The sequence below is a fragment of the Cetorhinus maximus genome, chromosome 12 (genome assembly GCF_964194155.1).
Source record: "Cetorhinus maximus chromosome 12, sCetMax3.hap1.1, whole genome shotgun sequence".
NCBI classification, from domain to species: domain Eukaryota; kingdom Metazoa; phylum Chordata; class Chondrichthyes; order Lamniformes; family Cetorhinidae; genus Cetorhinus; species Cetorhinus maximus.
In genome coordinates this window covers 6,011,698-6,155,876 of record NC_135890.1, presented here as the reverse complement: position 1 = coordinate 6,155,876, position 144,179 = coordinate 6,011,698, and the positions used below count along the sequence as shown (strand labels likewise).

Sequence of the window (144,179 nt, the reverse complement as noted above, 5' to 3'; positions counted from 1 at the left end):
CCACTCTCTGGCTAAAGAAGTTTCTCCTCATCTCTGTTCTAAAAGGTCTTCCCTTTACTCTGAGGCTGTGCCCCCGGGTCCTAGTCTCTCCTACTAATGGAAACATCTTCCCCACGTCCACTCTATCCAGGCCTTTCAGTATTCTGTAAGTTTCAATCAGATCCCCCCTCATCCTTCTAAACTCCATCGAGTATATACCCAGAGTCTGGTGGTCTGACCAGAGCCTTATAAAGCCTCAGCAGCACATCCCTGCTTTTATATTCTAGTCCTCTCGAAATAAATGTGGTGGGGGTTATGGTAATATAGTGGCCATGTTGCCAGGGCTATCAATTCAAATCCCAATGCAGCTGCTGGAGATTTTGGCCGGAATTTTCTGGTCCCATAGTTCATGGCAGACGGAGGGGGGGGAACACAATATGGCAAGAAGGCAAAAAATTGGTTGTACGCCGTCGCGAAACCAGTTTCCAATTGTATGCTCCATTCGTCAATGGCGGGCTGCGTTTCCTGCTGCTGCATGTCAGGAACCTAATTTCAATACCTTAGCATCGATTTATAAGCCCTACTCGCCGGAATAATCCCCCCGTGTCAAATTTAACGCCCATGTCGGCGTTACCTCAGAGCGGCGAGTTTCACTGCTGCCTTTAAAAGGCTTGCACCTGAGCTGAACTTTGAGGGGAACTCAGGAGTGAGTGCGCACAACCCTGCGCAGCGCTCACGAGCATCGCCCGTCGGACATCGCAGGCAAGTCGCTTCTTCCCCGGCTGGCTTTCAGTGGGGTGCCGGGGCGAGGACTCCAGTGTGGGTTAGGCCAGGGCTTGGGGTGGAGGGCAAGGCAGCACAGACTGAAAGAAGTGTAGAAGCATATGCCAGGGGTTGGGGGGGAGGGCGGGGAAGTGCGGGTGGTGGTGAGAGAAGCAGCCAGGCACTTGGATGAGCTCCTCAAAAGTGAGCATTCTTCCACACTAACTTAATAAGATAAGAGCCCATGGTGTTGGGGGTAGCATGCTAGCATGGATAGGGGACTGGCTAACTAATAGAAGACAGAGAGTTGGGATAAAGGGGCATTTTCAGGATGGCAGCCTTTAACTAGTGGAGTACCACAGGGATCAATGCTGGGGCCACATTTATTTACAATATATATTAATGACTTAGATGAGGGAAGTGAATGTACTATCGCCAAGTTTGTGTATGACACAAAAATAGATGGGAAGGCAAGTGGCGAGGATGACACTAAGAGTCTACAGAGGGATATAGACAAGTTTAGTGTGTAGGCAAAATCGTGGCAGATGGAATATAATGTGGGAAAGTGTGAGGTTGTGCACTTTGGCAGGAGGAATAGATGAACTAAATATTATTTAAATGGAGAAAGACTGCAGAAGGCTACAGCACAGAGGGATTTGGGGGTCCTCGTGCATGAATCCCAAAAAGCTAGCACACAAGTTCAGCAGGTAATAGGGAAGGCAAATGGAATGTTGGCCTTTATTTCAAAGGGAATGGAGTATAAAAATAGGGAAGTCTTGCTAAAACTATACAAGGCACTAGTTAGACAACACCTAGAATACTGTGAACAATTTTGGTCCCCTTATCTAAGGAAAGATATACTGGCATTAGAGGCAGTCCAGAGAAGGTTCACTAGGTTGATCCCGGGGAGGGAGGGATTTTCTTATGAGGAGAGGTTGAGTAGGTTGGGCCTGTACTCATTGGCGTTTAGAAGAATGAGAGGCGACCTTATTGAGACATATAAGATTTTTGGGGGGTTGACATGGTAGATGCTGAGAGGTTGTTTCCCCTTGTGGGAGGGCATAATCTCAGAGTAAGGGGCTGCCCTTTAAAACAGAGATGAGGAATTTCTTCTCTCAGAGGGCAGTCAATTTGTGGAATTCTTTACCGCAGAGGGTGTTGAGGTTAGGTCGTTAAGTATATTCAAGGCTGAGATAAGCAGATTTTTAATCAGTAAGGGAACCAAGGGTTATGGGGAAAAGGCAGGAAAGTGGAGTTGAGGATTATCAGATCAGCCATGATCTCATTGACTGGCGGAGCAGACTCGATGGGACGAATGGCCTACTTCTGCTCCTATGTCTTATGTCCTTATGGTCACAGCCGAAACTGTTCAGCTGCAGCTCCATTGATATGCCTGGAGTCGGGCCTCTGAAGCTTTCCCGCCCACTCAAGCAACACAAAACATGAAAGCCCAACAAACTGCTCCAGAACTTTTCACCCCTCGGGCACAGACTGCAAATTAATGTGCATTTTAGGGACAGCAGAACAATTGGCCGACTGGGCAAGATGTAGAATCCCCTTGCGAAAGGGGCCATGGCGCAGTCACTGGTGGAGGTGCTCAGAGCCCCTTGCAATGTCTTTATTAAGGTTTGGACCAGTCTCCCCCATGGTTCAAGCTAACAGTGCAGCCTTGCAGTGCGGGTTAGGAGAATGCCTGTGCCTGAGCTGTGAGCACAACATGCAGTCCAATGGGCAAAGCTACCGCCAATCGGTCAGGTGGAGTGGGGCAGAGGTGAATGGTTTCGGACAGCCATGAAGCACACTACACACTGGCCATCCAAGTGGTGGCCAGCACTCTCCCCCATGCGTGAAAGGGCCTTCAGAATTAACCAAGAGAGGTTCTCAGTACACCCACGCGTCTCTCTCTTTTATCCTGCAGGAGGAGACCATCAGGATCATGGAGCCCGGTGAGTTAGCGATGTGCCTCATGGCTTATAGGAAGCAGAGAAGAAGAAGAATAGGTGGCGGAGGTGCCTGGTTCAGCAAAGTGGGGGGCATTTCCATCGAGATGAAGGGGCAGCCCTAATAATCTCCACGTTCCAGAAGGATAATTGACGACATGCAGGGAGGACACTGCATAGACCTTCATATTGCCCCTGTGAATGTCTGACTCCTGTCTGGCTGAGGGCAGCTTACTTGCGCTCTGCAATCAGGGTCATATCCTGGAGGCGCAGCCATGAAACTTTAAATACGCCTGATCCTTTGTCCACCTTCAGCACCTGACCCCTTCAGGAGCACACCGTCACCGGTCACAAATGCTGAAGAGATGGGGGCCAGCCCCACCTCAAAGGTGCTGAGAGCCACACAGGGAGAATGATGGAACTCTGTGATGCCTGCCCACTACATTCTGGCAGCAATGACCAGCACCATCGAGGAGCAGGCATCAGTAATGTGTCCAGCAAGTGTGAAGCTGGACCATCACTTTGCTCTGAAGGTTACTCACTGCACAGGGAAGAGGCCCTGGACTGAGACACCCGCCTTTATCTTGTGCAGGAACCAAGGTTTCACATCTGAGTGACATGAACACTGCTCATCAGAACAAGGAGCCATAGGCAGGGAGATATTTTTGGGAGTTTATTTACTATAGTGAACATTATGTACAAGTGATTAACACCCGTGCCCAGGCTGTGCAACTACATCTCCTTAACTTTCCTAACCCTGTCGCTACGTCTTGGTGCTCCCCGGACATCCACAGCGGAGGTGGAGGCAGCCTGCTGACTGTCTGTGATGACCTTGGCGGGCATTTTCTGGAGGGCTGAGACTTGGAGGGCCCCAGTCTGCTTTCGGGGTCCTGTGGCCGAGCTGCACCCTCCCCGAACTGTGAAGCTGGAGCTCCTGGAGTCACAGGAAGAGGGGATTCGGATGGGCCGGGCACTCCCGGAGTCTCCTGGGTGGATGGCCCTGGGGTGTACATCTGCTGATCCTCCTTCTTATGAGTGCCCAAGGGCCCCTGGCTGACCCCTTGAGGAGAAGGGGAAACTGGAGTGAGACTCTTCCAGTGTGCCTTGCAATCTGAGGAGTGCAGCGGACATCCCTTCCTGATGTTCCCCCGCTTGCCTTTGCAGCTCCAGCAACTGAGGTATGACCGAGTCCAGAGGCTCCTCATCTGACTCTGGCCTCCAGCAGTCCTCCAAGTGCCAGAAACATGGGAAGTCCCTGCCTCCATCAGCTGTGGATCAGACAGTGCAATGGGTTCACTAGATTGTGACCCCCAAGGCTACACTAGAACTAGGTCCCACCGAGGTGTCTGTCACTGCGCTGGTGGAGGGTGTGGGTGAGCGCTGTGATGGGTGTTCACTTAGGGTGTCATCAGATTCTTTTTCTGAGGTGTCTTTGGGTCTTGAGTCATGAACCTGACTCATGGACCCCCTCGGCTGCTTCTCAGATGAACCTGCGGAAGCAAGGGGAGATAATTAGTGCATGGCAAGGGACTGCGGAACAGGGGAACTCACTCTCAGCATGGCTGTCTGCTGGATGTTGCACTGCTGAATCATCACTTGGTTGAACACCGCCGACCTCACCATCAGCAGAGGGACAGTCCACATCATCACCGGCCAGCTAGATGACTCTATTTCCAAACTTTGTGAGGACCCTAATGTCGGGCAGTCCTCCACCAATCTGCGACCTCTCCCTTTTGTTGTGTGCCAGCTTATCCTGCATGAATACAGATGGAGAGAGTGTGAGAAGGACACTTGCCAGGTCAGATGAGAAGGATGCCTGGCATGTGTGGGTGGTGAGTAGTGCCATGGACGGGATGAGGACAATGAAGTTGTGTGTGAGAGAATGAATGGTGATGTCCTTGACTGGCAGTGAGTGAGATCCCTATGGATGTGTGATAGGTTTGTGAGTGTGTGAATTGCGAGTGATAAGAAGAGTGACTTACCCTGGCGGACCGTAGGAGATCCTTTGTCCTCTTTCAGCACTGGTTGGCTGTCCTCTTTTGCAGGACGTTGGTGCTGACCACTGCTGCTATCATCTCTCATCCTGGATTGGCGACCTTGCTTGCTGGTCTTCACCCAGAGCTGGGGTAGAGGACTTCATGGTGGGCCTCCACTGCATCTAGTAGGCGCCCAAAGGAGGAGCCGCTAAATGTGGGGGCAGCGTGTTTTCTCCCTTCAGCAGCCATGACTTTCCAACAGCTTCTGAACCACTAGCGTGCTAGCTCTGTGCAGTGACACATATTAAGTGTGGTACCTGGATTACCGAAGGCCTGAGGTGACGGCAGGGCAGGCGAAATAGAGGCCACCCCGAAAGCAATCCGGTGTGTTTCCCGGGAATGGGACAACATGGCGCAAAAACCGCCATTGAGACCGGCGGGTAACCTGCCCGCTACCACACTCCGCGCAAACCTGGGTCAATTCTACTCTTTAAATTCAATTAACTCCATAAAACCTGGAATAAAAGATTAGCATCAGATTGTCATAAGAACCCCAATGGAAGGTCTCAGACCTGAAACATTAGGTCCACTTCTTTCTCCACAGATGCTCCGAGACCAACTGAGCATTTCCAGCATTTTTTGTCTTTATGTCATAAAAACCCATCTGGTTCATTAATATCCTTCAGGGAAGGAAATCTGTCACCTTTACCCAGTCTGGCCTTTATGTGACTCCAGACCCACAGAGATGTTGTTTACTCTTAACCTCTGAAATGGCCTAACTACGCTACTCAGCTCTTTCGAGGGCAGTTAGAGATGGGCAATAAATGCTGGCCTTCCTACCCAGTGACACCCACATCCCATGAATTTAGAGACAACATAGTTCCTTAATGCTTTGCAGTATCCCCCTCCATGCTATTCAGCAGCTCTTGCAGTCCAGCAGACAATTATATTTTGTGTTGAGTACCTGCCCACCTATCATTCTAGATTATCCTCCTCTTGTAATTAATGAGTTTTATTTGCATATGGTCACTCATCCTCTTGTGCTTATACTTTCTCTTTGTTTATCTCTCTCCCTCTCTCTCTCTCTCTCAATGATTTTTCCTACGTTTCTCACTTCATGTTTAATATTTCACCCCCCTGCCAACACACCACACTGCACCTTAATCATAACGGGCAAATTCATTCCACAATTACATAGAGAACATTCAGCCTTTCATGCACCAGGATGTTAGATATGCGGTTCTATTCAACTTAGATCAAAAATGATATACAAGTAAATACACTCATCTCGTGAAGCTATTAATGTATATAATATAATTGGAAAATATTTCTCTTTTAAAGTAGAGGTTTAGTCTGCGGGTGTGTTTTAATTGGATTAAAGTCAGCTAGTCTGGGTGCTTTGATATGAACTAGTTTTGAGATGTAAACAGAGAGGTAGCGTGCATTTGCATTTTTTGTATAAAGCATTCAATAAGTGGGATAAAAACTACCACCTAGCTAGCAGGTACCAAGCAATATTTTTATATCATCAATAAAATTGGTACTATGAAAGGGGTTTTATTGCTAAAAGGTAGAGTTCAAAGTGGCTGGTGATACAATGAGAATTTACTTCCAATGGGCAGTGCTAGGTATAACTTCAGCAGTTTTGTGTGTAGAGCAGAGACAATGAGAGATCAAAAGCAGCTGTAAGCCTCCAACTGTCTCCACAGGAACCAAAGTGAAAGGAACCTCATTTTGAATTCACAAGGTGAAAATGCTTTGCTTGGTGTCTGGTTAAGTCTGTGGGTTGCTGTTGGCTTAATGGAGATTAGTTTGAGAATTTGTTAAAAAGTTATGATCGTAGTAATTTGTAGCCATGCGTATATATTTAACTTGTGTAAATTAATAAAATGTTTCAGTTAGCTTAATATAAAACCTCTCAATAATTGGCGGTATGATTCCTGAATTTAGAATTGCATCTCAAATGTAACACTTAAAATTATAGGTTATGGCAGTTGTTTAAAGTTTCCCTTTGGGATTTTTAAAAAAATAACTCAGCTTTACCAGCTGCTCGGTCATAACACCTCCCTCTGAAATAAAAACAGAAAAAGCTGGAAATGCTCAACAGATCTGGCAGCGTCTGTGGGAGAGAAACAGACTTAAAGTTTCAAGTCAAATATGACTTCTTTAGACTTTTTCAATAAAAAACAAAAGCATTATATAGTGTCAAAGAAGCATTTCTATCTTAAATCCATCTACGCCTTTCCACCAGCTGCTGACTAACTTTCCACTGGTTACTTAACAAGTGCCAAAATAATAAATCTCCACTGATCCTTCTAATCAGTCACACATTAATACAGAAATATGCATTAAAGAATGTTATTTGTTCCCTCTTAATAATATAAACTCATTTGTTCCCTTCTCCAATGCGTTGGACATAATCCGCCCTGGTACTATATTGATGCATGGATCATTGGTCCAGCTTTTTTTTAAAAAATCCTTGAGCCAAGTCTTTTTCTCTAAATAAGCCAATTAAATTCTTAGGTTGCTTCTACATTATTGGTACTTAGTTTGAAAACTGTAGCAATAAATTATGGATTGCTGTAATGTTCTTTACGAGCTACACATGGTATCTCTTACAAAGCAGATCGAACAGACATTAACCCAGCACAATAAAAATGGTCATAAGTATTATGATACTATTATTCCCTAAATTTCACATATGCGTCTATAGAAGTGTGTGGTGCATTCCAGGCTAAAGGCTAAAATTTGGAAGGCATTTATACTTAAACCAAATTCATTTACTGGAAGGAAAAGGCTGGTAAGTCTAGAGAGCGCCATCAAAATAATCAGTCAGGGCAGAGTTTCTCACTGAGTGGGTGGGTGTGTGCCCGACCCGCCTGAGCATAAAATAGCGCGCGATGACTTCAGGTGAGCATCCCGATGTGGTTGTGCACTTGAGCAATATTTCGGTTGGCGCGTGCGCGTGTGAGTCAGAGCTGTGCCCACCATCAATTATGAGGCCAGTTAAGGCCATTAAAAAGGCAATTAAGCTGGATTTTACATTGCCTGTGTGATTTTACGCTTGTTGCACGGGCAAAATAGGCAGGCGGGCAGCCGAAAATTTGCTAAACCTCATCCAAGGATGGGGTAAAAAGGGTCAGCAGCATTGCCAGTGTAAATAGTGAGATGTTTTGGAGATAGTTTGCTGCTGGTTGCTTATTTGTACTTGGCAGCTTCATCTCTGCTCAGGGGTTCATTGTTAGCATTTTCAGGCTTCATTTCAGGACTTATTGGTGTCTCCAAGGCCCCTGGAGGATTCAGACCGTGTGGACCATTCCAGGTATCCTGGTAATGGGGATTGTGGTCTCCGCTGGTGGCACCTCCTCTAGGGAGGAAGAGAGGGGCAGTAGGGAGAGGAGGCCGGGTGTCCCAATGCAGCTTCCAGGGGAGGGACCTGTGGGAGGAGAGGCGCAGGCACAAGGGGCGCAGGGTCAGCAGGTAGTCCAAGGCGGAAGGGGCTGCAGAAGTCGCCACTATCCTGCTGCCTGGATTTACAGGCGGCGATGCAGCTACCTCAATATGTCTGAGGTGCAATGCCGAAGGAGGCTCCGCCTCTCCAGGGAGATCGTGACCTCCATTTATCCGATGATCAGGCCTGAGATCACCTCCAACTGTGTGGGTGGAAACCCCAGGCCAGTGGCTCTGAAGGTCACAATGGGCCTCAATTTCTATACCTCCAGCTCTTTCCGGGGTCAATGGGGGATCTTTGTGGAGTCTCCCAATCAGCTGTCCACAGTTGTGTGTAGCTGGTGACAGAAGCTGTGTTCAGGTGGGTACTGACCTTAATTTTTTACCGTATGGACGAGGCCAGCCAGGCTGAGTGAGCCAGAGGCTTTGCAGTGATTGCTGGGTTCCCCTGTGTCCAGGGTGCAATCAAATGTACACATGTGGCCATCACGGCACCAGCAGGTCAGGCGGGTGCCTTCGTCAACAGGAAGGGCTTCCACTCCATGAACGTGCAGATAGTGTGTGATCACAGGATGCAAATTCTGCAAGTCTGTGCAAGGTACCCAGGCAGCTCACATGATGCTTACATCCTGAGACACTCCAAGGTGCCGAGGCTCTTCAGTGCTCCAGCCCGGCTGGATATCTGGCTGCTGGGTGACGAGGGCTACCCCTTGAAAAGGTGGCTTATGACACCTCTCCACCACCCAAGAACAGAGGAAGAGCAGCGTTATAGTAGGAGTCATGCCTCCACAAGGGCAGTGAGGGAGAGAACCATAGGTCTTCTCAAGTTGTGCTTCTGACACCTGGACTGTTCAGGAGGCGCACTACAATATCCCCAAAGCAGGTGTCACTGATAGTGGCTGCATACTGCGCTCTCCACAATCTGGCACAGGCAAGGGGGGACCCACTAGAAGAAGAGGATCTTGACGCAGCTCCACAGGCCACGGAAGATGAATCCAGTGGTGAGTCAGAAGAGGAGCACAGTGAGGAGAACACTGAGGGCATGGAGACAGACCTCGGTAACCTCCAGGGAGGCAAGGATGCCCTGATCCAACACTCCTTCAGCCAGGCTACCAAAGATCTGCTTCCACCTCAGGCCAGGGCAGCCGTCTCCATCCTGGGATGTCTGAAATGACCCTTTCGTTTGAACCCAAAGTCCACTCAGTGCCTGTGCTATAAAATATCCAGCCACTCATGTCCAGCATTACAGACTGGCGTACGCTGCACCAGAAAGAGAAAAGGTGAAGCATATTCAGGCCATCAGAACCATAGCAAATTTAATGTTATTGTCACATTGAAAGCATAATGATATTACCTTTACTGGTGTTGATGTCCACACCAGTAGACATATAAACCAAACATAAATGAACAGAAAATCACCCGTGAACCGTCCCTCTTGTGCTCACGGTGCCTTTAACTTACATTTGCAAGTGCTACACCCTAGTGCTCCCACTCACTGGCACCGATATTGGAGACAGCATGCTGACTCTGCTGTCCTGTTGGCTTTGATAACCTTGGCCGTCGTCCTCTGGCCAGTGGAGCCTGTGCTGGCCCTGCCTGGGAGGGAGTGACCAGTGCCACAGCTGGCATCACCCCAGTCACTGCAGCCTCATCAGATGCGATGGTCACTGGCGGAGGGGCGGAGGAGTTGCTGCCATCACCCAGAGTGTCCTGAGAGGAGCCCACAGAGGCGACAAGTAGCTCGTGCGCCAATGTGAGGTCACTCTGGACCTCCCTGCTCACCATTGATGGACGGGCACCTAGCTGGGATACTGGGTGCCTCATCCATCTCTCACACTGACGCTGACCACCTGAGGTCATTGCCAGTGTGAGGGCTGCAGGTCCGAGCGCAACCCCAGGAACCCCTGATTCTATCCCTGGAGGAGCCTCTCCATGACAGTCACCACTGTCTCAATGGAGGAGGCAGTGCGCTCGGCCATGAGGGTCAAAGCAATGCTCATGTTCCGCATGGACCCCTCCACAACAGAAACCATGACACACAGACCCTCATGGTTATCCGCCAGATCCTCCCGCACATCCCACTGGACATCCAGCATCTGCCGCCTAATGGACGACTCCAGAAGCTCATCGTCCTTGCCTCCAGCAGTCCTCCGACTAACGGCGCCCCGGGAACTCTCTGTCTCCTCCTGCACCTCAAGCGAGTGTGAAGTGCCCTCACCAATGTGCACCGACATTCTAGCCGCCGATCTAATGCCCACTGAGGTGCTGGTACCTGAGCTGGTGCCTGGTTTGGAGAGCGGGTGTGACGCAGGTACAAATGAAGCCCAGTGGCCCTCCAGCACCAGGGATGGCCCTTCGGGGTCCAGAGAGCGAGTGTGCGCTGGCGAATCGAAAAGGAAGAACAAGGACATGTCATTAGTTTAAGTCATCACACTGTCACTGTGCATGCCAGGTACCCTGGTGAGACCATGGAGATCTGCATCATGGTGCCATCGTCTTTCAATGATCAATGGGGACTCCAGGTTTGAGGCTCCCATCAATGAAGAGACTACACAAGAATGGTTGCTCAATCTGAAACTCTCACCTCCATGCGCTGCGCTCTTACCTTTGTCTGGCAGCCCCGCCTCTCCATGCCCATGGGCTCTCCAGCTGAATGGTGTCCTTCTCGAACCTGGTCAGCAGCAGCAGGTTGGGTGGGTCCCCGCCTGTACATGACCTCTCTGATTGGTTATGGCTTGTCTTCCCCTGAAAGCTTTAATTAGTCCACTCACTACCTGCAGCACCATTGCTGCCTGGTCAACCTTGGCTGAGGAATATCTCACGGGGCACATCTGAGTCGTGGCCCTCGAGCCACAAGGCACTCAGGCCAAGCAGCCAGGGCTCACCCCCTTGGCCAGCTCCGGCGTCATTGGCCGTTGGCACTCAGACTCTAACACTCCTGAGCTCCATGGGAGGATGGCCAGACCTTAACATTTCTGCACACTAACCCAAGCCAACACGGTACTCCCCCTCCCTGAGTGCAGCAGGTCATTGAAGTGCTTCCGGCACTGCACCCATGTGCGCCACACCACTGCTAACCAGCACTGCCCAACTCCACCCATGCCCTCTTTGTGAGGTGCGGTGGCCTCCTCCTCCCATCTGCAGGGACAAGAGTGTCCCTCCTGGCAGCCATCTCCTCCAGGCGGACCGCGAGGCACTCATCTGAGAAGCGGGGGTCTGAGTGCCCACCCGGCCTGCCCTCCCGCCTGGCGTCTCCAGCCGCACTCGACTCCAGCGCTTGAGTTTGTTAATGCAGAACAGACGTTCTTCCGTGGCAGCCTTCCAGGGGCTGCCTGTGCCACTTTTAAACCGGCTGCCAGGTTGCCATTGGACCCAACGGCTGACAGGCCCCTGGCCCCGCTCGGCCTTTCCTGACCAGTAGGGAGCCATGTTTCACGCTGGGTGGGCCTTCATTGGCCAGCCAGTGTGAAATTGCGGTAGGGGCCGATCATGAGCGATGGCCCATTTCCCCACTGATCCTGGGCCCGCCCACCGTGCACGCCCACCGTGCACGCCCACCGAACTCAAAATTCTGCCCTAAGTATATTTGCAGCCCACAAAGACAATGAAAAAGCATTAGATTGATCTCCAGGAGGTCTAACTCTGGGAAATGTGTGTGAAGATTCCCTTGGCGCCACAGATCAGACCAGGACAGCACCAAGTTTATAGATTCTAAGTAAATGGCTGAGTGACAATTTTAATTGGAAATAAATATTTTACTGAGGAAATTTTACAATCCCCTGTTTGAAATGATTCAATTTCTGTGAGGAAAGCCACCTGCAAAATGTTGATGTCTTGAAGTCTTTTGCTCAATTGTCTGTGAGGATTGTTGAGAAATTTCACCACGTTATTGGCTAATCTTAGGCAATACAGGATAGAGATCAGCTTAGAGGAATAAAGAAACATAAAACATCACAACAGATCATTATGGTCCATCTGGCCAATCTCATTCAAAAACATATTGTATATTATTTTCTATCCCTCTCATTTGCACTTAAAAATTATATTTCAAATCACTGCTTTAACAGTCCTGTGGTCATCTCTGTACTATACCATGAGCCTAAACACCACTGCCTTGACTCCATATCATTACCCCACACCTGCAATATTTGCATCTCTTTTCTGAGAATAAGTTTGTATGTTACTTTCCAAAAAGACACAACCAGTTTGTTTCCCTAGTCATACTTTATGTTGCTACTTTCATGTGTTCCCTAGTCCCTGCCCTTGGTGAGAGTGTAAGATGTGTCTTGCCAACCGCCTAGTTTTGTGCTCTTTCGATATTCCACTCTCATAAATAAAGTTCAATGTTTCCACCAGGAAAAGTAGCCTGGAAAATCAACTCTATAACAGTGGATATAATCATATCACTGGGAAACGAGATGAAGTTTTAAGTCATGACCACTCTCTCTCTCTCTCCATACTTCAACCAAAACTTGTGTGAACACAGAGAGACCCAGCTCTGATTCACGCTCCCTTGATTGATGCTTCTCCTGACTGCAATTACGAATTGGTCTATTATCATGTCAAACTTCCTCCAGTTAATTCTGGCGGATTGCTTGAAACCTTCTCATGGCTCCTAGGGGATTGACCAATGCCGGTTGGGAACCCCTAGAAGATCCCTCCGGGCCTTTAGCTGGCAGTTAGGTGACTCCCAGTCCACAACAATGTGGTTGACTCTTAACTGTCAAAGGAATATCAGGCAGGGGGGTGAAATATTAAACATGAAGTGAGAAATGTAGGAAAAATCATTGAGAGAGAGAGAGAGAGAGGGAGAGAGAGATAAACAAAGAGAAAGTATAAGCACAAGAGGATGAGTGACCATATGCAAATAAAACTCAATAATTACAAGAGGAGGATAATCTAGAATGATAGGTGGGCAGGTACTCAACAGCAGAATAGACTCAAGGTGTAGACCAGACATTCTCAATGCTTTTGCTTCTAAGGCCCCACTCCATGTTACACAATTAAACAGATATTTATTATCATTTTTGTTTTGCTTACGACTTGATTGCTATCCTCCAGTCCTTCCCCTACTTGGGATGAGATTCTCTCTTTTCTCTGCACTCTGGCTGACCAGAGAAGAATTACATAATTATCCTCCCAATTTGCAAGTTCTCTGCACCTTAATTAAGTGCTCTTTTAAATATATATGCTGGACACAGTTCTAACTCCCAATGGTGCAGCAGATAGTAACTGAAATGGAGAGGGTGGGGGGGGAAGGAAAGAGTGAAATCACAAGCCCTGGAGGAGCTAAGGAAAAAGAAGCAGGAAATATGGAGAAAAATTTGCCAACTGATTTGGTGGATGCAGTAATTATAGTTCTGATAAACGTAGGACTGTAGCTTTAAGAATGATCCTGTGCTGTAAGATCACATGATCTGTGTAAACCAATGAGTTAACAGGGGATCCTCTCGGGAAGAGTCCTGTTTTAGTTACAGAGTTAGATGCACATGTGTAGCTGCTGCTGCTATCTTGCAAATAAAGTTCAATGTTTCCACCAAGAAAAGTAGCCTGGAAATTCAACTCTATAACAGTGGATATAATCATATCACTGGGAAATGAGATGAAGTTTTAAGTCATGACCTCTCTCTCGCTCTCTCTCCGGCATCAATTCTCAGTGCTGCTTGCTGGGCAATCTTAGTTCCCCCTCAAGGATCTCCCTCTCTGTGCTGTACCCAAACACTGCTGCCTGCACACGTACAAACCAGCTTGCCTTTTCCTCTCTCTCTCTCTCTGTCTCTCCTTCCTTCAACCAAAACTTGTGTGAACACATAGAGACCCAGCTCTGATTCACGCTCCCTTGATTGATGCTTCTCCTGACTGCAATTACGAATTGGTCTATTATCAGGTCAAACTTCCTCCAGTTAATTCTGGCAGGTTGCTTGAAACCTTCTCATGGCTCCTAGGGGATTGACCAATGCCGGTTGGGAACCCCTAGAAGATCCCTCCGGGCCTTTAGCTGGCAGTTAGGTGACTCCCAGTCCACAACAATGTGGTTGACTCTTAACTGTCAAAGGAGCAAAAGATAAATAAATTGTAAATAAGGTTGACCAAAAAACACATTCTGTGCTTCAGTTGTGATTTTGGATGGGCCAACAATTTGAAATATGGATATTCATTAAACTCCTACCATGTGTTGATGAGTTTAGTTCAATGTCATTTACTTTAAATAACATTAACCACTTTTTTTTGGTCACTTGTCTGTTTTGGCTTGCACAGAGGCCTATCACTGTACTTAAAAATCTCCAAACTAAAATATTGGTGGATATTTACCTAATCCTGGAGAATTGTGTAACATATTGGCAAGGTCCAAGTTGAAAGAAGCTCAAAGGTATGATGGCATACTGTTAGAGTTTAATGCACTTATTTATTGGCTCAAGGGATATGAGCATCAAGGCCAGTAATAACTACTGATTCCTAATTTTCTTTTATTCTTTCACAGGATGTGGGTATCACTGGCAAGGCCAGCATTTGTTGCCCATCCCTATTCATCCTTGAACAGAGTGGCTTGCTAGGCCATTTCAGAGGGCATTTAAGAGTCAACCACATTGCTGTGGGTCTGGAGTCACATGTAGGCCAGACCAGGTAAGGACAGCAGATTTCCTTCCCTAAAGGGGATTAGTGAACCAGATGGGTCCAGATAACAGTAATCAATGATAGTTTCTTGGTCACCATTATTCAGTCTAGCTTTCAATTCCAGATTTTATTAATTGAATTCAAATTCCACCAGCTGTCATGTTGCAATTTGAATCTCTGTCCCCAGAGCATTAGTCAGGGCCTCGGGATTACTAGTCCAGTGACATTACCACTTTGCTACTACCTCCCCCTTACCTTTGAGAAGGTGATGGTGAGCCACCTTCTTGAGCTGCTGCAGTCCCTGTGGTGTAGGCACACCCACAGTGCTGTTAGGGAGGGAGTTCCGGGATTTTGATCCAGCGACAGTGAAGAAACAGTGGTGTATTTCCAAGTCAGGATGGTGTGTGACTTGGAGGGGAACTTCCAGCTGGTGTTCCCATGTGTCTGTTGTCCTTCCATGTGGTAGAGGTTGCGGGTTTGGAAGGTGCGGTCAAAGAAGCCTTGGCGAGTTGCTGCAGTGCATCTTGTACATGATACACACTGCTACCACTGTGTATCAGTGGTGGAGGTAGTGAATGTTTAAGTCACAGAGCATTGCTATATTCCTAGCAGCTTCCTTTACCTTTGCAATCACTTTAATAGGGCAACACTTAATGAACAAGCAGCCTATTTGCTCCAACTTCATTTTGTTTATTATTTCATCCACAAGGGAAAAAGGCTGGCCTGATCATCTATCATCGAGTCTCCCTATTGGCTGTTACACTGGTCCAGTCCCAGGCTTTGTGGTCATGAGTCTATACTTTGACCATTAAAAAATACAAATCATTCTTCATGCCTAAAGGCTGGAATGATAAACCTAAGGGGTGGCACTGTGCTTTCAGATTATCATGCTTCAGCTATGCACTGGAATTCATTGAGAAGGTAGCTATTACACTGACAGGACAGTCTCATCTTCACCAAGGTCAAACACTGCACTAACAAATGAGCAGATGTATAAGTACAAGTACACAGAGCTCTGCTCTCCCCTAAATACAGCACATGTAATGTAGGTAACCTAGACATGAATGTCAAATTCTATTAATGTATCATACAACATAAATAAAATGTTTATATATAAATTTCTTGGAAATTTTAAACGTAGAGCCTGTACCCACAACTTTAATTTAAAACGTATGTGTTTCCTATGCCACACTGTACATGTCATAGATCATAATTCCCACATTTACATCAATACATACGATTTATTCATAACCCAACAATGACTGAAATTTGAAATTGTGGCTTGATCATCACATCTGAGGGAGAAATGGAATTTATCGGCACCAAAGCTCCAACATCAGAAGGCACAGCTGGAAAGATCCTTTAGGGAAAGCCCATTTTAAAAGAAACTAGAGAGGTGAAAGAGCTTTTTTTAAAAAAAATACTTTAAGGAAACGCAGTGAATACATCAGAGGCAGCTGCAAGATAAAAGGAAAACTGCAAATGTTGGAAATGTGAAGCATAAACAGTAAACGATCGCTATCCATGGCAGGTCAGTCAGCATCTGGAACAGGACCAGGCACATTACAACATTCCGGGCGTGAGGAGGGTACACTTCTGGAATGTTATAACCTGCCTGCCCTTCACGCAAGTTTGCAAAAATATCAACATAACCTGGTGAAATTGGATTGTTAACAATACAAATGGGAAATACAGTACCGGGGAATTGAATTGAAATAAAAAGAGGCAAGGAGAGAAAACGCACAAATTCCTCAAAATGGAAATCTGATCTGATCTAAGCAGCATAAAGGAAAGTGGTAATGATAGATAAACAAGGAAGGAGAGGGGGTAGGGTACAATATCAGGGATGCTGCATACAATCCTATTCCATGTTGTATTAGTACGATGATGCTGGTATAATACTTTTTTGAGACTCGCATCTCTTTATTCTTTTTCCTTTCGAGTGGGTACTGTTCTGATACGGGAATATGGCTCAGTGAGGCATCCTTTGCCCTATTTGTCTCATGACTCCAAGGGCACCTTCCTTGGCATGACATGTAGGTTGATGCAATTTTTCCCTGTGCCGAACTTCACAGAACTTATCCCAATTCCACTCCTGACCTCTCCATGGGGTGGAAGACTAATCTGGGTCTGGAGAGATGATATCCACAACATTGCATCAATGAATCCTGTCTGATTAAGTCTTTTCCACATATAAGCAAACAACTTGATATCAATGATCAATGGGCAGGGCGTTGTGAATTGCTACCTCTGGAATGATTTTAGGGGTAAGATTGACTTAAATTTGCAACAAATCGCCAAAGCTCCAAGTGCATCCTTAAATCAGACTTAATCCAGATTCACCAAATCGACTGCAGTTAAGCAGTTAGGTATCAGATCAAAAGACTTAACAAATCCAGGCAATCTGAGTGTGAAGCTTGAGGTCCATTTGAGTCTTGAACCATTTGTCAAGACAGCTTAATACTGGGGTCAGGGGAATGCTTGTGCACACTTTTGACCAAGCGGTAGAAAGCAGATACGATTAAGCTTTGATAGTGCCTGGACATTTTGTGTTAATAATACTGTCTGGACATAGAATACGTATAAAAAAACACATTTCAGCAAGAAGATATCATGGTGGAGGCATTAGTTAAAGTTGGAATTCAGTTTGCAAAGTCAGTGTGTTTGCAAGCAAAGAAAGAATTGCATTTACATAGCGCCTTTCACAAGCACAGGACATCCCAAAATCCTTTACAGCAATGCAGTTCTTTTAAAGTGTGGCCATGGTTATAATTTGGGATGCAGCAGTCAAATTGTGCACAGCAAGCTCCCAGTAAGAGCAATGTGCTAATGACCAGTTATTCTGTTTACGTGATGTTGATTGAGGGATAAGTATTGGGGAGGACACCAGGGAGAACATCCCTGCTCTTCTTCAAAATAGTGCCATGGAATTTTTTATGTCCACCTAAAAAACAGGAAGCAGTTTTAACATCTTGTTCAAAAGACCTCCAACAGTGCAGCACTACCTCAATACTGGCCTTCTGACAGTGCCGCACTCCCTCAATACCGACCCTCCAACAGAGCAGCACTCACTCAGTACTGATCCTCCGACAGTGCCGCACTCCCTCAGTACTGACCCTCTGACAGTGCAGCACTCCCTCAGTACTGATCCTCTGACAGTGCAACACTCCCTCAGTACTGATCCTCCAACAGTGCAGCACTCCCTCAGTACTCATCCTTTGACAGTGCAGCACTCCCTCAGTACTGACCCTCCAACTGTGCAGCACACCCTCAGTACTGATCCTTCAACAGTGCAGCACTCCCTCAGTACTGACCCTCCAACTGTGCAGCACTCCCTCAGTACTGATCCTCCAACAGTGCAGCACTCCCTCAGTACTGACCCTCCAACAATGCAGCACTCACTCAGTACTGATCCTCCAACAATGCAGCACTCCCTCAGTACTGACCCTCCAGCAATGCAGCACTCCCTCAGTACTGACCCTCCAACAATGCAGCACTCCCTCAGTACTGACCCTCCAACAATGCAGCACTCCCTCAGTACTAACCCTCTGACAGTGCAGCACTCCCTCAGTACTGACCCTCCAACAGTGCAGCACTCCCTCAGTACTGATCCTCCAACAGTGCAGCACTCCCTCAGTACTGATCCTCCAACAGTGCAGCACTCCCTCAGTACTGACCCTCCAACAGTGCAGCACTCCCTCAGTACTAACCCTCCGACAGTGCAGCACTACCTCAGTACTGATCCTCCGACAGTGCAGCACTCCCTCAGTACTGATCCTCCAACAGTGCAGCACTCCCTCAGTACTGACCCTCCAACAGTGCAGCACTCCCTCAGTACAGATCCTCCAACAGTGCAGCACTCACTCAATACTGATCCTCCAACAGTGCACCACTCCCTCAGTACTGATCCTCCAACAGTGCAGCACTCCCTCAGTACTGACCCTCCGACAGTGCAGCACTCCCTCAGTACTGACCCTCCAACAGTGCAGCACTCACTCGGTACTGATCCTCCAACAGTGCAGCACTCACTCAGTACTGATCCTCCAACAGTGCAGCACTCCCTCAGTACTGACCCTCTAACAGTGCAGCACTCCCTCAGTACTGACCCTCCAACAGTGCAACACTCCCTCAGTACTGATCCTCCAACGGTGCAGCACTCCCTCAGTACTGACCCTCCAACAGTGCAGCACTCCCTCAGTACAGATCCTCCAACAGTGCAGCACTCACTCAATACTGATCCTCCAACAGTGCACCACTCCCTCAGTACTGATCCTCCAACAGTGCAGCACTCCCTCAGTACTGACCCTCCAACAGTGCAGCACTCCCTCAGTACTGACCCTCCAACAGTGCAGCACTCACTCAGTACTGATCCTCCAACAGTGCAGCACTCACTCAGTACTGATCCTCCAACAGTGCAGCACTCCCTCAGTACTGACCCTCTAACAGTGCAGCACTCCCTCAGTACTGACCCTCCAACAGTGCAGCAATCCCTCAGTACTGACCCTCCAACAGTGCAACACTCCCTCAGTACTGATCCTCCAACAGTGCAGCACTCCCTCAGTACTCATCCTCTGACAATGCAGCACTCCCTCAGTACTGACCCTCCAACTGTGCAGCACTCCCTCAGTACTGACCCTCCAACAGTGCAGCACTCCCTCAGTGCTGACCCTCCAACAGTGCAGCACTCCCTCAGTACTGACCCTCTGACAGTGCAGCGCTCCCTCAGTACTGATCCTCCGACAGTGCAACACTCCCTCAGTACTGACCCTCCAACAGTGCAGCACTCCCTCAGTACTGACCCTCCAACAGTGCAGCACTCCCTCAGTACTGATCCTCCAACAGTGCAGCACTCCCTCAGTACTGACCCTCCAACAGTGCAGCACTCCCTCAGTACTGATCCTCCAACAGTGCACCACTCCCTCAGTACTGACCCTCCAACAGTGCAGCACTCACTCAGTACTGATCCTCCAACAGTGCAGCACTCACTCAGTACTGATCCTCCAACAGTGCAGCACTCCCTCAGTACTGACCCTCCAACAGTGCCGCACTCCCTCAGTACTGACCCTCCAACAGTGCAGCACTCCCTCAGTACTGATCCTCCAACAGTGCAGCACTCCCTCAGTACTGATCCTCCAACAATGCAGCACTCCCTCAGTACTGATCCTCCAACAGTGCAGCACTCACTCAGTACTGATCCTCCAACAGTGCAACACTCCCTCAGTACTGACCCTCCAACAGTGCAGCACCCCCTCAGTACTGATCCTCCAACAGTGCAGCACTCCCTCAGTACTGACCCTCCAACAGTGCCGCACTCCCTCAGTACTGACCCTCCAACAGTGCCGCACTCCCTCAGTACTGACCCTCCAACAATGCAGCACTCCCTCAGTACTGATCCTCCAACAGTGCAGCACTCCCTCAGTACTGATCCTCCAACAATGCAGCACTCCCTCAGTACTGATCCTCCAACAGTGCAGTACTCACTCAGTACTGATCCTCCAACAGTGCAGCACTTCCTCAGTACTGACCCTCCAACAGTGCAGCACTCCCTCAGTACTGACCCTCCGACAGTGCAGCACTCCCTCAGTACTGACCCTCCAACAGTGCAGCACTCCCTCAGTACTGATCCTCCAACAGTGCAGCACTCCCTCAGTACTGCACTGTGGTGCCAGCCTTTGTTCCTCAAACATCAGGCTGGGGCTTGAATCCAGAACCTTGTGATCCAGAGATGAGAACACTGCCAAATGAGCCACAGCTGACAATAGTAGGGTTAATGTTTCACTTCACCATTAGAGTTAGCAGTGAGAACACACAAAGGCAGAAAATAGAGGAACAAAAGTCATGGCTGAGAACAGAATAATAAATGGATAGAAGATCACAAGACCACAAACGCACAAATATCTCCACGGTTATAAAATTGCAATTCTAATTTGCTAAAATAATTCTGCCCTCTCAGTCTTTCAATTAAAACCAGACAATGACAAATAATCGGTTCCTTATGGTGGTTTTCGAAGCGGAACTAGGGGATGTATTGTGGACCCCCCGTCAGCACACGTCATTCCCAAACTGAGATGAAAGGCTTGGTTGCAGCATTTGGCTAACCTTGTTACCACAACTGAATTGTTACCTCCATTCATTCATTGAGAACTTAATGGTTTTTGTTGACAGGGAAACGAGAATATATTTTGCCCGTCACGTTCTGATTTCTGATCTCACAAACCAAAGGGTTGCCAAAATATAGAATTTTAATAAAGAGCTTGTCATTCAAAATAAAAAGTAATATTCCCAAACCCTTTATTCATGGTAACTTGAACGCTGCAAGGATTTGGATTTGGATGTCATCACCAACTCACAATGTAAGGAAGCAGAAAAAAAACGAAACCATGAAAATTACTGTCAGCAATAACAACAGATGAATGCTTAATGCGTTTATGTGGCATTCCCGTGTCTAGCGATTATGACGATAGCCTCTATGTACATCAAAACATCGGAATGGCTGAAGAAATGTGGCATTAGCCCAAATATAATAAAAACGTTAACACCTGCGTTTTCAATAGGAAATGCAGGAATGTCATATTGAATGCATTAAGTGTTTGTCCATTATTATTTGCTGAGAGTAATTTTAAGGTTCAAGTTTCTTATTAATGGTGAATTTGGATATGAAAGCTACTGAAGTGTTGTAATCAAGATTTGAGTTGCAAGAAATTTGACTCAGTGAATATTTTAGCTTGCCACCAGACACCATGTAAGACCAGCTTGTTAAAGCCTGGCAAAACAATAAACAACAGTTGAACATTTCAGCTGTTGGGGGCACAACTGTTTACTGAAAGAATGTAAACTGTGCAAATGCAATAAATGTCTTGGATTAAAGAATTGTTTCCTGAAAATCATTTTTTATACGTTATAATTACCTTTATTAGAATTCCTCCTCTACATTCCCTCTTAATTCTTTATTGTGATGACTATGATTTACTTGGATATGCACTTAGAGTGTCATAACCTGCAAGGCTACAGGCCAAGAACTGGAAAGTGGGATTAGGCTGGATAGTCAGGGCCACTCAGCTCCTGACTTCATTACAGCCTTGGTCCAAACACGGACAAAAGATCTGAACTCAAGAGGTGACATCAAGGAGCCCTAGCAAACCTGGAGTCAATGGGAATCAGGGGGAAACTCTCCACTGGTTGGAGTCATACCTAGCACAAAGGAAGATGGTTGTGGTTATTGGATGTCAATCATCTCAGGCCGTGATCGCTGCAGGAGTTCCTCAGGGTAGTGTCTTAGATCCAACCATCTTCAGCTACTTTATCAATGCCTTTCCCTCCATCATAAGATCAGAAGTGGAGATGTTCACTGATAATTGCACAATGTTCAGCAGCTTTCACGACTCCTCAGACACTGAAACAGTCCGTGTCCACATGCAGCAAGACCTATGACAACATCTTGGACTGATAAGTGGCAAGTTACAGTCGCGCCATACAAATGCCAGGTAATGACCATCTCCAACAAAAGAGAATCTAACCGTCTCCCCTTGATGTTCAATGACATTATCATCATTGAATCCCCACAATCAACATCCTGGGGTTTATCATTGATCAGAAACTGATATGGACTAGCCATATAAATACTGTGGCTACAAGAGCAGGTCAGAGGCTGGGAATTCTGTGAAAAGTAACTCACCTCCTGACTCCCCAAAGCCTGTCCACCATCTACAAGGCACAGGTCAGAGGTGTGATGGAATACTCTCCACTTACTTGGATGAGTGCGGCTCCCACAACACTCAAGAAGCTCAACACCATCTAGCACAAAGCAGACTGTTTGATTGGCACCCCATCCACCACCTTCAATACTCACTCCCTCAAACCCAACGCACAATGGCAGCAGTGTTTGTACAATGTACGAGATGCACTGCAGCTGCACCAAGGCTCCTTCGACAGCACCTTCCAAACCCGTGACCACCACCAAGAAGGACAAGGGCATCAAATGCATGGGAACACCAGGATTTTTTGAAGGATTTTCCCACTTCCTTTTAATGTTACCTTTTTTTTGCCAAGTTCCCCTCCGAGCCACACACCATCCTGACTTGGAAATATATCGGCCATTCTTTCACTTTCACTGGGTCAAAATCCTGGAACTCCCTCCCTAACAGCTCTGTGGGTGTAGCTACACCACATGGACTGCAGCAGTTCAAGAAGGCAGCTCACCACCACCTTCTCAAGGGAAATTAAGGGTGGACAATAAATGTTGGCCTAGCCAGCAATGCCACATCTCATGAAAGAATAATTTTAAAAATCCCTTTTATGGCCAGCACTGACACATTGGGCCAAATGGCCTCCTTCTGTGTCATGAATTTCTGTTACTCTCTGATTCATTGTATGCTATTCTGCAGTTGCTAACTAGTGCTTATCTTTCATGTGTGTAGTATCAGACACAAGCACATACTGGCAATGGATAGAGATTGACAGTGTAAACTCCTGACTAATTATACCTCTCCATAGTCTAGGGGTGTTAATGTCCGGCTGTAGTATCTCACCATCAGTTTGGCTCAGGTAACCCAGTAAACCATCAGAAGAACCTCAATGTACTTAATTCTCAATAATTCTGACAATAGAGGAGAGGTTTTAACAGGAATGAGGCAGGTGCCTAGCAGTTCAAATTGCCTCTGAGTACTATTGCCCAATTCCCACTTGATTCCCACCCGCCATCATGTTAATCATGCATTTTTTTGCAAGCAGGTGCCTAATGTGTCAAATATCTTATGATATCATTTAGTCCCCAGTACAATTTTAACAGGCAATAGCAGGAGTCCTACAGAGCACTAATCCCACTGTGTAAAAGCGTGGGATTGGTTTCAGAATGGATCTGAAAGCAGGATTTAAAGGGGCACTCAGCAGCAGGCACACCGATCACAGGGATCTGTGCGCTGTTTGGATTTGGATTCCCTAAGGGTGCTTGAGGTTGGATTTTTCTTGTTTCTTTTCTGCATTCCACTGAATAAGCACTTATGATGGCTTATCAAACACAGCGGTCTGAAACCGGAACTGATGCAGATCAAGCCAGAAGGATATCAGAAGAGCCTCCTTACCACATGCTCTTGGCACATCTTGCAGCAGACCCTGTGTATGGTCATCCTGGAACACACGAGCTCAGCTGCATCTTTCCAGGCCCATGGTATTTAGGAATTTGAAATCTCCTTCCCATTTCTGGGAACGCCTCCTATCCCTTACCTCTTCCAGACTAATACCTGGAATGGGTGGATTGTGTTATGAGGAAAGGTTGGACAGGCTAGGCTGGACTTTAGAAGAGTAAGAGGTGAATTGATTGAAACGTTTAAGATCCTGAGGGGTCTTGATAGGGGTGGATGTGGAGAGGATGTTTCCTCTTGTGGGAGAATCTAAAACTGGGGGTCACTGTTTAAAAATAAGGGGTCGCCCATGTAAAATAGAGATGAGGCGAAATTTTTTTCTGGCTGATGGTCGTGGGTCTTTGGAACTCTTCCTGAAAAGTCGATGGAACCAAAGTCTTTGAATATTTTTAAGGCAGGGTTGGTTAAATTCTTGGTAAGCAAGGGGGTGATCGGTTATTGTGGTTAGGCAGTATGAAGATTTGAGGTTGCTATCAAATCAGCCATGATCTTATTAAATGGCGGAGCAGGCTTGAGGGGCCAAAGGGCCTACTCCTGCTCCTTATTCATATGTTCATATTAGGATCTCCAGGGAGGCGGCAGAATCTTGAGGAAAGCTTTGTGACCCAACTAGAAGAACCAGCTCTTTGCAGCAGCGTTATTCAAAAGTCTGGCCGATGTGAATGAAGTCTCACTTTAAAAGGATGCCTTCACCTTTAAATAGGCCTGAGGAGGCCTGGCAGAAATTTCAACCAGCAAGTGGACAGGCAGTCAACCAGACCGATGCAATTCGGTAGGCAACTCGTCAATCATAATATAATTAGCCAGCCTCACGCTGCTATTCCACAGGTTTGATATCCACTTGAATCCCATTTCCAGTTAAATTTCCCCTTAGGCCTTCTGTATCAACACTGTTTTCCTATCCATTTGGTCTGTTATGACACTTGAGATGTTGCTTTTCTGATCCTTCTGAATTATGGGCCAACCTTGGGTTGGGTTAATTGGTTCTGATTTTAACTCTGTGAAAGCGAATGAGTTTTGACTAAGTTAAAATTGAGCCCAAAATAACTCAAGAACAGAGGATAGACTGGGATGAAGTTGGCCCATTCCAGAAAGATGCCACCATTTTCCTTAATGCGGAATTTAACTGCTCCTTCATTTGAGAGATATGTAAGTGTTTAACATGAAGTGTAACATTTCATTCTTGAGCACCCACACCACCCACAGAATTACGAAAGACCTATCAATCTGTCACTTCTTTCCGAAAGCATTTCTGGACCTTGTAAATGTAAGTTATGAGTTATCAGAAGGTGAACAAGTCATGAAGCACAGAAGGTGTATAGGTTGTGAGTTATTGTTCTTTTCTCCAGAGCAGACATTCCATAAAATATCCAGTGTTTCAAATTAGAACGAGAATGATGCAGAGCGTTTATCATTAACATGTCAGCTGATTAGAAGAGGGGGAATATTGGTATCACCGTGTGTCTGTGTTATAAATATATAAGATTATCTGAGCTATGTCACAAACAATAGAATAATCCAAAAATGTAGTCAATAATTATAACTTTTTATGTTCTTAATCCTTGATGAGGAAAAGGCACAAAGTTTTTTTTAAATTGCTGCATGCATTTAAGTTTAATAACTTAAATCAAGATTTTACCTTCTGAAAACTTTCTGAGAATGAATGTCAGTCAGTCAGGAATTACAACTAATTCCAAATTATTCGGAGGTTCCAACCAAACAAGTTGCGGAACTAAAGATGATCGTCTTCATATTTCAACATTTTATAATGTTGCGCTTGCTACAATTTTAGCCACTGCATTTTATACGAGATTCTAAAATCATTAGGGCTGAAAAGAAAGGTGAGAAGCCCCTTCACAGGATGGACCGAAACAAAGAGGACAAAGAATGGCAAATGAAGAACTTTGCTGAGACATGCTAAATACTAATCCAAAGATTCATGATGAACTTGACTGTCAGTTGGGTTCAGAACTAGCACTCTCACTGTCTGAGGTAGGTTACTAACTCTGATTGGTCATATTCCTGGAGGTTTCATCACTTGACCTCCCACCTCCAACCCCTCCACCTGATCAAACAGCCTTTTATCACCTCCCCTCTCCCCCCAAATATTGTGTTCAATATTTTTGTAACTTATAAATGTGGTGAAATTTGTCTCCCTCAATGCTTTCAACAGTGTCCAGGAGATTGGTGTATAATTCCTGGAGACCCCAGGACAATCCAGGAGGGTTGATAACCCCACCTCTGAATCTGAGTCAAAAGGTTGTGGGTTCAAGCCCCACTCCAGGATTTAACTATATTATCCAGACTAACACTTCAGTGCATTGTTATTGGAGCACGGCATAGTGAGAATGTCTGACTTTTGGATGGGAAATTTAATCAAACTCCTGTCTGCTCTATCAGATGCATATTAAAGATGCCATGGCAGAAGGGCAAGTAATCCTTCTCGTTTCCTGATCATTTATCTACTGAGCTGTAGACAAACTGGCCGCCATTATAGGTTATTGCCGACTGGAGGCTGGGAGCTCGGGGCTCTCTCGTGGGCACAGCCTAGGCTTTCCAGCTATGATTAATTGTATCCCTGGAGGTTTCATCCCATGACTTTCCCCACTCTCCAGCCAATCGTCAGCCAACATATCCACCCTTGTGACATACTGCCTTCCTATGCTAATTGGAAAGCAGAAAGACTCATTGCCCAATTGGATTTTCCCCCCATTTTTGATATTTGTAAATCTGTTAAAGAGAAATATTCAAAGAAAATGAAGAGAAACAATCCTTTTTCAATGTCCCTATGATGTTGCTTCACTGTTGCACACAGAGATTGATCTTCAACTCCTGGAGACTGCAGGCCAATCCTGGAGGGTTGGCAACCCTAGTGCAGCCATCTTGTCTCAATGCTTTGTCCTGTTGTTTTGGTGGTTGCATTAAAGTTGGACATTTTCACTTCAACACTGTTGGTATTGTGATCCTGGGTATGTGCCAGTCTGAAACTAAACGCGTCCTACTGACATATGGTGTTTGCCTGCATTTCAAAAGTAATTAATTGGACATCCCATGGCTACGAAAGCCTGAATTATAAATGGATATTAAGCTTTCGAAGTGGATGCAACTTGAATCTTCCCCTTTCTCAGTCCCTTGTCTTATTTCCGTTTATTCCAGTCACCCCATATATCTCTCTTTTTTTCTGATTTTATAATCACTACCTGATTTTTCTCTTATGTTTCCCTGCTCTTGGCTGTATCCCCACACACCATCGAATGTGACATGGGCTATTTGTGTTTGTAATTGAGCAGCGCTGGATGCCCCTCTTCTGCTAAATCTAATTAAATCCAATGATCTGCTGCCACGTTACTGCTTTCTGGTTATTTTCACTCATGTCAGGCTTGTCATTTGGCCTATTATGCAACCGAGTAAATCTGTATTTCTGACATCCAGATGGGTTCCATCTTGAAATATTAGCCCGCACTGAGATTTGCTGACAGATGCAGATTTATACCCTTTCAGTTTATCAGTCTTGAAGCAACATACTTGCGAAATAAATGGGGTGTGCTCCTAATTTGTTCAGGCATTGCAGTGTACACATAAACTCGTTTCTTCGCTGTACTTCAATGTCTGTCTTTCTCCCTTGCGAATGACTCTCTTCCTCCCACCTCCCCTACACCAACCCAGTCAGGAAAGGCACATAACTCCCCCAGTTTCAGTCCAGATTGAACTCGAGTCAGTCAGCTGGTGGGCGGTACATATTCTCAGTGAGGAGTAGACAGAAACTTATTAAAAAAGACACAGGAAAGACTCGCTGCACAAGCTGGTGCACCTTATGAGACTGAAAATGGAAATATTGAAGACTGGTGGCATTTGCAATGCCCACCCAGTTAAAACCATTTTCCCTCTGATATTAATCGGAGCTGCTATAAAAGTAGCGATGATGAGCAAGTTTATAAACAAACAAGGATCATCTGCTTTGTCCATTCTGAAGAAATACATAATCCCATCTCTGGTGTTAACACAAATTCCAACCATTCAGTACACCTTGGAATGAAGGGGAGACATTGCATACCAGCGCTTAAAAAAAGAAATACTTGCATTGGTATAGCACCTTTCGCAACCATAGGACATCCTAAAGCAACTTACAGCCAATGAATTACTTTTGAAGTGTCATCACTGTTGTGGGATAGGAAACACAGCAGCCAATTTGCACACAGCAAGCACCCACATACAGCAATGTACTAAATACTGGACGATAAATATTGGCCGGACACCAGGGATAACTCAAAACAAAAACAGAATTACCTGGAAAAACTCAGCAGGTCTGGCAGCATCGGCGGAGAAGAAAAGAGTTGACGTTTCGAGTCCACATGACCCTTCGGCAGATGTGGACTCGAAACGTCAACTCTTTACTTCTCCGTTGATGCTGCCGGACCTGCTGAGTTTTTCCAGGTAATTCTGTTTTTGTTTTGGATTTCCAGCATCCGCAGTAGTTTTTTGTTTTTATACCAGGGATAACTCCCCAGCTCTTCTTTGAAGAAAGATCATTTACATCCTCCCGAGAGAGACTGTGGGGCCCTTGTTTTACCAGCTTATCCCTCCAGCAGTGCAGAACTCCCTCAATACAGCACCGAAGTGTCAGCTCAGATTTTATGCGCAAGTATTTGGAGTGGAACTTGAACACACAACCTTCTGACTCAGTGGCAGGATCGTTACCAGCTGAGCCACAGCTGAATCTATATACAGGACTCTAAATGTGGCCTAAAAATATTTTGTATAAGTTCATCATGATTTCTTTACTTTAGTATTCTATTCCACTATGTTCCAAATGAAAGATTCCATTAGCGTTTTTAGAGTTTGCTGGCTTAACTCACACTTTCAGAGTATTTTCTATCCAAACTACTTTGTATCTCTATTTATCCAGTGTCCTCCCATTAAATATATGGTCCCAAAATATATGACCTCAGACTTATTCTTGTTACCTGCATCTGCCAGCTGTCTGCCTATCCATTAATCTGTTGCTGCTTTTTCTTTAGTTGTGTTGGCATCACAGACTAATATTCATACTACACCAGTATTTATCTGGGCTGCGCTAGTTAAACTAGGCATGGCCTGCTGAGATAGTAATCCTGATAATGAAAACTTTTAAATGGAAAAAATCTAAAGATGGGTCTTGAAGATTTCCAGTGATGGGGCTGTGAATATTTCCTTTGGCAGCTTATTCCATTGTGGGATTGTCGTTGGCAAGAAAGATTGTTGATGCACTGACTTGGAAACAAATGATCTTTGTAGTTTGTGTGGGTGGCTACCCCATGTTTTGTCATTGCTGGAGGGCACCAGGTTCTTGTTTCTGTCAATACCTACGAGACCATTCCATATTTTATAGACAATGGTCAGTCTATTTTTCTCCCTCCTTTTCTGTAGTGATCCCCATTCTGAATCTTTGATGAAGGATGTGACACTGGTGTATCTCCCATGCTGATTCGTGCAGAATCGTGTAACACGTCTTTGGATCGCTTCAATCTTATTTATATCTCTCCCCACATAAGGATCCTGCACACAACGTGTTTACTCCAGGATTGGAAGAAGAAATATTTGGTAAGCTATAACTCTGATATTTTTGTTGCAAGACCAAAGATTCCACCTCAGGATTCCAAGAACCCTGTGGTTGTTGTTTGCCGAATGTGGAATCCTGAAGGCCTTTACTTGTTTGCATGTTAAACCTCTTACTTTTGTGCCATCACAAAATGTTGAGATAGAGTTCCCAGTACCCAAATTCAAATCATCTATGCAAAGAACAAGAGCGACCCCAGCGGTATACCACACCCAACCCTTCTCCAGGCTCAGCAACATCTACTCACCCTCAATTTTTGTTTCCTGTCCAGCAACCAGTTTTGTATATATTTGCGGCTATGTTTCTTCATGCCACATGACTGAATTTTTCTTACAAGTAGGAAGAATAGAAAAGCAAAATACTATTTAAGTAGAGATAGACTACAGAATAGTGCAGTACAGAGGGATCTGGGTGTCTTTGTACATGAATCACAAAACGTTGGCATGCATGTGCAGAAAGCAATTAGGGAGGCTATGGAGTGTTGGCCTTTATTGCAAAGGGGATGGTATAAATGTAGGGAAGTCTTGGTACAACTGTACAGAACGTTGGTGAGACCACATTTGGAGTACTGTCTACAGTTTTTGTCTCCTTATTTAAGGAGGTATATGCTTGCATTGGAGACAATTCAGAGAAAGTTCATGAGGCTGATTTCTGGGAGGAAGTGGTTGTCTTATGACGAAAGGTTGAGCGGGTTAGGCCTTTATTCATTGGGGTTTCAAAGAAAGAAGGTTAATTTTGCTGAAACATAAGATTCTGAGGGAGCTTGACAGGGTAGATGTGGAAGGGATGTTTATCCTCATGGGGGGATCTAGAATTAGTTCCAGAATAAGGCGTCTCCCATTTAAGACAGAGAGAAAGAGGAATTTCTTCTCTCAGAGGGTCATGGATCTTTGGAACTCTGAAGAATTGTGAAACCTGAGCCATTGAATATATTCAAGGCTGAGATAGACAGATTTTTGAACTATTGGGGAGTCAAGGGTTATGGGGAACAGGCAGGAAAATGGAGTTGAGGCTGAGATCAGATCAGTCATGATCTTATTGAATGGTGGAGTGCTCAATGGGCCTGTCGGCCTACTCCTGCTCCTATTTACTGTGTTCTTATGTAAGCAATTTCCTATTAAATATATTCTGCAAATTCCTTTTTAACCACATGTCCTTTATTTATCCAATTGGTTACTTTTTCAATTTGCCTAACATGAGTTGTTTAACTTTTGACATTCTATGCTGGCTATCCTTAATCAACCCATGCATTTCAAAATGCTCACTCGTTTTATCTCAATGTATGATCTTTAACAGTTAGGCAGTACCTAGATTTAGACTAACTCAATGGGACACATCTAAGGATGTAACTTTTTGTGATGGTATAATCAAGAATCAATACCTAAAATTACACTCATCTATAAATCTATTTTATTTAAACCTCAATTTCCGATCAAACTCATTAACATAAACTGGAATGTGAAAGGACCAGCAGAAATCAACATAAACAATTAAGGCCCAAGAAAGCACTGAAGTCATACCATTCATTTTTTCCTTTAGTGTAAAAAATAAAGCTTCAATTCCTCTAGCTATCATTCACACACATTAGGCACAGCTCTTTCAAAGATATCTAATCATGGAAGTTTGGTTCTTAATGTGACTTATTGTGATGCCATAAAAAAGCATCCAAAGAACAGAAAATACAATGCAGCTGACAAGTAGGAACATTTTTTAATAAATAGCTCAAAAAATTACAAGAAACACCAGAACAGTGACTTTGCTTTCTGCTGCAGGTAAAATTCTGGACTTTGTTTTGAACTGGTATAATTGCATGAGAGTCGTGTGCACAGTTCTTTAGTCTAAGGAGGTGGAGCCATTATAATTAGCCAAGACCCATTGACAGGCACAAAGGAGCAAGGAAATTTGGGCATAGGGTAATCATGCGTATAGCATACTTGCATCCAAATTTCCTCCACCTTTTACGCCAGCTATTTGTTTTATGTCTTAATTTAATAGGACCCTGGGCACAAATATAGAGGAAATTCCCCCAAAATGTGCAATAAACCGGCACTGACTTCATTGAAGTAGCACAAGTGGCAGCTTATTGTGTCTATTCCTGACTTCTCATCTACTGTCTGTGTCCAAATGCAGCAAGAGGCGGGGATTAATCAAGGTCAGTCAGCATGGTTTTGTTAAGGGGAGGTCATGTCTGACCAATTTGATTGAATTTTTCGAAGAGGTGACCAGGTGTGTAGAGGAGGGCAATGCATTTGACGAAGTCTACTTGGACTTCAGAAATGTTATTGATAAGGTCCCGCATGGGAGGCTGATAATGAAGGTAAGAGCCCATGGGATCCAAGGCAATTTGGCAAATTGGATCCAGAATTGGCTGAGTGGCAGGAAGCAGAGGGTGATGGTCAAAGGGTGTTTTTGTGACTGGGTGCCTGTGTCCAGTGGGGTTCCACAGGGATCAGTGTTGGGTCCCTTGCTGTTTGTGGTATATATAAACGATTTAGACTTGAATGTAGGAGGATTGATCAGTAAGTTCGCAGATGACACAAAAATTGGTGGAGTGGTAAATAGTGAGGAGGATAGCCTTAGATTACAGGAGGATATAGAGGGGCTGATCAGTGGCAAATAGAATTTAATCTGGATATGTGTGAGGTGATGTATTTGAGCAGGACAAACATGGCACGGGAATACACGATGAATGGTGGGACCCTGGGAAGTACCGAGGATCAGAGGGACCTTGGTGTGCATGTCCAGCGGTCCCTTAAGGTAGTGGGACAGGTAGATAAGGCGGTTACGAAGGCATATGAGATACTTGCCTTTATCAGCCAAGGCATAAAATATAAGAGCAGGGAGGTTATGCTGGAACTGTATAAAACGCTGGTTAGGCCACAGCTAGAGTATTGCGTGCAGTTCTGGTATCTGCATTATAGGAAGGATGTGATTGCTCTAGAGAGAGTGCAGAGGAGATTTACCAGGATATTGCCTGGGCTGGAGAATTTTAGTTATGAGGAGAGATTGGATAGACTGGGGTTATTTTCCCTGGAGCGGAGGAGATTGAGGGGGGACATGATTGAGGTGTATAAAATGATGAGGGGCATAGATAGGGCAGACAGGAAGGAACTTTTCCCCTTGGTGGAGGGATCAATCAAGGGGGCATAGATTTAAGGTAAGGGGCAGGAGATTTAGAGGGGATGTGAAGAAGAATTTTTTCACCCAGAGGGTGGTGGGAATCTGGAACTCACTGCCTGAAAGGGTGGTAGAGGCAGAAACCTCTGAAGTATTTGGATATGCCCTTGCGATGCCATGACATACAAGGCTATGGGCCTAGTGCTGGAAAATGGGATTAGAATAGATAGGTACTTGTTTGACTGGCACAGACTCAATGGGCCGAAGGACCTTTTTCTGTGCTGTAGACCTCCATGACTCCATAAGACCTGGACAATATTTAGGCTTGCATGGGCTGATAAGTGGTTAGCAACATTCGTGTCATACAAATGCCAGGCAATGACCATCTCCAACAAAAGAGAATCTAACCATCTCCCTTTGACATTCAATGGCATTATCATCATTGAATCCCCCACTATCAACATCCTGGCATTACCATTGACATGAAAATTAACTGGACCAGCCACATAAATACTGTGGTCACAAGAGCATATTAGAGGCTGGGAATTTTCCATGAGTAACTCACCTCCTGACTTCTCCAAACCGGTCTATCATCCATAAGGCACAAGTCAGGAGTGTGATGGAATTCTCTGCACTGGCATGGATCAGTGCAGCTCAAGAAATGCAACACCATCCAGGACAAAGAAGCCTGATTGATAGACATCCCACCACTACTTTAAACAGTCACTCTACTGAGGCACAGTGGCAGCAGTGTGTGTACCATCTACAAGGTGCACTGCAGCAACTCACCAAGACTCCTTTGACAGCACTTTCAAACCCACAGCCTCTACCATTTAATAGGACAAGGGCAACAGGCATATGGGAACACCACTACCTGCCTGTTCTCCTTCAAACCACACACCCACTGGGAAATATATCCCTATTCCTTCAATGTCAGTGGGTCAAGGTACTGGAACTTCCTCCCTAACAGGGCTGTGGGTGTACCTACATCATGTGGATTAGCGGTTCAAGAAGGCAGCTCACCACCACCGTCTCAAGGGCAATTAGGGAACAGCAATAAATGCTGGCCCAGCCAATGATGTCCACACCCCATAAAAGAATAAAAAAGTTTTTATCTGTGGTGAGAACATTCAGTGTTCTTATCAGCAGCAATGTGCTCACTATGCCTGATAGAAATTGCTCAAAAGAATGTAAGATGTGAATTTTCCATCTTTATTTGAGCGCTGACAGCTAAGAGATAGTATAAAACAGGTCAGTGAATAGGGCAGGTAGACTGGTTTACAACAAAGTTAGATTTGTAGGTAGGACACATCCATCTTGCAATTGTTTGAAGGGCACAATAACTCAATGGATTACTGTCAGACTCCTATCTCTTATATCAATGGAGGTTTTCTTATGTATGAGATAGCTCAATCTGTATCTTAATCTCTTGAACATAAATTGCAGCCTGCCACCCTGTAATGCCAGAAGCTGTTTTCAGAACATTACTCACACTGTTTACAGTGAAGCTGACTGGATAGCACTACTGCACTCTGGAATGACCTAAAACTTGAATTGAACAGCGTGTCGTCTATTCTGAAAATATAGAGAAACAAGACAGCTGTGTCATCAGGAGGATAAATGGGGATTCAAGGAAGTTCCGTCGGAATATGTGGGGAGAGGGGTCATTTCCGATGCTGGGAGGGGGTGGGAGCAGTATCCACCTGGGACCAACATTTGCAGATCTCTTCCCCTCATTACCTCACCTTTGTGTGTGACCATACCCTTTCCCACGTCTTTCATTGCTGAAGCTATATTTATATCATTTCGTTCTTCTAATGTCTTTTCATTTCCTAAATATGACAATCTTTGTAAGTTTTCCACTAGATTTCACTTCCTTCGAAGTTTCATAGATATTTTTGTTAACATTAAATTAATTCTCTGGCGGGAGTCAGCATTCTTGCTTCTTCCTGCTTCTCTTAATCCTCCTCTTTTTATTCTGTTCAGTCCCTGCAACATTAATCTAGCTAGTCGCTTGGCAATACAGAACTTGAGAATTGCTGGTAAAAGAGACATGCTGTCAAAGCTTTTCGTCTTGCAGTTATCAGGACAGATGCAAGAATACCAAATTTCAAAGGGAACAACAATTTATACTGCATGGGAAGAGGCTGCTGATTGGTTAGAAAGAGGTCTCTGATTGGTAGAGGATTTCCATGAAGCATGTACCAGGGAATAGTTATCCCCAAAGCATTTGCTTGAATTTAAACTGGTCAAATCGACACTAAGATAAAATTTATAAATTTCATCACATTTCTACTTCTCTTTAAGTAGAAGGGTCATACAGACTCGAAACATTAACTCTGTTTCTCTCCCCACAGATGCTGCTGGACCTGCTGATTTTTTCCCAGCATTTTCTGTTTTTGGGTCAAATCGACTGATTGGTTGAAACATTGCCATGGGAAATGCACCAGGGAACAGTTCTCCCCCAAGCTTTTGTTTAATTGAAAAAGGTGCAATACCTGGACATATTCTTTCTGTTTGCAAAGGACAGGGCTCTGTGTGTGAATATATGTAGCTTCTAGCACACGCAAGTGAGCCACATTAAGAACCCGGCTGATAATCTTAAATTTCTTCGTAGCGCAATTCTTTGCACAATCGGGATTGTTTAGTAAGCACTGTCTAATCCTGGAATCACACCTAATGTTAGACATTATGTTCTGAGTTTTGCAAGCAGGGCTGGTTGAGTATGATCAGTACGCCTGTTGCGAACAACCGAAGAGGTATGCTGTTTGATACAGTCTGCCAGATGTTGGCCTTTTTACCTGGCATCACACCGGCACTGAAATTCATACACCAGGGACAAAGTTTTCTGTGCTTGTTGGCAGAGCACGCAGACAATATGGTGGGAAGGTCAAAAATCGGTTTCGCAACATCATGAAACCAGTTTGCAATTGTCCGTTCTGCCTGTCAATAGTGGAGCACGTTTCCCGCTGTCAGATGTTGGGAACTTCATTGTAATACATCTGCATATCATTATAAGACCAGCTCGCCGCAATCATCCTCCCCACGCTGGACCATCCGAGCACATCAGCGTGATTCACAGCTGCACACCTGGTGAGCTACATTTCGCTCGGGACTTTGAGGTTTGCTTGCTTACCCTGCTTCAGGCAGCACTCGCAGTCACCAGCGCCAGGCTTCACAGGCAGCACCACATCACTTTTTGGGAGGCTCACGGGCAGCACTCTACTTACCAGACCAGCCATAAGGTGGAGGTGGCTTTTCAATGGCTGCAGGATGAGGGCTGTTCTGGGAAGGGGGTGGTATCCCAGGGTGTGTGTGGGGCACATGTTAATCTGTGCAACTGGCCTCAAGATGGTGAGGGCTGAGGAGGCAGTCTCCAGAGGAGTTGAAGCCAGATGGAGATGTGAGGGTGTGTGTGAGAGAGTGAGTGGTGATGTCCCATGGGCTGGCATGAGTGAGATGCCAGTGGATGTGTGATGGGCTTGTGAGTGTGTGAGTTTAGAGTGATGAGATGGTTACCTTACCCTGGCTGCACAGATGAGGTCATTCATCCTCTGTCTGGATTGGATTGTGAACCTCCTCTGTACAGCATTGGCTCTGATCACCACTGCCATCGCCTACCAAGCCGGAGTGGTGAGATTGATGGACCTCCTGCAGCCAGAGCGGGGGTAGAGGACATCACGGTGGGCCTGCACAGTGTCCAAAAGGCTGCGTTCAGGGAAGCATCGCTGAATTGGGAGACTGCAGTCTTCTTGCCTTTCAGGGCCATGTCGTCTGTGCAGCAGTCCTGGGCTGGAAGCACTGAGAGGTGTGCACGCGGATGTAGTTTAAATATGGCGCCCGGCGTGAGGAAGCGACGAGATGAGGGCGGGGTGGACAAATGAGTGCCTGCCCGCCATTGAAACAGTGTGTTTCCCAGGAATGCATGATAAATGAGGTGGGATTGGGGCAAATACAGCGTGAAAAGCCGCCATTGCAGCCAGCAGGTAAAACATTCCTTTTCCCGCCTGCTACAGCACTTTGTGCAAATCTGGGACCATTCCGTCCCAAATTACTCACTTATGTGGTAGGCCAAACATGTTTTTGACTTAACGGCAGCATCTTGCTGGTGGAGAATACCACTCATGTTGCTACTGCATGGTAGCAGCATGAAACGGCTGCCTTCACCTGTTGCTCAGTCCAAGGGTAATCTGAGGTAGGCCGGGCACTTTTCAGGGCCGAAAGTCGCAGCCTTAGGGCCATTCGTGAGTTTGTGCAGTACACAGTGAGTAATGATCTGATCAGGGTAGCCTTTACCCTGCAGAATAGCTTGGTGTGCCCTATTCAGCATCAGGCTTGCACGGTGAGCAAATGGCTCAGATCCTATTTATGAGGTTGCCAATAAGGTCAATTTTCTAGCGCATGGAGCTGCAGGGATCCCAACGTGTATATTGACCAGTGAAGGTCAGCTTGCAGTGGACAGTGGTTAGCCAACATCAGGGGCAACTGGGGATGGGCAATAAAAATGATGGTCTAGCCAGCGATGCCCACGTCACACGAGAGAATAAAAAAAGGATTTCTCAACTAGTACATTGAGGAAAAGGAACTCTTTACACTGATTACTAAACAATCCCAAGTGTGCTAAGGATTACACTAACAACCAATTTAAGATTATCAGTCGGGCTTGCAATGTAGCTCACTTACACATGCTAGAAGCTCCATATATTCATAGATAGGGCCCTGTCCTCTGCAAACAGAAAGAATATGTCCAGGAATTGTGCCTTTTCCAACTAAACCAAAGATTGGAGGATTGGTTTAGTGCATTCCCCATGGTAGCACCTCAACCAAACAGAGTAGACTCGCTTTGTTTGAATTTAAACCAAAGCTTGGGGATAACTTTTCCTTGGTTCATTGCCAATGGCAATACTTCGACCAATCAGAGTTGACTTGCGTGGTTTGAATTTAAACAAAAGCTTGGGGTACAACTGTTCACTGGTGCATTCTCCATGGCAACGCCTCTCCCAATCAGAGTCTACTTGCCGCCCAATCGGCATCCTTTTCTCATGCAGTACAAATTGTTGTTCCCTTTAAAATTTGGTATTCTTGCAATTCTGTCCTGATGAGTGCAAGACAAAAAGTTTCAATAGTATGTTTCTTTCTTCAGCATTAATCGATGTGTTCTCTTTATTGAGATTGATGGACCTGTTGTGCATTTTCAGTATTTTCTGGTTTTTTATTCAGTTTTCCAGCATTTGCCAGGAGTTTTTTTCCCTTTTTTACTTGGCCGTATGAGGCACAGGTATGGCCACACCTGCAGATCTGTGTGCAGTTTAGGTCTCATTCTGAGGGAAGGAGTGCAACAACTGCTCATGAGTCTGGTATCTGGGATGAGGGGATTGTCCTCTGAGGAGAGGTTGAGTAGACTAGGCCTATTTCCCTGAAGTTTAGAAGAATGAGAGGTGATCTCATTGAAACAGCTAAAATCCTGAAGGGCTGGACCAGAAAGACGCTGAAAAAAATGTTTCCCCCCCAGCTGGGAAGTCTAGAAGGTGGGGTCAGGACTCAGGTGGCCCATTTAGGACTGGGGTGGGGAGAAGTTTGTTCGCTCAGAGGGTTGTAAGTCTTTGGCATTCTCCGCCCTAGAAAGCTGTGGATCCTCCGTTGCTGAGCACATTTAAGGCAAAAGGTGAGAGATTTTTGGACACCAAGGGAACTAAACGATGTGGGGTTAGTGCGGGAAGGTGGAGTTGAGGTCGAAGGTCAGCCATGGCCTTGTTGAGTGGCAGAGCAGGCTCGAGGGGAAAAATGGCTGACACCAGCTCCTATTTCTTATGTTCTTGTGGTAGAAGAGGTGAAAGACCATAAGACCATAAGACCTAGGAGCAGAAATTAGGCCATTCGGCCCATCAAGCCTGCTCCGCCATTCAATCATGGCTGATAAGTTTTTCAACCCCATTCTCCCGCCTTCTCCCCGTAACCTTTGATCCCCTTACCAAACAAGAACCTATCTATCTCGGTCTTAAATAGACTCAATGACCTGGCCTCCACAGCCTTCTGTGGCAATGAATTCCATAGATTCACCACTCTCTGGCTAAAGAAGTTTCTCCTCATCTCTGTTCTAAAAGGTCTTCCCTTTACTCTGAGGCTGTGCCCTCGGGTCCTAGTCTCTCCTACTAATGGAAACATCTTCCCCACATTCACTGTATCCAGGCCTTTCAGTATTCTGTAAATTTCAATCAGATCCCCCCTCATCCTTCTAAACTCCATCAAGTATAGACCCAGAGTCCTCAAACGTTCCTCATATGTTAAGCCTTTCATTCCTGGGATCGTTCTCGTGAACCTCTTCTGGACCCTCTCCAGGGCCAGAACATCCTTCCTGAGATACGGGACCCAAAATTGCTCACAATATTCTAAATGTGGTCTGATCAGAGCCTTATAAAGCTTCAGCAGTACATCCCTGCTTTTATATTCTAGTCCTCTCGAAATAAATGCCAACATTGCATTTGCCTTCCTAACTACCAACTCAACCTGCAAGTTAACCTTAAGAGAATCCTGGACTAGGACTCCCAAGTCCCTTTGCACTCCAGATTTCTGAATTCTCTCCCCATTTAGAAAATAGTCTATGCCTGCTTGACATAATAACCCAAAGAAATGGATTTAATGATTCCTGTGATGCAGAGCAAAATTGATGACCTTGGTTTTCTTAGTACCAGGGTTTAATCCATGAACACAGCAATTGAAGCAGAATGAAATTTTCTCTGAAGTAGGTTTGCAGTCAATGTGGAACAATAAAAATGATGTTTAAATAGATCATAACATGTGAAACTCGCTAGAACCATCCCACATATTGAACTGCTGCTCCCAGCCACATCTGCTCTAGGCTTTCCCATAGAAATTGGATCCAACATCACTTTAATGGAACGGTAGGCATGTAGCAGGTTACCTGAATAGAGTCTTAACCATGAAATTCCACGGCACAGGAACGTCGAAAACGTTTGCACCGGTGTTTTAAAAAGGAGCCTCAGCCTTCAGAAAGACTTGCGCTGGTTAAAAAAGGCTTGGATTGTGCAGTGAGTGGGAAAGGAACGATACTCACAGTTTTACCTCAGTGATAGCCGTCTGCAGAGTGTTCTGGGGATTTGAACTGAGCCTTGTTCTAATCCGGTGTCTGATCCTGCTCCACAGGGGCTCTGTGAAACCTGTGAGCACAGCAAGCAACAGCGAGGCCCTTCAACTAGTCAGATCGAAGAATCTTTACTGAAATGCACAGCGTCTAAACCACGAGTGGAATCGTCCCAGATTTACACTACGTGCAGTAGCGGGCGTGAAAAAAAGTTGTTTTACCCGCCGACCGCAATGGTGGTTGTTCGCGCCATATCGTCCCCTTCCTGTCTCATAAATTATGCAATCACGGGAAACACACTGGATCCCTAGCAGCAGGCCTCCGATTGGCCCGCCACGCCATTACCTCACTGCGTCCTCACACCAGGTGCCATCTGTAAAACGCAGCCGCGCGCACACTTCTCAATGCTCGCAGCCCAGGGCTGCTCCACTGAAGTCAAGGCCCCAAAAGCCAGGAAGATTGCAGCCCCCACCCCCCACCCCTTCAATCCCTGGGATGCCTTCTGGATGCCATGGAGGCCCATCGCGAAGTCCTTTACCCCCCTGCTCTGGCTGCAGGAGTCTCACCACTCCGGCTTGGGAGATGCTGGCAGAGGTGGTCAGTGCCAAAGCTGCACACAAGAGGTCGGCCATGCAGTGCAGAAAATGGATGAATGATCTCATCCATGCCAGGGTAAGGCAACCATCTCATCACCCTAAACTCACACACTCACAAGGACATCACACATTCACTGGCATCTCACTCACTGCCAGCTCAAGGGACATCACCACTCACTCTCTCACACACACCCTCACATCTCCATCTGGCCTCATCTCCTCTGGAGATAGCCACCCCATCCCGTCCATGGCTCCACTCAGCACACATGCATGCCTGGCATCCTCCTTATTTGGCTTGGCATGTGCCTTGCTCACATTCGCTCCATCTGTCTTTATGCAGGACTAGATCACGCACAATCACCAGGAGAGATCCCAGACCGGGGGTGGAATGCCGAGCATCAAGGTCCTCACTCCATCCGAAAGTCGAACTTTGGAGCTGGCCAGAGAGGGCATTGACCGTTACTGCGGCGACGGTGAGGTCAGCGTCGAACACCCTTTGTGAGGATCCTGCACCACACCATCCCTCTCTCAATGCTACTCCAAGTCCAGTGTTCTGTGTTCAGCGCAGCTGCCAAGCACTAACAATCTCCACTTTCTGTCCGAGGCACAACTGACACTCCGCCCTCAAGCAACCGTGACCCCTACCCCAGCGCTGAGAGCACCTTGGATGAGGACCCTGAGGGCAGCACCATTGAAGGCCCATTATGGCGCTCACTCACACCCTCCACTAGCGCAGTGACACACACCACAGCAGGCTCGGGTTCACAATCTGGTGAGAACTACACAATTTATTCCACAACATGTGGAGGCAGAGACATCATTGGTCACTGGCACTCGGTGGACTGCTGGAGGCAAGGAATCTGCTGAGTCCGAGTCAGATGATGAGCCTGTGAACCCAGCCCTCAAACAATGGAGCTGTAAAGGCAACCACAGGAACATCAGGAAGGGATGTCTGGTGCACTCCTCAGATTGCAAGGGACAATGGAGGATTCTGTCCGCCTTCAGTCCGAGGTGATAGTGCCGGCATGCCAACGTATCAAGGTCAACACTGGCAGGATGGCAGCCACCATGGTGACCTTGGTCCAGGACATCGGTCCTGCACTGCTGCGTAGGCTGAACTCCATCGCTGACACCATAATTGGCCTCCAGCAGTGTCAATGCCAGAGGGATGAGGGACAGCTCGATCTCACTGCAGCTTCCCCTCCTCCTCAAGGAGTCAGCCTGGGGCCATTGGGCACCCAGAGAGAGGTGGACCAGCAGCTCAAAGCCCCGGGGCCATCCACCCAGGGGACTCTGGGAATGTCCCCTATTCCTGTGACCCCCCCGCCAGCTCCAGCTCACAGGCCAAGGAGGGTGCAGCTGGCCCACAGCAGGACACCCAAAGCAGGCCGGGGCCCTCCAGGTCCTGGTCCTCCAGAGGACGCACACCGAAATCACCACAGACAGGGTGTAGCAGTCAGCAGGCTGCCTCCATCTCCGCTGTGGATGTTGGAGAAGCACCAAGTTGTAGCGGCAGGGATAGGAAGGTTAAGAAGATGTAATTGCACAGTCTGGGCATGGGTGTTAATCACTTGCACATAATGTTCACTATTGTAAATAAACTCCCAAGAATGTCTCCTTGCCAATGGCTCCTTGTTCTGATGAGCAGTGTTCGTGTCACTCAGATGTGAAACCTTGGTTCCTGCACAAGATAAAGGCAGGTGTCTCAGTCCAGGGCCTCTTCCCTGTTCAGTGTGTAACCTTCAGACCAAAGTGATGATCCATCTTCACACTCACTGGACACATTAGTGATGCCTGCACCTCGGCGGTGTTTGTCATTGCTGCCAGAATGTAGTGGGCAGGCGTCACAGAGTTCCATCATTCTCTCTGTGTGCTCTCAGCACCTTTGAGGTGGGGCTGGCCCCCATCACACCAGCATCTGTGACCAGTGATGCTGTGCTCCTGAAGGGATCAGATGCTGAAGGCTGACAAAGGATGAGGTGCACTTAAAGTTTCATGGCTGAGTCTCCATGATGTGACCCTGATCACAGAGCGCAAGCGAGCTGCCCTCGGCCAGACAGGAGTCAGACATTCACAGAGGCTGTGTGAAGACCTATGCAGTGTCCTCACTGCATGTCATCATCATCCTCCTCCTCTGGACGTCAGGACTGTCCTCACTGCTTCTTGTCATCCTCCATGAATCTTACGGCTATGAGGGCCTCCCGAGCGAACCTGCCTCATGTGGTCAGTGTGATGGCCTCATCACTGGCATCCTCGCCTTCAAGGACCTCATCACCATCATCCCCTTCGGTGTTCTCCTCATCAGAGGAGACATGCAGCTCCTCTTCCATCTCCTCCTCAGCCGGGTCCTCTTCCTGATGCAGTGCCAGGTTTAAAGGGTGCAGCAGACAACAACAATGCGTGACACCCTCTGCGGACGATATTACAGGGCTCCACCAGGCCAGTCTAAGCACCGGAACCTCATTTTCAGGATCCCAATGGTCTGCTCCACCAAGGTGCGAGTTGCAGCATGAGCCTCGTTATACCTTCACTTGGCTGCAGTCTGAGGCCGCCACATGGGTGTCACCAGCCACCTGACCTATGGGTAGGGTAACCCTTGTCCCCGAGGAGCAAACCCTGCAGCCTCTTTGGACCCTAGAAGGCATCAGGGATCTGAGACTGCTGAGGATGTAGGAGTGGTGGACGATTCCTGGGAATCATGCGCACACCTGCAGGATACATTTGTGGTAGTCGCACCCCAGCTGAACATTCAGCGAGTGGAAGCCCTTGTGGTTGACGTAGTTGACTACTTGTTGCCATGGACACCTAAGTGCCACATGAGTGCAGTCGATGGGGGAAACCTGAGAGCTGGTCTGGAGGCTTTGACTCATCAAAAGGAAGCTAGGTTTGAAATGCTAAATACCTAAACATGGCTGAAGTCTTAGAATGTGAGGTGAGGAGAATTTGCATTTGTAGATAAATCAGGGCAGTTTGAATTTCAAAGAGATGGTAGGATGTTTATACCTAGCCAGAGAAGCCAGGCCAAGCAGTGTGTTTATTTTTCCCAAAGGTCACTGACAATATTAGTGCCATGAAAAGATTTATATTATGAGAAAGGTAAAGTTCCAAAGACATATGGGAACAATGGAATTTGCATTAAAAGGGAGAAACATATATAAAGGAGAAGGGGCTATGTGTCAGGGAAGGCATTGTGAGATCGAACACAAGTGTGAAAAGCCTCCAGTATTGGTGCATTAAGCTGCTGTCTGCAGAAACCGAAGCTGGGAAAAGATATTTTGAATTCTGCTGTCCAGGGTATTGTGTTGACTTGCCTGGATTGGTTTAAATCTATTTGTTTTTACTGTTGCTTTAATGGAGATGTAACTGGAAGCCAGATGTTTTAGGAGTTTTAGGAGTTATTATAGCAGTAATTTGTAGACCTATGTATGTGCTTGAAATCTTTTCCTTTGTTAATAAATGTTTAATTTAGTTTTCTAAAAAAAAATCTCTAGTGGACTTATTACTACGGAATTCAAGGCACGCATCCTGAAATAAATGCAAATTGCAAAACCATTGTGACCGCGTGATCAAGTTTCCCTCGTGGATTTGATCCTCCTGGCACACATCATCTGCCGTGTCAAAACACCTGGCTTTCCTGGTCCCAGCCGAAATGCACAAAGTCCTGTGTCTTCATGAAGATGACGTCTGTGACCTACTGGATACAGTTGTGTGTGGAAGCTTGTGAGATCCTGCACAGGTCGTCAGCGGAGCCCTGGAAGGAGCCACTGGAGTAAAGAATTGAGCGCTAAGGTCACTTTCATGGCTACCGGCAGTGGATGCCCTCCATGCCCCTGTCGCATCAAATCCTACAGCAGGTGGCATATGTGACTGACCAGTTCCCTAGACATGCGCAGTCTTTGGTGACACTGGTTCTCTGTCCTCTGCAGGATTGACCCTGGGTCTACTGAAGCGCCTACAAGCGACGGCTCACTGTCGATCTTCAGCTGCGTGCGTAGCAGGTCCTGCCGCCCCTTCATCTTGAGGGGGGTGCTCTTTCCTTTGCTGAGCCAGGCACCTCCGCCACTCTCTTCTTCTTCTTCTCTGCTCCCTGTAAGCCATGAGGCACACCGCTAAATCACCAGGCTCCATGATCCTGATGTTCTCCTCCTGCAGTATCAAAGAGAGAGACGCGTGGGTTAGCATAGGTGTACTAAGAACCTCTCTAGTTTAGGTCTAAAGGCCCCTTCACGCATGCAGGAGAGTGCTGGCCCACACTTGGATGGCCAGTGTGTAGTGCGCTTCATGGTTGTCTGAAACCCCACCCACCTCCACTCTGCTCCACTTGACCGATTGGCAGCAGCTTTGCCCATTGGACTGCATGCTGTGCTCTCAGCTCAGGCACAGGCATTCTCCTAACCCACAGTGCAAGGCTGCACTGTTAGCTTGAACCATGAGGGATACTGGTCCAAACCTTAATAAAGACATTGCAAGGGGCTGTGAGCACCTCCACCAATGACTGTGCCCTGGCCACCTTTCACAAGGGGATTGGACAACTTGTCCAGTTGGCCAATTGTTCTGCTGCCTCCTAAAATGCACATTAATTTGTAGTTTGTGCCCGAGGGGTGAAAAGTTTTGGAGAATTTGGGGGAACTTTTGTCCTTTTGCGTTGCCTGAGTGGGCAGAAAAGCTTCAGAGGCCCGACTCCAAGCCTGTCAATGGAACTGTGGCCGAACTGTCTCAGCTGTGGAAGAATGCTCGCTTTTAAGGAGCTTTTCCAAGAGCGTGGCCACTTCCCTCACCCCCAACCGTCCCCCAACCGCCCCCCACCCCAGCATGTGCTTGTGTACTTCCTTCAGTCTGTGCTGCCTTTTCCTCCAACCCCCCCACCCTGGTCTGGAGCCCTTGACCCGGCACTGCACTGAAAACCTGCTGGGGGAAAGCAACTTGCCTGTGCCCCCTTCTGAATGCGCGGCGCCTCTTCCTTGATGTCTTACAGGCGATGATCGTGAGCGCTGCGCACGGTTGTGTGCATACCCACCTCCGTTTCCCCTCGGAGTTCAGGTCGCCAGGTGCACGCCTTTTAAAGGCAGTAGTGAAGCCGTTCTGAAGTCACGCCAACATGGGCAGTAAATTTGACGTGGGGGGATGATTCTGGCGGGCAGGACTTATAATGAGATGCTTAAGTATTGAAATTAGGTTTCGATGTGCAACGGCGGAAAACGCCACCCACCATCGGCGGGCGGAGAGGACGACCACAAGCTCATCTCACAATGGCGTGAAACCGATTTTGGCCTTCTCGCCATATTGTCCTGCCACCAACTGGACTGGGCAATTCTATCCTATAACGTAGGGAATACAATTTAGAATTAAAGCATGTATGTACTGAAAGCGAAATAAAGATTGGGAAATACAGATTGGGAGATAAAGATTGCCAGAAGGAAATAAAAGAGACAGGAAAATAAAAGGGAAATGAGACTCCATACTTGTAAAATTAAATGATGAAGTCCAGTGAGCTTTTTTGACAGTAATTACCACTTACACACTGCTAAAAAAAATCACTTATGCTGAATGCACTGGTCCTAACATTTTTCTGTCCTCTTTAGTGGGGAACTGGTTGGCAAGTACCCCGATTTCACACAGCTGCATTGGTTTCAGTGCCATGTCTATTGGCGAAGGCTGTAAGCATGTACCCTGTGGAAGAGCAGGGCATCTCTGAAAGCAACTTCTGGATTTCCATGTTTAACTGACTGTGTGTGGACATTGGAAATCGCTGTCTGATTTACTCAGCATTATAACAATAAATGCTGTTAGCCTTGCAATTATTACCTTTGCAATATCCAGACCAGTATAGCTTTTAAGCATACACAGTATAGCATGAATACTATTGTTAGCTGGCATTAATTACTTCGGTATCTGCCGGTCATGGGTAAATAGGATGGATTCCAATCAGCAGCATCCAAGACTACTATAGAGTTGCTTCAAATGGAAGTGATTCTACATCATGGGTATAAATTCCGAAAAGGTGCCAAAAACATTTCAATCTTAACCACTGAAAATAGATATTGATGCACCTTTCATTACCCCAGAGCCTCTGTAGCTTCCAAACATCATGGCTCCTCCAATGTTGATCTTCCATTGGTTTTTTTTAGCCCTGTTGTCTGACAGACTGCTGCTTTGTCTGTTCTACAGGCTTGGCAACATCTTTTGCCACTAAAACATTCATCCGGCAGCCCTGAAACGTAACATCGATTTTTACATTGAAAGATCTCTTGGACATTTTAGAATGCTCTGTTTCCCACAATGTCAATGCAAGTATAGCACCTTGCAAGGAATACAGATAATGCTGGGAATGCTCAGCGGGTCTGGCAGCATCTGTGGAGAGAGAAAGAGAGTTAACGTTTCAGGTCGATGACCTTTCATCAGAACTGGGACAAGTTAGAGATGTAACAGCTCGGAAGCAAGTACAGAGGCAGGGAAAGAGGGAAACAGGAGGAAAGAACAAACGGGAATGCCTGTGATAGTTTTAGTGGAAGGTAGGAGAGATTATTTCAGATTTCCCAGACATCCACAGTATGATAGTTCTTCATAGTACTTTGCAATCCTATTTTTCTTGCATTCCCATACATCTCCAGTGAATCTCATCCACTATGGGCAGAATTTTTCACTTGGGATGCAGGCACACGCCCGACCCACTCGAGCGTGATATAGCGCGTGATGATGGCGGGCGAGCGTCCTGACGTCATCACGCACTTGCGCAATATCTCGGTCTCGCGCGCGAGAGTCAGCGACGCGCCCGTTGACAATCGAGAGGCCTATTAAGGCCATTAACGTAGGGATCAATGGTGATTTTCCGTTGCCCGTCCAACGTTAGGGTTGGCGGACGGGCGAATCGGCCAGGCGGCCTTTGCTTTTTTGAGGAAACCTCATCCAAGGGCGGGATGAGGTTCCTGATATTAATTTTAAAAAAGATAAAAATGTTTGGATAGAATTTACATCAGCCAGATGTTCGGGCAACTGATCCTGATGTGTGGACATTTTCTTTCGGCATTTTAAAATCTTTATTTATGGCTTTTGAATTCTTTGGCTCCCTGAGGCAGCTCTCCGCCTTCAGGGAGCTTTCGGTGAGCGCCAGTCTGAGCCTGGGCTGACTTCAGCTCTCACCCTCTTCCCACCTCCCCCCACTCCTGCGGCAGCGCTGAGCATTTCATTATGGCCGTTAATTGGCCAGCCGGCGTGAAATCGTGGCCAGTGTCCAAACACGGGCGGCAGGCAGACTGTTTCCCGGTCGCTCCCAGGCCCGCCGACCACACCCGCATGCCGAACTCAAAATCCTGCCCTATGTGCACACTAAACAAGCTCTGGAATTTGACCAGATAGTAATCACAAAACCATTTCCAAACTGTCAGTGTGTACTGTTCCAAATCTCTGGACAAATGTTTGAGTACCTTTCCCACAAAAAGATCTAATGGTTTTGCTGACTCGGGCTATAATAAATGTTAGCAATTTTGCAATAATGTCTTTTTTGGCCTGATTTGATATCCTGTGGTCTAACAATTTAATGTGTTATAAATCCTGAAGCTGTATGGTTTGATCTGTGTTTTGCTGGTGCTTAATCCTAAAGTAATGCTAAAGCAGAAAAACAGAAAATGCTGGAAATACTCAGCACCTGTGGGAAAAAAAAACAGAATTAACTTTTCAGGTCAATTACTTTGTTATCAGAATTGGAAAATGTTGGAGATGCGACAGGATTTAAGTAAGAACAGGAGCTGGGATACAGGAACAGGAGGAAAGAAGTAAAGGGTGGTCTGTGATAGGGGGAAGGCAGGAGAAACTAAAGGCAGAATTTGATGCCTCTCTCACGGCAAGTTTAATGGCGGTGGGGGGGGCGTTTAATCAGGTTAGGTGGTGGTGGGCGGGGCCTCCACCCTGCATCTGCCCCATTGAAGCAATAAATGCCCACGTATGGGCCTCATCTCACCACCACGGGTGTCAACCAAGCAGTGGGTGGGGTCTCACCATGCAGGGGGGCACAACATTGAAACTCTGGTATGTTTGCTTGCAGGCTCCTGGGGGTGGAGGCCGTCCCCCATTCAAAGGCCCTCAGTGCCTGAGCAAGGGACCCAGCATTGGGAAGCGGGAGGTCTGCTGAAAGCCAACCCCTTGTCCTTGCAGCTGACCTCCCCACCCCTCCTCCCGAGTCCCTACCACCATCGCCCACCTCCTCCCCTTCTCCCCCCCTGCCGACTCCCTACCACCATCGCCCACCTGTTGTGCTCTGGGATCCAGCAATGATACCAGGCCTCAGGTGGGTGTCATACCAGCAGCAGCCACCAGCTCTCCGGTGGAGCTGCCGTTCAATAGAGCTGCCAGCCAATCAGAGGCAGGTGGGCCTTCCATCCCTGGGGTCCTTGATCCTGGAAAGGGCCTGCCACTGTCCAGTTAAGTACCAGAGCGGCAATTAATATAGCAGAACTTCTTTAAGAGAGGCGATGCGGGACTCTCTGCAGTCCTCCAGCCAGTGGACAAGACCCCGTCACCTCCATTAAATACAATCCTAAATTTCAAAAGGGTGATTTGCAAGGCAAAAGGAGATGATAATGAAACAAGAAGCAGAAGGTGGGTCTAGAGGAAGTGTAAATAGGAAAAACAGATGTAATGCTGCACAGAGAGCACATTAATGCTGAGAGGTCCTTCAATCATCGTTCTTATGGCAGACTCCATGCTCAATTCAAGCTGCACTGTTGTTCTATCTACATTACTGAATTAGAATGAAGTTTAAATGTTGCCTATGTCCTGATACCAGATAATCAGCTGGTGCAACACTAATGTGGTAAAATAACAGCTTTAATGCGCTTGCATTTTCCATTACGTTACCCTCACAACAGCTCCCCTTTGGAATCTTCCCACCTTACAGGAATTATACCGTTGGATCTGAGTCAGGGAGATTCAATGTGTAACCATGAGGTTTGAGAGTGTCTTTTGGGCTCTGTCTTACTTTTCCTGCTCTCCTCCTCTCCCCGCAGCCCCCCACCAACCCACCACCCAAGGAAACACTTAGGCTTCACTCAATATTTCCCCACATGGATTCACTGACGTTGAGAGTCCGGCAATATGAGAGATGCAGGAGCTGTGCACTGGCCTCTGGATTACTAGCCCAGGAACATAACCACTTCGGTACTGTACATAATTTTCACTTAACAGTTGAAGCAACTCTGATAATTTGTTCATTGTCACTGTAGCCTTAGTGGGGCTGTTGGTATTATCTCGCTTCTTCCCTGGTTTTCTTCAATCCTCCCTCAGTGTTACCCAGCCTCCTGATTCTTCTTCTTCCTGTTTTTACCCTCAGTTTCTCCATCAGTTGTTGCTAGGACAAGGCTGTTTTCTTTGTTTCCCATGTCCATATTTGACAATCTTTCTCTCTCTAACTGTGCTTAACAACCTTTTTGATTCCTGAAATCCTTCTTTTGATCTAATCCACTCATTTGTCTTTCTGTCCATCCTGATTCTGAGCATTCTCCGCTGTACCCACATTCCAAAATCTGTTATCTTCCTCTCATCTCTTTCTTCAGAGTCCAACTCTCGCATCCATAGCCACCTGATAATTCAAGAGTGACAAAATCAGTTCTGTTGAAGGGTCTTGAGGACTCGAAACGTCAACTTTGCTCTTCTCCGCCGATGCTGCCAGACCTGCTGAATTTTTCCAGGTATTTCTGTTTTTGTTTTGTGACAAAATCTATTCTGTTTAAACTCTGATTCTCTTTGATTTATGATTTACACCACAGATCTACAAATCAGAGCCAAGGGTTAAGTGTACATATGTTATCAAGTGCCAAATGGTGACGAAGAAGATAAGGAATTCCTTCCCCTCTTCAGGCAAAAGTAAGGGACTTGTTTAACCTCCTCAAGCATAACACCACCAAACCATCTGCTGCTGCCATTTGTCGGCCAAGACATTGGGGCATTGTGAGGCATGGAAATCTTCATACCACTCCATCAGTGAAGACCAAGAGGCATGTTCCCACCCCCATTTAACTTTCCCAAATGATTTCAATAATGGCCTTATCCTTGGGTAAATCTTTGGACAACAATGTATTGTATAAACATCAACTGTGCTCAATCACGTAGAAATTGTATTTCCTGCAGAGGGATTGAGCTAAGCCTTACAGTGCCATGTGATGCTATTTAGTCCATTCTATTTAGCAGCAGGAAGCAGCATTTCACATTGTTGTGTAACAATTATTTTGTATTTACTTCACACTTTAACGCTGGTGTATTGAAGTGGATAAGGGGGTGGGGGGGGGAACAAAAGCTTGTTATTCCCTAGCATCAAGTGTCAGAACCTTTCAGTCCTGTGATAAAGGAAGTTGTGATGAACTGAAATAAATCCTGGCAGAACTGGATGCCTGAATCATCGGATCAAAGAATGTTCAAGATTTACTAAGGAGTGGAACATTTTACACTGTGATGATCATGACAAGCAAATCACAATAACACAAGTACAATTGAATTAATAATGGCATTCAGGTCATGCATATAGACTTGAACTCCTCCTTCCTCTATCATAAGTATATGAGAAAGGGCAAGAAGACAACTTACCTGCACCATGACAAAATGAGTTAGTGTCATGAAATACACTAATGCCATATTATTGCATTAAAGGAGGAATAAGATCGAACCAATCTTATTTTACTTTTCGCATTTTTTTATTTTTCTATGAAGCCTAAGCAAGGAGTAAAATGTGAGAAAATTTTGGTTCTTGAAGTCTTCTCCTTAGGCAGTCCCTCGGGATCGAGGATGACTTGTTTCCACTCCAGTTCGATGGGTTATGAGATGGCTGATAAGTCCAATGCATGATCTGCAGACTCTGCCAGTTGAGGGGCAGGTGGTGCCTGGGGGTGGGGGGTGGGGGGGTCAGGAAGGTGAGCCGTTAAGAGATTTGTGCGCCCTCTCCCACGCCTTGACGTCACCTCTGTGCGCTCCCGACGAAGTATCTCTGTGTGTTTGGTGCCTTCTTGAATGAGCCTTCTCCATTTTGTTCAGCCACAGAACGGGAACTCCCCATGAGTCGGCAGGGATGTTTGAACTCTCCAGGGGTGCTCTGAGGACATCCTCAAAGCGTTTCCGCAATCCACCTGGGAGACTCCCGCTGCAACTGAGTTCCAAGTAGAGCAGTTGTTTCGGGAATCTGGTGTCAGGCGTACAAACGACATGTCCCGAGCAGCAGAGCTGATTCCGAGTGATTTTGAAACAATCTTTGTGGCACTTAATAGCTGCATCTCAGAACCTCACATTCCCCCATCACTACCTCTTCAACATCAGTAGAGATAAATTGATCAGAAATCCCTGAGCAACTAGCACTCTGTCACCATTATAGTTAATCCTAAATAATATAAGAAGTAGGAGCAGGAGTAGGCCATTTGCCCCTGGAGCCTGTTTCACCATTCTCTAAGATCATGGCTGATCTGATGGTGGCCTGCACTCCACTTTCCTGTTTGTCCCCCGTGACCCTTGACTGCCGTGTCAATCAAAAACCCTTCAGATGAGATGCCTGCCTGTTTAATTGGATCGTCCTGTACGACTCATAAAAGGAGCAAAGTGACCTCCTGCTGACCAAGCCATCATTCCTCAATCAGTAAATATTACGAAAAACACACAGGTCAATCGACTTTGTTGCTGTTTGTGGAATGTTGCTATTGGAATGGCTGCCCTCTTAACCGTCAGTGTGCTCCAGAGGGAATTCACTGCACAGGGCACTTTGTGACAGTCCAACAACGTGAAGAGCCTTATATTGATGTATTCTTTTCTCCTTCTCAACTTAACCTAGTCTGACTGTGTTGTGTTTCTAAAAGATGGATCCAAATACCAAACAAATCACTTGCCCCTGAAAACACTGTATTCGCTGTATTGTTAAACTGATTGTCTATTTCAGAATCAGATAGCCTGACCCGCTCGAGCGTAAAATGACACCCGTTGACATCGGGCAAGCGTCCTGACGTCAAGGCACAGTCGCCCAATATTTCGTGTGCGCCCGCCGACAATTAAGGCAATTAACAAGGTTATTAAATTAAATTTTTCGCTGCCTGCCCAACCTTGCGGTTGGCGAAAAGGCCAAGCGGCTTCTGCACTTTTCAGAAAACCTCATCCACGGGCGGGATGAGGTTTCCTAAAGCAAATAAAAATAAAATCAAAAATTAAAAATTTAATGAATAACATGTCCCTGCCCATGTGACAGAGTCACATGAGGGGACATGTCTTATTACATTATTTATTTCTCTATTTGTAAAAAATGCTTCATCTCCCTGAGGCAGCTCTGTGCTCAGGTTATGAAGCGCTCACTCGCGCGAATGCGTGAAGGTCTCGCTCGTCCCGCTCGTCCTCCTCGCCCCCGCCCGCACACGCAGCGCTGAGCACGCTTCCGCTCGTGTTTCACACTGGGTGGTCCTTAATTGGCCCGATAGCATGAAATCGCCTTCCAGCCTCGACCACCCCCCCGCCCAGCCCCCGCCCGACAAGGGCAAGATTCTGCCCATAGAAAAATCACAGTGTGGAAAGAGGCCATTCAGTCCATTGTGGCTGCAGCAGAAGTTTTAAACGCTGTTTTGTATACCAAATCCAAATTAAAGGTTGATTTATTGCTGGTTTACCAATAATATTTATGTGGGTCTTCAAAATAACAATTCCACGTATTGAGGCAATAGTTTTACTGCCACAGAGGACACACTTTGATGAAATAAGAGTGAGCTAATCCTGGTTATTTTTAGTACACTGAGAGACAGTCTGCAGTTGGAACTTGTTCTGGTATTGGATAGTGTTGCTGTTGATTGCTTAATGCAATCCAGACAGTTCCAGCATTAGATTCAATGCTGCCAAAGATAAACCATAGAATGATTGAATGGTTAGGTACAGGAAGAGGCCATTTGGCCCATCATATCTGTGTCAGCTCTTTGCAAGAGCAACTTAGCTTGTCCCTCTCCCCTGCCCTTTCCCCATATCCCTGCAAACCTTTTCCCTTCAGGTGTTTACCAATTCCGTTTTGAATCTGCCCCCACCACAAATGAAGTCTTAAAGGTCCAGGAGATGTCACTGTGATGGTTTTGAAGAATCATTTGTCAATGCCTATTTGCTTTCTCTCCCATTTACGTAATAACATACAAATTAGGAGCATGAGGGAGTGACTCCTCCCCTTGAACCTACTCTGCCATTCAATAAGATCATGGCTGATCTGAATGTAGCCTCAAACCCACATTCCTGCCTAATCCTGATAACCTTTCATCCCCTTGTTAATCAATAATCTATCTAGCTCTGCCTTAAAAATATTCAAAGACTCTGCTTCCACCGCCTTTTGAGGAAGAGAGTTCCAAAGACGAATGAAGCTCTGAGAAAAAATTTCTCCTCATCTCTGTCTTAAATGAGCGACGCCTTATTTTTGAACAGTGACCCCCTAGTTCTAGATTCTCCCACAAGAGGAAACATCCTCTCCACATCCACCCTGTCAAGACCCCTTAAGATCTTAAAGGTTTCAATCAAATCTCTTGCTCTTCTAAACTCCAGTGGATACAAGCCTAATCTTTCTTCATAAGACAACCCACCCACTCCTGGTATTAGTCTAGTAAACCTTCTCTGAACTGCTTCTAATGAATTTGCATTGTTCCTTAAATAAGGAGACTAATACTGTACACAGTGCTCCAGATGTGGTCTGACCAGTGCCCTGCACAACTGAAGCATAACCTCCCTCCTTTTGTATTCAATTCCCTTCACAATAAACAATAACATTCTACTAGCTTTCCGAATTACTTGCTGTACCTGCAATTCAGGCTCTAGGATACCCAGATCCCTCTGAATCTCAGAGCTCCTCAATTTCTCACTGTTTAGATAATCATTTCTTTTTTTTTCTTCCTGCCAAAATGAATTTCACATTTGCTCACATTCTACTCCATTTGTCAGATCTTTGCCCACTCACTTAACCTATCTGTGTCACTTTGTATCCTCCTTATGTCCTCTTCACAATTTACTTTCCTACTTATATTTGTCATCAGCAAATTTAGCCACCATTCCTTCGGTTCCTTCATCCAAGTCATTTATATAAATTGTAAAAAGTTGAGGCCCCAGCACTGATCCCTGTGGCACACCACTCGTCACATCCTGCCAACCAGAAAAAGACCCATTTATGCCTACTCTCTGCTTCCTGTTAGCTAGTCAATCTTCTATCCATGCCAATATCTTGCCCCTCCCCCCGCCCCGCTACACCATGAGCTTTTATTTTCCATGATAACCTTTGATGTGGCACCTTTTGGTCCATTTAGCTGCTTGCGCCAAAAGTTGTGACACTGCCATATATGGAAAATGGGCTTCAAATTAGGAATCCTGTTTTAGTGCCTCTCGAAAAAGAGGTACAGGAAAAGTGGAGTGATGTCAGGTAAACGAGATTGCACCAGAGCAGGGCTGGCATTACATTCCAAACTGCTACTACAGGCCGAAGTGATATTATATGGACTTGTCTGAGAAACTGTCTAGGTTAAAAATACTCAAAGGGGCAGTGATCAAATTTAAATACATTCATGCAGAGCTTGCATTGTTACAGCCAATTGTAAGGAAAATTGGCCTGCACACACCTTCTGCCACTAAGGCCCCATGCTCTATAATACCCTCCCTAAACTCCTCCATTTGTTCCACCATCTCTCCTGTTTGAAGACCCTCCTCAAAACCTACCTCTTTGACCAAAGTTTTGTTCACCCCTTGTAACATCGCCCGCAGCTTGGTCTCCGTTACTGCCTCCATACTTCTCTGGATCAAATTCCATTTGCCACTTTTCTATCCACCTAGAAGCACATTGATATTTTCCTGCAGTCTGAGAACTCATGGAGAATGCGTGCGTGAGCTTCATTTCTGTTCTTTGTTTTTAATGTAGGAACCTTTTTAAAATTTGAATCAGAAGGATCAAGGATTCTGGGACTCATACAGGGCACCCATACTGGATACAGGACTGAACATTTACACATATCCTGCTGTTTGTACCAAATATACTTGCCTATAAGATCATTTTGCAGCTAAAACCAGCAGTCAAACAGTAACAATCTTGCAGAAGTTCTCATTGAAACTCAAAGTTGGCTCATGACCTGGTTCTTCACCTTTCCTCTTGTAGTGCCCCCTTACCCACTCACTGTCAACTCCCAACCTCCTGCCTCTCTCCTCTCTCTGCTCCTAGTCTTGAATTTCTAACCATTTTTGTGCAAAGCAGTTCAGGGCTTGAAACATTTAGCCCACATTATAATCACACCTCCCTTTCACAGTAGCTTATGTGGCAACTCAATAGACAGTGTGAAGTTTTGATTTTAATGGATGCTGATTGCTTGAAGGGTTACCACTTCACACTAGAAAAACTGGAAAGCAGATGACCAGGAACAGAGTGTAAGAGGGCAGAAGGAAACAGGGAACAGTGAGAGACAGGGAGATGGGGAATGGAGAGAGACAGGAAGACTGGGAGACTAGAAACACAGAGAGAGACAGAGACAGGGAACAGAAAGAGACAGGGAGATGGGAGCAGAGAAAGACAGGGAGACTAGGAACAGAGAGAGAGAGATGGAACTGGGAACAGAGAGAGACAGGAAGATTGGGAACAGAGAAAGACAGGGAGACTAACAGAGAGAAAGATGGAAACTGGGAACAGAGAAAGAGAGATGAAGACTGGGAACAGAGAGAAACAGGGAGACTGGGAACAGAAAGTGAGATGGCCGCAGGAGCAGAATGTGACAGCAAGGAGATCAGAAGCAAACAGCAGCTTGGGAGTTGTAAGATAATCTTATATTCAAACTCTAAATTATGACCTAATTTTTTTTGCCTTATATGGCAATGTGCCTGTTTGTTTACTTTCCTGCAGAAATGTTAAAACTGGTGCCTCAGGCACTAAGATCAAGGCTTACCTGTTATTGATATCATCATATATGCATAACCTTTATGCATCAATCAATCTCAAGGTCCCTAATTAGGAGTTAGGTTCATGTGTGGCAGAAAAATCATTTTCCACAGCTGGCAGCCATGTGTTCTCTTTGTACTGTTCTTCCCCAAATATTATTTTTGTGGATCAAAAGTTTCTTCTGCGATGTACGATTTTTATACCAGAGCTCCACAAATAAACAAAGTGCCAACCCAAGTCACAGGGAACAGGAAATGTATTCTTATCTTCGACCTCAGGGGGTCCATAAAGCAAATGTTTGATTTCCTTTACTATTTTATTATAAATGTGCTTCTTTAACAAGCGGACTTTCTGTGGTGATGTTTGTGAAAAGTTGTGAGGAGATTGGGCAAAGTGGGTGATGCTAAAGTGTTTATTGATTTGATTCCAGGAAAACCTGTCCCAATCAGACAGCTATCTGCAGGTTCTATTGGTGCTACAGGTACAGTCAGATCATTCTCACCAACGGTCGTTGTAGGGCCACTGCTGCACTTCATTTTTCTATTAAGATGTTAGGAACCTAGCCATTCAAGTCTCTAGGGTCTTCGAAACTATGCCCCAATAGCTGCCGTCTAGTGGGACTGATATTTTTCATTTCTTATTCTGTTTTGCATTTGTCCACATGTCACCACAGGGCATGCAAATCTCCATACAGCAGTACGTTATGGGCAGATGTTTGTTTGGTCCTGTGCGGGTATTGTGGGCTAGGCAGAGAAACAGAATTGGAATGTGAAGCTGTTGGAAATGCAGTAAGATATATGAATGCCTCTGAGCTGGTTTAGCTAGTTAAGACAATGAGTAGCCGACCGTCCAGACCAGGACACTAGCCTCCCCACTCCCTGATTTGTGCTGAGGCAATGGTGGGGTGCTTCACAGTCTCCTCGAATTAGCAGGGAGCAAATTAACCAGGGCTCCTGGTCCTATGTGTGTGCTTTCGGTGAGGTCAAGTTAAGGCTCAGCTGTGATGCCTCATGCAAATGAATAGCCTTCTGGCACTCATCTGACTCACTGATAAAGAAAGGGCACTTGAACAAGCTATTAGAAGACATCCAGCAAAGAGCCAATGCCTTCAAAAAAGGAAAATGAAGAGCAGAGAATTGGCAGAAGGAAGAGAAAAAAATATATAATACTAGCTAATGTCTTCATTCCATTCGAAATACATAAACAGCTTTTTAATGTTCTGGGGACATGGGTTTAAATCCCACCATAGCAGCTGGTGGAATTTAAATTCTATTAATAAATCAGGAATTGAAAGTTAGCCCCAGTGCTGGGGATTATGAAACTATCATCGATTGTCATAAAAAAAACCCATCTGGTTCACTAATGACCCTTAGAGAAGGAAATCGGCCACCCTTATCTGGCCTGGCCTACAAATGACTCCAGACCCACAGCGCTGTGGCTGACTCTTAAGTGTCCTCTGAAATGACCTAGGAAGGTCAGTTCAAGGGCAATTAGGGGTGGGCCACAAATGCTGGCCTTGCCAGCGACATCCACATCCCATGAAAGAATAAAGAAAAAAAAAACTAGGTTCACTTCACACTGAAACTCAGGTTACGAGGTGAACCCTGAGTCAGGGCCTAGCGGGATCAACAATCACGTCTCGATGCCAGACTGCAAATCTGACCTGATACAGTTTTGTGGTTTTATCATCACCAAGAGTATAGGAACATGTTCTATTCCATGTTTCCTGTTCAGAAACTTTTATTCACTCTTAAGATTAAAAGGGTCACCAGTTTTGTTCAATAGCTGAAACATGTTTTGTTCGTGCACTTGTGGTTAGCTCTATGGGTAACTCAATTCTGCAGAGTGCACTATGAAGGGACCATGTGTGCCTTACCATCAGACTTGCTGTCAGACTTAGTTAGTGAGCTGAATAGGAAAATAGTTGATGCCATCTGGTTCCCATTTATGACTCCTACCTGCATGACCTGAAGAAATCAAAGCTTCCTGAAGTGTTGTCACGAACCAACAAAACCCTGTTGCCTGAATCAACTTGCTCCAAGCCCCTTCCCCTAACACCCCTGTGCTCACTGACCTACATTGGCTCCCGGTCAAGCACACCTTGACTTTAAAACTCGCATCCTTATTTTTCAAATCCTTCCATGGCATTACGACCGGTCCCTGGACAAGGCCCCCAATTTGTTAAATTCGCGAACGGGACCCCAATTTTGTTATGATCCCAGGTGAGGAGGAATGAGCTGGCTCCCCTTCTTCATTCAACCCCTTCGGTTGGTCACATCAAGGTTAATTTAAAAATACTTTCCCTGTTTATACCTTTTCCCAGTCCAATGTATTTACTTTTTAGAAGGAGCCAATTTAATCAGACTTTCTTGAGTCTGATGAGTTACTAAAACTCAAGGAAAAGTAATAAAAAGATGCAACACAGACATACACAAACAGATCAAACATGAGAAGTTAGGAGTCTAAATAAAAGTTTAAAAATATACATATCAGTCCTTGGCTTGACCATGAGGCATAGACGGTGGCACTCTGTGGCTGTTAAGTTGGGTGATTTTGGTAGAGCTGACTTTGGCAGGTCTGCAGTTTGGTGGAGACATTGCTGGCTTGTCCCAGGGCATGGGATCCTGGTTCTCGCTGCAGGATAACTGAATGGGGCTGTCTTATTTCCTTTTTGCTTGTGGTTTCTACCTCCAGCAAGAGAGAGAAAGAGAGAAAACAATGTCTGCTTCTGTAGGGGTGACTGGTTCTTCTTGTTTCTGTCACTCACGAACACTGGTTTGCAGCCAGCTTCTTAACCCATTTTTTCTTGTGTATTCCTGGAAGGGGGAATAGTCATGTCTTGTGCCCAGAGTCTGGTTTTCTTTCATCTCAGACCATTTTACACATTCTGAGATATAAATCAATAGGGGATGGATTTTTGGATGACTGCAGAGGTGTGCAGCTCAGTCATTTGTCTCCACAACCATAGGAGATTAAAGTTCAGTCTTTTGCATCTTTCCTATCTCTCTTTCAAGTGTCTCTGCTTGAAAAAGGCCATGACACCTTCAGGTGTGATATTCCATGTCCTCTCAGGACTAGTTAGTCAATTATAATCCACATAAGTATTTTCCAGAACGTGGTCACCGTACATTATCAGCTATCTTTTGCTCAGTGTCTTTGCTTGTATTTCCTTTAAAAAACACAGGCCTTCCTTAAAAAGTTCAATATGCCCGTAAGTAATTCATGGCAGTAATCTTCTTTTCATGACAATGGCTTTGCCCCTCCCTATCTCTGTAATTGCCTCCAGCCTCACAACCTCTTGTGCATCCCCAATTTTAATCACTGCACCATTGGTGGTCACACCTTAAAGTTGCCTAGGCCCTAAACTCTGGAATTCCTTCCTTAAACTGCCCTGCCTCTCCAGCTTGCTTTCCTCTAAGACAATCCTTAAAAGCTACCTCTATGACCAAGCGTTTGATCATCTGACCTAATATCGCCTCACATGGCTTGGAATCACTTTGTTTTATAATGCTCCTGTGAAATGTCTTGGGGCATTTTAATATGTTAAAGGCGCTATATAAAAATAAGTTTGTTGGTGTTGTTGTTCTTTAGTAAAGTAGTGGGTAATTATTATTATTCCTAATTGCATTTATCACTTTGCTTTGTTATTGACTGCAGTGTATCTCATACTCTCTTCCATGTGGACAAATAGAACAGTACCTATAAACAATATGCTTGGTTAAATGATAAAATAAATTCACATTCAGAATTCTCTTAGAGGGAAGTTCATTAGTCATAACTAGCTCCAGGTCTGTTGTAAAACCAGATTGAGACCAGGGCCGGGATTTTCGGGCCCCGTCGCGGGGTGGGACCCACTGTGGGTGAGGTGGTGCCCCAGCCAGAAGTCCATTGACTTGCGGCAGGACCGGAAGATCCTGGCGGCGGGCGGGTGTGGAAAATCTCGCCCCGGATCTTTCCCCTTCCCAAACTGACTCAACCGAGAACTGTCATTGATAATATCCATGAAACATGGGCAGGCGGGGATGATCCTTCTCTACCAGTTAAGGAGAACTAGATGATAGATTGGGGAATAACGAGTGAGAGAGCAGGAAGCTGCACTTTCTGTAGGCAGATGAACTCACACCTCCCCTCTGAAACTCCTCTCTCTAAGGTTCAGCCTGAACCCGTCCGAGTGGTGAAAATGGTCAAGGCTCACAACTCTTCTTTATAGTAGTTTATTGTAACATCAGTAAATTTACGAACGTCAATGCCCTACTCCCCTTATGTTGAATCAGTATCACAAACACTGTCCCCGTGACTTCTGAGCTGCACCCATATGATTAACCTTTGGACTGCTGCTGCTGAAACATTGCTGCTTCGGTCTCTGCTGTTCATTTAGCTTCGTCATCACGTTTTAGTCCATCCAATTCCCTTATACTTATTTTCCAAGAGCTCCATGCTGTGCAATGTTTTCTCTTGTTTGCTTCGGCTAACACTATTGCTTTTATTACTGACACTATTACTAACACTATTGCTCTTATTACTGACACTATTACTAACACTATTGCTCTTATTACTGACACTATTACCAACACTATTGCTCTTATTACTGACACTATTACTAACACTATTGCTCTTATTACTGACACTATTACTAACACTATTGCTCTTATTACTGACACACGTGTTTCTTAAAAACCCAAAAACCACACCCATGTCAAAGCTTGTTGCAAAAAGCCCGGCCCGAAATCTGTCTCTTCTTACATATTGCAACAATTTCATGAATAGTCCATTGACACATGTATGCGGTTTTGATGGGGTAAGATCCTATCAGGTCAGTTTTGCTTTAATCATTACAGCCTTGGTTCAAACATGTGCAAAACAGCTGAGCTCCAGAGGTGAGCTGAGAGTGACTGCCCTTAACATCAAGGCAGCATTCGACCAAGTGTGGCATCAAGGAACCTTAGTAAAACTGGAGTCAATGGGAATCAGGGGGAAAACACTCCACCGACACACAGTAGCCGCAGTGTATACCAACTACATGATGCACTGCAGAAACTCACCAAGGCTCCTTAAGCAGCACCTTCCAAACCCATGACCACTACCATTGTGAAGGACAAGGGCAGCAGATACAAGGGAACACCACCACCTGGAAGTTCCCCTCCAAACCACTCACCATCCTGACTTGGAAATATATCGCTGTTCCTTCACTGTCGCTGACTCAAAATCCTGGAACTCCCTCCCTTACAGCACTGTGGGTGTACCTACACTACATGGACTGCAGCAGTTAAAGAAGGCAGCTCACCACCACCTTCTCAATAATTAGGGATAGGCAATAAATGCTGGCCTAACCAGCGACGCTCACATCCTGTAAGTGAATAAAAAAAGTTCTCTAGTTCATGAATAGCTGATTAACATGTGAAGGTGGTATTGATAGGGAAGATCCTGGTTAACAAATCAGCTTGTTTCACTCTAATTGAAAACATCTCTGGGATTAGCATTTGCAAGGAATTTTTAAAAAATATTTGTTCATGGGATGTGGGCTTTGCTGGCTGGGCCCATCCCTAATCGGACCCAATTCTCGATTGCCCTTGAGACCCGAATGGCTTGCTATGCCATTTTAAGAGTCAACCGCATTGCTGTGAGTCTGAAGTCACATGTAGGCCAGGCCAGGTAAACAGATTTCCTTCCCTAAAGGACATTACTGAACCAGATGGATTCTTATGACAATTGATTCACCATCTGCTATGGTGGGACTTTAACCCAGGTCCCCAGAGCATTATTTTGGGTATCTGGAGTGATAGACCAGTGACAATACCACTACGCCACCACCTCCCCCTAGGCACATTCAAATGTAGTGACTCCAAGTCTGTAGGTATTATTTACAGTTCTACAGTTTGTAAACACAAACCCATTGTGTGGTCTGATGGCTTCGTTAGCTGGCTCTTGTCTAGTATATTGAAAAAGTCACTCAGTGTGTTCATGTCAGGCTTTCGATGTCCCGTGGAATGCTGGGAGGCAGAGTTTAGTCAATTTCTGAAAATTATCCATCACTAACAGCCTTTTTAGCAGTACCTTTTCCTTTGCTTTTAAATGCTGGCTTCTTTTAAGTTGAGTGCGTTCTTGCTGAAGTATCAGCTACATTTCCATAAACATGAGTGGAAACTATTTTTATGCAGCATTAAGATATGGATATGGAAAATAATATTTTCAATTATTTCCAACTTTCTCCTCATGCAGTCCGTCTAACTCAGGCTTGGGTATGTTCTCATGAATCCTAGTGACCTTACTTTAAATTAACAAAGTGACCATGTCTCATCAGCGATCGTAGACCCTAAATATCAACAGACCTTTTCGTTACTCGCCATTAGAGTGGAGAGCAATGTCCTCATTTGCATACTTTGCTGCTTGTATCACCGCCTCCCAATCAGGAGTTCGAATTTTGACCCATTTTTATCCTCCCTAGTCAAAGGCACAGGGGCTCCACTGCTGCCCCAAGCGAGATCAGCTAACTCAACACAAAGCTGAGGGTTTAACCTGTGATCTTTCTGAAGTGTAGGCTTGCTGCTACATCATAAACAGCATTGATGAACCGTGGGGAGAGCTCAAAAATGAAATGTTTATTTACCGCTGACCCTTAATTCGGATCAACTTTCTGAAGTCCTTGCATTTTTCAACAATCATCTCTAAATATCACCACCTTAGCTGATGAAAATGTTTGTCCTATCTGTGTATTATTTTTAACCTTACCAAGAAAAATAATTTCACTTCACCACGTTTTTCATCACGCTCACCAAAGGATTAATATGATTAATGAGTGCCTAACATAAGGCTTTCTCTCAGTGATGTAAGAATATAAAACTAACGCAAATTCTGAAGTGCACAGGACTGGTTACATTCTACGTCCACAACAGGAGTTAGACAAGCTCTGCTCAAAAGTTTAGCAGGTTCTATTTTTGCTTGTAAGAAAATCGAATTAATTAAAAGCTAATTTTTTTGGTTAATTGCTCATGAATTGTGGCTAAAATACCAACAACACCATTTATTTGGTACCTTTATATAGTAAAAATTTGTTTGATAATGCTTCTAAAATTTGACATTAAGGAGACCTTAAAAAAGAATGCCAAAAGTTTAGACAAAGCGGTAGGTTTTAAGGAGTATCTTAAAGATGGAGAGTGAGGTAGAGAGGCAGAGAGGCAGAGAGGCTTAGGGAGGGAATTTCGTAGATTAGAGTTTAGGCAGGTGCAAGGTCATGGAGGGGTTTGAAAATAAGGAGAAGAATTTTAAAAAGGAGGTGTTGCCATACGGTGAGTCAGCAAACACAGCATCGATCGGCACTTGGTGCAAGTTAGGATCCGGGCAGCAGAGTTTTAGATGAGCTCATGTTTATGGACTCCCTCCAGTGAGGTGATTAGGGATTGAATCAATGCCGGATCACATGCTCCCTTTTAGTCAGCATTCTTATTAAAATGGTGTATATTGACTCATATGTAAGGCTGCACCTTGTAAAATTGCTCTCTGTCTAATGTTGTCTTACTGACCTCTCATGGCTAGAACTCTTGTAGAAGGACAATATTCCCTGTTACAAAATAGGTGTAAACAAGATCAACAAAGGGTTTTGGTCACAGCTTTATCCTCCATGCTTTTAGAGTGGAATGGGTCTATATTCTCAGGAGTTTAGTAGAATGAGAAGTGATCTCATTGAAATGTATCAAATTCTGAGAGGGTTTGACAGATAAGGTGCAGGTAGACTGTTTCCCTTGGTCTAGAACACATGGTCGCAGTCTCAGGATACAGGTTCAGCCATTTTAGGACGAAGATGGGGAGAAATTCCCTTACTCAGGGCATGAAGAGAATCAAGGGGTATTGAGAAAATGGGGGGGGAAAGTGGAGATGAGGTTGCGAATTGGCCAAGTTCTGATTAAACGGTGGAGCAGGCTTTAGGGGCCAAATGGTCTTCTCTTGTTCCTATTTCTTATGTTCTAAACATATGTGGGACAATTCAAAAGCACAATAAGCATTACTAAAGTTCCATCGTGCAATAAGAGTGAATCAGACAACAGTATTTCCAATGGTTCATGTGATCACAACATCCAATCAATTGGATAAAATAATGGAAATAATATTGGATGGATTAAATAAAGCTAGATTGACCAAAGACTAGAAAGAAACCATGGGCAGGATTTTGAGTTCGGTGTATTGGTGCAGTCAGCAGGGCCGGGAAATGGGCCACCCGCAATCGGTCCCCAACTGTAATTTCACGCTGGTGGGCCAAGTAACGGCCAGTCAACGTGAAGCGTGCGCTGAAATGCTCAGCGCTGCCAGGGTGGGAGCGGGAGGAGGGCGAGCGCTGAAGTCAGTGCGGGCATGGGGGAGGGTTCAAAGAAAGCTCCCCAAAGGCAGAGAGCTGCCTCCAGGAAGCTGAAGAATCCGAAGTAAAGATTTTAAAATGCTTAAAAAATGTCCATGCATCAGAATGCGTCACCCAAACATATGGATACTTCTGTCCAAACATTTTTATCTTTTTTTAAAAATTAATCTCAGAAACCTCATCCCGCCCTTGGATGACGTTTCCTCAAAAAGGCAAAGGCCACCAGACCCATTCGCCCGCCCGCCAACCGTAACGTTGGACGGACAACGAAAAATCCCCGGTAATTGCAACGTTAATTGGCCTTAACTGGCCTCTTAATTGTCGGCGGGCGCGCTGCCAAGTCTCGAGCGTGCCGCTGACCGAAGTATCGCGCAAGTGTACAATGACGTCGGGACGCTCACCCGACATCATCACGTGCTATTTCACGCTCAAGTGTGTTGGGCGCGTGCCCGCACACCAAGCAAACAATTGTGCCCCATGAGAACCACAGTAAATTAGGGCAGCGCCATGCTTTAAGGTCAGATTAGCATTGTATCAGCTGATAGGTAATTTGTATGAGTTGATAGGTAACTTTCTCATTATACGATATGCTTTTATAGTGGCTACTTGAGAAATAACAGAAATCAATAACATTGAAAAGAGGAAGCAATGTTATTTGCAAGTCTCTGAGGCTTCACTTTGTTTTCGAATGGTGAAGGAAGTGTTCGCTGATTAAAATAAATACAACAGAGGCACCACTTTACAAAGTGGAAAATTGGAAATGAAAAGGTGGGGGAAAGGTATATTACCTCTGCAGATCTTTCAACCTCAATTCAACCTCAATTTGCCTTCCACTTGTAGAGAACTGTTACTGGGAAGTTATCACAACATGAACCCTTTGAAGCTCGTAAAGGAATTTTGAGCATGGGTTGTAGAGCACCAGGCAAGCAATTAGACCACACAGCCAAACATCAAAGTTGAGCAGCTGTCAAAGCAAATAGTTTCAACAGTTTAATCATTTTGTTCTCTGGCAATTTGTATAAGACTTTGCACTTTCAATACTCTTGTTCCAACCAAAAACATGATACAGAGGCACAATGTTAAGCTGGCAATACTTGTACTGTCAAAGGAGAGATGAAATGTTTGGAATACTTTGTCAATAATCAAGCAGATTGGAGTTCACAAGTACAAATGAAATAACTACAATCACAAAGGTGTAAAGAGAATATTTCACCAAATCTTATCTGCAACCTGTGAGATTTCCGGTGCTTGTTCCTTACAGGCTTTGCACACGCTGGGTTGCTGGCTTGAAATGAGAAAGCAAAAGCTTATATAATCCACCAATGGAAGCAAAGTAATTAGCAAAGTATATATTTTTATTGAAATATATAGAAAACACCCTACAAATAGTTAAGAAAAAGATACAGACCATGGTTTTGAAATTGTCTAGACTCAGTAATGTAATACACAAGGTAACTTTACAATTATAAGTTTGCTTTCAAAAATCATATTCGATGTAAATGTGTCATAGAGGTTTATAGTGGATTGGAGGATAGGTGCACAAACACCAGGCTTTCTGCATTATAACTGCCATATTGTTGCCCACACAAAACAACTACGTGTTTCCATTTTGAAAAGCACTAAACGAATGGATATTGTCTGTACTTTACATAACCAGCAATTATGCTGTTAGTTATGGTGTCATTACTTCTTAATTACAAGAATAGACATAGATAATTCTCAAAAGAAAACACTGCAGCTAAAGCAAGAGATACTTAGCGCATATTGACCTAAGTAAAATAATGATTAATACTGTACGTGCGCAATAACATTTTCCAATTTTCCGTTCCTCTCCTTAAACAAAGTGTTGAGATTATAGAACTATTCAGAAGTGGCTTTCAATGAACATCACTGACAATGCGTACAGTGATTGAGCTAACTGAAGTGCCCAGCACCTCCTGTGATAGCTCATTGGGTAAATTACAAGACAAGCAAAAGTAACTTGAACAAATTCTGTGCCCTGGTACAACTGCTTGTTTGTTACACTTTCAGAATTGCCACATTGGAGTCTGGTTTGGTGTAAAGTGGGTTCGATGTTTTCTCCAGTAGTTTTTTGTTTAGTTGCTCCATGCGACGGCTATTCTTCTTCAACTGCCGCAGGGTGCGTTTCACTCTCTTAACCTTGTCCTTCAGTTGCTTGTTGCGACTCTCCAGCATGGCAACCCTGTTGATCAATTTCTTCACTCGATCTTCCTCTTCAAAAAGTGCCTTCTGCACTGTGGAACACATGAGCTGTAAAAGGAGCAGAAGTTTAGTGTCTTTTCTTTTTGGTCGGTTACCTTGTTTGGCATGTCGGAAACCAAATAGTGCTGATGGAACTCTACTTCAACAAATAGTCAATGTTTTCAGTGTATAAAGTAGACATAAAATTCTCCATTTCATGAGGCTGAGAAACGTCACCTGTGAATGTGATTGTTATCGTTCATGGCAGTTGATGCACATTGAATTGTTAACTTTGAATGTGAGGTCGATAGATTTTTGTTAACCAAAGGTATTTAGGGATATTGGGCAAATGATTGTAAATGAAGTTATTCGCACATTGACCATGATCTTATTGAATGGTGGAACAGGCTTGATGGGCTGAATGGCCTCCTCCTGTTCCTATGTTCCTTTCCCCTTTTCAATTCAGGTTTTTCACCTCTTGTCCTCTTCTCGCTTGTAGGGATTGACTCCTTGCTGAGGTATAAAAACCGAGATCACTGTCATTGTATGGCTTCTTGCTACACGCGTATCAAACTCTACTGCTACTTTAGGAGTGACGTCAACCCATGTATCTCAAGTGTGTTAACAACTGTTAAACATCAAGGGGGAGTCTGACACAAGTTTGTTAACTGTTCGAATAATAACAGCACCAATAGCAATTTCAATGCTCTAGTTTCGTCATCACCATTTGCACCCCACCACCTCACCAAAACTGGCCATTATTCAGTGTGAACCTTAGTGATAGATACTTTGGGTTTTTCAACCGTGCAGTGGGGTATGACAGCTAATTCATATCCTGTCCTCACCTGATGCCCACATACATGTGCCTCTACTGAGGGTTACTACTTAGGGGTCAGGAGCTACTGATTTTGGCTTTCTTAACTCAGTGGTCAAATGTCATGTCCCTACCACCAGCCTGTGAGATCAACTAACTCACCACAGACAGGGGATTAGAACTGGAATTTCATGTATGACTCAGCTACTCACTACATCAACTCACTAAGGGCCATTCGGGAAGTGGCAAATGTCTCCATTTGTTTTTTTAATTTGGGGCAGAATATTACGCTCATTGGGTGGGCACGCGCCTGACCTGAACCAGCATAAAATGACGCGCGATAATGTCAGGAGAGCGTCGCGATATTTCAGTCAGTGGGAGTGTGCAGGAGTTGGCACGCGCCCGCCGACAATTCACAGGGCTATTAAGGCCATTAAAGATCTTGTTAAACAAAACTTTTTTGCTGCCCGCCCAACCTTACAGTTGGTGGGCAGGCGAAAAGGCCAAGCGGCCTTTGGATTTTTTGTGAAACCTCCTCCACGGGCGGGATGAGGTTTCGATCAGTCACTAAAAATTTTTTTTTAATTTTTCAAACTAATTTCTAACAATGTTCCTGCTCATGTGACAGATTCACATGAGGGGACATGTTATTAACATTTTAAAAATCTTTCTTTTTTATTTTCAAAAATCTTCATCTCCCTGAGGCAGCTCTGTGCCTCAGGGAACTTTACCTGCGCGCACCCGCGCACATGCGCGAGCTTATGCACTCGCCCTCCTCTCCCCCACACAGGCAATGCTGCAGCTCGTGTTTCACGTTGGGTGGGCCTTAATTGGCCGACCAGTGTGAAAGCGCTGTCGAGGCCCGATTGTGGGTGGCAGTCGGCTTCCCGACCGCTCCCGCTCGCCCCCTCTGCCGAGCCCGCCCAACGAGGGCAAAATTGTGCCCATAGAATTCTTTAACCCCTCTTCCACTTTCAATCAGCCAATCCCATTCCATAGATACTGTCAATGTTGCTGCCTCTCCAGAGCATTGCTCAGTGTAAAGTAACATTTACAAACAAAATGATGGGATTATTAAAATAATCATAATTTGCTTCTGACCTAAAGTATCATTCACACACAGCGTCTGATTTGACCCAGCCAAAAATACTGAGCACCTTTGTGAGTTCATTGGGTAATTAAAAGAGCAGGTGAGTGGCAATGACAGTGGGTGACTTGTGGCCTGTTTTCTGATCCAGGCTCCCAACTGGTGCATTGGCATCCAGCTGGGAGAACAAGAGAGAACAGGAAACATGCAGAAGAGATGGAAAAACATCTGAAAAGAGAGGGAACCAATGGCACAGTTCGAGTTGAATGGATGCCTTGCAGAGGGAGTTTAAAGAGAACAATCAAAAGCAGTTTCCTCACATTCGATAGCATGAGGTACATTTCTAATGGTTTGCAGCCTTAAGAAGGGGCGAGTGAGCTGTTCTAATTTGATTTTAAATCAAATGACTAAATATTGCTATTATTCATTCATTGGTGTGGGCATCACAGGCTAGGCCACATTTATTGCCCATCCCTAAATGCCCTTGAGAAGGTGGTGGTGAACTGCCTCCTTGAACAACTGCAGTCCATTAATTCAAATATGGTACAGTTCAAATTTCACTTCAAGTTGCAAACCATAAGCTAATTATAAAATAGGCAATGTGTAAAATGTTTGTAAATACTGTACCACAGTATTTTATCATGTGGTTTTTCATTACTTAACCATAAATAGTTGTTGGTACAGAGGAAAGCAAGGAGCAGAAAAGGAAACTGGCTTCTTAAACTGAGCATTTCCACACATCCCCATCATCACCTCTATCCTTACTGTTTAATCTCCTGAGGGACCGTCCTGCAACAGAAGTGGTCAGTAAAGGTTATGAGTAAAAAATGCTGAATATCTACCCAACCCCACATTTCCAATGTCTGCTGCTCTTACCGCCTCCACCTAACATTCCCATCTCCGTTTCTGAGTCCCAGAGAGAATTTAATCATTTCTCTCTATATCCTCATTGCAGCTCCCAAACAAATCTCCAACTTGAGGTCTTTGAAGGAATTAATTGAGGCAGTACCAACCGCTTTTTTCAAAGGATGTTCTGCTACTTGCCTCACAATATCTAATTTTGCTTGAGGGTTTAACGCCAATGATGTCAGTTGGTTTCTATGATTGAAAGCAAATAAGCGTTTGCAATTGATATAGCAATGGCTTGACCAATCAGGGTCAAGCTGCCTGGTTTAAAATTTTAAACAATGCTTGACAGTTAACTGCCAGGCACCATCACTGGTGCATTCACCATGGCAATGCCCCTACCAATCAGAATCCACTTGCTAACCAACCAGCACTCTCTTTACATACAGTATAAATTGTTGTTTTCCCCTTATATTGGTATTCTTGCAAAGTGTCCTGATGAGTGCAAGACGAAAAGCTTCGACATGTCTCTTTTTTCAGCAATACTCCTGGCAGCATCATTCATGTCAACCTATGGAACTAGGAACGGCTTAAAAAAAACTGAACGAGCCCTGAAAAGATTGGAAACTCAAAAATAGCTCTATATAAAGGCCGATGACATATGTCAATGAGTACTACTGAAAGTGGAGGGAGACACGGGTATGCAAATTAAGCTGCGTGCTTAAGCTTCACTTTAATTACTTGAAAGCCTGAAACTGAACATAAGTGCTGAAAGCAATAGATTTATTTTTTAGGGCAGTTAGGGAGCAGCACCAACTCCCCCCACCGCCACAGTAATGCCCACACCGCCATCTCATAAATCATGAGGCAAACTCTTAACCATTGGTATCGGAACAAAAATCATGGGTTTCTATCTTTTCACCCATAAATCAATCGAGTTTAATACGTTCAAAAGCATTTATCTACAGTGGAGTAACTATTACTGCCTCCAAATTTATTTTAAATATGATGGCGGCAGTTAAGTTCTTACAAGCATATGAATAATCATTGACAGATAAGGACCGCCCAGCAATTGTGTATCGCAATATAAATGCTCCCCACCCAGATAATGTAATGATTTCAATTATTAGTTTCAGTGTTCAGTTTTAATCTTTATTTTCAATTGCAATATCTTGAAATAATTTAATATAACAATTGGTCAAGTAAAATATTAGATACTTCATGAACTGTGCAATTACACTGTCCTTTTAATCCTCGGGTACTCCTTAGGTAAGGACATATATCAAAATGCTTTACATTGAGAGGTGGGATTTTATGTACCCCGGCCAACAGGTTTGAAGACAGGGGGCTGATTTACCTGCTCACCCCTGCCCCCTCTGCAATTATACCAGCAGTGGGGTGACATTGGCTGTGCCCACCCCCACTTCCACTGGGCCAACTGATGCCCTTCAGCGGACAATTAATGCCGCAATTTAACCGGTGGCGGGAGGGGGTCCACACTAAGCACTCAGCCTGGCCGGCTTCCCCGCACAAGATGGTGTTTGGGGAGGAAGGGAACAGGGGGTTCCCTCATTAAAGAGCACCCCCACCCCTCCCCACCGAGATGGAACCAACCCCTCCCCAGATTGCCCTCTGCCCATGACCTCTCAAACCCCGGAACACTGCCCACACTCGACCCGTCCTGCCAGCCTGGAACCTGGCAAGACCCTAAACACTGACCCAAAAACTGATACGTCTCAAAGTGCTGGAGAGCTGCCAGTCTCTGATTGGCCGGCAGCTCTCCGAAATGGAACTTCCTGTCCCTGAGGGACAGAAATCCCACGTCAGATCCGATGGTGGCCAATTAACCATTAAATGGCTGCAAGGCAGCCGATGTTCCCCTCAGCGGCCTCCCCCACTGGCTTTCTAAGTGGGGGGAAGCAGGCGGGGAATCCAGCACCTCCTATAATTCAAAACAAAAATAAAAATACCTGGAAAAACTCAGCAGGTCTGACAAGCATCTGCGGAGAGGAGCACAGTTAACGTTTCGAGTCCGTGTGACCCTTCAATAGAACTAAGGAAAAATAGAAGAGAGGTGAAATATAAGCTGATTTAAGGGGGGGGCGGGGGGGGACAAGTAGAGCTGGATAGAGGGCCAGTGATAGGTGGAGATAACCAAAAGACGTCATAGACAAAAGGACAAAGAGGTGTTGACGGTGATGATATTAGCTAAGGATTGTGATAATAGGTGACATTAAGGGTAGAAAGCAGGACGAGAAAGGTACAGATAGCCCTAGTGGGGGTGGGGTGGGGGGAAGGGATCGAAATAGGCTAAAAGGTAGAGATAAAACAATAGATGGAAATACATTTAAAAATAATGGAAATTATTTATCTCCTTTTACCTCCTATAATTTGGTCTGACGAATGCAAAACAGCGGGTGTTAAGCAGGAGAAGAAAGTTTAAAGATAAAGAGTAGGTTGGAAATGAAAGGCACGGCAGAGGAACAGTGTTTTAAGGAGTTATTTTTAAAGTAGAGGAGGTGCACAGAATTGATCAAAGAACGCTTTAGGATGCCCAGTGGTTGTGAAAGGTGCTACATAAATGCAAGATTTTTATTTCTATTAAAAAAAGCCAGTGGGCAGTTTCAGGTTCTTACCGAGCTGCTCTCCCTGTAACCAAATTGCCAATCAGCAGACGCAGGGCAGAATATTACACTCGGTGTGCGGGCGCGCGCCCAACACGTCCGAGCGTAAAATGACGCGCGATGACATCAGGTGTGCGTCCCGATGTCATCTCGCACTCGCATGATATTTCGTTCGGCGGGTGCGCGCCGGAGTTGGCTGTGCGCCCGCCGATCGTTAAAAGGCCTATTAAGGCCATTAACAAACTAATTAAATTCAAATTGACACTGCCCATCCACCTTACGGTAGGCAGGCAGACAAAAAGGCCAAGCGTCTTTTATATTTTTAGGAAACCTCATCCATGAGCAGGATGAGGTTTCCTAAAGCAAATAAACATTAAATAAAAACTTTATTTTGGAATTAAAAACATGTCCCATCTCATGACAAAGCCACATGAGGGGACATGTTTTATTAACTTTTTACTGTCTTTATTCATTTTTTAAAAGGAGCTTCAGTCTCTCTGAGGCAGCTCCGTGCATCAGGGTGTCTGAAGCGCTCTTACTCACGCATGCGCCAACTGTGTGCCAGGCCCGGCTCTCCCTCCCCTCCCGCCCGCACAGTTGGAGCTCAACGCTGCCGCTCGCGATCCATGCAGGGCCGGCCTTAACTGGTCCGCCCGTGTGAAATCGCGGAGAGGAGCCTATTGCTGGCGGCGGTCAGCTTCCCAACCATCCCCACCAAGCATCCCCGCCAAGGGCAAAATCCTGCCCATAGATTTATCAACCGGGTCCCAATCTGACTCCCCAGGCAAATAGCTGAAAAGCAATGAGAAGCCCTCTTGCAAAATCACGAGTGAGGCTAAATTTGCCTGAGAACCTGGGGAGTTCAAGGCTAAGGGCATAATCTAAAAAAATTCAGAAGGAGGGAAACGCTTCCGCAAAGACGGGTGGAATCTCTTTGTCAAACAGTAGTTAATGCTAGATCATTATATTAATTTTAAATTTGATAGATTTCTGTTAACCTAAGATATTGAAGGATATGGGGGAAAGGTGGGTATATGGAGTTAGGTCACAAATCAGCCATGATCTCATTGAATGGGGGAACAGGCTGGAGGGGCTGAATGGCCTCCAGTTCCTGTGTTCATAAATCGCATCTGTCATGGCCAAACTGTTCCAGTTGCATGTCTGCTTTGCCTACACCAAATACGGCTCCTGGCTTCTCATTATTTTCTCTCCACCTCACTCCACCCATCACCACCCCCCTCCCCCCACAATGTGGTGCGACTGACTTCTCTGTTCTGTTTCTTCCTCTCCCTTCTCAGCCTCCCAAAGTGTTGCTCCTGGAGTTCCTAGCTACCCCCACCCCAACCAGCCCCAACCAGCCCCAACAACTGCACAACCACCAAGTAGTAGTCCTGACAAATATGGCCCTACTCGCATCCTTTGTAGAGTTGAAATAACTTCAGATGTCCTCAAGATCCACCAGTGCTATAAATTTCACGAGTTACACATGGTAACACAGATAGCCAGCACATTAGAAAATTTAATCAGTTTCACAAGAAGAAGTTCTCATTCATCTTTCCTTTTCACTTAACTGTTCTACCGATGCTATAGCTTTCTGTTCAATCTCCCAGTTGCTAATACGTCTTACATTTGTGTTGTTACAACACTCCACTAGGCTGCATAAGCTTTCTCAAGGTCATTAAGCGATCTTTGTGATGCCACATGTGCTGTCACTCTTCAGTGCCTCACAGTTAACTGATAACACTCCACCGAGTCACACATCATCACCGCTTCCTCCACAGAGATATAATCAAATGCTTTGGGTTCTTGAGCTGCCAACAGGGCCAGGGAATTGTGTGTGGGAAGATTTCTGATCCAGCACATATAGCGTCATTTGGAAGTGCAGAACTTGAGTATTGCTGAAAAAGAGACATTTTTTTGTCAAAGCTTCTCATCTTGCACTCATCAGGACAATACGCCTCGACAAAAAATGTCTCTTTTCTCAGCAACAGTGTGCAATAGAAAATTGAATATACATTCTGGAGTTTTGCTTCATTTACCCTTCAATGAGGCAAGGAGAAATGTTGGAGAATATGTCTTTAGGAGATTAAATGGATTAAATAGGATCAATGATAGACCAAATTGGGTCTGGTCTGTGGATGGAATAGAATTTAATCTTGCCCACTTCTTTATTTGCATTCTTCAGGAGTATGTATTCATCCCAGAACGTCAATATGCTTCTCTTAAGTGGTTCAAGACCCCAGTCCTATATTTTCTTAAAATGGAGAGGCTAATTTTAACTACCATTATTAAGCCAATACAGATGCTACCAAATGGGCAGTCTGCTTTACAACTCACCCGGTCTCCTTTCCATTAAATAACTCTGAAATAAAATGGGGCAATTTATGAAATAGGCAGCCGATTGACTATCACAAGGTTCTCTTCTGTGTTAAAAGTTAAAATTACTCACAGAGACATTTTAATTTTTAAAGTATCCTTTAAAAATTAAATAATCCACACTATTCTTTTTTGGATCAATTTAGATTGTAATGACTTTGCTTCACATCTTCGCACACATTTTTCTCCCCTTTGGGGGATAGTGGGGAAGTGTTGGCAGGATTAGCAGGTTGATTATCAATCTACTGAACCATGTCATGAACACCCCTTCTATAGCCAAAAAACCCTGGAGTGGGTCTTGAACCTAGAGTTTCTGAGAAACTCAATCATCCCCATGGCTATGATCCGGCAATAAAAGCCACCAACAATAACTTTACTATAGTGTCTAATTGTTCAATTGTTCAGTATTTGATTATGCGCCTGTTGCTTACTGTATGTGATTGGTTAAGCCTGGGTGTGTTGACTTAGAAAAAGAAACTAAACTGAGGCATGCTGCTCTAAGCATGAGATCAGACACTTTAAAGCATTGTATAAAACTCCTGCACACACAAAACCTGGAGTGTCTCATCTCGGCATATCTCTGGAGCATAAAACACAACATTTACCATAACATCTTTATCAAAACACATCCACTTGTACAAACAAATGATCTATTCAGCCTAGTGTATTCCCTTAGTGCCTGCCTTGTAGGTGTCTTTGCCTGGTCTAATGTTCCTACACAGTATTACCTCAGTGGCAGAAACATGGTTGATGGAAGGCTGCTGACTTTCATTGGATGAGACTGCACATGGCCTTGCCTTCCAGTGACACTATTCCCAGCTTCTTGGGACCATACTCCTTGCATTGACCTCCTTTGCCACCTGCTTCTGCTTGATGGCTTCCTGATCCCCTGCAAAAACATGAGTCCTGTGTACCTCCAGCACTAAGGCCTCCAGTGCCATGTCTGTGAAAGTGGGTGTCCTCTCTCTGCCCTGCTGCTCCATTTTCTTTCCAATTGCAGACCACCAGCAGCTTCCTTTCTGTCAGTGCATCTCTCCTTTATGAGGGACCGACTGCCTTTAAGAGCTGGAAGTTGGCTGGAGCACACGCTGGCCCCACATACTGCTAGGACCCCTGTTGACCACGCAGTCAGCCAGCAGTATGGTCAAGCTTGGCTGCAAATTACTATCAGGAGAATGAGGAGGCACCACAATGCTTGTGTGTGGCCTGCCTCAACAGGACTGGACGCAGGCTGATTGAGAGACATAAACCCCATGCTCAAAGACAAGTGCACATCCATTTTTTAGCCCTGTGTGTTTCCGTGCTTTGCTTGCAGCTTTGTAATAAAAGACGCTTTGTTGAAAATAAATCAAACTATCGTTTCCAGCTCTGAAGACTAACTGTCTTGTCTTTGCTCGGATTAACTTAATTCCTAGGAATTTCAGGAAGTTCTATTTCTTCCATTGAGAATTTGTTAGACTATTTTTTCCAAACTCATATAAGGGTTAAATAATCTATCAAAATGTTTGGCAGAGCTTCCTATCTCTAAATCCCTGTGGGACATGAGTACAGATTTATGACCAGTTTCATGCGCACAAGACTTATGTCTCATTCATAATTACTATAAGGACCTGTTCTTGATGGGAACAATGCGGTGCCAGATGACTGGCAACTTGCAGACTCTGCCTTCAGTGCAGTGAGTTTGGACTTGTTCTACCCCATTTGCCAATGTGAGACAAGATCAGTATCAAACTGCGAACAGCAAAGTATATTTAGCAGAGTCACGTACTGTTACTGCGGAAGGGAAGAGAGCTGACCAACTCTAAAGCCTCAGGATCTGCTTAGATTCAACCAGTAACAGTGGACTTACACAGTCAATCTGCTGTAGTCTTCATCAAAATGCCATTTTTGAAAAGTTTTAACTTCTGATCTTCTTCACCATGGCAGGTGCAGGCTTGTCGTCCTGATTTCAAACACAATCAGTGTGATTGCACACACCCCCCAATCACAACTTGCTGTCAGTCAAGTCACAGGGAGGGATAGAGCAGGGCAAATGCAAAACTCAAAAAGCGTCTCGCACAGAGGCACAAGGAGCAGGTCACTTGTCCATCAGACCAGTCTAGTAATGGTATATATTACCCTTAAGTGAGGAATTGAAAATGTACTAACCTGGAGTGACAGCTGTGTGCCCTCCAAGTGTCCAACTGCCGAACACCACTGTGTACTTTAACAAATAGTTCTTTGATTCAAGAATCATATCCTGGAAAGCCATATTACAAATAGAGACATACGGAATTGTCCCAGATTTGCATGAAGTGCAGTAGCAGGCGGGAAAAAGGACGTTATACCCGCTGGCTGCAATGGTGGCTCTTCACACCACATCATCCCCATCCCACCTCATTAATCATGCGTTACCGGGAAACACGCCATTTCAATGGCGGGCGGGCTCTCATTTGCCCGCCATGCCATTGCTTTGCTGCTTCCTCATGCCAGGTGCCATACCTCTCAGTCCTTCCAGCCCAGGACTGCTGCACAGACGACATGGCCCTTAAAGGCAAGAAGACAGCAGTCCCCCAATTCAGTGACACATCCCTGGAACATCTTCTGGAAGCCGTGGAGGCTCACCGTGATGTCCTCTACCCCAACTCTGGCCGCAGGAGGTCCAACAATCTCACCAATCCGGCTTGGTAGGAGATGGCTGTACTGATCAGTGCCAGTGCTGCACAGAAGAGGTTGGTCATCCAGTGCAGAAAGAGGATGAATGATCTCATCTGTGCTGCCAGGGTAAGACAACCATCTCATCACTCTAAACTCACACACTCAAGCCCATCACACATTCATTGGCATCTCACTCACTGCCAGCTCAAGGGACATCACCAGCCATTCTCACACATACCCTCACATCTCCACCTGGCCTCATCTCCTCTGGAGACTGTCTCCTCAGCCCTCACCATCTTGAAGCCACTTGCACAGATCAACATGTGACACCACACGCACCCTGGGATACCCCCCTTCCCCAGTACAGCTCTCATCCTGCAGCCTCTTCCCTTGCCTGAGGCCACTTCTCCCCCTTCCCCAAGCAAGCCCCAGCCCTGCAGCCGTTGAAAAGCCACCCCCGCCTTACAGGTGGTCTGGTAGGTAGAGAGCTGCCCAAGTGCCCCCCTAAATGTGATGTGGTGCTGTCCGTGAAGCCTGGCACTGATGACTACAAGTGCCCAAGACAAGGTGGGCAAACAAACCTCGAAGTCCTGAGTGAAGTGCAGCCCCCCAGGTGCATGTCGCTTAGGTACAGTTGTGAAGCATGTTGACGTGCGCGGATGATCCATCGTTGGGGGGGATGATCCTGGTGAGCTGGGCTTATAATGATATGCAGATGTATTACAATGGAGCTCCCAACCTCCAATGGCGGGAAGCATGGCCCGCCATTGACAGGCAGAGCGGATGATTGCAAACTGGCTTCACGACGCTGTGAAACCGATTTTTGGTCCTCGCCATATTGTCTGCTCCCACTACCAAACACGCCCAACGCTAACGAGAAAATTCCACCCAGAGAAATATTTATGGCACAGAAGGAGGCCATTCAGCCAATTGGGTCTATGTTGGCCAAAAAAAGAACTATCCAACCTAAAACTATCGGCCAGCTCTTGGTCCATAGCCTGTAGGTTATGACGGTTCAAGTGCATGTCCAAGCGGTTTTTTTTTTAAGTACAATAGGGTTTCTGCCTCTACCACCTTTTCAGGCTGAGTTCCAGACTTCCGCCACCCTCTGGGTGAAAAAAATTACTCCTCAATTACCCTCTAATCCTTCTACTAATTACTTTAAATTTATGCCCTGTGAATATTGACCTCTCTGCTAAGGGAAGTATGTCCTTCCATTCCACTCTATCCAGGCCCCACATAATTTTATACACCTCAATTAAAACTCCTTTCAGCCTCCCCTCAGTTCCAAACCCCGGCCTATCCAATTTTTCCTCACAGCCATAATTTTCCATTGCTGTCAACAACTTTGTAAATCTCCTCTGTACCCTCTCCCAGCGCAATCATGTCCTGCCTGTAATGCAGTGACCAGAACTGGGCGCAGTGCTCTAGTTGTGACCAAAACAGTGTTTTATACAGTTCTAGCACGACCTTTCAGTAACGATGAAAATTAATCCCACTGTGTTTGTCAAGGTGACAATGTAACGTTACTGGAGGCTGGAACTTGCTTATGATCTTCACAGCCAAGAAAGCACAGTAACTGTCCTTTTTTCAGTTCCCAAATCTCATCTGCACCAACCTTCCTAGCTTTTTCTGCGTTTTTATTTTCTGTATTCAACATTCCACGGAATCGCAGAATCGTTACAGCACAAAAGGAGGCCATTCGGCCCATCGTGTCTGCACCAGCTCTCTGAGTGAGCAATGCACCTAGTGTCATTTCTCTGTCTTCTCTCACAACCCTGCACATTCTTCCTTTTCTGATAACAATCTAATTCCCTCTTGAACACCTCAATTGAACCTGCCTCCATTGGATTCCCAGCAGCGCATTCCAGATCTTAACCACTCGCTGCGTGAAATGCTTATCCTCGTGTCTCCATTGCTTCTTTTGCCAATTACCTTAAATTTCTCTGCTTCTCCCCCCCCACACCCTTTGGCTTCTCTCTGGAAATTTGTACCCAGTTTACAAACCTACTGAGAGTTGCAGCACAGAAATCAGAGCCCTCAGCTTGGCAGGCAACAGATTGCCTCGTGGTCACTATCACTTTCCAACGCAGTTATTCTGCAGATCGATGAAACAAATTACTTATAAACTTCAAAACCGTTTTTAACGACCTTTTCTTGGAGCAGCTGTTTCAGCATCTTTTTGGAGTGTAGATGTTAAAGATTCCTTTACTGTCTGCGTACAAGAAACATCGCGTCTTGATAACTGAAGAAGAAGGGGCTGGATTTGGCCGGAGCAGCAGGGGTCCCATCATCAGGGCCAAAAGCAGGAACTCAAACCCACTTTGGTGGTCAGATGGACTCAGGCCACGTCTGGCCAGTGGCTGTAAATTAACTGCCCACCGCCAGTGCTGCCAACCCTATTTAAGAACAGCCGCCCACCCTCCAGCCTATGTAAGTGGGATGTGGGGGTGCTGGAGCCAGTCGGGCAGATCCCAGCAAGGGCGAAGGGGGTTGGGGGTCGCTGAGGGTAGCAACGTCATTGCCGCCACAGGGTGGGGTGGGGTCCCCCTCGGTGAGCCATGGAGTTCCCAAAAAGAAGGCCCACCAGAGCCTTCCATGAGGCTGCCAGATTGTACCAGGTGATCTCCCCACACGGCGGTGGGCCCCCTCTAGCACTGTTAAACTGCTGGTGCAGGCAGGAAGAGGCCCTTAATTGGCTACTTTAGCGGCTCGATTGGGCTCCGAGTGGGAGGGGTCTCCGCCACCTTCCCTGCTGCTGCCAAGATGGCATGGTGGCTAGAAGACAACGGGCATGTCACCCACTACCTTCCAGTGCCATTTTGCCAATCTTCCTGCTCCCAGCCCATCCCTAAAAGACTGGTAAAATCCAGCCCATGGTGTAACTTGGCCAATGGGAGGTCTGGCCTCCTGCATCCCTAACTAGGTCTATCATCATGTCGCAAAAGGTTTGGAAATCTGTAGTTGAAATCGGAGAGATAAATGGCGTTCATCGAGAGACATTTCTAACCATTTCTAAGGCTGTTTGCTGAAATAATATTCTCACAGGCTCATTGTACATAAAGTGAGCACAGAGATAATTTTTTTTAAAACTGCTAACCTGGTACTCTGAAAGAAAATAAAAACGCTGGAAGTATCCAGTCGGCCAGGCCCATCAGAAAGAGTAATGAGAGAAAAAGTTAACATTTCCAGTCGTGATACGTCCTCAGGAGTTTTTCACACTTTTGGCCAGTCTTTTCTTCTTTCAGATTCCAATGGATCTCACATATTCCCTCACTTTGTAACCTGCTAATTCTTCTTTGACAGCACCTTCCAAACCCACGACCTCTACTACCTAGAAGGACAAGAGCAGCAGAGACATGGGAACACCACCACCTGCAAGTTCCCCTCCCAGCCTCTCACCATCCTGACTTGGAAATATATTGGCCGTTCCTTCACTGTCGCTGGGTCAAAATCCTGGAACTCCCTCCCTAACTGCACTGTGGATGTACCTACATCACATGGACTGCAGCGGTTCAAGAAGGCAGCTCAGCACCTCCTTCAAAGGCAATTAGAAAGACAATAAATGCTGGCCCAGCCAGTGACATCCACATTCCATGAATGAATGAAAAAAAAAATAAACTCTGGGTTACATTTTTCTTTAAAATATGATCACTTCACATAATCATTATTCCTCAAGTTTTTAATCATCTCATAAATGCATATAAAAATTTAATCAAATCAAGTTACAAAAATATGTGTCTGCTTTACAGATGGTAAACAGCTTTAAATAAATCATGAAGGAGTAATTCAATACAGGAGCTCATATCACACCATAAACCATGCAAGATCTAAGAGCATCATCTGATAAACAAGACTGAGTTACTGCCTTCTAATGATATTATCTTTCTGGAAACAACTGTTGATTATCACTCAAAATGCTTCCATTGATGATATTAATCATAATTCTCCAATGTAGATGTCATTGCATAACAACATGAATCCTGCACCATCAACATCCTGGGGGTTAATTGATCAGAAACTTAACTGTAGCAACTACACAAATACTGTGGCCATAAGGGGAGGTCAAAGATTGGGAAGTAGGAAATTCTGCGGCGCCTAACTCAACTCCTGACTCCCCATGGCCTAGCCACCATCTACACTGCACAAGTCAGGGGTGTGGTGGAATATGCTCCACTTGTTTGTATGAGTGCGGCTCCAACAACACTCAAGAATCTCGACACCATCGACAACCCAGTACCACATGATCAGCACCCCATCCACCACCTTAATCATTCACTCCCTCCACCACCAACGCACAGTAGCAGCAGTGTGTACCACCTACAAGATGGACAGCAGCAACTCACCAAGGCTCCTTCAACAGCATCGTCCAAACCCACGACCACTACCACCTAAAAGGACAAGGGCAACTGACACAAGGGGCACAGTCTTCTGCTCTCACTGGTGGTGCGCTTGGAGGTGGGAAGGACATATAGGAAGGATGGTGCCATACCGGAAGCTTGCCACCTTCTCACCTCCGCTCGAATTAAGTTCTGGCTAGGAGGGCCCATGGTCAACCTTACTGCCCTGCCAAAAATTGAGGCCCTTAGTGGCCTTAAGGGCCTCATCTCACCTCCGCTGGTATTAACCCAGCTGCAGATGGGCCTGTCACCACGCGGCATGCACAACAGGTAAAACCATGCGACCTGCTTGTCACCTGTGGGGATCTTTCAATCAAAGGCACCCAGTGCCCGATTGAGGGACTTGACATCAGGAAGGGGGAGGCCCACTGAGAGCCTGCCCTTGCTGCCAAACCCCCTGCATCCCTCTTCCCGCGAGCCCCACCCTGCAAACACCCCACCCACCACACATTACCTACCTGTGGCCTGGGTCACTCCATGATCCTGGGACTCCGGTTCCTGTCCTTCTGGCAGCAGCCACAGCCTCCCCTGTGGTGCTGCTGAGCACAAGAGCTGCAGGCCTCTGATTGGCTGGCAGCTCTCTGTAGGCAAGACTTCTGTCCACAGGGTCTTGGTTCCAGGGGCCTGATTGGTTTGTGGTTCGGCAGGCCTTCCGGAAAAGAGGCAGCGTAGGTTTCTAACAGGCTCTCTAGTTGGCAGGCAAAGCCCCCGACATCTCAGCAAGATTCCAACCAAGGAATCCACCTGCAAGTTTCCCTCCAATTCATACACATAGGAACATAAGAAATAGCAGCAGGAGGAGACTATTCAGCCCTTGAAAACCTGCTTCACTATTGTTTCATTGTGTGGTAGGGATCTAGGCAGGGGTTTTGGGGATTATCTATTCTCCTAAAGGATACAGCTCGAGTCTGCAGCTTCTTAAAACCATTGATCTTTATTTGCAATCAGTATTTACACATTTGGACCTCTACACGAGGTTGGAGCTTCTCCTCCTTCCAGATCTCACTTACTTCTGAGTCATGTGATCTGACATCATTATTACACCAGCATCATGTATGCTTCTGATGTTAACCCTTTACCCTACTGATCATCTGCCTCAGCTCCACTTTCCCATCTGCTTCCTCCTTACTTGGAATGATAGCGCCACTCCTTCACTGTCGCTGGGTCAAAATCCTGGAGCTCCCTCCCTAACAGCACTGTGGGTGTACCTACACCACATGGACTGCAGCGGCGCAAGAAGGCAGCTCACCACCACCTTCTCAAGGGCAATTAGCAATTGACAATAAATGCTGGGCTAACCAGTGACAGTTATCCTACTTTTGAATGAAAAAAAAACCACAGCGTGTCATGATACCAGAAGATGTTGAAAACTAGATTTAAAATAGAATAAAATTGGTAAAGAAAAGGTTAAAGTTAGTGCAAGAGCTCCACAGATTATTATAATTTTAAAATAACGCACAATATGGAAGATTTTTTAACCTTAGCCTTTTCACATTTCAGACATTGCGCATTAACTGCTTGATAAGATTGCTGCCTTACAACCTCTCCTCGGTATCCATCACTTATGAAAATTAATTTACAGATAGATGTTCCAGCAGTTTTTTTGATGTAGAGGTTTTTATGATGTCTTTTAAGTATCATTTGATGTAGGATGAAAGGTATCATCCATTTCATAAGATGGGCCCAGAGGCCAATTTGGATCAGGATTCATTGTATCACTGGGTTCTTATTTAACTGAAAATTCACTGCTACATATTGTATCTTGTGTATTTATACAGGCTAATGCCAGACAGCTACTGAGAATCAAATAAATGTTGCTGTCTGGATAGACCCACAAATTATTCGCAATCAATTAAATTCAGGAGAAATACTGTGTATTTTCAGTATTTTACGTGCCAACTTTATAATTCATGCCTGTCATGTTGACAGTTGGCCAACATTAAGAATGGTCGAATGGACAGCTTGAATATTTTTTAAAATTTGGAAGTACAAACTGAGCTACTTTAGCTTCAATTATCGAGCAGATTGGGGCCTCATTTGAACACCTCATTTGAAAGACAATACCTCTGAAGACACACGTCTCTCTCAAAAATTGTACCTGGATATATATGTATATATATTTATATATGTATATATATTTATTATATATGTATAAACAATCCCTGGCAAACCAAATGGAGGGGGGAGATCCCAATGTGCAAATGTATAGCAGGAAGGTTTCCTCAAGGAAGCTTTGAAGGCATCCTTAAAGTGTTCCTGCTGTTCTCCTGGGACTGAGTTCCATGTAGAACAGTTGCATCAGGAGTCTGGTCTCAGGCATACGAACGGCATGAGATTGAGAGAGATATCAAGATACCTTTACAGTGAACGTTGCTACATAAATAAACCAAAGTCATTTTAGCTTTGAAACAAACTAAAGCTTACAAAGGCTCACAGAATACCACAGGAGCATAATATATGTTGAAATAATGTTACCCGCTGTTTACAGGTTCCACATGAAGGGTTGTGAACAAGTGTTGCTCCATTGACCTTTTCAGTAATTTTTACATTATTCTTCACATGAAAAAACTAGTGCAGGACACAACACATGGGGTTTTTTTTAAGGTCCAAAAGGAAAATAGGTTCCTTTTTTTTAACCAAACTGCAGTAATTCACAACACAATAGAACCAAGTATTTCAGGGTTTCTGCAAAAATAATAAGCAGAGCAGTTCTTCATTTTACAAAAAGTTAAATGGTTTGTGAAATGTCAGGTCATGCAACACAGAGTAAAAAGATGGAATGTAACTCAATACCATGGCATTCTTATAACAATAAATGTAGAAAATGTTGTTCCTAGCGAGTCAGGGGAGTGTTTGACTTATGCTGTGTAACATAGAAGATATTAGAATGACTGACCTGTAGTCATTGAATAAATTAGATTGCACTTTAATTCGGAGTATTATGAGAGCGATGCTGGTATTTTCCAGTTCCAGTCACGTGATTATGTCCAACCGATAGAGCTTTTGTGTAGGTTGAGGTAGAGATAGGTGGACTCAATCAGAGAAACGTGCAATATTGAGCATAAGTGTGACAGATGTGCTTGATGGAAATAGCATGACAAAGAAGTGTTAGAGGAAGCAAATGTAACAGGGCGACACTGTTAGAGGATGTATTATCTATAATTACATGTTGTACCTACTTTTCTTAATCATAGAATGGTTACAGTACAGCAGGAGGCCATTCAGCCTGACATGTCAGTGCTTTTTAAAAATTTTTTAAAATTCATGGGATGTGGGTGTCACTGGCTAGGCCAGCATTTATTGCTCATCCCTAATTGCCCTTGTTCAGAGGGCATTTAAGTGTCAACCACATTGCTGTGGGTCTGGAGTCACATGTAGGCCAGGCCAGGTAAGGACAGCAGATTTCCTTCCCTATTAGTGAACCAGATGGGTTTTTACAACAATCGACAATGGTTCCACGGTCAGCATTAGACTTTTAATTCCATCTGCTGTGACAAGATTCGAATCCAGGACCCCAGAGCTTTACCCTAGGTCTCTAGATTACTAGTTCAGCAACAATACCACAACGCCATTGCCTCCGCTAAACTGACGCTGCAAAAGCAATTCACCTCGAGCCACTCCCCCACCTTTCCCAGTACACCTGCAAATTTTTCTTCTTCAGATGATGATCTAATTCTCTTTTGAGAGCCACAATTGAACTTGCCTCCAACACACTCTCAGGCAATGCATTCCAGATCCTAACCACTCACTGTGTAAAAACATTTTTCCTCATGTCGTCATTGTTTCTTTTGTCAATCACCTCAAATCAGTGTCTTCAGGTTCTCAGTAAGGGTCTTGATATGTTACGGTCAAGTGTGTATTGATTTATTAGGCATGTAGTACTGGTAATAGCACTTAAGCATACACTCAATTATATAATGCTTACAATTACACTGGAGGATGATGGTTAAGAAATCAAACATAATATAGTTTTGGGCTCAAGGTTCAGGTTGATCAAACCTGACTCAACAAACTGAACTCCTCACTAACAAATTACTTTTCCCTTGAGCAAATCATTATGCCTACTTATTTTTGTTACCATATCACATGTTTCTTTTCCGTTACATTTAATTGGTTGTATGACCATAAGGTTTGATTCTGCATCCCTTATTGCTGTCACACTACATAAACTTTAGATAAAAAGTTAATCTTTTACACATGTTGTTGTCTTCTGCAGGACCAACTTGTGTCCTTGCAATTCACAGTGAATACAGCTGTCTCAAGTTTAGCATGACGCTTACAATGCATTAGATCATCTTCAATTAGCATATACCATTAAGACACATTCTCTATCAGGTGATTCATTCACACAAGCACATTAAAAGCGTGGGTGCTGTAATGGCCTGTCTCAGTTCAGTGGTGAGCATCTTACAATTGCTGTGCAGCTTTACAATTGTAACATCAATTCGTTATTTTAAAACTGCTATGTAAGAAGCATTCTGCCCTACTTAACAAAGGTTAAAAATTAACATTACTTCAATGCCACTTCACATAAGCAGTAGAATTCTGTTGCTACTCTGATTAACCCTTTCCTTACAACTCAATCATTGTACATGTGTCACATGTTTGCAGACAGACTAAAGAAGGTTGAACAAATATTTTTCACAAAGACTGTGCCCTTTTAATTTCCCCAAAAAGATTATGAAAATCCGTTGTGGTTTCTGCAAAACACTCTGGTTCCAAAAACCATTTCCCTCGATTACAGTTTCCGCAGAATTGGATTCAGATTCTCCAGAACTTAAAGCATTGTGTTCAGCGTCATGTACTTAGTATCAAAGGCTCAGAGTTAATGTCACTTTATTCAGCACCTGAGAGAATCAACATCCAAAGATTGTATTTGGCTAACAGCAGTAATTCTGATCAGCAATTCAGCTTTAGCTATAACGATGTTTAGATGATCCAAAACTGAAATAAATGATGCTTCAACAAGCAATTGCTTAATGGTTGGCAGTTCACTTAAGCAGCGCCAGCAGAAACTTTTGGAATATTTGGATACGATTCATGTAAAACACACATTAGAGTAGCCAGTTACACTGAAGCTGTGGGTTGACATACGGGAGTAAAAACACTGCTCCATGTAATTGTAATTCCTACTTAAAAGAGCAGAATTTTTCACCCAGTTTGACCTCTTGCATATGCTGTATTTTCCTCTCATGACCACATGACCCTAAATCTTCCAGTAGCTTCATCTACACAAGGTACCTTGGACTGAAAGTTTACTGACTGAAATTAGCACTGAGTTGCCTTTGAAAAGTAATGAATGTAATTGGGAACAATGTCCTATGCGACAGAGAGATCCCCGTGGTGCCAATATTTAAAAAGGGAAATAAGTTAGAACTAGTAAGTTACAGGACCATGGGAAAAATTATCCCCCCCCCCGGTCAGGGGGGGGTTGTGCGGGGGCGGGGCGAACCCGATTGGCACCCCCGATCGGGTGCGCGACACCAATTGAGGCCCTCCCAGCATGACGCACACCGCATGCGCGCGAAAGAGCGCAGAAATCTCCCTGAGGCATGAAGGTGCCTCAGGGAGATCAGTTTAAGTTCTGGAATATTTAATAAAGGTGAAAAAAAGAAATTTAAGGACATGTCCCCTCATGTGAAACTGTCACACGAGTTGGGACATGTTCATTAAATTTTTTTAAAAATTTTATTTAAGTAATAAACCCCATCCGTGGATGAGGTTTCATGAAAAATGCGAAGGCCGCCTGGGCTCTTCACCTGCACCCCCGCCAACCTTAAGGTTGGATGGGCAGCATTCTTAACGACTTAAATTACTTTGTTAATGGCCTTAATAGGCCTTTGACAGTTCAGCGGGCATGCAGCCACGTCGGCTGCGCACCCGCTGAACTGACAATCTAAATGACACACAGTAATGTCGGGACGCCCGCCCAACGTCACCGTGCATCATTTTACACGTCGGCGAGCAGGCCCCGCCCCCGCTTACCGACGGGAAAATTCTTCCCCATGAGTTTAACTTTGGCTATAGGTGAGTTACTGGATACACCAGACGATCACTTTGACAGAGAAAAGGTTATTAGAGAAACTCAACATCACTGCTTGGAAAAAGTTACAGTCTCACCCAATTGGTTGAAATTTTCAGCAAGTTACTAGGTTGGTCGATGACAGTAGTCCCGTTAATATTGTGTACCTTGGTTCTCATAGAGACTTTGACAAGGCGATAGACCAAAGCCAAATAAAGAAGGTTCAGTCCTATGGGATTAATGGGCAGATCATGGTTGTATTCTTGTAGGCAGTTGATCAGCATCACTTCTCTGCCCCTGTGCCCCTACATGCATCCCCAACTCCGACAGGCTGCCGGCATAATGTTCACACAGTGGACTGGGTGCCCCATTGAGGGCGCATTACTTAAACTGGTGTGAACAACAGGCATTTCTAATGGACAGGTCTAAACACTTAACGTCAGGACCAATAGCCTGTGGATTTTTGGGCTCACAACTTTTAATCCCATCGTGATGTGGAAACCACTAAAGATGTATGTGAATACAAGCTTAACATCCTTTTCTTCAAAACCAATTTTTAACTTAGTTCTTAAAATAAGTTATTGTCTTCGGTGCACTAGACATTCATCCCTCCAGGAGGACAGATATGGAGCTGCACCCAGAGCTCTTAAAAAATGCCCCTCCCCCGACTTTTACTGAGTGGGTGATAGGTGTCAGGTCCTATCTATTCTGGACTACATCTTTGTACAGGCAGTCCTCGGCTTTATGACGTTTGAGTTACGATGAGCAGCACTTACGATGTTTATAAATCGACACCCTGTTTTGACTTCCCCACGTCGGTTTCGGGTTTTGACTTTACGACACCACTCCAGCAAACAAGTTCAAACATGCGCATCGACATATTGCGCTACCTATCTCCCTGACTCAAGATGCTCAGTTGCTGCTCCGCACCATTAGTACACGACTATACTATATTTCTATTTGTATTTTTGGCTTATTATGTGATTTTTTTTTAATGTCAATATGATTGCTATTTACAACATAAATACATTAATGTTGCTATATTGCTCGTCTATAATTGATCGAGTGCAAAATTCTGGGATACTTTGTGAAGAAAATAGGGTATCGCACCTTGGTTCAGGAACCAATGCCCCATTTATAACATTGTCCTTATGGGAAAATCAGTTCCGTGTTAGGATGCTTCAAGTTAAGATGCAGTTTTCAGGAGCCAATTGTGTCATAAATCTGGGGACAGTCTGTATTCCCTTCCCAAGGAAGAATGATCAGCATTTTCTCATTCAGCATAACTCGGTTTGAAAGAATTCGGGCAATCAATTCTAAGGGCCTCCCGCTCCAGGGTATTAAATGATTGTGCTCTAATGCTCAGTCTCAGATTAGTACTGTTTGAGGTTTGGAAATGCAATACTGTACTGACTAACTGGCTTACGATAGTCACGTGACTCTGCCATAAGGCACACTGCCTCTGGGGGCAGGCATCTTAAGATCAGTTCAATAAAGACCTCTCTCTCAGACACGCACTAAAGAAGACTGATGTCCTTATACTTGAAACAGGTACCCCTTCCTTTATTTGTTCGGGGAATGAGTGAAAACTACCCAGTGGCTACTCACAGTTCGTTAATTCTGGACTTTTAACATTTACCAATAAAAAGCCTGGTGATGCTCTAATAAAATCAGAAAATTCTGGAAATACTCAGCAGGAGACTCTTCTGACAGAGCTTCTGATGAAAGGTCACTGACATGAAATGTTAACTCTGTTTCTCTCTCCACAGACGCTGCCAGACCTGCTGAGTTTTCCCAGTATTTTCTGTTTTTATTTCAGATTTCCAGTATCCGCAATATTTTGCTTTCACATAGCCTGAGGCTTTACAATGATATGGTTCAAAGTTGTGAAAAAGAGGAAACTCTGCAGGGAACTCAAAACTTTCACTTATTCCCTCTGCATTCTAAGACCTAATTAATGAGCTTTTCATCTCATTAATTCATAATCTTATTTTAAAATGCAAATTTTGTATCTATTACATTAGAGTTGAGTTCAAATTAATGTACCTTAGGCCCCTTTCCGTTGTGGCAAAAATCCCAGAAATGGCCAAAATTTCCAAGTCCCGCCCCTGAACCTGGCATTTCCCATCTTTACGGATACGGGACTGGAGTCGGGCCAGTCTTCGCACATGTGCGATTCACAGAGGAAGCTGGCCATTTAAATCATCAACTGCCTCCATTTTGGAAGGACAGGAATGTGGAATCCAGAGTGTGCAGATTAGAGCAGGTAAGAAGAGGTCTGAACTGGGTGGATGTGTTTGGATAGCCAGGGGACACCTCCCCTTTGGAGAGGTAAGGTAGCCCTTTGGGTAGGGTCCCAGGACACCTTTGGGAGAGGTAAGGCACACTTTGGGAGAGTGAAGGCACTCATTGGGATTGTTAAAAGTGAACATGATTATGCACTTTTTACGCAAGCCATTGGAACTGTCAAACTGTCAAAGAGCTGTCCTGCTGTCAAGGAACTGTCAAGAAACTGTTAAAACTGTCCAGCTGTCAAGGAACCATCTAGCTGTTAAGGAATTGTCAATCTGTCTGAGAGTTGTCCAGCTGTCAAGGAACTGTTGGAAAAAACGGTATAGCTTTTAAGGAACTGTCCAGCTGTCAAGGAACTGTCAAGGAGCTGTCTTGCTGTCAAACCTGTCAAAGATATCCAGGAAGTATCAAAGCTGTCAAAACTGTCCAGGAGTGTCAGAGCTATCAAAACCATCTAAAAAGTGTCAAAGCTATCAAGGGACTGTCCAAACATACTAAAGCGAGGTGGCATGGAAGGGGTAAGGGCAAAGGGCGGTGGGTGGGGGCATGGGTGTCATGAATTGGCACCAGGCTGGCATGGGAGTATGGAGGCATTGAGGGTGGTTGGGGGCATGAATGGGGCATAGTTTGGCATGGAGGGGGCACAGGGAGTGTGTGAGAGGTGATGGGGGGTGAGGGGTGAGGCCTAGAGAGATGTTTTTTGTTTTATTGTTATCTTCTATTTAAACACAGTACGAGGGCGTCCAGGCCACCTCTGCAACCGACAGCCTGCACATTCATTCTGGGGTCACCCACCCCGACTTTTTTTTCAGTGCCCAACCGCACCCCACCCCCACCCACAAACCTGTGGACGGACATTTTTAAAGGTCAGGCTCAGTGAGCCGGGATATCTCCCAACTCTGTGCATCCAACACCGGGACGAAAATCTGGACCTTCGTTTCCCGTGAAGACAGAGAATGCAGACACTTGGACTCTTTTCAAGTCAATGGAAGCAGAAGTGAAGAGAGGAGGTTAACAGGGGGTGAAGTGGGGGGGGGGGGGGATGGCGCAAGTCACTTTTGTCCAAATTCAAAATTACATCCAACATGTCTAAACATTGCAGAGCAGCAATCAATCCAATCGGTAGAAATACTGAACTATTGAACCAAAACAAAAGAGTGCAAGTCATAGGCCAGAATTTTACATCCCACAGGCAGGTGCGCACCCGACCCGCATGTGGAATTATGCGAAATGACGTCAAGCGAGTGCCCTAACATCATTGCGCACTCGCACGATACTTCGCTCAGTGGGCATGTGCAAAAGTCTGAAGGGCACCTGGCGACAATTAAGCGGCCAATTAAGCTCATTAACGGCCCAATCGTCAGCAAGTTTCTGTGGCCTGTCCAACCTTACAGTTGACGGACGGGCCAATTGGCCAAGCAAGCTTTACATCTTTGATGAAACCTCATCCCAGGGCGGGATGAAATCTCCGTTAGGATTTAAAATAAAAAGAAATATCTGGGGGCTGTTTTATTTAATGAGGTCTGCTTTCAGGTGCTTGATTGTGCTGCATGGGCATTTTTTGCCGTATTTTTGTGCTTTCTTATGTTATTTGGAGGTCTGCAGCTCCCTGAGTGGAAGCACTCACCAGCACCCGCAGTGACATCTGCACCTGCCCCCCTTCCCACCCCCACCGGCAGTGCTGAACCTTTCTCCGGGCGCGTTCCACATTGGCTGGCCGTTAAGTGGCCAGCCAGCGTGAAATTGCGGTCAGAGGCCGATCGCAGACGGGGGATGGTTTCCCGTCCACTCCTGGGCCCGCTGGTCGCGCCCGCCCAACAATTGCAAAATTCAAAGAGGCATAAAAGGAGGCCCTTCGGCCCATTGAATCTATGCTAGTTCTCTGTATAGCAATCCAGTCAGTTCTGCACCCCCACCCTATCCCCATAGCCTTGCAAGTTTATTTTCCTCAAGTGCTCGACCAATTTAGTTTTGATATCATTGATCATCTCTGCTTCCACCACCCTCACAGGCAGCAAGTTCCATACGTTAACACACAATGTTATTCCTCACCCCGTGTCCTCCCCCCAAAACCCCACCGTATCTTTTGCCCGAAACCTTAAATTGGTGTCTCTGAGTCCTTGTACCATCAGCCAATGGGAACAGTTCTTCCCGGTCTGCCTTATCTAGACCTGTCATAGAGCGGGACTTTCCGGGCCCACTCGCTGCCGGAATTGTCCAGTCCCAGCGAATCTCCCATGACGGGTGCCACCACAATGGGGCAAGAATATCCCAGCCATAATCTTGTACACCTCCGTCAAATCTCCCCTCAACCTCTTTTGCTTTTTCTTTCATAGATGACAGCCTCACTGGCTAGGCCAATATTTGTTGCCCTTCCCTACCATCTGTAAAGTGGACAAATATTTTTTGTGACTTGATTTGATTCAATTTTTATTTATGTTTATGAAATGATCACAAACTTGAGATATTATGTTTCCTTGAAGTGATCTTATTTTAAAGAACCTCGAGTTTATTCTTTCTGTATTCATCCATGGAATGTGGATGTCATTGGCAAGGCCAGCATTTATTGCCCATCCCTAATTGCCCTTGAGGGTGGTGAGCTGCCTTCTTGAACCGCTGCAGTCCCTGTGGTGTAGGTACACCCACAGTGCTGTTAGGGAGGGAGCTCCAGGGTTTTGATTTTGCTCCAAGGAGAACAACCTCAGCTTCTCCAATCTAACCTTATGGCTAAAATCCCTCAATCCTGGAATCATTCTGGTAAATCTCCTCCTCAAGCTCTTAAGGACCTCTGCATCTTTCCTAAAGCGTGATGACCAGAACTGGATAAATACTATAGTTGTGGCCTAACCAGAGCTTTATAAAGGTTCAGCATAATTTCACAGCTTTTGTACTTAATACCTCCACATATATGCTTTGCTAACTGCTCTCTCAATATACCCGGCCACCTTCAAAGCTCAAACTGTGTACTGCTCTAGTCAGCCCACGCCTTGACACAGTGTCCAATTATGGCTAACAAAACACAATGTGGATATTCAAACACTGGGAACCAGTTCAGAAGAGAAGAACTACAAAACTAGTGTCTACCATCCTGAGATATGAGCTTAGGCAGGAGAAACTTGAGCTTTTCAGCCTTGAGAGGAAGTGACTGAGAGGTATGGAAATAGTAAATGGTCGACAAAAGGGATATCTGGAAAATTACTTTAAACCAAATCGCTAGCAGAGGATAAGTGGGAGTGGATACAAACTTGTAAAAGACAAAGTTAGGACAATTGTCAGGATGTTTTTCCAAAGAAAGAGTGATCAATGCATGGAATGAATAAACAGAGACAAATCCCTGGAATTTAAGAAAAACAGATGGATTCTGCAATGGGGGCATTGTGGGGTCATTTGGATGGATGAATTTAAATGAACTGATTGGCCTTCCTCATCTGTTTTTATCGTGTGACCCTACAACTGCAAATGGAATGTAGTTTAAGAAAAATTAAAATGGTAAGTACTAGTGAGCTAAAATAATTCAATATGTACATTGCATCAGGAAATAACAATTCATTACTTCTATCGACATTCATTATTGCAAAGAAAAACAGCTTTGTTGAATCAGTAGAACATCAAAAGCGTTTCTATTATTTCCAGGCTAAAATCATAAAAAGGTGACACTGGATACGTTCTTTCTCAACTTGTGAAGCAAGCTTTGTGGCTGGGTTAAAACGGTTTGAGACATCAAAGAGTAAGGAAGCTGTGCAATTAACACATGTGTGAACATGTACCACACTGCTCAAAAGACAAAGATAAATCACTGTGGAAACTGACCATGGCTAATGGTGGCCAGAATACTCCATTAACACTAGAACGCAGCCTTTAAGGTAGCACTGATTTACTTTATTCCATCCTTAAATAAATTAGACAATGGGATATTAACTACATTCTGCCAATCTTATCGAAAAACAAATAAGTTGTTTCATTGCATCCTTCAAGGAGGCATCCATCCCAACTATAGACAATTCTATAGCTCCAAGAATCTTCTTAATGAAAAACTTCAGAACTAATTATTCAAAAGCCTCAGGACGTAAAAACACTGGATAAAACATTTAAACCTTCACAAATACTGTATGTACTGTGACACTGACATTCCCTCTTGACGTTCAATGGCATTACCATTGCTGAATCCCCCCTATCAACATCCTGCGGGTTACCATTGACCAGAAACTGAACTGGACCAGCCATATAAATACTGTGGCTACAAGAGCAGGTCAGAGGCTAGGAATCCTGCAGTGAGTGACTTACCTCCTGACTCCCCAAAGCCTGTCCACCATCTACATTGGCACAAGTCAGGAGTGTGATGGAATACTCCCCACTTGCCTGGATGAGTGCAGCTCCAACAACACTCAAGAAGCTTAACACCATCCAGAACAAAGCAGCCCACTTGATTGGCACCCCATCCATAAACATTTACTCACTCCACCACCGACACACAGTAGCAGCAGTGCGTACCATCTACAAGATGCACTGCAGAAACCCATTAAGGCTCCTAAGACAGCACCTTCCAAACCCATGACCTCTATCATCTAGAAGGACAAGGGCAGCAGACACATGGGAATGCCACTACCTGGAAGTTCCCCTCCAAGCAACACATCATCCTGACTTGAAAGTATATCAGCCGTACCTTCACCATTACTGAGCCAAAAAGCTGGAACTCCCTCTCTAACAGCACTGTGGGTGTACCTACACCACGTGGACTGCAGCGGTTCAAGAAGGCAGCTCACCACCACCTTCTCAAGGGCAACTAGCGATGGGAAATAAATGCTGGCCCAGCCAGCGATGCCCGCATCCCATGAATGAATAAAAGAAATGCTCTACTGAAAGAATTATTGATGGAAGATTAAAACTGTATTTTCTTCTGATGGCAACAATTGGCAATTGAAAAATGCCTCCAATGGTATTCTAAACCAAAAAAAAAGGACACAATGTTTAAAGTGATTTTTTTTCTGTTCCAAGGGCCTGCTCAAATTCACGGACAAATTGAACATCTATTCAGGAGTGACGTTAGGCAAAAATGCAATTCTTTCAGTTTTTGGAATGCAGTGTTTTTCTTATCACCCACCAAGCAGTTTAGAGAAAACGTGATTTCCCAGTTTAAATTGTTTAGTTTCGAATTTCACTTTACAGTTAAACTATCACCTGGAGCAGCTGATTTCTTTGCCATTGCACTAGTGGCTATGTAATTTGGTAAACTTCAGTCTCATACTGAGTCATAATGTAACCTACAGTGCTGATACATCACAGTCGACACCTCTCTCTCGTCAAGCTTGTCAATTTTAGCTGACAAATAACATCCTGAGTAGTACCTTAACGTCATAAAACATCCCAGGTGCTTCACAGGAGTGATCACCAGATAAAAATTTGATACTGAGCCACATAAGGAGATATTAGGTCGCTTGACAAAAAGCTTGGACAAGGAGTAGCTTTTTAATGAGCATCTTAAGGGAGGAAAGCGAGGTAGAGAGGTGGAGCAGTTAAGGGAGGAAATTCCAGAGCTCAGGGTCCAGGCAGCTGAAGACAATGCTGTCTTACATCAGAAATTTTACGAAAGACAAATTTCACTGCAAATCAGAAACGTTTGACGCTGAGCCCCTGAGAAGAGTCCTTCACCAGGTTTTGAACATTTCCAGCGAATGTTTTCAAGGCTTGAAGAATTCCTCATCCTAATGCATTTTTAGTGTCAAAGGCTTTCCTTATAGGGAAGTATTTCCTTTTCATAAAATTCTCACTCGTTGTGAGGCCTCATCAGCCACATTATTCACATCGAAATTGTTTGTCACAGCATTTCAACTCCAAAGTTAATCAAAGAGTTAAGTGCATCCCTTTGCAGATGTACTTTGCATTTGTCATACCCTCAGAGACAGACTTCTTGATTTAACATGACTTAGCAAAATATTTAGAAAATTGAGTGGATTCCTGAAATTAGCAGAATTTTTATGAAAATGCCCTATATATTTACTGAATTAAGATCAGAAAGAACAGCTCAGCCCGTATCTCCTTTAAACGGCAAATCAGTTCAAATCTTTTTTTCACTCAAATCGTTTACTTCGACTCAATGGTTGCAATGAGAAAAAACACACTCAGTTCACTTGACTTTGTCCTTGCAGTTTACCACCTTCCCACAAAAAGTTGTTTCTTAAATATGTCCACGGCCTTGCTTCCACCATATTTCCTGGCAACCAGCTCCAGCTGTCGCTAACCCCCTGGACAAAGAAATACTTCCTGACATCTGTCCTAAATTTGCACATTACAACTCTGAACCGGTGCCACTTGGCCTGCTGTTGTGATGTCTCTGTAAGCATTGTTTCAGATTTGCTTTCTCTATCCTGTTATTTACATCTCCAGAAGCTGCCTTCTGAGGTATCTCTTTCAGAGGTTGAAACGCCCTAACTAATCAAACTGCGCCTCATAGCTCTTCGCTTGGATATCTTTTTTATTCATTCATGGGATGTGGGCGTCACTGGCGAGGTCAGCATTTATTGCCCATCCCTAATTGCCCTTTGACAAGGTGGTGGTGAGCTGCCTTCTTGAGCCGCTGCAGTCCATGTGGTGCAGGTACACCCACAGTGCCGTTAAGTGCTGTCAGCTCTTGAGTGCTGCTTCTCAGCTGAGTTTTTTAAATTCATCCAGATTTTAATTGTCACTTACAACTATGTGTTCTGGGGGATTAAAGTAATAAAACGTCAGGTTGATTATTATTGATGAACTAAATATTTGGAAGTTATTTAAACAATGCCTCCTGGATATTTTAAATGGGTAACATCTGTGCAGTATTTCTCCAGTATAATAAGTGGCTAGGATCTGGAATGCACTGCTTGAGAATGTGATGGAGGCAGATTCAATCGATAATTATAATTTTAAATGTTTTTTATTCATTTACAGGATGTGGGCATTGCTGGCTTGGCCAACAGTAATTGCCCATCCCTACTTGCCCTTAAAAAGGTGGTGGTCAGCTGCCTTCTTGAACCGCTGCAGTCTCTGTGGTGTAGGTACACCCACGGTGCTGTTAGAGATGGAGTTCCAGAATTTTGATCCAGCAACAGTGAAGGAACGATGATATATTTCCAAGTCAGGATGGTGAGTGGCTTGGAGGGAATAATTATCTGAAGAGAAAAAATTGCGGGGCAATGGGGATAAAGGTGGGAGAATGGGACTAGGTGAGTTGCTTTTGCACAGAGCTGGCAAGGATGGACACGGGAGAGCAAATAGCCTCCGTCTGTGCCGTAACTATTCTATAGTTCTATGATAAGCCTTGATGCTCTCCTCTGAACTGTCCTAGTGCCTAAATGCTTCCCTTGTGGGGTCATGAACAGAAATATACACAGTACTCTAGGCCAGTAGTTCTCAAACTGGGGTTCTCAGGCTCCTGGGGCTCCCTAAAAGCTTTCCGGGGGTCCACAAAATCAACAAGGTGGAAGGGTGAAACAAAAACAAAAATAGCCGGAAAAACTCAGCAGGTCTGACAGCATCTGCAGAGAGGAATGCAGTTAACGTTTCGAGTCCGTGTGACTCTTCATCAGAACTAAGGAAATATAGAAATGTGGTGAAAAATATAAGCTGGTTGAGTGGGGGGGTGGTGGGACAGCTAGAGTTGGATAGAGGGCCAGTGATAGGTGGAGGCAAAGAAGAGATTGCCAAAGGTGGAAGGGTGCATGGCGTCGGCCTTTCCAGGCAGCTGGAGGCGGGAGCAGAGTGCAACTGTCACATATGCAGTGCAGAATGGGCTGGCTGTCTCACCAGGGAGGGGAGAGCACATGGACGAATTCTGAGAGCGGCGCCAAGGTTGCTATATCTGTAAGTAAATCCCCACTTTCTTGGTAATTGGTACTGGTAAAGGTTCCCCTCCGTATTCTTCCACCAGGGACTTTTCACAGGAGCTGCACAATAAGTAGAGTCAGTGGTCATATTAATTTTAAAAGTTCAACAGATTTTCCTTAAATGAATCCTTAGAGGCCATGGAGATTAAGGTTCGTGGAAGATTGTTCCGGTCTTTAATTGTTCTTGGAAAAAAAGTTAGCAAAGGAAGCACGTTGGAGTGTTTACAATTGAAGCTGTTGGTTATGAACTCTCTTCGCTTGGTACTTTTGAGCTTAATGTACTGCTTGGAAAAATTTAATTGTTCGTTCAAAATGTTGTGGAGGCTTGTCAAGCTATGGGCTTTTCTTTGGTTCTGGAGACTGTGCCAGCCTAGTGACGTGACCAACCGGGAGACACGAGAGTCTTGTGAGTAATCATAATGAAACAAACCGCCCAGCGTGGAACTTTCTCAAGGAGGTAGAAAAGCATAATTCAAACACTTTTTAGAACTGCAGAACTTTCAGATGATGGGCATTAAATAATATTATAATTTAGATGGGTGGAGGAGGGGTGTCAGTGATTACTAGTTATTTGAAATGGAAAGCTTCAAGCAAACATGTTTGAGAACTACTGATCTTGCACAACCTCATCAATGCACTCTGCAGCTTCAGCCCTGCCTCTGAGGATCTCAACTCAACTGATTTGGTAACACAGTCTGACATGCTATTTGCCTTATTTATTGTCACCTTACATTGCTGAGATCAGTGGTTTTCAACCATTTTTTGGTTAATGAACCTTATATATATTGTGAAATTCTGTGGAACCCCAATCCTCTCCCCCTCCTTCTCTCCTAACATATACATTAATGAACAAAAATGAAAACAAAGTAAAACGCAATTGAATGAATGGATCAAAATCCAAAAATTATGATTTTTTTTCATTAAATGTCAGAATAATATATCTTGAAAATTGAAACATTTGGTACAATTTTCAACTGACCTGAAAATTGAGTGGAACCCCTCATTGAACCCTTGGGTTTTGGGGAACCCTGGTTGAAAAACACTGGCTTGGATAATAGCAACAAAAGCTTACATTTATATAGCGCATTTAATGTAGAAATGCAAACCAAAGTGGTTCACAGTGGTATAATCAAAAAAGGCAACTAACCCCCACCTCCTAGCTTTCCTTCACCTTGCAGCTGTTAGGCTTTATCACAGGAACATAGGTGCAGGAGTAGGCCAATCAGCTCCTCAAGCCTGCTCCTCTATTTAACTAGAAATGGCTGATCACCTTCCTCAATGCCATTCTTAACACACTATCGCCATATCCCTTGATGTCATTGGCATCTAGAAATTTATCAATCTATGTCTTGAACATACTTAATGACTGAACTTCCACAACCCTCTGGGCTAAAGGATGCCAGAAATTCAATATCCTCTGAGTGAAGAAATTCCTCCTCATCTCAGTCCTAAATGGCCCACTTCTTATTCTGAGACTGTGTCCCCTGGTTCTAGACATCTCCCCACCCCGAGCCAGGGAAACATCCTTTCTCCATCTACCCTGTGAAGCCCTGTAAGAATTTAGTGAGTTTCAAAAAGATCACCTCTCTTTCTTCTAACCTATGGAGAAAACTGGCCCAGTCCCCTCAATCTCTTCTCAGAGGACAGTCCCGCCATCCCAGGAATTAGTCTGGTGAAACTCCGCTGCACTCCCTCTATGGCAAGTATATCTTCCCTTAGATAAGGAGACCAAAACTGTACACAATACTCCAGGTGTGATCTCACCAAGGTTCTATACAATTGAAGCAAGACATCTTTACTCCTGTACTCAAATCCTCTTGCGATAAAAGCCAACATACTTCTTAATTGCTCGCTACACCTAGCTGGGTCTCTGACTCCAGACCCACAGCCACTCAGTTTAAGGGCAATTAAAGGTGGGCACCAAATGCTGGCCTTGTCAATGATGACCACATCCCATGAAGGAATTTTTAAAAAACACATGAAGGCTATCAAGGCATCTTGTAGGTGGTACACACTGTTGATACCGTGCCTCAGTGGTGAAGGGAGTGAATGTTAAAAGGTGGTGGATAGGGTGCCAATCAAGCAGGCTGCTTTGTCCTGGATGGTGTCAAGCTTCTTGAGTGTTGGTGAAGCTGCACTCATCCAGGCACATGGAGATTATTCCATCACACTCTTGATTTGAGCCTTGTAGATGCTGGATTTGGGGAGTTAGGAGGTGAGTTACTAGCCATAGAATTCTCAGTCTCTGACCTGCTCTTGTAGCCATAGTATTTATATGGCGAGTCCAGTTCAGTTTCTGGTCAATGGTAACCCCCAGGATGTTGATAGTGAAGGATTCAGAGATGGTAAAGCCATTGAATGTCAAGGGGCGATGGTTGGATTCTCTCTTGTTGGAGATGGTCATTGCCTGGCACTTGTGTGGTGCAAATTTTACTTGCCACTTATCAGCCCAAGCCTGGATATTGTCCAGGTCTTGCTGCATATGGACACGGACTGCTGCAGTATCTGAGGAGTCATGAATGGTGCTGAACATTGTGCAATCATCAGCGAATATCCCCACTTCTGACCTTATGATGAATGGAAGGTCATTGATGAAGCAGCTGAAGATGGTTGGGCCGAGGACACCACCCTGAGGAACTCCTGCAGCGATGTGCTGGAGCTGAGATGATTGACCTCCAACAACCACAACCATCTTCCTTTGTGCTAGTTATGAATTCAAACAGGCAAGAGTTTTCCCCCCTGATTCCCATTGACTCCAGTTTTGTTAGGGCTCCTTGATGCCACACTCCGTCAACTACTGCCTTGATGTCAAGGGCAATCACTTTCACCTCACCACTTGAGTTCAGCTCTTTTGTTCATGTTTGGATCAAGGCTGTAATGAGGTCATGAGCTTAGTGGTCATGGCGAAACCCAAACAGAGCATCAGTGAGCAGGTTATTGCTGTGTAAATGCCACTTGATAGCATTGTCAATGATACTTTCCATCACTTTGCTGATGATTGAGAGTAGGCTGATAGCACAGTAATTGGCCAGATTGGATTTGTCCTGCTTTTTGTGGACAGGGCATACCTGGGCAATTTTCCATATAGCTGGGTAGATGCCAGTGTTGTAGATTTACTGGAACAGCTTGGTGGGGCAAATTTTGGAGCACAAGTCGTCGGTATTATTGCCTGCATATTGTCAGGGCCCATAGCCTTTGCCGTATCCAATGCATTCAGCTGTGTCTTGATATCATGTGGAGTGAATCAAATTATCTGAAGACTAGCATCTGTGATGCTGGGGACCTCCGGAGGAGGCCGAGATGGATCATCCACTCGGCACTTCTGGCTGAAGATTGTTGCAAATGCTTCAGCCTCATCTTTTGCACTGATGTCCTGAGCTCCCCATCATTCAGGATGGGGATATTTGTGGAGTCTCCTCCTCCAGTGGTCTGTTTAATTATCCACCACCATTCATGACTGGATATGGCAACACTGCAGAGCTTAGGTCTGATCCGTTGGTTGTGGAATTGCTTAGCTCTGTCTACCACTTGCTGCTTATTCTTTTTGGTACGCAAGTAGTCCTGTGTTGTAGCTTCACCAGGTTGACACCTCATTTTTAGGTATGCCTAGTGCTGCTCCTGGAATGCCCTCCTGCACTCTTCATTGAACCAGAGTTGATCAGATGCATCTGCAACAGGTAGATTGGTAAGGACGTGGTCAAGTAAGTTTTTCCCTCTTATTGGTTCCCTCACCACCTGCCACAGAACCAGTCTAGCAGCTATGTCTTTTTGGACCCAGCCATCTCGGTCAGAAATGGTGCTACTGAGCAACTCTTGGTGATGGACATTGAAGTCCCCCACCCAGAGTATATTCTGTGCCCTTGTCACCCTCAGTGCATCCTCCAAGTGGTGTTCAACATGGAGGAGCACTGATTCATCAGCATAATGGTAACGTGGTAATCAGCAGGATGCTTTCTTGCCCAAGTTTGACCTGGTGCCATGAGACACATGGGGGAGGATCGTCCCAGATTTGCACTAAGTGCAATAGCTGGCAGGTAAAATGAAGTTTTACCCGTCGGCCGCGATAGCAGGTTTTCACACCATATCGTCCCAAATCAGCCACATTAGTAATGCATTCCTGGGAAACACGCCATTTCCATGAGGGCGGGCTCTCATTTGCCCGCCCGCCATCACCTCACCACTTCATCACGCCAAGCGTCATATTTAAAGTCCAGCTCCAAGCACACATCTCAATGATTCCAGCCCATGACTGCTGCAAGGAAGGTGTCCATGAAAGGTAAAAAAAGACTGCAGCCCCCAGGTTTAGCGACACGTCACTGGAATGCCATTTGGAAGCCATAGAGGCCTGTCCTTTACACCCGCTCTGGCCCTGGACGATCAGTGGCATCACCAATCCAGTATGACAGGTGGAGCACTGCAAAAGAGGACAGCCACTCAATGCCACTACAGGATGAACGGTCTTATCCATTCCGCCAGGTTAACTCACTCTTCTCATCACTCTCATTTCACACACACTCACAAACCCATCACACATCCACAGGGATCTCACACCCCAAGGGGCAACACCGCTAACTCTCGCACACACCCTCACATCTCCATCAGGCTCATGTCCTCTCGAGCTCGCTTCCTCATCCTGTCCATGGCTCCGCTCACCACACAAACATTCCACACAGTGCCATGTGTTCTGCTCACAGTCTCTCCATCTGTTCCCATACACGAGAAGCATGCACATGTCAGCAGGGAGAGGTCCCAGACCAGGGGTGGAGTGGCCCACATTAAGCCCCTCACTCACTTTGAGGAGCATGCTATCATGCTGACTGGTGAGGATGTGGACCCTGCCTGTGGTGACGGTGAGGTCAGTGGCAAATACCCACCTGAGAATCCTACACCCCATCATTTCTCCCTCAATGTAACTGTGAGTGTCTCTCTCCTGTTTTTGACTCTGCTGCCATGCAGTAATTATCTCTAATTTGGTTCACAGGAAGCTCTGCCAAGCGACCGACACCCTCAGCCAGCCAGTCCCTCAGCTCCATCCAGGTCCTCATCTGCAGCCAAGAGGACTCCTCCTCCAGTGAAGAGGTGGGAATAAGCAGCCTGGAAGACTCGTCGCCATAGAGGGAGCAGCCGGCCCACGAGTGATTCTAGAGGGTTAAGTGTGTGTGGCAGGGCCTTTTGGAGCCTTGTGCAAGCACTCTCACACGCATGTGCAAGCACTCTCACATGCATGTGGATCTTTCACATTTCACACTCACCTCACTGTCCTGAGCATTTTCAATGCTGCCTGCTGGGGTTCACTATCAGTTGTCCACCTGAGCTGACCTGTATCTCCGCCCACCCATTGATCACACTCCCATGCAGCACCTGATCTGGCCCACCACAACTCTCCTTTCACTTTTGATTTAGATGGCCTGGTGCTAATTCGGTTTTACTTTTGCTCACCTGTCTTTTACCCTCCCCCAGTCACCCATTTCCTCTCCCCCATCACAATTGATCCGCCCCCATCCCCCGGCATCACATTCCACCTCCGCTCAGTTACCTATCAGACTCAACTCTTTTCCTTCAGGGATGGCCTGGCCCTTCCTTCCCGAAATCCCACCCCCATCCACGTTCACCTCCCCGACCTCCTCCTTCCCACCCCCAGGGTCTATGTCTGCCTCTGGGTCCTCACCAACCACCCTCACCGTCCCTTCTATTGCTACCGTTAAACCCTCGCCCTCCCACCCTACCCTGCCCTCGGTCATTCTCACCCTTCCTCCGTACCACATCCACCCTCAGCTCGCTCCCCAGGAGGCAGAGATGGACCTATCCAACCCCTCCCGTGCACATTCACCTACACATCCCCCCCTCCACACCTCTTCACCCCCCCGGAACCTCTCCACCCCACACAACCCCTTCTCTCCATTAGTCCTCCCAACCCCCTCCGACCCCACCTTCACTTAATCCCTGCTCCTTCCTGACTCCTCCCTCCACCCTTACCTTTTCCTCCAGCCTTCCTCCAGCCTTACTCCTACCCCCTTCCTGACTCCTTCCTCCACTCTCACTTATTTCTCCCCCCTTACTCCCTCCCCTCTACATACTCCTTTATCGCCCCGGACCTCCTCCCCCACTCCATACCCCTTCATCTCCTTGGACACCCACCCTTCTCCACACCCCTTCCTCCCCCTGGACACCCTCCCCTCTCTGCGCTCCTTCCCTTGCAGCTTCCACCCCCATTACACCTACCTCCGCAGTTGCTGTCTTGTCCCTCATTATCCCCTCCTCCCCCATTCTCTCTCTCCCCCTCACAACCTCCCTGCAGACACCTTCATTCCCCCCTCCCAACCTCACACCCCCCAGCTCACATCTCCCAGCTGATGCTACCCCTTCCTCTCCAAGCCCCTCGACCATCATCCATTGTGAGCATCAATGGTGACTTTCCAATTTCTATGCACTGATTCGCAGCAGAGCCATGTCCATGAGAATCCACCCAGGATGCCATGGATGTTCTCCACCATGCTGTCGCTGTCGAGCTCCAGCATCTTCTGCTCCTCGGATGTCCGCGAAGTGAGCAAGGCCTTGGCAGGTAAGTCCAGACTTCTACATGTCACACTTGTCAAGATGTGTTCCACACCAGCATGTTTTCCCGCTAACGTGGGCGGACGATCCAGCGGGGGTGGACCATTCTGGCGGGCAGGCTGAAGTATTACAATGAGGTTCCCAATGTCCGATGATGGAGGACACAGCCCGCCATTGACGGGCTGAGTGGACGATCGTGAACTGGTTTCATGCGGTTGTGAAACCGATCAGCCATATTGCCCGTTCACACCATTGAACACGCCCCGGGCCGGTGTGCACAGAAAATCCCGGCCATGGGACCCGGAGTCAATATTGAGGACTCCCAGGGCAACTCCCTCCCACTGTGCCGCTGCCTCTGGTGGGCCTGTCCCATCAGTGGGACAGGACATACCCCCAGAGATGGAGGTGTCTGGGACATTGTCTGTAAGGTATGATTCCATAAGTATGACTATGTCAGGCTGTTGCTTGACTAGCCTGTGGGACAGCTCTCCCAATTTTGGGCAAGCACCCAGATGTTAGTAAGGAGGACTTTGCAGGGTCGACAGGGATGAGTTTGCCATTGTCTTTTCCGGTGCCTAGGTTGATGCGGGTGGTTTGTCCGGTTTCATTCCTTATCGAATTTTCTGTAGCGGTGCAATACAACTGTGTGGCTTACTCAGCCATTTAAGGTCTGGAGTCACATGTAGGCCAGACCAGGTAAGGATGGCAGATTTCCTTCCCTACTTAAGGGCATTAATGAACCAAATGGGTTTTTACGACAATCGTTCTATGGTCACCATCATGAGATTAGCTTTTAATTCCAAATTTATTAATTGAATTTAAATTCCACCAGCTGCCATGGTGGGTTTTGAACCTGGGCCTTCAGAGCGTTACCTGGAGCCTCTGGATTACTAGTCCAGTGGCGTTACCAATATGCTACCGCCTCCTGCACTGGGAAATTACCCTGACTTGAGGCTGCAGCGTATTTTACCGAGATCTTCTGAGCCCAGCTTTCACAGGAATGCACAGTGCAGCATCACTTGGGAAAATCAGGAATAAAAAGTATAATCATGGCATTGAAACCATTGCCAAATGTCGTAAAAACCCATCTGGTTCACCAATGTCCTTTAGGGAAAGAAATCTGCTGTCCTTACCTGGTCTGGCCTACATGTGACTCCAGACCCACAGCAATGTGGTTGACTCTTAAATGACCTCTGAACAAGGGCGATTAGGGATGGGCAATAAATGCTGGCCTAGCCAGTGACACCCACATCCCATGAATGAATAAAAAATATATATATATATGGCATTGCAGGGATGTGTAATTTATTTCATTTTTAAACAAGAATCAGAGGAAAGGGAAAATCTCAAATACACAAATAGGTGCCAGCAACTAAAGAAAATGTTCAAAAACTTGCATTTATATAGCCCCTTTAACATGGCAAAAGGTCCCTAGGCACTTCATAGGATCATTATCAAACATTTGAAAAAATGTGGCATCGACCCACGTGTGGAGATATTAAGTGTAGTTGACCAAAGGCTCGTTTAAAGAGATAGGTTTTAAGGAGCATCTGAAAGGAGGAAAGAGAGGTAGAGAGGAGGAGAGGTTCAGGGAGGGAATTTGAGTGTTTAGGGCCTAGGCTGAAGGCACGGCCATCAAGAGTGGAACATGCGCAGGAGGTCAGAATTCAAGGAATGCAGAGATGGCAAAGGTTTTTCAGGCTGGAGCAGAGGAGAGGGGCAAAGCCATGGTGGGATTTGAAAACAAGGATGAGAATTTTAAAACTGATGTGTTATCAGATTATCAAGTTATGGGTAAGAGATCCAGGAGGCTGTGAGGAAGAACTTTTTATGCAAAGAGGGTAATTTCCTGGAACTCATTGTCTACGAAGGTGGTGGTTGATGATCGATTTCAAAAGGAAATTGGATGGGCACTTGAGAAAAGCAAACTTAGGGTTAGGGAGATAGAGTTGGGACAACGGGGCTGATTGGATTTCTCTACAGTGAGTCAGCATGGACTCAATGGGTCAAATGGCCTCCTTCTGTGCTGTAATCACTTTCTGACACTAACCAATGGGGTCAGCAAGCAAAGGCATGATGAGGGAATGGGTTTGGTGTGTTAAGATAAGGGCAGCAGAGTTTTGGATAAGCTCAGGTTTGAGGGTGGAAGATGGGAGGCCAGTCAGGAGAGCATTAGAATAGTCAAGACTAGAGGTAACGAAGGTACAGATAAAGGGTTTCAGCAGCATATGAGCTGAGGTAGGAGCAGAGGTGGGTGATGTTACAGAGATGCAATAAGGTGCTCTTTGTGATGGAGCGGATATGAGGTCCAAAGCTCATCTCAGGGTCAAATGTGACATCAAAGTTGAGAATAGTCTGACCCAGCCTCAGACAGTTACCACATGGAGAACAGTTTGTGGTGGGGACAAAGTCATTGGCTTTGGTCTTCCTAACATTTAGTTGAAGGCAATTTCAGCTCAACCACTACTGGATGTCAAACAGTCAATGTGACAAATTAGAAACAGTGGAGGTGTCAAGATAGAAATAAAGTTAGGAACATTCATAATTTATAATTTATGTTCAAAATCAAGCAAGAGGCATCAAATGAAGAAAACATATTTTTGAGTTACTGAGGGAAGGGTGTGACCCAGGATATCTATGGTAAAGATTTTAAATTGATAATGCCGCTTTTTGTTAAAAAGCAAAAATTGGTAGAAGATAAACAAAATGATTTTCCGTTATTTTCACGAGTGTTTAGAAGGCAATTGGTGGAAAGTTGCCAGTATGAATAAAAGTAATCCTTGTCACAGGTGAATGCCTTCTCCAAATTAAGATCTTGCTTCAGGTAAATACCAAAAATACTGCCACGGGGCACAGATTTAAAGTGGTTGACAAAGGAACCAGTGGCAACATGGGAAAAATATTTTTACACATCAAGCAGTTCAGGTTTGGAATACACTGCCTGATAGGCTGGTGGATACAGATTTAATAGGAACCTTCAAAAGGGGAATTGAACAAATCTTGACAGAGTAGAAATTCCAGAGATGTGGGGAAAGAGCAGGGGTGTGGAACCAACTAGATTGTTCTTCAAAAGTAAACTCGATGGGCTGGATGGCCCACTTCTGTGCTGTACTATTCTATGATTCTGAAGAGTAACTGGTAATTTGATCCAAGCCAAATACATATGACCCTATCTCTGCTCCTTTAACACCTATCCAGTCGTTGTTTCATACCCTTCTCCTCCAATTCCCAGCAGCTATCAATAGTCACAAAAATAGCTGGAAAAACTCAGCAGATCTGACAGCATCTGTGGAGAGGAAGACAGAGTTAACGTTTCGAGTCCGTTGTTTTATCTCCACCTTTTAGCCTATTTCGATCCCTTCCCCCCACCCCACCCTCACTCGGGCTATCTGTCACTTGCTCATCCTGCTTTCTACCCTTAATGTCACCATTAGCACATCCTTTAGCTAATATCACCACCGTCAACACCTCTTTGTCCTTTTGTCTATGACATCTTTGGCAATCTCTCCTTTGCCTCCACCTATCACTGGCCCTCTATCTAGCTCCACCTGTCCCACCCCCCTTAAACAGCTTATATTTCACCTCATTTCTATTTCTCTTCAGTTCTGATGAAGAGTCATACGGACTCGAAACGTTAACTTTGTCCTCCTCTCCACAGATGCTGTCAGACCTGCTGAGTTTTTCCAGCTATTTTTGTTTTTGTTTTTGTTTCAGATTTCCAGCATCCACAGTATTTTGCTTTTAGCTATCAATAGTCCCCTGGTACTTTGTGTCCTCTTCCCACTACATCTTCCATGCTATTTATGTTGCTATCAAATTTGGACATCACTCTCACAATACACCGAGGACCAGGCAAACTTGAGAGCATAGTTACTGAGGAAATGTATAGACTATTTCACTGGCATTGAGAATGTTGGATAACCCTATTTCCATTGAACTTTCTGTCTTTCAAAAGCAAGCCTGAGAGAAAGTGATGCACACACAACTGCCTTTATGAAGTGCTAATTACATTATTTGTCCTTTTAACAGCAACAAGTTCCCAGTTTTATTAGTTAATAGGTCACTTGATGTCCTTTACCACAAACTTAGGCACTGAAACACATCAATCTTACTGTCTAATCATATTAAAAACAGTAAAAATTTATGAAAGGAAGAAATAATTTTATTCTGCAATCTAAAACAGCTTTACTGTCAGCTCTGAACTGGATTTGTAAGTAACAAGCTCTTAAATATAAAGAAATGGCAGCATCATCCTTCTTCTAATCAGATTTACCTCTTCTCCCTCGTGAGCATGTAAACTCCTTGATGGGATACATTTCCCTGGCTCACAGGCATCTCCAGTAAACCATCAAGTGCCATTGTTGATAGTGAATATCACAGACTATTCAAACACAGGGAAATCACAGCCGAGCGCAAGACTAGTCCTTAGCTATATATTTCCAGCAGGGATCACTAACCCACTAACCCTGTAGTGCCCCATTGTTGTTCTGACTGAGACTAGCAAACTCAGTACAAACTGGCATCAAACCTGTTCTTGGCTTCTATGACTCAGCCACTCACTGGATTTTTTTGTTCAATATCATCCTTTCATTTGGATTCATGTGCTCTCCCCTGCCAGTTCATGCACTTCATTGGCATTTCACCAACCTGCTTTTTCTTTAAACCTTGGCAAGAACTATTGGAAACCGATAACCTCTATCCCCAATGGAACAGAATGTCAGATCCCACAAAGTTTCTATTTCTGGGAAGGCTTGTACTATTCCCAAAATTCAGAATTTCCCCACTTTCCTCAAGAGCAACCACTAACTGCTGTTTCACCACAGAAAGCACTCTAATATTTTCCTACAATAAATTATCCCATTGTTATGACATGGGTGTACCTTTAGTGTTATTTGGTATTTCTAAATACTGACTTTACCACAAACCTATAAATACTTACTGGCAATTTTATAGCTTTTGGAACAAATGGTCCACAGCAGAGGTTCCCAAACTTTATTCCTAATATACCCCCTTCCAGATCAACAAGCTGCCCACGTACTCTTCACAACACAGAAGTTTAATATTTAACCCCTTTAATGCCCAATTATGTACAATGTACCAATTATAACACACATATACAACCTAAACAATGACTTAAATGTACTGCTTGCCATTGTTGTGACAAATGGGGTTGTTTGTTCGAGCATAGACGCAAAATACAGGAGTGATAAGTGATAGTTTGAGTTGCAAGTTGTTTTCTACACAAAGGCCCTGGCAATATGTTGATATCATTCCAGTGAGTTATGAAAACCCACTTTTACACAGGTTAACTGCAGCAAACAGTATCAAAGCCTTGACAGCCCTGTTAACAATTCGGGGAACTCTGCCTACGCTTAGACCCAAAACTCAGCCAACTGCTTTTGTTAGAACTGGATCATGAGTCTGAGGTCAGTTGAGATGTCCAGGGGGTTTTCTCATTCTTTCACTGGCAAGTTTGCAGTGTGGAGACTGTAGAAGAAATTGCGAAAGGGTCGTGGACCCAACTGTTTGCTTTTCACTGGGTACAGAATGAACCATCCCTTCCAGTTTCACTTAAATCTAGAATAACAGAACCATCAGGTTCAACCTAAATTTACCCTAATTTTGATCATCCCTTCCTATCTGACATTTCCCAGAAACATTTTTAGATACTGCAAAGTACAAGAATTTGGTGGATTCTTTTTTTCCCCAGAAGCAAACTTAACCCATGCCAGTTTTAGTAAACAACAGTTCTCAGCACTGGGCTTCATTCAATCTTACACCATTGTTCCCGCAAACGACAATAAGTGAACTTTTCTCTTCTTCCAAATACACCGGAACATCAAACACATCGAAAAGTAGGATTGTTTGCACGGTTGCTTTGAATATTTGTTTCCTCAAAGTTTTGGATTAAACGTTTCACATCGTAATGTCGAATTCGTAGCCAAGTTACGTGTTTCAGATTAAAGTTGGAATCAATACATATTTAATAGAAATCAACAAATTTGCAAAGAGACTGGATCCATCAACCTACGCAGTTGGTGAAAATGACTCAAGATGTTCTCAATAAATTTTCTCCCAAAAGACAAGGTCAAAGGGTAGAATTTTATAGTCCATGTGGATGAGTTTGCAGGCAGCGGGACCCATAAAATTCCATGGGTGCCTTTCCCATCACCCACCCACCTACCACCAAACTAGCCACAACTTAATGGGCAGTGGGCAAGACTTCAGGCCACCCGTTCACTCTCACACCAGTTGAGCCCCTCAAGGGCCATTGCCCTCCTGGCTGCAATCGCCTGGCCAGTGGGAGGAGGTGGCAAGCCCCGGCAAGTAATCCTTCTTAGGCCTCGGATGGGTAAAAGGGGCGTGCCTTCTCCATTGGCCCTCTTTTCTGATCGGAAGCCCCTCCCCCCAAGACCTGTCTCCGCTGGCTGCCCCCTCCCCCCACCACAGCCTGTGCACCCTTTCCCACCTTCCTCGTTCCCTACCACCGGGGATTCCTCGCCTCGCCTCGGTGAAATTCCATCCCCCACCCCAGACTTATCTGTCAGACGTCTCCTGGCTCTTCTCTGTCAGGGATTCGATGCAGTCCCAGCAGTGACCACTACTCCCAGTGGCGCTGCTGGGACGAGAGAGCTGCTGGCCAATCAAATGAGCCGGTGGCCCTTGGAGGCAGGACCTCCTCTTCGGAGTGTTAAATGGCTGAGAGACAGCTCACTGAAGCAGGGGCAGGTTTCACGATGACTTCCTTGGCAGTGGCATGGCAAACCCTGCCACCCATGAAATCTTGCCCAAAATTCGCACCCTGCAGCTAGGGGAAAGAACAGCAGAATGGGGGAGAAAACCCTGGGCCACAACAAGCAAAAATTTATTTTTAAAAGCTGAACATACTTGCTCAAGAATTATTCCAGTAGGTTTGTGACCTGCTTCCATCGCCCTTCTATAATGTCTGGTCAGGCGTGACCTTGGTAATATTGTTAATTGCAAGTCTTTCTTTTATTTTTAAATTATCTTAACAAAGCAGACGGTAGCTCCACTTACCAAAACGATAAAACCTGATCAAGTGCTGTCAGCGATCCCCAAATACTCTTTTATTTAATTGCCCACAGCGCCATCAATGCTAGTGAGTAAGATTCCTGATGTAACACAAATCTCAACAAGTTACAGTGAAGTTACAGAAAATGAACAAGGGAACCCTCGAGAAAGGCCGGGAGCAGAGGACCCACTACAGACAATTTCTCCCACAAACCCTTCCCCCATCCCCAAAATAGGTCTTGCATACCCCAAGTATATGCATACCACAGCTTGGGAATGGCTGGTCTACAGAACACAATGGAGCTATGTTCCTGGGTAGAGATTGCAGAGGGAAATGTTGTCCTTATTGGGCAGCAGGCCAGGTTTGAATACTGGAGATATGCGGATGAGATCATATTTTGGAGTTCTGCCTGATTATCTTTGAGGATCAGGTATTTAATAAAGGGCTTTTATCAGAAAATTGAATCATGTTTGTAGGAATAAACAACTGCAGCTATGAGGATAGATCGGAGAGGTTGGGTGGGTTTTCCTTGGAGAAAAGAAGGCTGAGAGAAAACCTGACAGAGGTATTCAAGATCCTGAGGGGTATGGACAGGGTAAATAGTGAGAAACTGTTCCTTTTCAAGAGTCCATCAAGAACCAGAGAGCACAGATTCAAAAAAAATGGGCAAAAGGAGTAGAAGTGATGTGAGGAAGAATTTTTTCACCCAGAGGGTGTTTAGAGTCCGGAACGAACTTTCTGAAAGGGTGGTAGAGGCAGGTTCGATCGAGGTGTTCAAAAAGGAATTGGACTGCTACCTGAAAAGAGAGAATATACAAGGTTATGGGGATAAGGCAGGGGAGTGGGAGTAGGTAGAATGCTCTCTCAGAGAGCCAGTGCGGACTCGATGGGCCGAATAGCCTCCTTCTGCACTGTAATGATTCTGCGGTTCTGTGAGATTCCGTAAGCTCGTTAAATGCGTGACTGGTTATAGCGCACGTGGTCTTGAGAAGGAAAATATTTGATGGGCAAATGTTTTCTTCACCCGCATTTCATTTTTTTTCTTCTGTCTTTAACATGATTCCAAGATTTGAACAAAACCTAGCCATAACATTGTCAACCAACAACAAGACAAAATACCAAGCTAGCTAAGAAACTCTAAAATCTGGTGACACAATAAAACTGGCTAGTGCTGTACGTCTTGGAGAATATGATCTGATTATGATCAATTTGTCTTTTTCGAATATTTGTGCTTCATACTTCAAAACTATCACTTTTTTCTTGTTTTCTATCAGTTATGATAAGTAATGCATTTGGAATATATGAGCAATGGGTTTACTGATATAGGAAGATGATGTCAAACTCTCCTAGTGCGTGTTTGGTAAGGGGAAGCCAATTCGAACTTTTCAGGAAGCCATTTAAAAGATTCACGACATCCTGGGTCATTGCTGAGAGAATGGTGGTTAAAATAAAGGTAATTATTGCAGCAGCATGTTTACATCTAGATAATGGTGTTGGTTAATCTGTTTGCCTAAGTCTTGCTTTAGGGCCAGGTTAATGAATCATTATCAGAAGGTGAGTTGAGAATCACAAGAGAGGATGCCTATCAAGTCTCACACATTGATGAAGAAAATCATTCCTTTCCCATCATGTACACTCACACATCTACTAGACTTCAATAATTTACATTAAAATCTCTTCAACATTGCAGGAAATAACTATAATGGTCGCCTGTACTAAAGAATGGCACACCCCTCTCTTGTCTTTTGAGAGTGACACCTCCATTCTATCTATACTACCACCTCCGCCCACCCACTGGTGCAGTGCGGTCCAACAGAAATGGCTGACCGGTCACAGGTATAGCTGTGGTGAAACTGTTTTAGCCAGGGGCACAAATTTTGGTAGAAAACACCTTCCATACACACAGGCAATACAGGTAAATGTACTTCACATGCATATTTACTTCATAAACATCTATCACCATTCAGTGACCAAGGAAGTAAAGCACTCACAATAATCAAAAAACACTCACACACTCTGTTTTTTGTCTTACTAGTTTACCAGAAAATATAGAAAACAGTTAAAGTACATGTGCATACAATTGCTCGGCCATTTCAGAGGGCATTTAAGAGTCAACCACATTGCTGTGGATCTGGAGTCACATGTAGGCCAGGCCGGGTAAGGATGGCAGATTTCCTTCCTTAAAGGACAGATTTCCTACCCTACACAGGGAGGTGGTGGCGTATTTGTCCTTACCTGGTCTGGCCTACATGTGTCTCCAGACCCACGGCAATGTGGTTGACTCTTAAATGCTCTCTGAAATGACCTAGCCGCTCAGTTGCATCTAAGTGCTAGAAAGTAAATAAGGAATGAAACCGGACAGACCACCCATCCTCGGCCTAGGGACCAGGAGCAACTATGGCAAACTCAGCCCTAGAAAGTCCTCCTTACTGACATCTGGGGCTTGTGCAAAAATTCGGAGCACTGTCTCACAAACTGATCAAGCAACAGCCTGACATAGTCATACTCACGGAAGCATACCTTACAGATAATGTCCCAGACTCCACCATCATATCCCACTGACAGGACAGACCCAGCAGCAGTGGTTGCCCTGGGAGTCCGAAACATTGATTTCCGACCCCATGAAGTCTCATGGCATCAGGTCAAACATGGGCAAGGAAACCTCCTGCTGATTACCATGTATCGCACCCTCCTTCACCTGATGAATTAGTACTTCTGCATGTTGAACACCACTTGGAGGAAGCACTGAGGGTGGCAAAGTCGCAGAATGTACTCTGGGTCGGGGACTTCAATGTCCCCTAAGAGTTCTCAGTAGCACCACCAAAGACTAAGCTTACCAAGTCCTAAAGGATATAGCTGCTAGACTGTGTCTGCGAAAGGTGGTGAGGGAAGCAACAAGTGGGAAAAACATACTTAATCTCATCCTCACCAACCTGCCTGCCACAGATGCATCTGTCCTTGACAGTATCGGTAGGAGTGACGACCACACAGTCCTTGTGGAGACGAAGTCCTGTCTTCACATTGAGAACACCCTCCATCATGTTGTGTGGCACTACCACCGTGCTAAATGGGATAGATTTTGAACAGATCTAGCAACTCAAGACTGGACATCCATGAGGCGCTGTGGGCCATCAGCAGCAGCAGAATTGTACTTGAACACAATCTGTAACCTCATGGCCCAGCATATCCCCCACTCTACCATTACCATCAAGCTGGGGGATCAACTCTGATTCAATGAAAAGTGCAGGAGGGCAAGCCAGGAGCAGCACCAGGCATACCTACAAATGAGGTGTCAACCTGGTGAAGCTACAACACAGGACTACTTGCAGTCCAACAGCAGAAGCAGCAAGTGATAGACAGAGCTAATCGATCTCATAATCAACGGATCAGATCTAAACTCTGTAATCCTGCCACATCCAGTCGTGAATGGTGATGGACAATTAAACAACTAATTGGAGGAGGAGGCTGCACAGATATCCCCATCCTCAATGATGGAGGAGCCCAGCATGTCAGTGCAAAAGATAAGGCTGAAGCACTTGCAACAATCTTCAGCCAGAAGTGCCGAGTGGATGATCCATCTCAGCCTCCTCCAGAGATCACCAGCATCACAGATGCCAGCCTTTAGCTAATTTGATTCACTCCATGTGATATCAAGAAACAGCTAAAGTCACTGGATATAGCAAAGGTTATGGACCCTGATGATATTCCGGCAATAGTGCTGAAGACTTGTGCTCCAGAACTTGCCACACCCCTTGCCAATGTTATGCATTAGGGAAACCTTGTATAAATTGACCATTCCACTGCAGCTGAGACAGTTCAGACACAGCCACATTGACATGTTTGGAGTAGGGCCTCCAGCTTATCTGCCCACTCAAGCAAAACAGAGATGTGAAAGTGCCACCAAATGCTCTTGAACTTTTCACCCCTCAGGCACAGACTGCAAACTACTGAGTGTTTTAGCGGACTGCAGAACATTTGGACGACTGGGCACATTATTCAATCTCCTTGCCAAAGCTGGCCATGGAGCAGTCACTGGTGGAGGAGCTCAGGGCCCCTTGCAATGTCAAGATTCAGGTTTGGACCAGTGTCCTTTTTGGTTCAAGCTAACAGTGCAGCCTTGCAGTGTAGGTTAGGAGACTGCCTGTGCCTGAGCTGAGAGCACAGCATGCAGTCCAGTGGCCAAAGCTACCGCCAATCGGTCAGGTGGAGTGGGGCAGACGGAGGTGGGGTTTCGGGTAGCCATGCAGCGCACTAAACTCTAGCCATCCAAGTGGTGGCCAGTGCTTTCCGAGATGCGTTAAGGGGCCTTCAGACTTAACCAAGAGAGGTTCTCAGTGCACCCAAGCTACCCCATTCATCTCTCTCTTTCATGCTGCAGGAAGACTACATCAGAAGCGTGAAGCCTGGTGTATGCCTCATGGTGTACAGAGAGCGGAGACAAAGGAGAAGAGAGCGATGGAGGCACCTGGCTAGGCAGAGGCAGGAGCAGCACCCTCAGGAAGAAGGGGTGGCTGGGGCTCCCGCACACGCCACTGTAGAATCACAACGAGCCATCGTTGGTCAACGCCTAGCTAGACCCAAGGTCTATAGACACCGCCTTTCATTCCTGCAGATGACCGAGAACCATTGTCGCTGAAGACTGCGCATGTTTAGGGAACTGGTCAGTCACATCTGCCAGCTACTGCAGGATTTGGTGCCACAGGGACATGGAGAGCATCCACTGCTAGTGGCTGTGAAAGTGACCACGGTGCTCAATTTCTACACCAGTGGCTCCTTTCAGGGCTCCACAGGTGACCTCCTTGGGATATCGTAAGCCTCCAACCACAAATGCACCATGAGGTCACGGATGCCATCTTCACAAAGGCACACAACTTTGTGCATTCCGCCCGGGACCAGGAATGCAAGGATGCAAGAGTGCTGGGATCTGCCCAGGCCTCAGGTTTCCCACAGGTGCAGGGTGCCATCAACTGCACTCATGTGGCGCTTAGATCTCCGTGGCAACAAGCGGTCAACCATGTCAACCGCAAGGGATTCCATTCACTGAATGTTCAGCTGGTGTGCGACCACCACAAACACATCCTGCAGGTGTACGCATGATTCCCAGGGAGTGTCCATGACTCTTAAATCCTTATCAGGTCTCAGATCCCTGACATCTTCTAGGGGCTACAGAGGCTGCAGGGTTGGCTCCTTGGGGACAAGGGCTACCGGCAGAGGCCGTGGCTGATGACACCCGTGCGGCAGCCTCAGACTGCAGCAGAGCGAAGGTATAATGAGGCTCATGCTGCAACTCGCAACTTGAGGGAGCAGACCATCCAGTGGCTGATAAAAACAAAAAGCTAAAAGCTACTGCGGATGCTGGAAATGCAAAACAAAAACAGTGGACCAGTCTGGTGGAGCCCTGCAATATAATCCACAGAGGACGTCATGCATCGTTGTCACCTGCTGCGCCCTTTATAACCTGGTGCTGCGATGGGGAGAGGGGCTGGCTGAGGAGATGGTGGAGCTGCACTTCTTCTCCGATGAGGAGAATGTTGACGGGGATGAGGGTGAGGAGGTCCTTGAAGGTGACGATGAAGGCAATGAGACCATTGCACTGGCTAGACAAGGCCAGCGCACTTGGGAGGCCCTCATTGGTGCTAGATTTATGGAGGATGATAACGACATGTAGTGAGGCGACACCATAGATCCTCACATTGCATCTGTGAACATTTGACTCCAGTCTGGCTGACGGCAGCGCACATACCCTCTGTAATAAGGATCCTGTCATGGAGACACAGGGGAGGCCTTAACAACCGCTCGATTACAAGAGGATGATGGCGACTTAAATCTTCACATTGCCTTTGAAAATGTCTAACTCCTGTCTGACTGAGGGCAGCTCGCTTGCGCTTTGTGATCAGGGTCATATCATGAAGATGCAGCCATGAAACTTTAGATGCATTTGATCTTTTGTCAGCCTTCAGCACCTGACCCCTTCAGGAGCACAGCATCACTGGTCGCAGAATCTGAAGAGATGGGGGCCAGCCCCTCCTTAAAGGCGCTGAGAGCACACAGAGAGAATGACGGAACTTTGTGATACCTGCCCACTACATTCTGGCAGCAATGACCAGCACCGTCGAGTTGCAGGGATCACTAATGTGTCTCGTGAGTGTGAGGCCGAACCATCACTTTGGTCTGAAGGCTGGACAAAGCACAGGGATGAGACACCTGCCTTCATCTTGTGCAGGAACCAAGGTTTCACATCTGAGTGACACGTACACTGCTTATCAGAACAAGAAGCTATAGGCAGGAAGATATACTTGGGAGTATATTTACGATCGTGAACATTATGTACAAGTGATTAACACCCGTGCCCAGGTTGTGCAACTACATCTCCTTAACCTTCCTAACCCTGCCACTATTTTTTGGTGCTCCCCTAACATCCACAGCGGAGATGGAGGCGGCCTGCTGACTGCTACACCTTGTGATGACCTTGGTGGGCGTCCTCTGGAGGGCCCTGGCCTGCTTTCGGGGTCCTGCTATGTGGCAGTGGCACCCCCCTTGGCCTGTGGAGCTGGAGCTACTGGTGTCACGGGAAAAGGGGATTCGGATGGGCCGGACACTCCTGGAGTCACCTGGGTGGATGGTGCCAGGGTGTCGAGCTACTGGTCCTCCATCTTTGCGTGCCCGACACTGGCTGACTCTTTGAGAAGGGGAAACTGGAGTGAGATTGAGCTGCCACACACCCCTCTCGCGTACACACTGTTGGAGGTCAACTATGGCTGCAGCGATGGAGTTCAGCCCGCGCAGCAGTGCAGGACCGATGTCCTGGACCAAGGTCTCCATGGCGGCCACCATCCTACCAGTGTTGACCTCGGTGCGTTGGCATGCTGGTACCATCACCTCAGCCTGAAGGCAGACGGACTCCTCCATCGTGCCTTCCAAACTGAGGAGTGCAGTGGACATCCCTTCCTGATGTTCCTGGGTTTGCCTTTGCAGATCCCGTCAGTGTGAGGGACTGGAAAATTCCAGCCAATGTCACTATTTCTGCCTTTTGATCAGAGCTGAAAAGTTACAGAGATCTCTTCTAGAGGGCAAAGTGGAGGGCAGCAGAAAGAGGGTGTAGTTGGAGATGGACACCACAGAACAGTTGCAGACGAGCTACAGTGAATGTGTGAGGATGACATCAATGATTAGTATTTCTCTCCTCAGCCTGCAGACATGCTAAAAAGAGATGGACTCATTCGGTTGTTGGAAAAGTGCAAGCCCTTGTATCTCATGCAGTTTTAGGGGTACAACAGTATTTCGATTTTACATTGTGTAAATGATGCCTGGATCAGACCACTAATACCTTCTGAAAGTAAAGGTTAAGACCTATGATAATCTTACTTCGATTTCAAGGATCAGGGAACAGGTCAAGTGCTTCAGGTTACGGTACAATGATGACAATGAACAAACTCAATAGTTTCCATTTACTATCCTTAAGGCCTATTGCCATAGCCGACTGCAGTTTTCCAGTTGGCCCCCAGGCTCCCTGAGGCGGAGGGAACTAGGCCAGCTGCCCATGGAGACAGCTTCCTGGCGGCAGACTCAGAAACCAGTGCTCCAGGCAGGATTTGCGGCCCTCCTCCTCTGGCTGGCCACAGCTGCAGCTGCAGGCCGCCCTGAAGAGGGGTTCCCAGCTGCTGAAGACACTTTAAAACTGAAAAGTTTAAAAAAGTTGGAGAGCTGGGCACCTCAAAGCGGAGGCTCCCTCTCCCTTGCTTGCCTGAACCGTAGACTGCTGGCCCTTCAGTGCTGGAGGATCTCCTACTGACCCTCCAGCTTTGAGAGACCACCCTCCACCCTTAGCTGTCCTCTGTCCACTAATTGGTCAATTCGGGAAACATCACTGCCAGAAGGCTGTTTCCCACACCGTGCGGAGCTGTGACCCCCATTTGACCCCAGCATTAGGGTCCCCATCCAAAAGGGCCAAATCCCGCCCCAAGTCTCTGAACAGCAGGCAAGCTGGGCTCAGACATTCAGCACCCTGGTTACAGCAATTAGATACTATTCACACTGACCGGTCATCTCGTTAATCAGAGTGATGACTAGGAACTTACCATTCAATTGTAAAGCCCCTATACCAATCTCTGGTGGCACCTTATATATTACATTGCTGCTGGAAATGGCACTTCTGACATCAAAGACAACAGCGCAAGATAAACGTGGCTCCTTCACCTGCTGCTGGGGAAGCACAGAACCACCTCAGAAGTATATTATTGTTGTTGCTGGGTTGGAGTAGTTTCAATAAATTCTCAAAGACTGCTGGCTGCAGAGCACTCTAACTTTATTGGAACATATTTACAGTTGTAAGGACACTCCTTTAATAGCTTATGACCAGGCTTACTCTCCTCAAGTCCCAGATCACATGAGTATATGTCACTTCTTCCATGACATTACAGGCTGTTACAGTTAACCTTTAATGGGACTTAGTCTAACATACTCCAATATACCACAGGAAGGGCTTTTCCAAACCTCCTCCGTTAGAGGTGCTGTTGACAGTATTGTAAAGGGTCGTCATCACTGAGAGCCATCATTTCTAGCCACATGCAGACTAAGCACTGAGCCCAACCATATAGACTTAACGGTGAGGATGTCTGGTCTGCATGATATCAGTGAGGCTCTGAGGTCAGATAATAAAGGCTGCTATTGCAACAGTGCATGCATGTTTTCATGCTGCCCAGTGCTGTGCTATCTGATCCATCAGATAAATTGGATGGATTACAGAGTATCAGGAGACGATCGTGGAATTCCTTCTACGTGAAGTGGTTTTGCAACATGAAAGGATTGGGAGATTGGCTGTTCCAGCTGAGTGGTGGTTGTCATGCCATCACACACTTCCTGCTGCCTTCAGCCATATAGTGATTTTGGGAGGCTGAGTATTTCTAGCAGTATCTGGAGGATTATCAGATCAAACAGGAGCCCAGAGAACCACATTACAAAGGGATCTGACTGGGATACATGGGGAGCTGGGTAAGCCCAGATAAACAGTGAGGGAAGAATGATGGATGAAACACACCAGGAGAAAAGATGAACTACTTGGGAGGAATGACCACAGATGGAAGAAAATAAACAAACTGGACACAGTTGGCAAGGTTTGACGCAAGCAAATTAGAAACGGACAACAGTTTCAGCAGTGAACCATAACCAATACATGATAGGGAACAACCAAAGCGAACAGAGGCCTGGCCTAGTAAAGTGGATAGGAATTCCACATAGAACTGGGCATTTAATTTCTATCCAATCAGAAATGTTTTTTAAAGGATACTAACCAGAAGGCAATGTGATTTCGCAAGAAAAAAAATCCAATACCCTAGAACCCAAGATCCTAGAAATACTATCAGCCAGTTTTGACTTTCAAGCCTGGCTAGAAGCTCAAATATACAAAAGGAAATGAAAAAAGAAAAGTAACTCTTTTGTACTTTTGGCAAACTATTGCATCTGTTTATTTTAGGATAAAATTGGAAGTGCTATGGATATGGGTTCCTGTATAACAAGGTCATTCTTCTCATCAAATACAATAAAAAGCTTGTTCATCACGCAAGCTGCAGCTTATGTTTATGGATGAATTTTCAATTATATTGACACAGGTTCTACGATGACAAAATTCAGGATGTCAACAGTTCATATTACTGGGCTTTTCCAGTATTAGTGCATTGTTGAATTCCGATAGAAAACATGGACTACTTAGCCAGGAAATGTTATGCTTGGATCAGGATTCTATAGATGAACTAGGAAGCATGAAAATAAATCACCTCTATCCTCGGTGCTCCAAATCATTCAATTGTGTTTGAATCCATATTCAAGACACTTGGGCTGGAATTTTCCAGTCCCTCACACCGGCGGAACCTTCTGGTCCTGCCAATGTGAACGGAGGTTTCAATGGCTCGCTGGTCCCGCTGCCCCCCCCGTAGGGGGAGGGATGGAAGATTCCGGCCTTGGGTTGTTTAAAAAGCAATTACTTTTATAGTATAAACATGTTAGCATGTGAACAAATATCAGCAAACATGCGGCAAATGAAGCAAACTGAATTCAGATATTGTATTTTGAGTTTTAATTGGGATTACGGATTTGTGGCCGGATTAGGATCGTTGTTTTTTATTCACATTCACAGGATGTGGGCGTCACTGGTAAGGCTACCATTTATTGTTCATCCCTAATTGTCCTTGACAAGATGGCGGTGAGCTGCCTTCCTGACAACTAACTAGGCCGCAGTTAAGAGGCAACCACATTGCTGAGGGTCTGACGTATATAGGCCAGACCGCGTAAGAGCGTCAGTTAAAGGACATTAGTGAACCAGATAGATTCTTACAACAATCTGGTAGTTTCAAGGTCACCATTACTAGTTTTTTTTTAATCCCAAATTTTCTTAATTAACGGAATTTAAATTCCTCCAGCTGCCATGATGGGATTTGAACTCACGTCTCCAGGTCATTAGTCCAGACCCAGAAACCTAATGGATTAGTAGCCAGGAAGTCTCCTGTCCCTTTGCATCGTAGAAACAGCCATTCTATCCTGGTCTGGAGGTTTGTACAGAGGGAGCACCAGGTGACATGGCTTGGCATCAAAGGAGATCATTAGTGGGAAGGATAATTAAGGGTTTCCCTAGAACAGTGAGGGACCTGCTGAGAAAAGCTGTCAGTACAGTGGAAAGAAAAACACCCATAGAAGTCAAAGCTGATCTGCTTGGGTCTGCAGCAAACCTGGTTGTATGGTCAGTATTTTCCATTCGTCGGGCGGGCTCAGTGGGAGCGGTCACGGATCCGACCACCACCTGCGATCACCTCCACACCACGATTTGAAGCGGGAGGGCCAATTAAGGCCCACCCTGCGTGGATCGTGAGCGGTAGTGCTGTGCGGGCGGTGGGGGGAGGAGGGAGAGTTGGTCCAGTGCTCTATCACGCATGCACGCGAAAGAGCGCTTCAATCTCCCTGAGGCAGCTCCGTGCCTCAGGGAGATTGAAGCGCTTTTTAAAAAATAAATAAATAAATACAATAAAAATTTAATGAAACATGTCCCCTCTCATGTGACTGTGTCACGTGAGATGGGACATGTTTCTATTTTCCAAAAAAAGTTTTTGTTTAATTTGTAAAAGCTTTAGGAAAGCTCGTGGATGAGGTTTCCTAAAACACGTAAAGGTTACTTGGTCTTTTCGCCTGCCAGCCAACCATAAGCTTGGACAGGCAGTGTAAAATTCAGGTTAATTGCTTTGTTAATGGCCTTAATAGGCCTATCAATTATCGGCGGGTACGCAGCCGACTACAGCGCGCGCCTGCCGAACGAAATATCACGCAACTTCGCGATGACATCGGGACGCCGCCCGACGTTATCGCACATCATTTAATGTTCCGGCATGTTGGGCACGCACCCGCACGCCAAATGGAAAATTCTGCCCTGTGGGTAATAATTACCCTATTTTTGTGCGTGAATAATAAACTTGCATTTGGACAACACACTCAAGCCTGGACCGCGAGGAATCGCTTAACTAAGTTTAAGAGGTTTCCTGACATTGAGTCAATCAGATTTGTAACATTGAAGAATATATTCTATAAGATTGATACAATCATTTTAGAAAGTTTTAAAATGCAAGCGTTCCAGAAAAAAACTGAATTATAATTTGTTTGTACAATTTTTAAAACATATTTAATTGTGCTCCCTGGTGACTTTACTAGTAGTGCTCAGGGTTCCATTTTCACCCAAAATATTTTGGCTGTGGCTTCATTTGGTCCACATTAGAACCGCACTAGAATTTTCAATGAGGTAAAAGAACAGCTGCAAAAACATACAACGTTTAATATCTCACCATTAATTTCTGCCCTGTCACATTGCATGAACAGCTTCTGCTGGCTGATGCATGTTACAGTTCAATTTCATAGCTAAGCTGTATTTGTGATGGTGTTGCGCTATAACCATTTTGATGTCATTTTTTTCTGTAAAATCCTTATCAATTTACTGGGTTCAGAGAAAGTAAAAGTTCTGTCAAGGGACATAGTATTATACTGTGGGGTTTAATTAAGCCTGTTTTGATCAAAGTCCAAATAAAACAAGCACACGTTTTCTCAATATGTCACTACTATTTATGTATGCTAAAACAAACAGAAGTTGATATTTAACTTGGACAATCTAACTTGAAAGTGCTTTCAGCATTGGATTAAGTGAATTGTTTTAACTTGTCTTGTTCTCCCCTCCTTACCCTTGACTCCCATTTTCTAATCGCACCTCCTGGTTATTTAGTGAGGCTTGAAAGAATATGCAGTGATGGTGGTCCCACAGTTCCACACATGGAAAGAATATTTCCTCTGCATCCCATGGAGCAAATTTTGGGCTCTGGGTTCAAAAAGCTGCTGAAATCACATAGTACATGTCAGAACAATGGGAGCCTGCTGGATATCAACAGCTCAGCATACGGATACCAGTTAAATAAACCCATTACTGGTTCCTTACTTGGGCTAAATCACATAAGCATGCAGCCCTTCAATTTTAAGGGGATGCAGCCACTTAAATGAAAATGATACCTGTAGAGCCAAAAATTACTCAAGGCTTTTAAAGACTCAAAACCTATTATAAAAAGTTCCCAAGAATACGAAGGTGAGGGGAAATGAATAACGAAGCTAAAATGATGGAAAATCCATATATAAAGACAGGATACCTTTTTTTAAAATTCATTCACAGGATGTGAGCTTCACTGGCTGGGCCAGCATTTATTGCTCATCCCAAGGGCAAATAGGATTTGATTTTGCACACCTCTATCAAGTCTCCTCTTAGCCTTCTCCTCTTCAAGGAGAACAGTCCCAGCCTCTCCAACGTATCTTCATAACTGAAGTTTCTCATCCCTGGAACCATTCTCTCCAATGTGTTCGCATCCTTCCTAAAGTATGGCTGGTGCCCAGAACTGTCCACAATGCTCCAGCTGAGGTCTAACTAGTGTCTTATATAAACTCAGCATAACCCCCTTGCTCTTGTACTCTATGCCCCTATTAATAACGCCCAGGATACTTTACACTTTTATACTGCTCTCTCCGCCTGTCCTGCCACCTTCAATGATCTATGCACATATACACTCAGGTCCCTCTGTTCCTGCACACCCTGTACCCCTTATTTTATATTGTCTCTCCATGTTCTTCCTACAAAATGTATCACCTCACACTGCTCTGCATTAAACTTCATCTGCCCCCTATCTGCTCACTCCACCAGCTCCTTTATGTCCTTTTGAAGTTCTACACTGTCCTCTTCACAGTTTACAATGCTTCCAAGTTTTATATCATCTGCAAACTTTGAAATTATCCCCTGCACACTGAGATCTACTCATTAATATATATCAGGAAAAGCAAGGGTCCCAACTTTTACCCTGGGGAACTCCATTAAATATCCATTAACCATTACTCGCTATTTCCTATTACTTAGCCAATTTTGTATCCACGTTGCCACTGTCCCTGTTATTCCATGAGCTATAACTTTTCTCACATCTGTTGTGCAGCACTGTATCGAATGCCTTTTCGAAGTCCATGTACACCACATCAACAGCATTATCCTCATCAAGCCTCTCTGTTACCTCTTCAAAAAACTCCAGCAAGTTAGTTAAACACGATTTTCCCTTAAAAAATCATGCTGGCTCTTCCTAGTCAACCCACATTTTTCCATGTGACTATTAATTCTATCCCGAATAATTGTTTCTAGAAGCCACTGAAGTTAAACTGACAGGTCTGGAATTAGTGGGCTTATCTTTACATCCTTTTTTGAACAAGGGCGTAATGTTTGCAATTCTCCAGTCCTCTGGCACCTCCCCTGAGTCTAGGGAAGGCTGAAAGATTATGGCCAGTGCCCCTGCAACTTCCACTCTCACTTCCTTCAATATCCTTGGATACATCTCATCCAGTCCCGATGCCTTGTCAACTTTAAATACCAACAGTTTATCCAACACTTCCTCCTTATCAATTTTGAGTCCTTCTAGTGACAGAGTTTCCTCTTCTGTCACCATGGCCTGGGTAACATCTGCTTCCTTGGTAAAGACAGATGCAAAGTATTCATTTAACACCTCAATTATGTCCCCTGCCTCCATGTGTAAATCTCCTTTTTGGTTCCTAATCGGCCCTACTCCTCCTTTTACCACCCTCTTACTATTTTGTGTGCCGATAGAAAACTTTGGGATTCCCATTTATATTGGCTGCCAGTCTTTTCTCATAATCCCTCTTCGTTTCTCTTATTTGCTTCTTCACCTTTCCTTTGAACCTTCTGTATTCAGCTTGATTCTCAGTTGTATTTTCTACCCGACACCTGTCATAAGCACACTTTTTCTTCTTTATAGAAACATGGAAAATAGGAGCAGGAGTAGGTCATTCGGCCCTTCAGGCCATTCAATATGATCATGGCTGATCCTCTATCTCAACACTATACTCCCGCTCTCTCCCCAAACCCCTTGACACCTTTAGAGTCTAGAAATCTATCTATTTCCTCCTTAAATATATTCAGATACTTGGCCTCCACAAACCTCTGAGTGAAGAAATTTCTCCTCATCTCACTCCTAAATGGTCTAGCCCATATCCTGAGACTGTGATCCCTTGTTCTAGACACCCCAGCCAGAGGAAACATCATTCCTGCATGTAGTCTGTCCAGCCCTGTCAGAATTTTATACGTTTCAGTGAGATCCCCTTTCATTCTTCTAAACTCCAGTGACCCGATCTCTCCTCATACGACAAATTAGTCTAGTGAACCTTCGCTGCACTCCCTCTATGGCAAGTATATCCTGTCTGAGGTAAGGAGACCAAAACTGCACACAATACTCCAAGTATGGTCTCATCAAGGCCCTGTACAGCTACAGAAAGACATCTTTGCTCCTGTACTCAAATCCCCTTGCAATGAGGGCCAACATACCATTTGCTTTCCCAACTGCTTGCTGCACCTGCCTGCTTACTTTCAGTGAATGATGTACAAGCACACCCAGGTCCCTTTGTACATCAAATTTTCCAATCTATTACCATTTTAATAATACTTTGCCATTCTGTTTTTCCTACCAACGTGGATAACTTCACACTTATCCATGTTATACTGCATCTGTCATATATTGCCCACTCACTCAACTTGTCTAAATTGCCTTGAAGCCTCTTAACATCCTCCTCACCACTCACACTCCCACCTAATTTTGTCTCGTCTGCAAAATTGGAAATGTCAGAAATTAAGATAAATTGTATCTCCTTTTTCATCCATGGAGCTCTGGATTTGTTTGCCCTACCTTTCCCTTTTTGAGGGAATATACCTTGACTGTGCCTGAAGGATTTCTTCTTTGAAGGTAGCCCATTGTTCAGCTACAGTTTTTCCTGCCAATTGAGCATACAACAGTAATAGAGGATTAAAAAAAAAACTTCTGGTGAACAAATGTTTCACTGATTTTTGACATAAGAGTGTAACCAGTGAGTATTATGAATGTGTGTGTGACTTCACTGTGGTTTAATATTCCAGTTTATTTAAATATAGGTTTCAGCCTATACAGCAGGAGGAAAACTGTACTCATTTTGCATTACAGTCGGATTGTTAAAAGAAAGTTGAGTTGTATATCAAATGTTGAAGCCCATTAGCTTCGCTGAGTGGAACACATGAAAAAAAAACAGTTTTTAAACTTCTGCTGATTAAGACTAAATGTGGATGAAGTCATGTGAGGATAGCACACAAATCCGCTAAAAGGTTTTAAAATTTATCCCCCCACTACTTTTATTTTTCAATTTTCCTTCAGGCTCTCTCACATCAGATCACATATTTTTCCTTCGGCAATGATCAGAGCAGCTATTCTGAATGAGGACAAATTTAACATTTAGAAGGAGACTTTCATCACAAATCCACAGTTGGATTCATTACCAGGACACACAAGTGAACAGACATGTTTTAACCCATGCTTTTTAAGTGTTAGCACATTGATTGACATCATGATCTGCCTGCTCTGCATACTTCCAGCGGATGTTAATTCCACACGCAATCACCCCTTTCCCAACATGGCGACCAATGCACTTTGCATCCGAATTTTGCGTGAGGGCCAAAGATGCCATTTTGGAAGGCTGAGGTGACTCAAAGCACCCAAAACATCCCTCCACGCCACATATCCTGATTTGGACATATATCGCTGTCCATTCGCTGCTGCTGCTGGGTCAAAATCCTGGAACTCTCTCCCTGACAGCACGGTGGGTGTACCTACACCATATGGGCTGCAGCGGTGCAAGGAGGCAGCTCACCACCACCTCAAGGGTAAGTCGGGATGGGCAATAATGCTGAGCTAGCCAGCGACGCTCACATCCCAAGAAAGAATATAAAAAACTGCTAAGAACAATTTTGTTCCCACCATATTTTTAAGACTTAATGAACATTGTGCATAACACTGGTTCTGAGCATTACTAGTGTTTCCAAGGCGCGCTTTTTTTAATATATTTGTTCATGGGATGTGGGCGTCACAGGCAAGGCCAGCATTTATTGCCCATTCCTAATTGCCCTTGAGAAGGTGGTGGTGAGCTGCCTTCTTGAACCGCTGCAGTCCATGTGGTGTAGGTACACCCACAGTGTTGTTAGGAAGGAGTTCCAGCATTTTGACCCAGCGACAGTGAAGGAACGGCGATATATTTCCAAGTTAGGATGGTGAGTAGCTTGGAGGGGAGCAGGTGATGGTGTTCCCTAACATCTGTTGCCTGTGTCCTTCTGGGTGGTAGAGGTTGTGGGTTTGGAAGGTCAAAGGAGCCTTGGTGAGTTGCTGCAATGCACCTTGTGGATGGTACATACTGCTGCCACTGTGCGTTGGTGGTGGAGGGAGTGAACGTTGAAGGTATTGGATGGGTTACTAATCAAGCAGGCTGCTTTGTCCTGGATGATGTCCAGCTTCTAGAGTGTTATTGGAGCTGTGTTCCTCCAGGCAAATGGAGAGTATTCCATCACATTCCTGACTTGTGCCTTGTAGATGGTGGGCAGATTAGGGGAATCAGGAGATGAGTTACTCACCACAGAATTCCCAGCCTCTGACCTGCTCTTGTAGCCACAGTATTTATATGGTTGGTCCTGTTCAGTTTCAGGTCAATGATAACCCCCAGGATGTTGATAGTGCGGGATTCAGCGATGGTAATGCCATTGAACGTAAAGGGAAGATAGTTAGATTCTGTCTTGTTGGAGATGGTCATTGCCTGGTACTTGTGTGGCATAAATGTTACTTGTCACTTATCAGCACAAATTTGAATATTGTCCCGGTTTTGCTACATATGGACATGGACTGTTTCAGTATCTGAGGAGTTGCGAATGGTGCTGAACATTGTGCAATCACCCATGAATATCCCCATTTCTGACCTTATGATGGAGGGAAGGTCATTGATGAAGCAGCTGAAGATGGTTGGGCCTAGGATACTACCCTGAGGCACACCTGCAGCAATGTCCCAGGACTGAGATGATTGACCTCCAACAACCACAACCATCTTACTTTGTGCTAGGTCTGACTCCAACCAGTGGAGAGTTTTCCCCCTGATTCCCATTGGCTCAAGTTTTGCCAGGGCTCCTTGATTCCACACTCAGTCAAATACTGTCTTGATGTCAAGCATAGTCACTCTCAACACACCTCTGGAGTTCAGCTCTTTACTATGTTTGGATCAAGGCTGTAATGAGGTCAGGAGCTGAGTGGCCCTGGCGGAACCCAAACTGAGCGTCAGTGAGCAGGTTATTGCTGAGTAAGTGCCGCTTGATAGCACTGTCAACAACACTTTCCATCACTTTGCTGATGATCAAGAGTAGACTGATGGGGTGGTGATTGGCCAGGTTGGATTTGTCCTGCTTTTTGTGGACAGGACATATCTGGGCAATTTTCCACATTGGTAGGTGGATGCCAGTGTTGTAGTTGTACTGGAACAGTTTGTCTAGGGGCACAGCTAGTTCTGCGGCACAATATTGTCAGGGCCCATAGCCTTTGCTGTATCCAGTGCCTTCAGCTGTTCCTTGATATCATGTGCAGCAAACCAAATTGGCTGAAGATTGGAGTTTGTGATGCTGGGGACCTCAGGAGGAGGCCGAGATGGATCATCAACTCGGCACTTCTGGCTGATGGTTGTTACAAATGCTTCAACCTTGTCTTTTGCACTAATACGCCGGACTCCCCCATTATTGAGGGTGGGGATATTTGTGGGGCCTCCTCCTCCAGTTAGTTGTTTAATTATCCAGCATCATTCATGACTGGATGGGGCAGGAGTACAGGGCTTAGATCTGATCCATAGGTTGTGGGATCGCTTAGCTCTGCCTATTGCATGCTGCTTATGCTGTTTGGCACACAAGTAGTCCTGTGTTGTAGCTTCACCAGGTTGACATCTCATTTTTAGGTACGTCTGGTGCTGCTCCTGACCTGTCTTCCTGCACTCTTCATTGAACCAGAGTTGATCCCCCAGCTTGATGGTAATGGTAAAGCGGGCAATATGCCGGGCCGTGAGGTTACAGCCTTTGGTTGTATACAATTCTGCAGCTGCTGGTGGCCCACAGCACCTCATGGATGCCCAGTTTTGAGTTGCTAGATCTGTTCAAAATCCATCCCATTCAGCACAATGTCCGTGCCACACAACACGATGGAGGGTATCCTCGATGTGAAGAAAGGACTTCATCTCCACAAGGACTGTGTGGTGGTCACTCTTACCGATACTGTCATAGACAGATGAAGCTGAGACAGGTAGATTGGTGAGGATGAGGTCAAGTAGGTTTTTCCCTCTTGTTGGTTCCCTCACCGCCTGCTGCAGATCCGATCTAGCAGCTATGTCATTTAGGACTCGGCCAGCTTAGTCAATTGTGGTGCTGCCGAGCCACTCTTGGTGATGGACATTGAAATCTCCCACCCAGAGTACATTCTGTGCCCTTGTTGCCCTCAGAGCTATTGAACATGGTGGAGTACTGATTCATCAGCTTAGGGGGCACAGTAGGCAGTAACCAGAAAGAGTTTTCCTTGCCCGTGTTTGACCTGATGCCATGAGGCTTCATGGGGTCCAGAGCCAATGTTGAGGACTCCCAGGGCAATTGTCTTCCGACTGCATACCACTGTGCTGCCACCCTTGTGGGTCTGTCCTGCCGGAGGGGCAGAACATATCCAGAGATGGTGATGGTGATATCTGGGACATTGTAAAGTATGATTCCTTGAGTATGACTATGTCAGGCTGTTGCTTGACTACCCTGTGGACAGCTCTCTCAAGTTAGGGCCAACCTCCCAGATGTTAGTAAGGAGGAGTGTACAAGGTTGACAGAGCTGGGTATGCCGATGTGGTTTTCGGTGCCTGGGTTGATGTCGGGTGGTCCATCCGGTTTTATTCTTTTTAAACTTCGTAGCAGTTTGATACACCTGAGTGGCTTGCTAGACCATTTCAGAGTCAACCACATTGTGGTGGGTCTGGAGTATTATGTAGGCCAGACCAGGTAAGGATGGCAGATTTCCTTCTCTAAAGGGCATTAGTGAACCAGGTTGCTTTTTACGATAATCAATGATAGTCGTCATGGTTATCATTACTGAGATAGCTTTCAATTCCATATTTATTAACTGAATTTAAATTCCACCAGCTGTCATGGTGGCTCTTGTACACAGAGCATTATCCTGAGTCTCTGGATTACTAGTCCAGTGACATTACCATTACTCTACCACCTCCTCAAACAGCTGTAAAACTAGGTTTTTGACCTCAACAGCCCCTAATGCAGGGCACCTGGGCCTGGAGCTCAGCGAACTATGATGCTGAGGACCACATGATCAGTTTTTGCACAGGCCATGTACTATAAAACAGCAGAGCATTAAGCGCTTAACTGGTTTAGCAGTGAGCTGAGTATACATCATGCATTTAGGTTAACGCTCCAGGATTTCCCTGAAATCTCCAGGAATTTAAGACTATTTTCTAGGATTCTACTGTAAGCAATTCAGGAGAAGAACCATAGGGGGGGATGAAAATATATTGCATGTCTTTCTAATTTCTTTTAAACAATTTTGTTTACTCGTTACAAAAAATAAGGCATGAGAAAAAAAAGACTGTTTGACTGTGGATCATCCAACTGATTAATGCAGAGTTTATTCACTTTCACATGACAAAGTTATCAACTGCAATATCATTACTGCAATATCATTACTGCAATATCATTACTGCAAGCTTAAATGAGAAAATGTTCCACTGTCGATTACTGGAAGATTCAATAAGCAACGAAAACTCGAATATACTACCTCAGTGTTCAAAAGAATTTTTCAAATTCTTTCATGCTATAAAAATATTTTTGTGCTTGCTTTGAAATGGCTTTTTGATGAGTCTTGCTGCTCTCTGGCTTGCTGAATTACTGATATTGGTGTTCGGCGCTGGGGAAAAATGCTTAAGCGAAACAATAAGATCAAATGCTCTACATGGCTGCCTTCCCAACGGCTAGTAAAATAGCCTTTTGTTTTTGATGCTGCAATTTTGGGTTGCAGCTTTGACAACCCAGCTAACGAGCGACTGTGTGTGCATGGTGGGTCTTTTGTTGTTTTGTCTGAGGCAACCAAGGTTTGTCAAAAGTGGTGAGGTGCTAAACCAAAGTTCAATCATTCTGAGGTATGGTGCTACAAATGATACAAGGGGTATCAGGTCAGGAAGACTCTGCAGAACTTTAAAAATGGTGGGCGGGACCCAGATGCAGAGGTTCCCCACCCCCCTCCTCCCCCCACCCCCTCCCCTCCCCATTTCTGCTGGTAGAGGATTGTCATGAAGATATTCATGTATACAATGTTATTGGAAATTATTTTCAGTTGGACTCGTAGTGGGGTCTGTGTCTGTGGGTGTGAGTGTATGTGTCTTAATTGGATTAAAGCCAGCTAGTCTGGATGCTTTGATGTGTACTAGTTTTGAGGTGTTAAACAGTAAGGAAGTTAGGGTAAAGAGGATGTTTGCATTTTGTGGAATAAACCATTCAAAGACTGGGGGCGAAATCTTGCACCTAGCTAGGAGACACCAAGCAATATCTTTATATTACTAATGAAATTGGTGCTATGAAAGGGGTTTTATTGTTAGAAGAGGTGGAACTCAAAGGGCCTGGCGATACAATGAGAATTTACATTCAAAGGGAAGGCTAGGTGTATACAGAAAAGAGTTTTGTATGTGAGTCAGTGGGATGCCGCTTGTAAGTCCACAACTGTGCGAAGGAGCCAAACTGAAAGGAACCTAATTTTGAATTCATAAGATAAAATGTGCTTTGCCTGGCATCTGTTTAAAGTCTATGGGTTGTCATTGCCTAGTGAAGACTACCTGGGAGTGATTAATTTGGGGATTTGTTTAAAAGTTATTATGGTAGTAATTTGTAGACGCGTGTATGTGTTTAACTTTGTTGTTAAATTAATAAATGTTTAATTTAATTGATATAAAAAACCTCTGGAGGCTTGGTGGTTTCATTTCTGAATTCAGAGCGGCATCTCAAACATACCAACTGAAAATATAGGTTATGACAGTTGTTTAAAGTTTCCCTTTGGGAATTTAAATAACTTAGCCTTTACCAACTGCTGTGTCATAACAGGGATAGTGGGTATGGAGTGAATCACACAGGATGGAAGTCCAAACTTATCAGGGTCATTTGAACTTAGTGCTGAGTTCAAACGGACCACATTTTGGCTGTTGCAAGGGCCTTAACCTATTACATAGGTGTCACAAATTTATGGAGTAGACATAAACACTCTTGAAGGGTGATAAGGTCTGTTTAACTGTCAAGATCTGAAGTTTTTAAAACCCCCCTCTCTTTAAAAATACTGGCTGCAGCTGTCAGTGATTGTTAAGAAAACTTTCTGCTGAACTGCTTTGCTTAACAGGCCAACTGGTTTAGTTTGTGTTCAGACAGTTGCAATAGAGTTTATTGTTAGCATTTCCCCAAGGACTATTCACCATGGATATTTGGCTGAGTTTCAAAAGTTACAATTATTGCAGCAGGGTGTTCTGAATTCACAATTTGATTGACAGCTTAAAGAGGCTATTAAAGGATGAGGAGTATGAACAGAAGTTTGTTTTTTGATAAGAGACAAAGCACTTGAAGAGATTTAAAAGCTTTGATGCTTTCATGAATGGGAGTTATTTCATTCTCAAGACTATATAGTGAGAGCTGTATTAGAATTTAAGAAGTTATTTTATTTCATCTCCACATGGCTCCTGAGATCTGCCTATGGTGGATACTGGGTAAGTGGCTATGGAGTTGGTATTGAGGATATGAGGGGCCATAGGAGTCAGTGAGGGGGCATGAGTTGGCATGGAAGGTATGTGGGGTCATGGGGTATGGGTGGGCGGAGTGAGGGGTGTGAGGGTAAGTGCTAGAGGAACTAACAATTAAAACAACTGGAACAAAGTCCCAGAGAACTTCGGCAGGCCTTCTAACATGTCCACCTCGGCACTCCTACCCCAAACCCCTGACCACCTAGGCTCTGTTTCTAGGGCCAGCGGGCCTTTGGAGTCAAAATCTTGCAACTCGGGGTATGTTTTACTGAAGCAAGTCTGGCGAGTTGAGCTACCAGCTTCAGTAGCCAAAATCCAGCCCAACATGTCACAGGGGGATGCAACAGCATTGTTTGTCACACTTATTTTCATTTTATATCTGTAATACTTTGCCATTGGTTCAAAAATACTTGGCACCACAAAAAATGAAACACTAAAGCAGTATATTAATACATATAGAAAGTTCTGTATAAGACTTTTATGAAACCTCAATAAGATTGTTCATTCGGGATTTCACAATCCTAAATTGCTGCCAGTTCATTCAGGAGATGTAAAGGAGGTTTTATAAGGACACACCTATATCCTATTTGTTCAAGGGTCATAAACTTATGGACCCCCTAGTGTTCAAAACCTTTTTCCTTACAAAGACTAGTGCATATCTGTTAATCCCTTTAGCAATGTTTGTTCTGCTTTGATCTAACTGGATTAGTTACAGGGACCGTTAACAAAGCAGTTTAAAGGTCATCCATATTCCCATTTTCCCGCCTGCAAACAAAAATATTTGGTCTCTAAACATCCTGATCATCTGATGTTGACACCTTGCAGTGCTTTAGTGTCATTGTGTCATTTGCAGAGATGTAAAGCTGGGCAGGAATGAGCTGCTCCCGGGTACTCTGTGTCTTATCAGTTCTGCGGACGTTGGCTTAAAGATGCTGTCATTTCGGAAACGGCCTGGGCTCTAGAAGCCGTGTGAAAGTTCAAGTGTTTCCAGGTCCACACATCGTAGCCTTTAACACGGTTTTATCATATATAGTTGCTCTCATTTTATCTTATTCAGCTGCTGTCCACTCCAGTGATTTAATATTTGAAGTTATCTACATAAAGACTGATGTAGTATTTGTATGAAGCAGTAAAAGTCAAATTTGGCAGTCTGAATTTGAAATGAAGTTAGCCTGCTTTGGGGGGGAGGGGAAGGTAAATCACATATCATTGGGATGGAGTGCTTGTGACTGTGTATTGTGATGCAGACCAAGGGCAACTAAAACAATTTACAATCTAAAAGTCCCTCCTGGTAAATTGAGGCTGAGCACCAAAATGTGTTTTCAGAAACAATCACTGCCAGCCATTTGTTAGGGGGGGCAATGTTGGTGTCATGGTGACAGCTCTGGGCTAGTGATCCAAAGGCTCAGGCTAATGCGCTGGGGACACATGTTCAAAACCCACCGAGGCAGCTGGCGGAATTTAAATTCAATTAATAAATCTGGAATTTGAAAGCTAGTCTCAGTCATGGCGACCATGAAACTATCATCGAGTGTTGTAAAAACCCGTCGGGTCTATCTTTTCCCTGGTCTGGCCTACATGTGACTCCAGACCCACACAGCAATGTGGCTGACTCTTAACTGCCCTCTGAACTGGTCTAGGAAGCTGTTTGGTTCAAGGGCAATTAGAGATGGGCAACAAATGTTGGCCATGCCAGTGATGCCCAAATCCCATTAAGGAGTAAATTAGTTACAGCACTGATTATATAACTGTATAGCTACAAATTTAAAGTGTTTTACACTGTGCAGTGTTAACGATTGGCTACCAATGTAAAGTGATTTTGAATGACAGGCGCTTCATTTGAGGTAAAACTTTGCTTCTAGAATAAATAACTTAAGCTTACAGCCTGGCCTCATAACAAGCATGCGTAAGGGCTTTCTTTATTACAGGTACACTCTCTCCAAGCCGGCAGCCTTGTGATCCAGGCCATGCCGGATCTTGCGTTTTGCCAGATTTCGGGTCAGGAGCTTTGGACAAATGGGCGGTTTGGACCAATTCTGGTCAGGTGGGGGTCAAGGGTCGCTCAGAGTGTGGGAATAGACCGGAGTACAAGTGGCAAAGGGGATAACAAGTCCGGTAGGCAAATTGTCCAGATAAGTTACTTTAATTCAGTAAAATAATAAAAGGAAGTGATGCATGGGCACATTCTTAAAATATCTGGTCTTCAGAAAACTTTGGTATGTAGACAGCTGATTTGAGAGAGTGTGCCTGTAATAGAATTGTTTATGAAATCACTTGAAGCAATGAAATCAGATGACTATGACAGATTTGCGATAATCAGGTTCCTAATTCGTTGTCAAAGTGTTAATCAGTTATTTTTTTGTCACTGTTTGTAGTTTTCATTTATTCATTCATGGGATGTGGGCATCACTGGCTGGGCCAGCATTTATTGCCCATCCCTAATTGCCCTTGAGAAGGTGGTGGTGAGCTGCCCTTTTGAACCGCTGTAGTCCATGTGGTGTAGATACACCCACAGTGCTGTTAGGGAGGGAGTTCCAGGATTTTGACCCAGCAACAGTGAAGGAACGGCAATATATTTCCAAGTCAGGGTGGTGAGTGGCTTGGAGGAGAACTTCCAGGTGATGGTGTTTCCATCTATATACTGCCCTTCTCCTTCTAGACGGTAGCGGTCATGGGTTTAGATGGTGCTAGCTAAGGAGCCTTGGTGAATTCTAGTAGTGCATCTTGTGTGGTGCACACTGCTGCCACTGTGCATCGGTGGTGAAGGGAGTGAATGTTTGTGAATGAGGTGCCAATCGAGTAGGTTGCTTTGTCCTGGATGGTGTCAAGCTTCTTGAGTGTGATTGGAACTGCAAGAAGCACTAAAGCAACTCGCCAAGACTTCTTCAAGAACACCTCCTGAACCTACAACCTCTACCACCTAGAAGGACAAGGGCACCAGATGCATGGGAACATCACCACCTGCAAGTTCCCTTCTTAGATTGTGAAAGTTGCAATATAAGTGCAAATTCTTTCCTTCTTGAATTTACCTATTAATGTCTCAGTACTAAAATTTCTGAACTAGAATAACACTTACGCTCACTTACACTTGCTCTAAACTACATATACTCAATCCAGGGACCTGTCCTCTGCTGGAAAAAGGAACATGTCCATGATTTGCACCTTATTTTGAATTAAACGAAAGCACTGGGGACAATAGTTCCTTGGCGCATTCTCCATGGTAATTCCTCAACCAATCAGAGTCAACTTGCAAACCAATCAGCACCCTTTTCTCATGCAATATAAATTGTTGCTCCCTTTGAAATTTGGCATTCTTGCATCTGTCCTGATGAGTGCAAGACAAAAAGCTTCAATGGCATGTCTCTTTTTTCAGCAATACTCAACTTCTGTACTATCAAGTGACTAATTCCTAGACAGATACAAAGCAGTCATCCTCTTCTGTTACAGGTTTCTTTGTCCACTGACCTGTCTCCTGTCCAGCACTATAATTCCCAGACATGTAACGCTCCTTCCTGCCTGTTGCTTTGTGGTTTCATTTCACTCCCCAGCTCTTCTCTCTCTCTCAGCCATCCCCACGCTACTGGAAGGGAACAGACAGCATTGCAAAAAGAAACAGGAAATAGGGAGATAAAGCAAAAGAATAAGAAAAGGGGAAAATGTGAAAAGAAATTAAAGAGAAAAGAAGCAAGGCAGCACTGAGAGGGGCAAAGAATTGAAGGAAATGGCAAGACAGAATGATAAGTATGTGCAGAGACATCTATATCCAATGAAAAAAATCCCAATTTTATATATGTTCAGCTGTGCTGCTGCCCAGAAAACAAAGAAAAGAATAATGAAGATAAGGGTAAACGTTTTCAGGAGGATGAGGAAAAGAATCAGAGACAGATCCATTTGTGGAGGGGATGGGGAGGGAGGTGGGTAGGGGCAGTGCAAGTGGGAAGCAGAAAGACTCACAATCTCGAAAAGGGTGTGATAGAAAGAGACAGACAGCCAGATCTTGGGGGTATTGGTGGAGAGAAAAACAGGAACAGACATAATTCTGCTTGGGTAAAGCTTAGAGTGGATGGCGTCCTTCTGAGCAGAGTGAGAAAAGGGAAGGAGAGTTACCCTCTCGGGGGGAACGGAGAGAAGAGGGATTTCCTATTGAAGTGGCGGTGGGGGGGGGGGGCGGTGGGTGGTGGGGTGGTGAGGGGTGGGGGTGGTGTGGTGAGGGGTGCAGAGAGAAGGGGTGGGAGGGAGGTTAAGGGAGAAGGAAAAGAGAGATGAGGAGGGCAGTGGGAGTGGTGTGGGAAGAAAGGGAGAAATAAAAACTGTTGGTTGACAGGAAGGATCCCTGATAAAAACAAAAAACTACTGCGGATGCTGGAAATCCAAAACAAAAACAGAATTACCTGGAAAAACTCAGCAGGTCTGGCAGCATCGGTGGAGAAGAAAAGAGTTGACGTTTCAAGTCCACATGACCCTTGAAGGGTCATGTGGACTTGAAACGTCAACTCTTTTCTTCTCCACCGATGCTGCCAGACCTGCTGAGTTTTTCCAGGAAGGATCCCTGACTCTGCTGGGAATGGGACAGAGGCTAGCTGTGCAGCTCGGAGCATCCACAATAAAGCAATAACAAAATTCAGTTGTCTAGCATCTTTGACGTACAAAACATCCCCAAGGCAATTTACAAAAGGAATGGAACACAGTTGCTCATTCATAGTTGAGAATGGTCACAGGAGATCTATTAAAAAGCTACTATACTTTATTGCAATTAAAAAGCACTCTTACTGATGGAAATTCCTGTGACTCTCTAAGAAGGCACAATTTTGGTAAACAAGATACTTGTCTCTTAAATGGAATCAAATTACCTTCAGCTTAATGAAATAACCAGGACTGGAAAAGAGAAAAGAATGTCGTATTGAACCAATTTATTTTTTTGTACTCATAAATTATATCCTGTTTTGAACTACTAAAAACCCTTTGACATTTAATCAAGATGGTTGCATTTCCAGTAAAATACATAAGTATTCATTAGATTTAGAGCTGAGAATTCTAAAATAAGACCATATGATTATTTGGCTTCCAACCAATAAAAATGATTTCAAAATTTTATTTTACTACCAAAATCCATAGTGCCTAAATGCTCGATGGAGATGACCAGCAGATGGCAGCCTTACCCTGTGATCCTCTTGGATTTCCCAGTCAGTGGTGTAAGTTTGGAGATGTTGCCCTTGAGTGCAATTAGAGAACTGGAAAAGACTGGAAAACATCTTCATGTTCTCAGTTGTGTCTGGAAAAATAGCATCCTGAAAATTAACTCCATGGGGTATTATGTTATAATTGTCATCCATCCTGCAAGAAAAACAAAATAGCATTTCTTCAACATTAATATTACAATAGCTTGAGATCTACACTAATATCGCATAATATTCTACTAGCAATACATGCTTTAGCCTGTGATGAAATAGTAATGCAACAAAGGATATTTTAAAATATAAACCTGAAGATAAGATAGACACTGTCTTCATGCAAGATTATTGTCTAAGGACAAAAACTTGCATTTATATAGCGCCATTGACATAGAAAATGGCACCTGGGTACTTCAGAGAGGTGGAATCAAGAGAAACATAGAAAGTCTCTATAATTCACCCCCACAAAGAAAGAGTGAAATTAAATCCCATTTCCAAAGCTGAGCCAGTGCTGTTTCCAGGTTGCCAATCTCCACGGTAAAAAAACAAGGAGAAATGTGTTGCCATTCATTCTTTTACGAAATTAACCTAATTTAATATGCATTTTTTATTTTTTTATTTTTTCAATTTTCGAAGTAGCAGAATTGTTGAAAAAACGGTGATGCATGGCATTGCCTACTGACTACTAATGAATGTAAGTAAGCTTTTACGTCCTGTGTAGGTTGGCAATTGGTTTGGAAGAGAGACTTCAGAAATTCGATCAACATCGCCACATAGTGATTACAAAAACATTGCAACATTTTATCACTGACAAACTGAATGGGGAATATTGATGTGGTGGTGGTGTGTCACAAATGCACTTTTAAATGTATGTTGTCGTCTGGAGCTATGAATAGGGAAACTCCAGCTTTCTTCCCATCACCTGGATGATCAGTTGTCTCTCCCGCTCTTAACGCCTGCCATTGGCGTGTGTTGGAAGGATTTGCAGGTTGATACTCAACCTATTTGGCTGCATGAAAACACACCTTCCTTGGCCATCAAATCCTGGGATGGTACTCAAACCCAGAGCTTCTGGCTCAAAGGCAGGGACATTACCCACTGTACCACAAGGTCTGCCATAATATTGATGTAGCAATTCATAAACCTAAATAATGACAGAAAAGCCAGTGAAAGATTCTGTTAATGGGAAGTTTGTGAACAGGAAGTGCGTGTCTTACTCAAGGTTTTTAATTACATCGATTTTTCCACAAAATTATAGCCTAACACACTCTGCTGGTTTTACAGAAGTATAATTTATATGCTACCATAAGGATTTAGACCCTGGTACTATATTATTATTATATTATCTTTCATTTGTATTGTAATAACTGTACTGTACCTACTACTCATGACGGAGTGAAAATTAAAGATTTTAGCCTCATTATTATTGCACTGGACAGAGGTCATGAGTTCAAATCCACCATGAAAAGCTGAATTCTATAAATCCGGTCATTTGTGGCCTAACATCAAAAAGTGACTTCGAGACATGCTGGATTTCACAAAAACCCATGTGCTTCATTAATATCCTTCAGGAGAGAGAGCCCAGCATCTTCACCAGGTCTCATCTATATGTGGCTCCCTTCACACATGCTCAGTTAATGCTCTCAAGGCAACCAGGGAATAAGAAGCAATCGGGAAATAAGAGGAATAATTATGTATAATACATAAAAGGAGGCTATAAAACAAAGAATAACAAATGGCTGGCAGTGATTGAGCTTAATGATGTAATTTGATCTTGCAGATCCACCAACATACATAAAATATTTTGGTAATGCTTTGGACAGATCAGGTTGTCACCCAAGTCTTTTGATTGAATGAATGCTTTATAACTCATTGCTCGCCATCTGCTATATTATCTGGCATCTTGAATTCAGGATGGGAGCCATGATAAGTTAGGCAATGTTTAGTGCTGATTTTTAATCATAACAACATCAGTAAGTTCTACAGAACAAAGTGTAACCATCCCAGTTAGACATGGTACATAGCATGGTACAGGACCTTGACAATCCCGAATGCCTCGATCATGAGACAATCAGGAATTATAAATTCTGAGAGAAAATGTAAGGCAGGCCACTATAAGTATAAAAAGCATATGCCACCTATTTGATTGCAAATATGTAAAAAAAAAGTAAAAATTGACCAAAAATTCAATGTTTTACTCAAACTTCAAAGAGTGAACTAGACAGGTAAAGTTTAGGAGTTCCTAACATACGGGCCCAGTTAATTTATTCAGGTTTCAACATCTGAAAAAAATAAATTTAGTTAAATAACTGTTATTTAAAATAGTGGTTACAATTGGTAAACTTAACAATGTTTCATTCAGGAAAACTGTTTTGTGGAGTAAATTAAAAATCTAATGTTTACAAAAAAACTATGGATACAAAACCAGCTGAGGGACAGATTGCAGAGAGGAGTAGTGAATGGCTATTTTTCTGACCACAGGGAAGTATACACTGGTGTTCCCCAGGGGTTGGTGTTAAGATACTTGCTCTTTTGGATATAGTTTAATGCCCTTCACTATATAGGGCAGAATTTCAAAGTTTGCAGGTGGCATGATACTTGGAAATGTAGTAAACAATGAGTAGGATAATAACACACTTCAAGAGGACATAGACAGACCAATAAAATGGGCAGACATTGACAGATAACATTGAACACAGAAGAGGGATGTGATATAGTTCTGTAGTAAGGATAAGGATAAGAAATATAAACTAAAGGGTACAATTTTAAAAGGGGTTGCAAGAACACAGAGACCGAGGGGTGTATGTACACAAATCTACATAATGCAGCTGGACAAGCTGAGAAGCCTGTTAAAAAAAGATATGGGATCCTTAGCTTTTTGAAGAGAATCCAAAAGCATGGAAATTATTTTAAACATTTATGAAACACTAGTTAAGCCCCAGCTGGAGTATTGTGTCCAATTCCTGGCATCAGCCTTTAGGAAGGATATCAAGACTTTAGAGAGAGAGCAGAAGAGATTTACTAGAGTGGGATCGGGGATAAGGGACTTCAGTAGTGGAGAGATTGGAGAATAGAGCTCTCCCTATAGCAGAGAATGTTAAGAGCAGATGTAATAACTGTTCAAAGTCGTGGATGGTTTCAACAGAGTAAATAGGGAGAAACGGTTTACAGTGGCAGAAAGGTCAGTAACCAGAGGGCACAGATTTAAGGTGATTGGCAAAAGAACTGGAGATGACATGAGTGAAAAAAAATAAGCAGCAAGTTGCTGTGATCCGGAAGGCGCTGTCTGAAAGGGTAGTGGAAGTAGGTTCAAAAGAGAATGGGCTCATTATTTGTAGGAAAAAAAAACATCACAGGGCTACGGGGAAAGAAAAGGGGAGTTCTATCAAAAAACCAGCATGAGTATGATGGGCTGAATGGCCTCCTGTGCTGTGCCATTCTATGAAATGCCTCCCCAGAAGGAAACTGGGTGATCTGTTTAACAGGGCATCTATGGGAGTCAGGGGTTGGTGACTATTTTAGAACGTTTTAAGGCGATGATACTGACATTTGCATGCAGTGATCATCACTTCGCTCTCTGTTAAAAGAGGGAAGTCTGAAATAAAAACAGTAAATGCTGGCATAACAACTGGTCAGTTAGCATCCGTTAAGAGAAAAGATAAGCAAGCTAACGCTTGGGCGATAGATACACCCCTCACCAGAACGGGAAAAAACCACAGGATAAGCAAACTTTGTTAAATAAGATCAAGACAATGCATAAACACATGTGCCAGTTTTAGCTTTCAAAATAGGGATTGCAGGTCACACCGAACTATCACAACTTGATATAATTAACACGTCGACTTTAAAAAACAAACATCCACCAATCAAACTGGCACAAGGTTGAAAAAAATCTCCTTAGTTGCACCGTTTTAGTTGGAAATTTTTTTTCCCCTTCTAGTCAATTTCAGGCCAGTGGCTGTTTGTTTGGTGTGTGTGGTTTTTTTCTATATATGTTTGCTTTACCTGAGGAAGAAAAAGTAGCTGTTGTTCTCCATGACCGTGTGAGACTGACAGGAGAAGTAGCCCAGGCCGGTGAGGTTGAGACGGGATCCGCCGGGCACCTCCAGCATGCTGCCCCACGCCTGGTCACACAGCATCTCAATCTCCGCCGAGTAGAACAGGCTGGTCTCGTACTGCCACGGCAGGTAGTTGTACACACTGTACATGTCCTGGTGGATGGCCAGCACTCTGGCATAAACTATTATCTCAGCCAGCTCAGCCCTGCAGCCTTCACTCATGGGTCTCCAGTCCGTGGGGAACTGACATGTTGAAACTGGGCTGAATTTATTACCTGTAACAATTAGGATTATCACAGGTATAAAGATCATGCTGCTGGATAGGACTATGACTTTTTTTTTGGAGCGAAATGTCTTTCCCCCCCCCTCTCCCCCCACTTCTCCTTAACTTTTATGCTTGTTTTCTAACTATTTTGTATTTTGTTCTCCCCCACCACCATCACCACCCTCCCTCCCACCCACCCACCCACCCCCCCCAAGGACGATTAAATGAAGGTGCCACAAAGCGAGTGAACAGATCCGAGAGTTTGCCTAAGAGTGATTCTGGAAATCAGCTAAAAGTTGTCAACAAACTCCACTCCCAGTCACCAGCGAAGAGATACAGAGTGGGTTGTTTGCAGGGGTTGGGGTGGGGGGGTGGGTGGGAGGTGAGTTGGGGGGGGGGTTGGTGGTGGTGGGGGGTGGGGTGGGGGGGGTGGTGGAAAGCAGAGAAAAAAAAATACTTGAATGAAATTTTCTGCTTCAGACTCTGGAGGAGCGATCCAATTGTATCTCAAGTCAGGCGCCGGAACCAATCAGCTCCCCTCTGTGCTGGGTGAGAACCAATCACAGTTTTCCGCTCAGAGGACCAATCGGTGGGCTGTCAAAAAAAAATAATAATTGTTAACCCTTTCCCTCCCACCCTCCCCACCCCACAGCTGCAGGGACCCTGACAGAATTGCTGGACCAAGCCAGTCATGTTTAGAAAAGGAGGCACAGTCAGCCTTTGGAGCAATGTTTTGCCTGGTTGTACAGAGCTGCCCGGGTCAACAGTGGGTGTGTGTCAACATCATCATTCAGTTTGTTTCAAGTTAACTCAAAAGTTCAAAACTAAAAGGTGAAAATTTTGGTGCTGCTTTATGTGCCCCGACAAACCCGCGCCTAAAGTTTTTGGAGAAAAAGATCTGTCGCTAAATTCATGGATTAAGGAGCAAAATTCCGTTTCAATCAGTTTGACGAGCAAACGGGTCTTTACAGCCTGGTTTAAAGTCACATTGGAGCTTGCCAACGTTTCTTTTACAGTAGCTGTAATGTTTATTCATCTTACATATATTTTTTTTTTTAGCTATAATGGACTTGATGTTGAAGTCCGTTCACGATTTATTCAATAGCTTGTGTTTCTGTAACGCACCAAGGGGTTTCACAGGAGTGTTACAAATCAAAATGTAACACTGAGCCACATAAGGGAGACATTAGGTCCCATGATCATAAACTTGGTCAAAG

General features: G+C 44.9%; 1 protein-coding gene across 1 annotated transcript; it reads right to left on the bottom strand.

Moving 5' to 3' along the window:
- Window positions 1-65,849: 65,849 nt before the first annotated feature.
- On the bottom strand, window positions 65,850-143,286 carry ccdc3a (coiled-coil domain containing 3a). The gene is made up of 3 exons (XM_078552954.1): window positions 142,645-143,286; window positions 138,628-138,802; window positions 65,850-66,786 (listed from the first exon to the last, which is right to left on the bottom strand). The coding sequence occupies exons 1-3, from the start codon at window positions 143,007-143,009 to the stop codon at window positions 66,535-66,537; spliced, it is 792 nt and encodes a 263-aa protein (XP_078409080.1). The 5' UTR covers window positions 143,010-143,286; the 3' UTR covers window positions 65,850-66,534.
- Between the last annotated feature and the right edge of the window lie 893 nt (window positions 143,287-144,179).

Coding starts and splice junctions, on each gene's coding strand:
- ccdc3a (XM_078552954.1), bottom strand. CDS start 143,009: ATGATCTTTATACCTGTGATAATCCTAATTGTTACAGGTAATAAATTC. Junction 138,803..142,644: donor AGCTACTTTTTCTTCCTCAG/GTAAAGCAAACA, acceptor TTTTTCTTGCAG/GATGGATGACAATTATAACA. Junction 66,787..138,627: donor AAATCCAAGAGGATCACAGG/GTAAGGCTGCCA, acceptor CTCCTTTTACAG/CTCATGTGTTCCACAGTGCA.